The sequence below is a fragment of the Doryrhamphus excisus genome, chromosome 6 (genome assembly GCF_030265055.1).
Source record: "Doryrhamphus excisus isolate RoL2022-K1 chromosome 6, RoL_Dexc_1.0, whole genome shotgun sequence".
NCBI lineage: Eukaryota > Metazoa > Chordata > Actinopteri > Syngnathiformes > Syngnathidae > Doryrhamphus > Doryrhamphus excisus.
This window is the reverse complement of record NC_080471.1, coordinates 20,869,984-20,974,285: the sequence shown is the minus strand read 5'-3', so window position 1 is coordinate 20,974,285 and position 104,302 is coordinate 20,869,984. Positions and strand designations below refer to the sequence as shown.

The 104,302-nt window shown below is 39.7% G+C and overlaps 2 protein-coding genes across 5 annotated transcripts; one reads left to right on the top strand and one right to left on the bottom strand.

Annotated features, from left to right (window-relative positions):
- Positions 1–4,360: 4,360 nt before the first annotated feature.
- On the bottom strand, positions 4,361–85,984 carry itpr2 (inositol 1,4,5-trisphosphate receptor, type 2). Of its 4 annotated transcripts, none has more exons than XM_058074847.1 (57): positions 85,893–85,984; positions 73,299–73,369; positions 72,972–73,090; positions 72,791–72,877; positions 71,361–71,519; positions 69,700–69,798; positions 69,514–69,597; positions 68,011–68,157; positions 67,112–67,207; positions 65,246–65,290; positions 63,102–63,253; positions 62,914–63,013; positions 62,675–62,835; positions 62,458–62,599; positions 62,235–62,393; positions 61,231–61,403; positions 59,973–60,092; positions 59,640–59,822; positions 59,298–59,549; positions 57,824–57,971; positions 56,152–56,299; positions 55,887–56,074; positions 55,684–55,810; positions 55,532–55,589; positions 53,760–53,925; positions 53,515–53,682; positions 53,326–53,412; positions 53,100–53,225; positions 52,893–53,015; positions 51,826–52,026; positions 51,445–51,696; positions 49,309–49,434; positions 49,107–49,235; positions 47,594–47,708; positions 47,262–47,443; positions 46,220–46,362; positions 42,886–42,994; positions 31,407–31,527; positions 30,107–30,279; positions 29,843–30,023; positions 28,317–28,570; positions 28,039–28,239; positions 27,806–27,916; positions 27,545–27,640; positions 26,407–26,526; positions 24,564–24,698; positions 24,292–24,484; positions 23,984–24,109; positions 21,737–21,912; positions 21,509–21,673; positions 21,245–21,428; positions 17,746–17,823; positions 15,838–15,959; positions 15,587–15,752; positions 15,333–15,493; positions 7,866–8,027; positions 4,361–5,260 (listed from the first exon to the last, which is right to left on the bottom strand). In XM_058074847.1, exons 3-57 carry the CDS (start codon positions 73,065–73,067, stop codon positions 5,180–5,182), a joined length of 7,857 nt encoding a protein of 2,618 aa, XP_057930830.1. In that variant the 5' UTR covers positions 73,068–73,090; positions 73,299–73,369; positions 85,893–85,984; the 3' UTR covers positions 4,361–5,179. The 4 variants fall into 4 exon arrangements, with proteins under 4 accessions (XP_057930830.1, XP_057930828.1, XP_057930826.1 ...); XM_058074845.1 differs by lacking the exon at positions 85,893–85,984 and adding an exon at positions 83,046–85,840 and having other exon boundaries at positions 29,864–30,023; XM_058074843.1 differs by lacking the exon at positions 85,893–85,984 and adding an exon at positions 83,046–85,839.
- plekhg7 (pleckstrin homology domain containing, family G (with RhoGef domain) member 7) lies at positions 85,548–103,305 on the top strand. The gene is made up of 17 exons (XM_058074848.1): positions 85,548–85,814; positions 86,289–87,066; positions 89,665–89,684; positions 93,096–93,214; positions 93,789–93,829; positions 94,047–94,148; positions 94,477–94,626; positions 94,865–94,960; positions 95,903–96,001; positions 98,486–98,599; positions 98,693–98,867; positions 100,474–100,589; positions 102,094–102,181; positions 102,267–102,346; positions 102,403–102,556; positions 102,633–102,730; positions 102,896–103,305. The coding sequence occupies exons 2-17, from the start codon at positions 86,437–86,439 to the stop codon at positions 103,007–103,009; spliced, it is 2,196 nt and encodes a 731-aa protein (XP_057930831.1). The 5' UTR covers positions 85,548–85,814; positions 86,289–86,436; the 3' UTR covers positions 103,010–103,305.
- The last annotated feature ends 997 nt before the right edge of the window (positions 103,306–104,302 follow it).

Below are 104,302 nucleotides of genomic sequence, written 5' to 3'. Positions count from 1 at the left end.
TACAAGCTAGCACGCTAACTGTCGGCATGTTAGCGTAGTTCTTAAGTAATACTCCGAAGTATACTATCCATGATAGTTGACCCTGCATTATCAATTATACTTTACAAATAGTTCAGCCGGACAGTCACATTATTTTTCTGTTCGTTTTTTTTTTTGTTTTGTTTCTGTACACGCTCAAAAGTTAGTAAAAGTCTTGCCAATTTACTGCAAAGAGCATCAGGATCGATGGACTTCAGCAAACTAAAGCCTGAAACCAAACGTATGACTAATGTGTGACGTGTTCAAGGACAATAGGATCTCTGTTCAAAGCTACATGTGTTTTACTGCCACCATGGCCGCTCATTTAGATACAAGTGTGAGCTCCATAAGGACTACTTTCTCATCGCAGTCATGGAGATCAATTAGCATCACAATGAAACCACCAGTGGAGGTGTTTTAAAGCAAAACTACTACTGACTACTGACCTCAAGTTCAGGAGGGCAGCAAATAAAATGTCAGTTGAAATTCTATATAATGATGGATTCTACATCCATGGGCATGTTTTTTTTTTTGCTTGTGTTATGGTCATAAAGCGTCATGTGACTACAAAATGCTCAGACACAGGAAGTCACATGCCTGTCATCACGGGGTTGTGCTTATTTATAAAAAAAAAAAACGAAACTGAGGAGGAACCTTTTGCCCTCTGTAACAATCATTCATGTGGTCAGTTGTTAAGACTAAAACAATTTTAAATGTTACTCTTATCCCATATTAAAGCAGCCATTTTGGGGGAAAGTCTAAGAAAAGGTTGTACACCAACAGTTTACTGTATTTCTTCTAATAAAATATTAGTGCTATCTTGCTACGAGCCGGCATGCTAACATGTTAGCATAGTTCTTAAGTACAACACTATCTTTATTAGTGCTATCTTGCTACGGGCCAGCATGCTAACTGTCGGCATGTTAGCATAGTTCTAAAGTACAACAAAGTATTAGTGCTATCTTGCTACGAGCAGGCATGCTAACTGTCAACATTTTAGCGTAGTTCTTAAGTACAACAAAGTATTAGTGCTGTCTTGCTACGAGCCGGCATGCTAACATGTTAGCATAGTTCTTAAGTACAACAAAGTATTAGTGCTATCTTGCTACGAGCCAGCATGCTAACTGTCGGCATGTTAGCGTAGTTCTAAAGTACAACAAAGTATTAGTGCTATCTTGCTACGAGCTATCATGCTAACTGTCGGCATATTAGCGTAATTCTTAAGTACAACAAAGTACTAGTGCTATCTTGCTACGAGCTATCATGCTAACCGTCGGCATGTTAGCATAATTCTCAAGTACAACAAAGTACTAGTGCTATCTTGCTACGGGCCAGCATGCTAACTGTCGGCATGTTAGCGTTGTTCTTAAGTATGACAAAGTTTTAGTGCTATCTTGCTACGAGCTAGCATGCTAACTGTCGGCATGTTCGCATCGTTCTTAAGTACAACAAAGTATTAGTGCTATCTTGCTATGAGCTATCATGCTAACTGTCGACATGTTAGCGTAATTCTTAAGTACAACAAAGTATTAGTGCTATCTTGGTACGAGCCGGCATGCTAACTGTCGGCATGTTAGCGTAGTTCTTAAGTACAACAAAGTACTAGTGCTATCCTCACGAGGGTCACGGGGTTGCTGGAGCCTATCCCAGCTGTCTTCGGGCGAAAGGCGGGGTACACCCTGGACTGGTTCACCAGCCAGCCAATCACAGGGCATATATAGACAAACAACCATTCACACTCACATTCATACCTATGGACAATTTGGAGTCGCTAATTAACCTAGCATGTTTTTGGAATGTGGGAGGAAACCGGAGTACCCGGAGAAAACCCACGCATGCACGGGGAGAACATGCAAACTCCACGCAGAGATGGCCGAGAGTGGAATTGAACCCCGGTCGCCTAGCTGTGAGGTCTGCGCGCTAACCACTCTACCACCGTGCAGCCCATTGTGAGAGCTGTTCTATGTCTTTTTTAAATTGTTAAGTCAAAATTCAATGGCTTTATTATATAATGATGATAAAATTAATCTTGCAAAATAATAATTTAATCATGGATATTGGAGGGAAAAAAATATATAATGTATCTCTGTTTCTGATAGTATTCCATTGCACTATTCCATGACTCCACGGTAACAGCTGGTCACCATGGTGTCTCGGTGGGGGCTATATTTAATATCTGTCATAGGCGGCGGCAGCAGAGGAAGACCTGCTGGTGTAAACAGCAAACTGAAGCCGGGGGGGTCATGTGGGGGGGGGGGGGGGGGGTTCTTTGCATAAGGTAAATGACAGGACAGGATGAACAAGCACAGATCTTCTGGGTAACACGAGGACATACGTCAGACGAGCGTTCACGTGTTTGTGTTAACATAAGCGTAGCATTGTAATGCGAGTACAGCTTGCATAACATAGATTTAGCGCTAAGATAATAATGCGCTAACTGTGCATAAACAAGAATCAACTTAGATTATTTACACAACAGACATCCTAAATCTTGGATGAAGAAGCGGTTATTTTTGTTATATATATATATACTATGGCTGCATGATAATTATCGGACTAATTCTGGCGCCAATATGAGGAATTATGACATCACATCGATAAATGCTCCAATGAGGCGAGATTATATTAGGAAAGCAGGAAGTGAACAAATGTAACAGTTTTGAAGCAGTCATGATGTGCTATATATACTATATTGACAGTTACTATGGTACGCATTATGTCATTATATGGTCATATCACCTCAAAAAACAAAAACATAAAAAAAAAAAATTAAATTAAAAAATTAAAAAATTAATAATTAAAAAAAAAAGCTACAACAAAAGTACAACTTGCGTAACATAGATTTAGCGCTAAGATAATAACAATGCACTAACTGTGCATAAACAAGAATCAAGTTAAGATTATTTACACAACAGACATCCTAATTCTAGTCCCTACTCATTGACTTCAATGTGTTTACATGTATACAGGTCATACTGGTCCTATACTGGTCAAGAGTTAGTGTGTATGGCACCATGTAACACAATATAACGGCTCAGTGACAACTTGACAACTTTGCATCTAATTTTAGACGAGTAACCAAAATGCAAGGGTTGAACTCGGATCCTGTTTCAATGAAAAACGTGTCTCCCTTCTGTCAATGGGCTAGCAAGTTGAATGCAGTGAGAGCACTAGTAAAACAAAGCAAACAAGTCATTGTTAACATTTATTACACATTTTAAGAACAGGCTCCAAGCTAGCATGCTAACTGTCGGCATGTTAGTGTCGTTCTTAAGTACAACAAAGTATTAGTGCTATTTTGCTACGAGCTAGTATGCTAACTGTCGGCATTTTAGCGTAGTTCTTAAGTACAACAATGTACTAGTGCTATCTTGCTACGAGCTAGCGTTAGCGTCGTTCTTAAGTAACACAACGTATTAGTGCTATCTTGCTACGAGCTAGCAGGCTAACTGTCAGCATGTTAGCATAGTTCTTAAGTACAACAAAGTATTGGTGCTATCTTGCTACAAGCTAGCATGCTACCTGTCAGCATATTAGCGTCATTCTTAAGTACAACAAAGTATTAGTGCTATCTTGCTACAAGCTAGCATGCTAACAGTAAGTATTAGATAGCACTAATACTTTGGTGTACTTAAGAACTACGCTAAGTACACCAAAGTATTAGATAGCACTAATACTTTGTTGTACTTAAGAACTATGCTGACATGCCGACAGTTAGCATGCTAGCTCGTGGCAAGATAGCACTAGTACTTTGTTGTACTTAAGAACTACGCTAACATGCCGACAGTTAGCATGCTAGCTCATGGCAAGATAGCACTAGTACTTTGTTGTGCTTAAGAACTATGCTAACATGCTGACAGTTAGCATGCTAGCTCGTAGCAAGATAGCACTAATACTTTGTTGTACTTAAGAACTACGCTGACACGCCGATAAGAACTACGCTAAAAAGCGTACACTAAGTACAACAAAGTATTAGTGCTATCTTGCTACGAACTAGCATGCTAACTGTCGGCATGTCAGCATAGTTTTTAAGTACAACAAAGTATTTGTGCTATTTTCCTACGAGCCAGCATGCTAACTGTCGGCATGTTAGCGTAGTTCTTAAGTACAACTAAGTATTAGTGCTATCTTGCTACAAGGTAGCATGCTAACTGTTAGCATTTTAATGGTTATGCTAATTTAAAATAGGATGTGCCTTTATGGTATAATGCAAAATCACTACTTACTGTCCTTAGCAGTTTCTGTAAGTAGTGCCATCTTGCTATGAGCTAGCATGCTAACTGTTGTGTCATACGTGTCAAAGGGAAATACAGCATAGCTTTTCAGGAAGGACGGAAACAGATCATTGTTAACATTTATTCCACATTTTAAGAAAGAGTAGAAGACGACACAAACATTGGTATTAACTTAAGAGATGCCGATGTAAGATTTAGACATAAAATTACCTTCAAGTAAATTCTACAAGAAGTACAAATCCATTTTATTCACATTTTAAATCAGTACACTGTGGAAATCTGAACAAGCGCAGAAAATGACGCGGTGCAGTGAATGCATCTTAGTTGAAAGCAATACTCCCCAAAGTAGTCTCCAGTTACATATTTCTCCCTTTTGAATGGAAAAAAGTGCATATTAAACAATTGCTAATCCAGTTTTTAAAAAATGAATAAGGCAGCATTTTCAAAAAGTAAAAAAATAATACACCTGTTATAAACATTTAACAAAAAATGTAAAATCCTATAGAAAGCCTACGAGAAGTTACTCAGATTAAATGACCCAGTTCTTAGCCAAACACGGATCTTGTTACCTTGGGTCTATTTTCTGACCAACCGGGGTTAAGAAAATTGAAGGTCTGAGACAGCAAAATAACAAATCTTTACTCCAACAATTCCCTTCTCCCTCGCTTGGGCACACGAACGCTTTGCTAACACCATATTGGCAGATATGTGTCAAGCCTACTCAATCATTCCGAGTAGAGTCACTCTGCAAACAAGCGGTTTCGCTTGCTGAAAATGGCGAGGGGTTAGCCCACGAGGCAGTTTTTTGGCCCGTAAGGCGGGTGATGTCCATCATACAAAAAGCACTTTGTGACAAATCCTGTGTCTTTGCTTGGTATTGCCCTTTAGGCAGGAAATGGTTTAATCCTGATTGGGTTCTGGGAACCTCAGTGGGTCGGGATGTGATGGTTTGTCTGTTGAGGACCCAAGAATCCAAGCCTCTGCTTGTTCTTCCTCTGCTCTGTCATCTACGGAGGAGACAAACATATTTGGACGTAGTTTGGATGAAGAAGCGGTTATTTTTGTTATATATATACGTATATACCATGGCTGCATGATAATTATCGGACTAATTCTGGCGCCAATATGAGGAATTATGACATCACATCGATAAATGCTCCAATGAGGCGAGATTATATTAGGAAAGCAGGAAGTGAACAAATGTAACAGTTTTGAACCAGTCATGATGTGCTATACATACTATATTGACAGTTACTATGGTACGCATTGTACAACAACGTTTTAGTGATATCTTGCTACGAGCTAGCATGCTAACTGTCGGCATGTTAGCGTAGTTCTTAAGTACTACAAAGCATTAGTGCTATCTTGCTACAAGCCGGTTTGCTAACTGTCGGCATGTTAGCGTAGTTCTTAAGTACAACAAAGTTTTAGTGCTATCTTGCTACGAGCCGGCATGCTAACTGTCGGCGTGTTAGCGTAGTTCTTAAGTACAACAAAATTTTAGTGCTATCTTGCTACGAGCCGGCATGCTAACATGTTAGCATAGTTCTTAAGTACAGCAAAGTATTAGTGCTATCTTGCTACAAGCTGGCATGCTAACTGTCGGCATGTTAGCATAGTTCTTAAATACAGCAAAGTATTAGTGCTATCTTGCTACGAGCTAGCATGCTAACTGTCGGCATGTTAGCGTAGTTCTTAAGTACAACAAAGTTTTAGTGCTATCTTGCTACGAGCCGGCATGCTAACTGTCGGCGTGTTAGCGTAGTTCTTAAGTACAACAAAATTTTAGTGCTATCTTGCTACGAGCCGGCATGCTAACATGTTAGCATAGTTCTTAAGTACAGCAAAGTATTAGTGCTATCTTGCTACAAGCTGGCATGCTAACTGTCGGCATGTTAGCATAGTTCTTAAATACAGCAAAGTATTAGTGCTATCTTGCTACGAGCTAGCATGCTAACTGTCGGCATGTTAGCGTAGTTCTTAAGTACATGCAAAGTATTAGTGCTATCTTGCTACAAGCCGGCATGCTAACTGTCGGCATGTTAGCGTAGTTCTTAAGTACAACAAAATTTTAGTGCTATCTTGCTACAAGCCGGCATGCTAACATGTTAGCGTAGTTCTTAAGTACAACAAAGTTTTGTGCTATCTTGCTATGAGTTAGCATGCTAACATGTTAGCGTAGTTCTTAAGTACAACAAAGTTTTAGTGCTATCTTGCTACGAGTTAGCATGCTAACTGACGGCATGTTAGCGTAGTTCTTAAGTACAGCAAAGTATTAGTTCTATCTTGCTACGAGCCGGCATGCTAACTGTCGGCACATTAGCGTAGTTCTAATTAAACAGTATAGCGGTCTTACTATTGAGACGGAATGTTCAGCGGTGAGTTCATTTAGCTATAATTTAGGTATAAGAGCCGACACTGGTGGATTTCAACCCATGACAATAGGAATCAGCTGGTCGGTAGACATTACAGACAAAACTATATGTCGACAAGGGGTGTTGTTTTGTTTGTGCCAGCATTACTTTGACACGTCTGTCAGAACAGGAACAAGGGAACAAGGACAAGCCTGTGACCGGAATCACATGCCAGGGAGGCAGGTGATGAGAGTGATCAGTCAGGCTCCAGCAGTGTAGTCATCCAAACAGCCTGAGGAGAACTTTTTAAATTATATTCACCTGTCACTACGGACATTAAAGGCCACTGAAGGAAGGTCTGACAACCGTATAGGGAAGTTGGGTATTTTGGACAATCGGAAGAGTTGGTCTAATTACAAAGAATAAAATAAGAAGAGTCTTGAACCAGTCATGATGTGCTATATATATCACTATATTGACGGTTACCTCGTACTTCGGTACGTGACAAAAATATAAAAATTATTATAAAAAAAAAAACTATATTAGGAAAGCAGGAAGTGAACAAATAAGGTTTTTATTTTGTAATTTTTGTAATTTTTTATTTTTTTTTGTCCTGTACCGAAGTATAAGGTGATATGAGCATACAATGACATAATGGGTAACTGTTACATTTGTTCACTTCCTGCTTTCCTAATATAGTTTAATGTTTTTTTCATGACTGGCTCAAGACTCTTCATCCTTGTATTTAGCGAACATCAACTGCTTGTATTGTTTCTTGAATTGGCTCATCGTTGTGCATTGTTTGAGGGTCTTACTCAATCCATTCCATAGTTTGATTCCACATACTGAAATGCTATGGCTTTTTAACGTAGTCCTAGCATAGAAGTGTTTCAAATGTACTTCTTCCCTGAGATCATATTTCTCCTCTCTAAATACAAAATTGGACACACCCGCCCCCCCTTCATGATTGACATGTCGGTCAGCCAATCAGGCGGCGCTATGTATAACGATTGACTTGTAGAGTGGCCATGGAGTCAAGTCAAGAAAGGGACAAGTCTGTGGGATTAGACGATGTACGGGAAGTGAGACTGCAGTCCCGAGAAGAGGTCACAGGAAATGACCCTAATTGCTATGACCTCTTGGACCGCACGTTTTAAATCCAAGGATTACCTCGAGAAGCTGCGGTTTATGTCGCAGTCACCCCCCCCCCCAAGCCATATCTACGGTTCATAGCGGTCATATGAAATGGTCCCTTTACCTGCTCCTTGAGCTCAGAAAGCTGGGCGGAGAGCTGAGCTACCAGCGTGACAGTGCTCTCCAGTTTCTCCTGCAGGGATCGCATCTCATTCTGCTCGTTATCCCCCTCGTTGCTCACCAGAGACATGGCTTGCATTCGGGGGAACCACTCCAAGTTTTTCTCCTGAGAGATGAGGGAGAGACGGGGTGTGAGAGAAATAGCGAGAAAGGATGTGAAGTGAATAACGGTCGAAATAGAGCTGAGTCAGAATGTCAAGGAGACGGCGGCGGTGGCAGCAAATTTTGGCTCAGTCAGCCTCCAGCAGCAGGGTGTGATTCAGGGAGTGTTACTGCGCTACGGCCACGTTGCAAGGGAGGCGTAAACACTGGGGTGTGAGGAACTGCCATCAACTTTGAAATATAAATCACCCCTGCGTGAAAAACGGAAGCTTGTTCCTCGCGTTGCACATCAGTGTGACAGCGTAACCAACATTTGTGTCTCTAGGCTACCGTAAATAATGGTCGTATATTAATTGAAAAATAATGGCATTTCAATCTCTACCCACTCCAAAAACAGAGTGTTGATGTAAATATGAGTCACTGTCATCTATCAAGGCCAGAAGTCAGACTGGAGGTTTATTGGGGAAATGCGTAAGAGTTAGCTAGTATTATTAATCTGATTATTATTATTATTATTATTATTTAGCTATTATTATTATTGTAGACAAAATTACATGGCATGATGTCAAGTCTTTCTATCTATCTATCTATCTATCTATCATGATCTAAAATCATTACATATTAGCTAGTGCTATCTAGCTACAAGCTAGCATGCTAACTGTTAGCATGTTTGCATTTAAGTAAAAGTACTAATTAAAAATAGCATGTACAGTACCTTTACGGCATGATGTAAAATCACTTCGGATTGTCCTTAGCACTTTCAATACTTGTAACAAGGTAGCATGCTAACTGTTAGCATTTTAGTGGTTATGCTCATTTAAATGCTAACTGTCGGCATGTTAGCGTAGTACTTCAGTACGACAAAGAATTAGTGCTATCTTGCTATGAGCTAGCATGCTAACTGTCGGCATGTTATTAGCGTAGTTCCTAAGTACGACAAAGTATTAGTGCTATCTTGCTACAAGATAGCATGCTAACTGTTAGCATTTTAGTGGTTATGCTCATTTAAATTAGCATGTGCATTTATGGTATATGCAAAATCACTACTGACTGTCCTTGGCAGTTTCTGTAAGTAGTGTTATCTTGCTACGAGCTAGCATGCTAACTGTCGGCATGTTAGCATAGTTCTTAAGTACGACAAAGTATTAGTGCAATCTTGCTATGAGCTAGCATGCTAACTGTCGGCATGTTAGTGTAGTTCTTAAATATAACAAAGTATTAGTGCTATCTTGCTACAAGACAGCATGCTAACTGTTAGCATTTTAGTGGTTATACTAATTTAAAATAGGATGTAGTTCATAATGCAAAATCACTACTGACTGTCCTTGGCAGTTTCTGTCAGTAGTGCTATTTTGCTACAACCTAGCATGCTAACTGTCGGCATGTTAGTGTAGTTTTTAAGCACGACAAAGTATTAATGCAATCTTGCTATGAGCTAGCATGCTAACTGTCGGCATGTTAGCGTAGTTCTTAAGTACGACAAAGTATTAGTGCAATCTTGCTACAAGGTAACATGCTAACTGTTAGCATATTCGTGGGTAGGCTATTTTAAAATATGATGTGCCTTTATGGCATAATGCAAAATCACTACTTACTGTCCTTAGCAGTTTCTGTAAGTAGTGTTATCTTGCTATGAGCTAGCATGCTAACTGTTGTGTCATACGTGTCAAAGGGAAATAGAGCATAGCTTTTCAGGAAGGACAGAAACTTTCCTCTTACCTCAGGAGAGTTTTTTTTTTAAATAACATAGCAACATCTCAAAATCTCAGATTATTTTATTATTTTCTTATTATTTAGTAATTGTGCAGTCCATGAGCTTGCATGCGAGCCGCCCAGCACTGACAGAGAAAATCCCAACTGTAGCTGAAGGAACCACACATTTTGAATGTTTTTAGTCACTGAAAATAATAAATCCTTGGCATTACATAATGGACTTAAATGTGTGATGCAAAGTGTGTCTGTGTTTGTCCGTGTGTGGGTGTGCATCCGCATGAACATGGAAGGTACGTATGTGAAATGTCTTATTTTTACAACGTGCATGCTCTTACGTGAGTCAAAGTGCCGTCAGCTGATCTTGCATAACACATTACTCGGCCAGTTTTGATAAGAATGACATCAATGGTGCCTTCAGTGGGATGTGACTGGCACCGCCGTAGTGCTTTCTGTAGGAGGAAGGAGGTATTCTCCCGCCTACTTGTATTATATATGTATATATAATAATAGATTTCAGGGATGGGAAAAAAAAAAAAAAAACGATAGGACAGACTGACACATACTAAGTCAGGAGGGTGAGTCAGAAGAGGAAAGTTAGCTGTGTATACATGAATACTTTGTTTAATTAAAACTTAATCAATGCATAATGACAATTCAAATTGTCCATAGGTATGAATGTCATTGTGAATTATTGTCTATACCAGGGGTCTCAAACATGCGGCCCGCGGGCCAAATGTGGCCCGCAGGAGACCAGTTTGAGGCCCCCGCCTTGATATGAAAGTTTAATGTTAGCGCGGCCCGCGCAAGTATGGTATCATGTACCCAGAAAAAAAATATTACGTTTGATTAATGTTCATGTTAAAGTTTAAATAACTGTTAATAGTTATCCTCCCTATCCGTGTGGAAGTGGTAAGTTTTTGGCTATTTAAGTTTAAAGGAAATAACTTGAAGGCTACCGTTTAGGTCGCTAGCTCTCTAGTTAGCATGTGTCTCAAGACCCTGCAGTTGCGCAATATGTTGTAAATAAAAAAGTATAAATGTGACTATAGTCGTGTTTTGTCATGTCTACAGGGCTCTAATAATGCTTTGCTAATTTTAATCTGAAAAAAAAAAACAATATGTGGTTTCTTAAGTTTTTATTATTTGCCGTTTTATTATTATTATTATTATTATAATTATTTATTACTGATTGATATATTTTCTTTATTCTTTATTTGTTTGTTTATTTTTCATCTTATTTTGTGTAGAAAAATAAAAATTAAGATATTTGAGAACAGTGGAATGTTTTATCAGAGCTTTTATTGTAGAAAATCGGAACCAAAGCACTGAAAAAGTTTGTATATTTTTCTGTTTTTAATAAATCCGTTTTTTTTTTTTTTTTGGAAAACCTGATGCGGCCCAGCCTTGCCCAGACCCTAGCTCCAGTGGCCCCCAGGTAAATTGAGTTTGAGACCCCTGGTCTATATTATATGCCCTGAAGTCGACTGGGATAGGCTTTAGCATAATAATAAGCTACATAGAAAATGGATGGATGGTGATGCACTGGTACTGGTCATAGCTTTTAAATGGTTACTTAAGACTGGAAAAGCAGAGTTTCAAGGATTTGCTTCAAAATAAACATTTTAGAATTTAAAAAGTTTTCCTTTTTCTGGCCTTTCATATTTAAAAAAACTTGATAAAATCACTTTTTGCAGGAAAATTAACCCTAATTACTACATACTTAAAAGAAACTGAATATTTGCATCTCTATTTCCCTTTCCAATGGTGCTGTTGGTCTGAATGACTTAGCATTTTCCGATGCTTCACTGATCAATTTCCTCAGCTAAATGTGCATGAATTTAGAGACGTCCATGCGCTTCTCTGTGTATCATTTCATCAATGCACTGTTCTATACTGTACGTGCAGAAATGCACCACTACCAAGAAACATCGGACCGACCGGAACCTCAGGAGCCTCGGGCAAAAACAACACCATTAGCCATCTGGGCACCACCGCCGAGGGTGGAATTGCTGTAAAATTGTGTGAACTCCTAGCTGTGAGGCCTGCGCGCTAACCACTCATTCACCGTGCAGCCTGGTATATGTAAATTTTCTTATTAAATATATATAAAAAGTATCGCCCAAATTGACATGCAAACATTGAACAATTATAATGTCTATAATGTCTACCACTAGCTAGCTAACTAGCTAACTACCATTCCCACTCACGTCGGAACATGTGTCTTGGAATGTGGGAGGAAACCGGAGTACCCGGAGAAAACCCACGCATGCACGGGGAGAACATGCAAACTCCACACAGAGATGGCCGAGGGTGGAATTGAACTCGGGTTTCGTAGCTGTGAGGTCTGTGTGCTAACCACTAGACCACCGTGCAGACCCTGTTTACATTACAACAAAGTCATATATACACTACAAACGCAACACTTTTGGTTTTGCTCACTCACTACACTTCAGACTGGCCTTTTATTGGGGCCAGCCTAAGACACATCGGTACAATAATAATAATAATGCATTCATTCATTTTCTACCCCTTATTCTCACAAGGGTTGCTGGAGCCTATCCCAGCTGTCTTCGGGCGAGAGGCGGGGTACACCCTGGACTGGTCGCCAGCCAATCACAGGGCACATATAGACAGACAACCATTCACACTCACATTCATACCTATGGACAATAGTCGCCAATTAACCTAGCATGTTTTTGGAATGTGGGAGGAAACCGGAATACCCGGAGAAAAGCCACGCATGCACGGAGAGAACATGCAAACTCCACACAGAGATGGCCCAGGGTGGGATTGAACTCGGGTTTCCTAGCTGTGAGGTCTGTGTGCTAACTACTAGACCACCATGCAGGCCCTGTTTACATTACAACAAAGCCATATATACACTATAAACGCAACACTTTTGGTTTTGCTCCCTCACTACACTTCAGACTGGCCTTTTATTGGGGCCAGCCTAAGACACATCGGTACAATAATAATAATAATAATAATAATAATAATAATAATGCATTCATTCATTTTCTACCGCTTATCCTCACAAGGGTCACAGGAGGGGCTGGAGCCTATCCCAGCTGTCTTCGGGCGAGAGGCGGGGTACACCCTGGACTGGTCGCCAGCCAATCACAGGGCACATATAGACAGACAACCATTCACACTCACATTCATACCTATGGACAATTTGGAGTCACCAATTAACCTAGCATGTTTACCCGGAAAAAACCCCACGCATGCACGGGGAGAATATGCAAACTCCACACAGAGATGGCCCAGGGTGGGATTGAACTCGGGTTTCCTAGCTGTGAGGTCTGTGTGCTAACCACTAGACCAACATGCAGACCCTGTTCACATTACAACAAAGTCTTACATACACTATAAACGCAACACTTTTGGTTTTGCTCCCTCACTACACTTCAGACTGGCCTTTTATTGTGGCCAGCCTAAGACACACTGGTACAATAATAATAATAATGCATTCATTCATTTTCTACCCCTTATTCTCACAAGGGTTGCTGGAGCCTATCCCAGCTGTCTTCGGGCGAGAGGCGGGGTACACCCTGGACTGGTGGCCAGCCAATCACAGGGCACATATAGACAAACAACCATTCACACTCACATTCATACAACAAAGTCTTACATACACTATAAACACAACACTTTTGGTTTTGCTCCCTCACTACACTTCAGACTGGCCTTTTATTGGGGCCAGCCTAAGACACCGGTACAATAACAATAATAATTCTAATGATAATAATAATAATTGTGAATGACACATTGATCTTGTATGGAGTACTGGCAAAATAACCTTATATGGCTCCTCAAACACTAGCAGAGAGATACGATGATAGTGGCGTCTCTCACAGTTAATCGCACACACAAAGGACACATAACACTGTCATTTGTTATATAAACCTCAATAGACTTCATCCCATTAAGCAAAATTTAACCTCCGCCTTCAGTATACATGACAAGTGCAGTCTCTTTTAGTCTCCTGCCACCTCTGCTGCTCTTCTGTCTACAACGTGGTTGGTGTATGTGTTTTGGAAATGGAAGGCTCATAATGTGACAGTGTTTTGTGTGTGTGTGTGTGTGTGTGTGTGCATATGTGAGAGAGAGAGAGAGAGAGTCAAAGGGACAGGATAGCACGTGCCAGGCAGGCTGAGCTATTAGCAGGCCACTTGAGATGGGTTATGTAACAACGCAGTGGCTGCTGCAGTACCTGCTGGGCCTGCAGCCACTGTCCCTTTGCACACGTAAACACCAGCCAACACACACAATCACAATCAAGAGTACATGTTGAGTAACATGATACTATTCGACAACATAACTTGGTCCCAAAGGAGTAGTATTAGTAGCACTGCACGTGTGGGTTGTTATTTTTCCATTTCATGAATGAACAGGTTCACAGGGAATCCTCACCCTCAAAAAAATTACTCTGACTGGAGAGGAAGGCGCACTTTTTTGGTTAAAGTCCTACGCTCCAGTTTTCATATGATTTGGTGTAAAATTTTGTTTTTTGCCACTTCCACACGGATAGGGAGGATAACTATTAACAGTTATTTAACCTTTAACATGAACATTAATCAAACGTAATAATTTTTTCTGGGTACATGATACCATACAGCATCCATATCAAACTTGCGCGGGCCGCACTAACATTAAACTTTCGGGGGCCTCAAACTAGTGTCCTGCGGGCCACATATGGCCCGAGGGGCGTGTGTTTGAGACCCCTGCATTGGAATGTGGGAGGAAATCGGAGTACCCGGAGAAAACCCACGCATGCACGGGGAAAACATGCAAACTCCACACAGAGATGGGCCAGGGTGGGATTGAACTCGGGTCTCCTAGCTGTGAGGTCTGTGTGCTAACCACTAGACCGCCATGCAGCCCCTGTTTACATTACAACAAAGCCATATATACACACTATAAACGCGACACTTTTGGTTTTGCGCTCTGACTACACTTCAGACTGGCCTTTTATTGTAGCCAGCCTAAGAAACACGAGTACAATAATAATAATAATGCATTCATTCATTTTCTACCGATTATCCTCACAAGGGTCATGGGGGATGCTGGAGCCTATCCCAGCTGTCTTCAGGCGAGAGGCGGGGTACACCCTGGACTGGTCGCCAGCCAATCACAGGGCACATATATACAAACAAACTTGTGTGCCGTGTGTTTGAGACCCCTGCATTAAACCAATAGCAACACCTTTAGCTGCTACTGCATCCCTCACGTTCTGGTCTAGGTGTCAGTGCAGCAATTTGGAGTGCTAATGATAATAGAGTTAGACTGACTTTAATTGCTATTTAACCACATTCTAACCCAGAGGGCAAGGATCTCAGCAGAGTAAATACTACCTCAGCGCAGACACCGTGCTAACTCTATGCAGCCATGTTTAATTGCCGAACAAGCGTATCACGCAAGTCATCTCACTAATGAAGGTGGAGAAAAGAAACACATCCCGAGTCTAGACCAGAGACCAGACCAAGTGAATTATGGCGAGTTCCTGATGTCTCATTCCTTGTACAAGATTTCCCAGAAATATTGTATGCTTGTGTGTGTGTGTGTGTGTAAGTGGGAAAGCTTACGGTATACTAACCTCGATCATCTGTGCGACATAGCTTTCTGGGCCGGTGTATTCAGTGGGATCTTTCACTCGCACCAGAACCAGGAAGTAAAGATAATGCCACATATTGTGCTCAGACTTGATGTGCTCTTCAAAGGACACTGTTTTGTTGTCAAATTTATCTCTTTCTAAACCTGAAAAATGATAAAAGATATTATCTAAACACTTTATTTAACTATATTATATTATTATTATTTTTTTTTTTGGACCACAAGAGTTATACACACCACAAATAAAACACGTCGTTTTAAGTATTTCCTCCTTTCTTTGTTTCTCGCTTCTTAAATCTGCAAAGGTGTCGATGATGACTCCAAAAATGAGGTTGAGGACAATGATGATGACGACAAAGAAGAAGAGCAGGTCGTAAACGACACGGGCTGCAAACAGCGGCTCCTTCATGGTCCATAATAACAAAAATTGCAAATTAGCTATGAAAAATAAATGATATTTTATAAAAGTTATTTAATGGTTTTCTGACCTCTTTGGAGGGTCTTCGGAGAATATCTCCGACACCGCCGCCATTTCGTAATCCTTGGTTTAACACTGTGATAATACACATGAGCAGAGTGTCGCACACCCTTTCGATTCCCTCGTTGTCATCTGTAACACACACAGACACACACATAAAATGTAAACAGTGCACCAAAACAGGAAGAAAAGTCTCAATGTTGTAAATAGTAAATAGCAGCTAGCTAGTAATGGAGTCATTGATATGCTGTAACACAGTGTTTTTCAACCTTTTTTTTCATGTTTTTTACATTGGAAAAATCTTGCGGCACACCACTAACCAAAAATGTTAGAAAATGTCACCACGACCTCACACGTGCATCAAAAAGTCTATCAGAGGAACAAGGCAGGTGTTGCCACACGGACCAATATTACACTTCTCTGCCAGTCTTTACACTACAGACACTCGACAGTAGACCAGTTTTTCTCTTTCCGAATGACCTTTCAGGAAACAATGGTATCCATAGAAAGGAATATTCCAATCGCGTGTCTACATGCGCCGTGAAAATCAACCAGAATAGTCAATAGGGCATGCCCATTAAAACGTAAACATCAACATCACGTGATACCGACTTCCTCGAGTTTTTCTTTCACTTGTTGGAATAACTCCGTATTGCCAGTTTTTCGTTTGTCCAGTCTTGAAATTTAGTTTGAATAAGATAAATAAGGGCGGCACGGTGGAAGAGTGGTTAGCGTGCAGACCTCACAGCTAGGAGACCAGGGTTCGATTCCACCCTCGGCCATCTCTGTGTGGAGTTTGCATGTTCTCCCCGTGCATGCGTGGGTTTTCTCCGGGTACTCCGGTTTCCTCCCACATTCCAAAAACATGCTAGGTTAATTAGCGACTCCAAATTGTCCATAGGTATGAATGTGAGTGTGAATGGTTGTTTGTCTATATGTGCCCTGTGATTGGCTGGCCACCAGTCCAGGGTGTGCCCCGCCTCTCGCCCCAAGACAGCTGGGATAGGCTCCAGCACCCCCCGCGACCCTCGGGAGGAAAAAGCGGTAGAAAATGAATGAATGAATGAAGATAAATAAGATTAATTAATAAAGAAAATTGGGCGGTACAGGGGTCTAGTGGTTAGCGCGCAGACCCCACAGCTAGGAGACCAGGGTTCAATTCCACCCTCGGCCATCTCTGTGTCTCGGCCACCCCGTGCATGTGTGGGTTTTTTCCGGGTACTCCGGTTTCCTCCCACATTCCAAAAAACATGCTAGGTTAATTAGCGACTCCAAATTGTCCATACGTATGAATGTGAGTGTGAATGGTTGTTTGTCTATATGTGCCCTGTGATTGGCTGGCGACCCAGTCCAGAGTGTACCCTACGCCTCTCGCCCGAAGACAGCTGGGATAGGCTCCAGCACCCCCCGCGACCCTCGTGAGGAAAAAGCGGTAGAAAATGAATGAATGAATGAAGATAAATAAGATAAATTAATAAATAAAATAAAAAATAAGATAAATTTAAACAGGAAAAGATCAAATTCAATCTTGCTAATATTTTACAATTAAACTCAGGACATGTTTTATATAGATATATATTTTCTTTTTTAATAAAACTGCACTTGTGAATGGCGTATAGAAGGGTTTAGATTCTGTTCCACAGATGGCGCTAATGCACACGAAAGCTGCTTGCCAACCGCCAATAAACAACAGAAGAAGAAAAACACCACGAAGAAGAACACAGTCTGACAACTTTCCGATTGAGCGGATACAAGATACCTCAATCGGATTGTGGAAAGGAATATTCCACCCCTGCTCAATTCTTTCCGTTTGAGCAAATAAACCAAATGCAATTGGAATATTTGGGTCCATGTATACTATTGACATAATGGCTATTGACATAATATTTGCAAATGATGATTAATGTGACAAACTTACCCGCAACGGTTTTGTGTGAGGAAACAGAGCAGCTGTCTGCCATACATGATTCTCCCACCTTTGTCTTATCAAATAAACCTAAAAAAGACAAAAAATAATTACATGATGAGTTGTTTTGACTGGGAAGCACAGTGGTAAAGTGGTTTAATGGATAATAAAAATATAATATAATATAATGCCTCGTATTAATTCACTCAATCAATATTCATTCATTTTCTAATGCTTATCCTAATGAGGGTCGCGGGGGTGCTGGAGCCTATCCCAGCTGTCATCTACACCCTGGACTGGTCGCCAGCCAATCACAGGGCACATATAGACAAACAACCATTCACACTCACATTCATACCTATGGACAATTTGGAGTCGCTAATTAACCTAGCATGTTTTTGGAATGTGGGAGGAAACGGGAGTACCCGGAGAAAACCCACGCATGCACGGGTTAGAAATTGTGTGAACTCCTAGCTGTGAGGCCTGCGCGCTAACCACTCATTCACCGTGCAGCCTGGTATATGTAATTTTATTATTAAATGTATATACTATAAAGTATCGCCCAACCCCGACATGCAAACATTGAACAATTATAACTTGTTTTCCGTAGTATGATCACTGTCTACCACTAGCTAGCTAACTAGCTAACTACCATTCCCACTAGCGTCGGAACATCTTGTGGCATGTGTCTTGGGAATATGGGAGGAAACCGGAGTACCCGGAGAAAACCCTCCCATGCACGGGGAGAACATGCAAGCTCCACACAGAGATGGCCCAGGGTGGAATTGAACCCTGGTCTCCTAGCTGTGAGGTCTGCGCGCTAAGCACTAGACCGCCGTGCAGCCCCTGTTTACATTACAACAAAGTCATATAAACACTATAAACGGTTTTGCTCCCTCACTACACTTCAGATTGGCCTTTTATTGGGGCCAGCCTAAGACACACCGTTACAATAATAATACTAATAATAATAATTGTGAATGACATTGATCTTGTATGGAGTACTGGCAAAATAACCTTCAAAGTGGGTAAAATTGTTGATCGGGATGAGGCTGGAATCTGGGTGGTTGGGGGGGTGGGACTAGATAAGTCTTGACTTCTTCCCATTCCCTTTCGAACATGTTTATGTTTATATGTACATAGGTATTTTTATTCATGTTGATTTATGGTTGGTTTGTTGTGTTTTGGATGATTTTCATGTTCGAAATAACAAAGAAGGAAAAATCTGCCGGGCGGCACGGCGGTCGAGTGGTTAGTGCGCAGACCTCACAGCTAGGAGACCAGGGTTCAATTCCACCCTCGGCCATCTCGGTGTGGAGTTTGCATGTTTTCCCTGTTCTGTTTCTCCGGGTACTCCGGTTTCCTCCCACATTCCAAAAAACATGCTAGGTTAATTAGCGACATAGGTATGAATGTGAGTGTGAATGGTTGTTTGTCTATATGTGCCCTGTGATTGGCTGGCCACCAGTCCAGGGTGTACCCCGCCTCTCGCTCGAAGACAGCTGGGATAGGCTCCAGCACCCCCGCGACCCTTGTGAGGAAAAAGCGGTAGAAAATGAATGAATGAATGAAAAATCTGCCAACGGGCATACGGCCATATTGAAATGTTTTACCCCCATCCCAATGAACCGCCTCTATAGGTCCCATGGTTGCAACCTTGCCATAAACCTGGTCATAAAACAGAATTTTTTTTTTTTGGGCTTTAACATTATGACTCCTAATTCTAATCAGTGCTGGTAATTGGCAAGAAGAATATGATTATTATGTAAACCGAGCCAGCAGCTGCTGGGTGGGTGGGTGGGTGTGGAAGTGTTGCTTGAAAAAAGCCTGAACAAATCAATTGCACAGCAGCAAACGTCTGAGCAGCATCGGGATCGGGAAGGGGGGGGAAGACAGGAAGTGGTCTTAGTTAGCGGACAAAAGATGGAAGTCACCGAGGAGGTTGTGGTGGGGTCCGTGGGGTCGGAGCTGTTAGAAAATAGCTGTATGGATAGTGTTCCCCCCTTAGGCTTGATGAAGCTTTGCACCTCAGCCCCCCCCCGAGCCAACCGCCAGAGAGCTGCGAGCGCCGCTGGTTACATAAGCCGTGTGTGTGTGTGTGTGTGGTCTGTTGAGCAGTACACAGGATGGCACGGCCACCAGGTTATGCAACAGGTGCACATGTGCTTGCTGGCTGTATCTCCTGACTGCGCGACGCTCCGAGCCACAGCTCATTAACACACCCACACTCTGCAGCGTTTTCACAACACGTTTGCATACGTACATTTGTACCAACGGTTATTTACTGGCCACTATTGTTATAAAAAATACGTAATTCTTATTTGATTTAATATATGTAGAAATGATTTATAAGCTATTATGAGTCCATAGAGCTCATTTCATAGTTTTCTCTACAGCAGGGGTCTCAAACTCAATTTACCTGGGGGCCACTGGAGCTAAGGTCTGGGTGAGGCTGGGCCACATCAGGGAAAAAAATAATATATATATATATATATATATATATATATATATATATTAAAATAAAAAATAAATAAATAAAAAACTTCAATGCTTCTGCTTCTGCTATACCCTCTACTTTTTCAGTGCTTTTGGTTCTCTGATAAAACATTAAATTATTATAAATTATGAGAAATTAATTTTTAGTTATTATTAAATTATTAAATAAATGTTTTATGTTTTAATTTTTATTTTTTGACACAAAATTAGATAGAAAAATAAATGAGTAAATCACAAACCAAATGAAACAAATTAACAAATTATTTTTTCTTTATTATTAAATGATTCAATAAACGTTTTATGTTAATTTTAATTTTTCGACACAAAATAAGATGGAAAAATAAATAAGCAAATCAAAAAACAAATGAAACAAATTAAAAAAATGAATTTTCTTTATTATGAAATTATTAAATAAATGTTTAATGTTAATTTTTATTTTTTGCCACACAAAATTAGATGGAAAAATAAATAAGCAAATCAAAAAACAAATGAAACAAATTAACAAATTAATTTGTATTTATTATTAAATAAACGTTTATTGTTAATTTTTATTTTTCGACACAAAATAAGATGGAAAAATAAATAAGCAAATCAAAAAACAAATTAACACATTAATTTTTATTTATTATTAAATTATTAAATAAACATTTAATGTTAATTTTTCGACACAAAATTAGATGGAAAAATAAATAAGCAAATCAAAAAACAAATTAAACATTCATACATTCATTAAACAAATGAAACTTTCATATCAAGGCGGGGGCCTCAAACTAGTGTCCCGCGGACCGCATTTGGCCCACGGGCCATGAGTTTGAGACCCCTGATCTACAGAGTCGGATATCCTGACAGAAAAAAGAGTGAGGCCGTTGTTTGAAAAGTCGCTATCTCAAGTGAAATCAGTCATGAAAACTTTATATACATCAAAACATTTACATCCTATATTTTACTTCAAGTAACACTGCCATCATGTGGTAGTAGTACTTATAATTTAAGTGTCGAGTGATGGAATTCTGACCTGGTGCAGGGAGGCGGTCCACCTCCATGCGGAAGTCATCTTTGAGAAAGAGGAACCCAATGATGGAGAAGAAGTAGACCAGAAAGATGGCCAGAACAGCAGTCAGAATAATAGATCGTCCGTTCCTCGTCACGCTCTTAATCACATTAAGCAGCGTTTCCTCTCTGATTACCAAGTCGAAGAGCTGTATGGAGAGATCATCGTTGCTATTTTTATTATTTATTCAAGTTGAAATAAAAACGGCATTGATCAAAAAAGTCTTACGAGGAAGCTGTAGAAGAACTCATGCACAAAGAGGCCCAGAACGCAGATGATTGCATAGCCGAGATGGTAGATGAACAGCATGTCCATCACAACTGCTTTGTAGCCACGAGTGAACGTCCCCTGGTTTCCGACAAAACTCACCAAAAAAATTAACTTGTTGAACAACTGGAAGAGAATACAAAAACACGTTTAGAGGAAATAACAGCACATCGCGAACCAACCACTTACGTTGAAGGTCCCCAGCAGCAACAAAGCGGGACCGAGGCCCAGGGTGTAAATGGCACGCAGAATCAGGGAGACCAGTAAGAAGAGGATGCCCCATGGTTTGGGTAGTACTGGTAGTAAAGTGATGGAAACCCAAAATGCTACCCACAGCAATATAGAGCATAATGGTGATAAGGTGCCTGGATGGAGAAATAAACAATGAAAGAATACTTCATCAGTCAGTTATTCTTTGCAGAAACGTATAAAAATAAAGCATAAAGTACAAAAATACAATATTAGACTTAGAATGCTCAATACATATACATACATAAGTACGTATAAAAATGAAATATGAGCTCATATCTGCATCAGTGAGACTGTGCCACAGTATATGCTACAACAGTGGTGGGCAAACTATGGCCCGGGGGCCACTTGTGGCTCACCAAGCGTTTGAATCCGGCCCGCCGCTTTTTCGTCACAAGGGTCTCATGGGGTGCTGGAGCCTATCCCAGCTGTCTTTTACACCCCGGACTGGTCGCCAGCCAATCACAGGGCACATATAGACAAACAACCATTCACACTCACATTCATACCTATGGACAATTTGGAGTCGCTAATTAACCTAGCATGTTTTTGGAATGTGGGAGGAAACCGGAGTACCTGGAGAAAACCCACGCATGCACGAGGAGAACATGCAAAGTCCACACAGAGATGGCCAAGGGTGGAATTGAACCCTTGTGCTAACCACTCGACCGCCGTGCCGCCCCAGTTGCTTTGTAAGTATTTCAAATTTTAAACATACTACCTGGCAACATGACTTGCAAGTCGGATGTATTCATTCATTCATTCATTTTCTACCGTTTATCCTCACAAGGGTCGCAGGGTGTGCTGGAGCCTATCCCAGCTGTCTTCTACACCCTGGACTGGTGGCCAGCCAATCACAGGGCACATATAGACAAACAACCATTCACACTCACATTCATACCTATGGACAATTTGGAGTCGCCAATTAACTTAGCATGTTTTTGGAATGTGGGAGGAAACCGGAGTACCCGGAGAAACAGAACAGGGAGAACATGCAAACTCGAGATGGCCGAGGGTGGGATTGAACTCGGGTCTCCTAGCTGTGAGGTCTGCGCGCTAACCACTCATCCACCATCCAGAATATGACATATATATGACACAGGGCACATATAGACAAACAACCATTCACACTCACATTCATACCTATGGACAATTTGGAGTCGCCAATTAATTTTTGGAATATGAGAGGAAACCGGAGTACCCGGAGAAAACCCACGCATGCACGGGGAGAACATGCAAACTCCACACAGAGATGGCCGGGGTGGGATTGAACTCGGGTCTCCTAGCTCCTCTACCACTTGACCGCCGTGCAGCCCCCGTCGGATGTCTTATTTAGTAAAAATAACAACAAAACTGTACAATTAACTGTAAAATTAAATGACATAGTTTGATGTGTTCTGATGTTTAAAGTGATAGTATAACACTTTTACAGATAAAATTAGACAAATAATTGAAGTAAAATTATAAGCATAAAATAGTGTGTGTGTTATATATGTTCTGGTCCAACTATACAGTCGTTGTAAACCTCTACTTCTCTGTTGTTAAAATACACAGATTTATGCTGGTCAAGGCAAAGCATCATCAGTTCCCTTGCGGGTAATTGAGTGGCAAGTAGAAAGTAATTGTCTCATTCACAGAACCATGGTGACAAGATGTGCTGTTCACACCTCACTTAGGATATTAGTTCAAAAAAAAAAAATTATCCAGTCACTCGGCTACCCTTTGGGCATTTTAGTCACAAAAGCCAAGTGGCCGAGCTATGGGACTTTAGTTGTTAATTCATTCATTCATTCATTTTCTACCGCTTTTTCCTCACGAGGGTCGCGAGGGGTGCTGGAGCCTATCCCAGCTGTCTTTGGGCGAGAGGCGGGGTGCGCCAGCCAATCACAGGGCACATATAGACAAACAACCATTCACACTCACATTCATACCTATGGACAATTTGGAGTCGCTAATTAACCTAGCATGTTTTTGGAATGTGGGAGGAAACCGGAGTACCCGGAGAAAACCCACGCATGCACGGGGGAGAACATGCAAACTCCACACAGAGATGGCCGAGGGTGAAATTGAACCCTGGTCTCCTAGTTGTGAGGTCTGCGCGCTAACCACTCGACCGCCGTGCCGCCCAGTTGTTAATTCAAGTGGAAATAAAATGTGAAATAATATTTACTTCATTATATGTCTCACCTTCATCTCCATCATCACCAAATGGGTAGAATACGGCCACACAGACATTGAGCAGGCAGGCCAGGTAGAAGGAGATACTCCCCCAATGAGAGATGTGGCGGGAGAACCAGAACAGAGCCTTATTTTCTACACCACAAAACAGAAAGCATAAAATTGCATTAATTACCTCCACCAAACATGAAGATGCAAAGGTAGTCATTGGTAGTCATTATAAAAAAAAAATAAATTCCACAGTCGCAAAAAATATAACCGTTCAGCTTCTAACAAAACTATTATTGAGTGATTTACAGTAGAAATGAAAGACTCACTTCGGATCTTCTTCTGCCAACTCATCTCATTGTAGAGGTTATCAAACTGCTGGAAGAAGTCATTGACCTTGCTGCCCTGGTCATCTCTCTCAGTGGTGGTGAACACACGTACTTTGGACTCCTGGGTGAGGTACTCGCAGATGTTTGGGACCGGGAATACAATTTGCTCCATAGTGCGGTCGTGACGCACAATCTGGGGAAATCAAACAAATTTAGTGATTTGTTTTTTTTTGTAGATTCGGAGAATAAAAAAAAAATTGAATAATACTGACTTCAATCTGAGCTGTATGGTTGGCGTAGTAGTGAAGTGCATCGTCTTTGTCATTGTCTGGGTCCAACCCTGATCCAGGTCCTAATCCTGATCCCGGCCTCAGACTCTGTTGAAGGATCTTATTGTGTCGAGCCAGCTGGGATGCAAGAAAAACATTTGTTTCAGATATTATACGTTGTCAATCAGTGACCAATTGATTGAACACATGATTTGATTTGCCAGTCCACAACTTACTATAATGGCCGACGTAAACAGTAGGTTTAGTGGCTCAGAGGTTGGCATCAAAAGAGCCGTTTTAAGAACCCAATTGAAGCCACAAAACCTATTGGATCACTAAATTGAAAGTAACCGTACATATATATATATAGCATATTGTTGCATTCCTTTTCTGTTTTCATGGTCCTCTTAGTGGAGTGACAAGCCATACCTGTTCCCACCTAGTGATTATTTCTTAAGCATTTTCTTCTCCACTAATTTCAGATCAACATTCACAATAAACAAGTTATAACATCCAATACTTCTCTACAAGAGAGGAGAAATATGATCTCAGGGAAGAAGTACATTTGAAACACTTATATGCTAGGACTACGTTAAAAAGCCATAGCATTTCAGTATGTGGAATCAAACTATGGAATGGATTGAGTAAGACCCTCAAACAATGCACAACGATGAGCCAATTCAAGAAACAATACAAGCAGTTGATGTTTGCTAAATACAAGGATGAAGAGTCTTGAACCAGTCATGATGTGCTATATATATCACTATATTGACACTTACTATGGTACCCATTATGTCATTGGATGGTCAGATCACCTCATACTTCGGTACGTGAGAAAAAAAAAATTGAAAAAAAAATTGAAAAAAATTAGGAAAGCAGGAAGTGAACAAATGTAACAGTTACAACAGTACAAATGTGTAATACAAAAATATGTGACAAAAATAAAAAATAAACTATATTAGGAAAGCAGGAAGTGAACAAATTAAAAATTTTAAAAAATTATAAAATTTAGGAAAATATATATTTTTTAAAACTTAAATTATATTAAAAAGGCAGGAAGTAAACAAATTTAACAGTTACTGATTGTAAAAGTACCAGATGGAGGGGTAGGATTTAATAAGCTTTGCTTCTTCCTACTCCTTTTGGACATGTGGAACTGTGAACTGATTATGTGATGCATTCAATTGTAATCTGATGCATGTTCAAATAAAATAAAACCATTACCATTACCATAACATATGGATTAGTTCCTACTATAAGTCTCACTTTTTTTCATAGGTTGGCTGTTCCTGCGACTTATACTCCAGAGCGACTTATAAATGAAAAATCGGTTTATGTTACATAAACACTGGACACCTTTTCTGTTTATGTTTATTTTTTGTGTAGCTGAATAACCATTGTGTTAGCATATCTTACACCTATTCAGCCTGTTCTCTATTCTTTTATTGTTAGAACTTGCCTTCCAAGATAACGTAATGTCTGTTTTGGTCAAATAGTTTGTAAAATAAATTACCTGCAAAAAAATGCGACTTATGTACGTTTTTTTCAACTTAATTATGCATTTTTGGCCTTGTGCGACTTATACTCTGGAGCGACTTATAGTCCAGAAAATACGGTACTCTATTCACAAGGAATATTATGTTGTTTAGGTGAACCAAGTCACCAGGAAAATAGACTCAACCTGCCTTTTCCAACTAACAGGCAACAGACAAAGACAACATTCAAATAACCAAAGAACATTTCTTCACTGTCTGGGAACTTCTGAAAAATGTATTAATATTCCTTGTCACACTCAAAAAGCTAAACATTGAAGACAAACTCAAGGGAGACAAAGATTTCCTACTACCTGGTGGGCCAGGATGTAAATGTTATGTCCAACATCCAGTGGTTTGATGTGGTCTAGAGCACCGTCCCCGTCCTCTTCGCTTTCCAGAGCCTGAGCATAGGCCTCCTTCATGACGTCCACCTGAGGAACAATCAGTCAAATTTTACAAAATGTACATTTTGCACCTTTGGATCTTAAGATGATAATAATAGGGGATTCAAAATGGAGTAAGCAATTTATTGCCAACAACCATTAACCTGAAATAGGTTAGCAATCAGCTGATCAACAGACCACAACCTTAAAAGCAAAAATGTAAATTCAATGTCATTTTATCAGGTATATCAGTTTCAGATTGTGCAGGGGCGTCAAACAGCAGTTGGCTACATTGCAAGGGGCATCCATCATGACTGTTCTGCTTTATTCTATTCTATTTTAGGTGTGGTCTTAAGACCTAAGACCAACGACCTAAGACCTAAGACTTAAGATTTGAGTGTAATGGTTGTTTGCAATAAATTGCTTACGCAAAATGTTTTTCTAATTCCCACTTCCTGTTGCTTTTCTACTTAAGATCCTTCTTCTTCTTTCTCTTTGGGATTTTCCCTTCAGGGGTCGCCACAGCAAAACAATCTCCTCCATCCAACCCCATCTTCCACATCCGTCTCTCTCACACCAACTCCCCTCATGTCTTCCTTCACTGCTTCCATAAACCTCCTCTTTGGTTTCCTCTACACTTCCTACCTTGAAGCTCTAAACGCAGCATCCTTCTACCAATATATTCACTATCTCTCCTCTGGACATGTCCGAACCATCTCAGTCTGGCCTCTCTGACTTTATCTCCAAGACTTCTTCTAACATGTAATGTCCCTCTGATGTTTCATGATCCTATCCATCCTGGTCACTCCCAATGAGAACCTCAGCATCCTCATCTCTGCTACAAGTGTTCTGCTTCCTGTTTTTTCCTCAGTGGTACTGTCTCTAGACCAAACAACATGGCTGGTCCCACCACAGTTTTGTAAACTTTTCCTTTCATTTTAGTTGGAACTCTTCGATCAAAAGCGCCTTAATATCAAAAATGTAAATTCTTGCAATTTTTCAGCTGATCTTAAAATTTTGATCAGGAGTGTATAAGTAGGTAAATATCACACAACAAGACACTCACAAGCTCCGTGGGTCTCATCTTGAAGAGAATTTTCTCAGCATTCTCGCTGTCATGGCGGCTCTCCATTATAGCCAATAAAAGCTTGGAAGCATTGTTCTAGGAAACATGGCATTAATTAATACTTGGATGAGGAATATTACAGAACTTTGGAGAAACTGTGAGGGAGCTCATTCAGAGACATCAAGATTTAGAAATTAGCTCCCATCTTAGCGTGAATAGATGTAAAAACACTTTTTTTCCCAATTGTATGTGTGGCCTCACCTTGAGGTCCAGCACCAGGTCCAAGTGGTTCTTCCCCAGAGGGTTGATGGGATTCACTATCAGCGCAATAATGATGTCAATGCCATTTGACTCATGTTTGGCTATACATGTCTAGAAACATCAAACATTGGAGCACATTAGTAAAATTGTTGACATTTCAGTGGAAAAGTCCTACACACTTTTAATGGCTTTTAATGGCTTTTAATGGTTTCAAACTCCAAGATAATATCTACCTGGTTTTCATGGCAGGGACCCTGGCAGTACTCTGTGATGGTTTCCAAGGTTTGGAGAACCAGGTCAACATTGCTCTCATTTATATAAAGGCCAAGTAGTCCAAGACCTCCGGTGGTGCTCCCACAAATACAGTCCAGGAACTGAAGAGTCTCACAAACTAGATTGTAGTTGGTCTTGTTGTTCTGGTTGCGCAAAAAGTTCTAAATACAGTGCAGACATATAAAAAAAGTCAGCCGCCGGTCAAATCAAATGAAGACCAGAAGGTAATTTCGATCACCTGCAAATCACAGTTGTGGTTCTCACACAGAAGCTGAAGGAACCGTAAGATGGGTTTCATGATAGCAATGGCCTGGCTCATGCGGGTTTCCTCCAAGGCCTCTTCAGTCCCGGGTACCTCGCTATTCTGGCACAGGCCTTCAAGATCAGGATCCATCTCTTTTCGGAAAGCACAGAAAGCCTTCGAGGTCACAGATGAGGCCTCTTTTAGTTGCCCTCGCATGTCGTCCCTCATATGAAGTCCTGATTCTTTCCCTTGCGGCATGTGAAGGGAAAAAGTACATTTCAAAAGTAGGGCACAAGAGTAATGATGGATGAATGAGTACAAATGTCTAATACAAAAATATGTGACAAAAATTTAAATAAAAAAAATAAAAATAAAAAACTATATTAGGAAAGCAGGAAGTGAACAAATTTTAAAAATTATAAAATTAAGAAAATTTCATTTCATCGCGGGGGTGCTGGAGCCTATCCCAGCTGTCTTCAGGCGAGAGGCGGGGTACACCCTGGACTGGTCGCCAGCCAATCACAGGGCACATATAGACAAACAACCATTCACACTCACATTCATACCTATGGACAATTTGGAGTCGCTAATTAACCTAGCATGTTTTTGGAATGTGGGAGGAAACCGGAGTACCCGGAGAAAACCCACACATGCACGGGGAGAACATGCAGTGACAAAAATTATAAATAAATAAATAAATAAATAAAAATGTAAACTATATTAGGAAAGCAGGAAGTGACAAATAAAAAAAAATTAAGATTTTTATTTTTTTTTTACTTAAATTGGGCGGCACGGCAGTCGAGTGGTTAGCGTGCAGATCTCACAGCGAGGACCCCAGGGTTCAATTTCATGTGAATTAATGAAAAACTTAAATTATACTAGAAAGGCAGGAAGTAAACAAATGCAACAGTTACTGATTGTAAAAGTACCAGATGGAGGGGTAGGATTTAATAAGCTTTGCTTCTTCCTACTCCTTTTGGACATGTGGAACTGTGAACTGATTATGTGATGCACTCAATTGTAATTTGATGCATGTTCAAATTAAATTAAACCATGACCATTACAACATTAAAATAATTACAAAAGCTCATTTCACAATATTCCATAAATCTCATCCTCCTCTTAGCCGATAACTCACATATGGATATATGCATCATGTTAAATGAGCAATAAAGCCTCTTTAATGATCAATAGTGGCAAACGCTTCTATTCAAAGCCACTAAAGAAATTCTCAAGTGAACAAAAGAGCAACTATTAAGGTGGAATCTGCAAAATGAAAGCACGCAATCTGGATACAATGGCCTTTTCATAGGCTGCTGATGTTAGAAGTCACATGGCCTATGACATGTGACAGCACAGACTGGGAACAACATTTTTGGTCCAAATGGAGCTTCAGGACCACACATACTGTAATAAGAGCAAGGAGGGATTTCAGGTCTAAAAAGGAGAGTTTTTGCATTAGATTTTTCTAATTATCCATTTCAGTGCCAAAATAATAACTTATGATTGCTTCTTTGTACCTTTTCTGAATCGGAAATTACCAAAGTCGGTCTCGTCATCCCTTTTTCTGCAGCTGAGCTCAAACATGTTGACCGATACAGTAGAACGGATCTCCTGCTGTGCCAAACGCATGCGATCGTAGAAGACCTTGAAGAACCTCTCAGACTTCTTCTGCTTGTATAGTTGGTTGTAGAATGAGTTCTAGGAAGGGTACGGACATATTTTCAGTCATGTACACTCTGACCATTTGAGACAAAAAGTACACCAAAGTGTATACCGCTTACCTGTATTTGTGTAGTTCCACCTTGGAGAAGGGCAATCCCCAACAAGACACTCTCCTCAAATACTTGGTCATTCTTAGTGTTGACGATGAGGTCAATCACCAGTTCAGATGCTCCAACTATGTCCAACTGACACTGGATCTCCATTATACTACTGAATGGCTTGTCAAAGTCCGCTGTGAAAGAATCACACGTTTTTGTGTTACAATGTAACCACTGATGTGTTTTTACACTCAAGAAATATACTATGCTTAATACAAGGATGGTCATATCACCTCGTACTTCAGTACGTGACGTAAAATAAAATAAAAAGATTTTTTTTTAAATTTTTAGAATTTTTTAAATTTTAAAAATTTTAAAAATTTTAAAAATTCAAAAAATTCAAAAATTTAAAAAAATATTGAAAATTAAAAAAAAAATAAAATAAAAACTTAAACTATATTAGGAAAGCAGGAAGTGAACAAATGTAACAGTTACCGATTGTAAAAAGTACCAGATGGAGGGGTAGGATTTAATAAGCTGTGCTTCTTCCTACTCCTTTCGGACATGCGGAACTGTGAACTGATTATGTGATGCATTCAATTGTAATCTGATGCATGTTCAAATGAAATAAAACCATTACCATTACCAGAATGTAGTCATTATATTATAATATTGTAGTCATTGGCCAGTCTACATGTCACTCATTAGTGACCCGTGTACTTGTTGACATTGGTGAGTCTACATCATTACACAGAACCAAGGACGCCACTTTTGTTAATAATTTTAATGGTAATGGTTTTATTTCATTTGAACATGCATCAGATTACAATTGAATGCATCACATAATCAGTTCACAGTTCCACATGTCCGAAAGGACATAAAAAAAAAAAAAAAAAACGATATTAGGAAAGCAGGAAGTGAACAAATGTAACAGTTACTGATTGTAAAAGTACCAGCTTTGCTTACCCCTCCATCTGGTAAGCTTTGCTTACCCCTCCAATAAGCTTTGCTTCTTCCTACTCCTTTTGGACATGTGGAACTGTGAACTGATTATGTGATGCATTCAATTGTAATCTGATGCATGTTCAAATGAAATAAAACCATTACCATTATTTATGAGTGAAATATGTTCCATTATTCCATTAACATTACAGCACTCTAGACATGAAGTAATAGTCTCTTACACTCATGGAAGAATTGAAGAAAAAACATGTATTCAAAGGTCTTCCACATTCTACTGTATGGAATTTTATTATTGCAAGCCGTCTTGGAAAATAAGACCAACCCATCATTTAATTGCCGGGTTTAGTTGGATCCCTACCTCCGAATGTTGGCTTGGCAAAACAGCCAGGTGAGCTGTTTCCACTCCCAAGTTCTGACTTGGAAAGGAGCTTCTGATTTCCAAAGTAGCATGTGAGGAGAATCTCTCTTAACTCCTTTCCCTGAGGGAAAAGAAAACATGCTGTTGAGTCCATACTGTACATCCATCTCGGATGCAACAATTCCAAAACTGGGATAATGGCATAGATAAATAGCAGGACATACTGTACATTATGAAAGAAGGACCCAGAAGAATGATTGGATGGTGAGATGGTTGACAAAATACAAATGAAATGAGTTTATTTGTATAGCACATCCCAATGGTACAGGCTGCACGGTGGTCGGGTGGTTAGCGCACAGGCTAGGAGACCCTGGTTCAATTCCACCCTCGGCCATCTCTGTGTGGAGTTTGCATGTTCTCCTTGTGCATGCGTGGGTTTTCTCCAGGTACTACGGCTTCCTCCCACATTCCAAAAACATGCTCGGTTAATTGACTCCAAATTGTCCATAAGTATGAATGTGAGTGTGAATGGTTGTTTGTCTATATGTGCCCTGTGATTGGCTGGTGACCAGTCCAGGGTGTACCCCGCCTCTCATCCGAAAACACACAAAACAATGTGATGAAGTTGATTTAGAACAAATAATGTATCTTTGGGTTGTACAGCGGGTGAGTGGTTATCGTGCAGGCCTCACAGCTAGGAGACCCAAGTTCAATTCCACCCTCGGCCATCTCTGTGTGGAGTTTGCATGTTCGTTCCGGTTTCCTCCCACATTCCAAAAACATGCTAGGTTAATTAGCGACTCCAAATTGTCCATAGGTATGAATGTGAGTGTGAATGGTTGTTTGTCTATATGTGCCCTGTGATTGGCTGGCGACCAGTCCAGGGTGTACTGGGATAGGCTCCAGCATACCCGTGAATGTGGGAGGAAACTGGAGTCCCCGGAAAAAACCCACACATGCATGGGGACAACATGGTAAAGCTACACTGAGAAGGAATTGAACTCGGGTCTCCTAGCTGTGAGGCCTATGTGCTAACCACTCACTCACCGGGCAGGCCACTGTCTATCCTTACATCTCCATTATCTCCATTATGGTTAGCGTGCAGATCTCACAGCTAGGAGACCCGAGTTCAATTCCATGGGTTTTCTCCCACGTTCCAAAAACATGCTAGGTTAATTGGCGACTCCGAATTGTCCATAGGTATGAATGTGAGTGTGAATGGTTGTTTGTCTATATGTGCCCTGTGATTGGCTGGCGACCAATTGTACCTATTTTGCATGCAACATGGGTATGAAATGACAAATGTCACGTGTTAACAAGTACAACTTTACACTGCAAGATACACCACAAATAGTTTCAACACCAAAGTTGAAGGAGGAGACAAATGAGCCAATGTCATGCCTCACCATCGCTGCTGGCTAGGTGCAGTCTAGCAGAAGATGTGGACGTGCACATGCAGCTGACGCTCTCTGTGTCAGTAAACATCTCATCTGCAGTCAGCGGAGACACTTGTCTGCCTGCACTGTCTGGCTGAGTGTGCGCCGGCACTCACACATGGCCGCATACACACACACACACACACACACACTTTTTGAACTAAAGTTGAGCCAGCATCTCTTATTTTCATGCAGCTGTGCACCGCCAGTCTACAAAAACATTACAAACCCATCCCAATGCACTCGAGCTAACTTATTGCAGCTTGAATATTGTTTTACTTCCGCTTCCTCTCTTTTGGAGGACGCCTTTCTTTTGTATGAATTGCAAAAACCTTATTTTTTTTTATTTTTTTTTTACTTGCATTCACCTCACTTAAGGGTACTGCAGTCTGCTGGCTCGCTTTGCAGTGAGAGAGTGGATGAGAGGTAGGATGGCGGCAGAGGAGAGTCAGCCTGGTCTGACTCATCTTGCTGCTGCATTGACGAGAAAACCTCCAGTCAGGCATGTAGGAGCCATGAGACAGAAATAGAAAGCGTAATTGATGACAGTATGCACGTCGGGAGAAGAGTAAGAAAGGGGTCAAAAACAAAAACAAGCATGAAGTAGGTTTTTTTTTGGAGTGATGGGGTTTAAAATGTGCACTTGCACGCCACACTGCGGCTCTGGTGTCCAGAGACGCCCACCTCAGGCTTCCTCGCTTTCCCATGCCTCCCTCCCTCCCTCTCTCCTTCCTTCCACTGTCTTGGAGTATAGAGAACAAGAGAAAGATGGTTGTCCTTTGCTGACTGGCTTCACTAAAAGGCCAGACCAGGTCAATTGTCTGACTGGTGTAACAGTGGAGCGGACCGAGGATCAAACTACGGGTAATTCCGGTTTTCCACTTTGTTCCTCCCACAGAGGTACAGTATTTAGGCAGTATTTAGATCCGCTTCACTGCAAAAATAAAATAAAATAAGAAACAGACAAGACATAATATTAAGCAGTGGTTCTGAAATAGTCTTCTGCGGGCCATCTCTCTGCCAGGGGTCAATAGAGCTACCAGACACAAGAGTCAGATGTCGCTTTAAGCATAGCAAGCTACCCAGCTAACTATTTCGCCTTTATTTTTTTAATTAAACACCTAAGAAATGGTTTGAACAAGCTTGGGTAGAAGTAAGAAGAAGAAAAAAAAGTACCACTTCCACACTGAATGGGAGCAGAACTTTTTCTCAATATGCATCCCTGGCTGATTCTTTGCAGTACAAGTTAAGAAATATTGAACAAATCACATTTTTTGTGATGTGTATTCTACACTGATCACTGATCAGTAATGTTACATTGATGAGACATTAGCTTACATGAATTTACCTTGACTAATAACAGGCCATTGACAACTAGTTAATTAATTTACCCAGCTAACTATTTCGCCTTTAATTTTTTAATTCAAAACTCAAGAAATGGTTTGAACCAGCTTGGGTTGAAGCAAAAAGGGAAAAAAATGTACCACTTCCACACTGAATGGGAGGAGAACTTTTTTCTCACTATGCTTCCATGGCTGATTCTTTGCAGTACAAGTTAAGAAATATTGAACAAATCACAATTGGTATTCTACACTGATCACTGATCAGTAATGTGACATTGATGAGACATTAGCTTACATGAATTTACCTTGACAACGAGTTAATTAATTTACCCAGCTAACTATTTCGCCTTGAATTTTTTTTTTATTCAAAACTTACGAAAGGGTACGAACAAGCTTGGGTAGAAGTAAGAAGGAAAAAAAATGTACCACTTCCACACTGAATGGTAGGAGACCTTTTTCCTCACTATGTATCCATGGCTGATTCTTTGCAGTACAAGTTAAGGTAATGTCATGTAAGCTAATGTCTCATCAATGTAGAATACCAAATGTGATTTGTTTAATATTTCTTGACTAATAACAGTCCATTGACAATTGGTTAATTAATTTCCAAAATGCGGTTTAATTGAAGGACAATACACAAGTCAAAAGACTGCCTCATCCGGTGTAACTGAGCAACATTGGCAGGAGTGTGGAATATATGGATAGTGGTTTTAATGAGATCCAGTGTTAATCACAGGGTGTGTTTTTGTGCATAATTTCACGAAGAACTGAAAACAACCCACTCCTTTCCAGAGATCTCATGAAAAGCTACACACTGATCACATGCCCACAGTTACAATGTTTTTGCACTGTCTTGTCATGGCACTGAAAATGTTTTTATCCAGCAAACAAGCACATCGGCAAAACAAATTAGGCTCACATGTGAAAGCAATTGGTGATACTGCTTGAAGGATGTTCTCCAGAACCACAGCAGTAACGAGCGTTCACTGGAGGCTTCCATGTGATTTCCTAACCATATTAAATTGGACAGACTGAGACATTGAAAACAGGTTTTGGGGAAGTTGTTTCATATAATATACAAATACAGGTGTACATAATATGATTGTATGGTTGATTTGTGTTGCTGTCCTGAATAAGGTAAATAAGGTATATACTTCTACCTATGTGTTACATATAAGTATAAGTATTTCATAATGCCGCCTACAGAGAACATACTCACTCCTTCTTTCTAAAATCACAAATACTTCAACTTGCTGATATAGTTCATCTTCAAACAGCTAAAATAATGCATAAAGCTAAAAATAACCAATTACCTAAAAATTAATTTTTTTTTAAAAATTTAAAAATTTAAAAATTTAAAAATTTAAAAATTTAAAAATTTAAAAATTTAAAAATTTAAAAATTTAAAAATTTAAAAATTTAAAAATTTAAAAATTTAAAAATTTAAAAATTTAAAAATTTAAAAATTTAAAATTTTAAAATTTTAAAATTTTAAAATTTTAAAATATTAGGAAAGCAGGAAGTGAACAAATGTAACAGTTACTCATTGTAAAAGTATCAGATGGATGGGTAGGATTTATTAAGCTTTGCTTCTTCCTACTCCTTTTGGACATGTGGAACTGTGAACCGATTATGTGATGCATTCAATTGTAATCTGACGCATGTTCAAATGAAATAAAACCATTACCATTACCAAGGTACAAACAAGTAAAATAAAACTGGGTAAATATTTTCACCTTTGTCATGGGTGAGATATCACACAGGGACACAAAGGCTGGATTGATGCCACAAAAATTATGTAAGAGGACATTATGATGATGTCACACAGCATGTGCCAAATGCGGGAAAAAAAAAAAAGTGCTGGCACAGAGAAACGGTGAGAGCGATTGCACGCTCATTATTAGGGACAGAAAGATACTGTTAGCTTAATAGCACCACCTGCCAAAACCTCAGAAAATGGACACAGAGTCCTGACTGTTTTAAGAAACATTGCACGGTCAACACCGAATTTTCTACTGCATGGTAATTTGTTTTTTTTTTCATAGCTACAGCAATCTGGACCTATGTTACAATGATATATATATATATATGCAAAAAAATTATAAAATTAAGAAAATAATTGTTTTTAAAAACTTAAATTATATTAGAAAGGCAGGAAGTGAACAAATGTAAAAGTACCCGATGGAGGGGTAGGATTTAATAAGCTGTGGGACAAAAAATTACAAAATTTAAAAATTAAAAAAAAAAAAAAAAAAAAAAAAACCCTTAAACTGTATTATGGAAAGCAGGAAGTGAACAAATGTAACAGTTACTGATTGTAAAAGTATCAGATGGAGGGGTAGGATTTAATCAGCTTTGGGACAAAAAATTCAAAAATTAAAAAACAAACAAAAAAAAAACACTTAAACTGTATTATGGAAAGCAGGAAGTGAACAAATGTAACAGTTACGGATTGTAAAAGTACCAGATGGAGGAGTAGGATTTAATAAGCTTTGCTTCTTCCTACTCCTTCTGGACATGTGGAACTGTGAACTGATTATGTGATGCATTCAATTGTAATCTAATGCATATTCAAATGAAATAAAACCATTACCATTACCATATCCATGTTTAAAATGTAATTAGAATGGAAGGTGATGCATGGAGCAGAACCCAACAAGTTGACAAACTCCTCACGTGTTTAGTGGCCTCACTCAAATACATTAAGTTATCAATAGCACATGTATAAAATAACAATTCCTCTCATTCATAGCGACCCTGAGGTAATAGATCTTGTATCTTTTATGAAATTGTTCCTCCAGAACTTGGGCGTCTCTGGAGGCATTTCTCCAACCACACACACACATGCACACACATGCACACACACGTCTTCTGCACAGTCACGGTCAGGCCAGACAAACAACATGTGCCTCTTGTCACCATGGAAACTACAACATAATACATCCTAACACCCTAAGAGACACCTGACTGATGGATCAAGGACGACCTTTCTCTAACCAAGAAGACTGACAAGGACTTTCATTGTTAGGATTTTTTTGGTCTTTAATTAAAAAGCCTTGTTCAGATGTGAAGGGGTCACCGAGTTTAAGCTTACCGACTTTTACTTTCTGACTGGGGCTCGGATTGGCTGGGTCATCAGATAAATAAATCAGATAAAAGGTCAAAGCACGCCAGGTCATCCGCCCGCCCCCAACCGGCCCATCACTCTCCCGTGTGGATGAATTTAAGCCATGTTCCACTAATGTCATTGGGAGACACACAACACAACAGTGTTGTCTGTGACTGTGCATGTGTCTGAGCAAGCTTATCATATATATATGTGTGTGTGTGTGTGTGATGTGCTTAGCATTGAGAGGGTGGTAATCTGTAAATCTGCTTTGCCTTGGGCAGGTGGCGTTAAACTTGGCGAGTGAGAAAAAAAAAAGAGGGGGAGGAATGAGAACAAACAGTGTGACTGACAGGGAGTGTGAAAGAAAAAAGAAAGAAGAGTAAAATGGCTAAAATTAATATATTTGAACACTCTAAAGAAGAGGGCATTGTTGTGATAAAACTAGCAAGGTTCAGTACAAGGAATACAATTTAACGGGATATTTTCAGTGAATATCATTTTTTTTTTAAAAAGAGAGGGAATTTCATAGATATTATCTGACCGTGCTGCACGGCGGTCGAGTGGTTAGCGCGCAGAACTCACAGCTAGGAGACCAGGATTCAATTCAATTGTGTGGAGTTTGCATGCGTGGGTTTTCTCCGGGTACTCCGGTTTCCTCCCACATTCCAAAAACATGCTAGGTTAATTAGCGACTCCAAATTGTCCATAGTTATGAATGTGAGTGTGAATGGTTGTTTGTCTATATGTGCCCTGTGATTGGCTGGCGACCAGTCCAGGGACAGCTGGGATAGGCTCCAGCACCCCTTGCAACCCTCGTGAGGATAAGCGGTAGAAAATGAATGAATGAATATTATTTATATATATTTATATGTTATGTTTTATATAGTAATGTGTTTTTGGCAATCACAGAGTCGGACATGTATTTTAGTTGGTCATCAGGAAAGATTTGGGTCCAAAACCATGAAGGCTTTGAGGATGTCGCTTGGAAACGTCATCTCCCTCCACAGATTTTTAACAGAATTAAGATCTGGAGAGGCTGCACGGCGGTCAAGTGGCTAGACCTCACAGCTAGGAGACCTGAGTTCAATTCCACCCTCGTCCATCTCTGTGTGGAGTTTGCATGTTCTCCCTGTGCATGTGTGGGTTTTTTTCCGGGTACTCCGGTTTCCTCCAAAATTCCAAAAACATGCTAGGTTAATTGACGACTCCAAATTGTCCATAGGTATGAATGTGAGTGTGAATGGTTGTTTGTCTATATGTGCCCTGTGATTGGCTGGCGACCAGTCCAGAGTGTACCCCGCCTCTCGCCCGAAGACAGCTGGGATAGGCTCAAGCAACCCCTGCGACCCTCGTGAGGAAAATCGGTAGAAAATGAATGAATGAGTTAGTATGTTCTCTGTAGGCGGCATTATGAATTATCCTTACTGACCTTTTTTTTTCAGTACATTTAGCGAGTGAAGATTGCTTTTATAGTTATTACCACATATTTCCACACAATAAGTAAGATATAGTAGAACCAGAGAGCAATAAATAGTGCGGAGTGATGAAGAAATTTTGCTTTGTTCAATATTGAAATATTTCATTAAGATCCAAATGTGCAAAAGGTTAAATTCTAGCTATTTTTAACTAGTCTTAAGATTTTGATCAGGTCTTGTTTTAGTAAGCTAAAATGAAGGTTTTGTGATTAAAAACCTTAAGAACACAGTTGGACTCGCAGTCAAGATGCTTGCCATATTATACACTAACCGGAAAAAGTTCCCAATCTAAAGCAACATTTTCAACATCAACCATGTCAAATGATACTATATTATATACTGTAGTGCATATTAGGTTATCTTTGAGCATATATGTATTAGTCAGCATAATAATAAACTCCATGTATGCTTATCATGTTCTAATTCAGGGGTGGGCAAACTTTTTGACTCACGGGCCGCATTGATTTAATAAAATTGACGGGGGGGGGGGGGGGGGGCAGACTGTATAGTATTTTAAACGTGACAGTCCATTTGTACACGTATATATTTACACATATTTTACACGTAAAAGTGTCATGTAGTCTGCTATATGTGCACTTTGAGATCATTTATTTGATGTAAAGTGCGTTATAAATTTATTATTATTATTATTACGACCAGTCCAGGTTGTACCCCGCCTCTCGCTCCAAGACAGCTACGATAGGCTCCAGCACCCCCGCGACCCTCGTGAGGATAAGCAGTAGAAAATGAATGAATTATGATTGTTATTATTATTATTACGACCAGTCCAGGGTGTACCCCACCTCTCGCCCCAAGACAGCTGGGATAGGCTCCAGCACCCCCGCGACCCTCGTGAGGATAAGCGGTAAAAAATGAATGAATTATTATTATTATTAGTAGTAGTAGTAATAGTAGTAGTATTACGACCAGTCCAGGGTGTACCCCACCTCTCGCCCCAAGACAGCTGGGATAGGCTCCAGCACCCCCGCGACCCTCGTGAGGATAAGCGGTAGAAAATTAATGAATGAATTATTATTATTATTATTATTATTATTATTATTATTATTATTATTATTATTACAACCAGTCCAGGGTGTACCCCGCCTCTCGCCCCAAGACAGCTGGGATAGGCCCCAGCACCCCCGCGACCCTCGTGAGGATAAGCGATAGAAAATGAATGTATTATTATTATTATTATTATTATTATTATTATTATGTGCTTGTGTCCCTTTTTCAGGAGCATTTTGTAAACAACAGACCACATCAAATAACGAAATTGATAAAACAGCTACTTCAACCATCAAAAGGTTGTCTCAAGCCATGATGCCAGGTTGTACGTTGAGTTTCAATGAAATATTTTGGAAAGAACAGGCGGGCCATATTCAAACACTTGGCGGGCCGGATGTGGCCCCCGGGCCGTAGTTTGCCCACCCCTGTTCGAACTCAATGCCGTGTCCCCCTTCTCATAAACCATGTGGAAAGACTTCCAAAGTTGGCCCCTACAGGGACTTGAGCAGAGGTTTTCCCTGCTGACTGATCCGTGTTGAGACATCACATAGACACAGCAGAGAAAGACACAAAAAAACAACCCAAGGTGGGCACCCGGAATGTGATAGATTGAGACAAAGCCAGAAGGAAGTAAGGGAGGAAGAGCACGAGCAGACAGAGAAGAGAGAGATGAAGGAGGGGAGGGGAGTGAGTGAGTGAGTGAGAACGCGATGGTCCACGTGACGTTGGCTCAGCCACTGCAGGCTGTTACGTAAGTCCAACCCCTGCCCTCTCCTCATGGACTGAGCAGACACCGCTTCTCTCCAATCCCTCACTCTGCAGCCGCTACACACTTTTTTTTTTTTTCCCCATCTTCCGCTCACATGTCTTCTCACATGGCTGCCTCCCTGTCTTCCTCCTCACCCCCCCCCCCCCCTCCACCACCAACTCATTGCACCCCAGGGGAGCCACCAGCCTCTAATGCTAATGCTGTCACTCTGTCTCCCTCTCACCCTGTCTGTTTTTGTCTGTCTCTTTTCTCATTATTTCCATCAACTTCTTTCACTCCCTCCCTTCCTTCCTTCTTCTTCTGTAGCAGGGCTGTGAGGCTGCAGCTCCACGCTCAGGGCTACGGGGGATATGACAGAGAGGCCGCAGAGACATGCTTGAGCACACACACCTACACAAACTGACATTTAGCCTGCTGCACCCGGTCTCGTTTCTTCAATGCACTGTGCGCAATTTTTTTGAAAACATGACCCTCTATTTTCAATATGACCTCATCAGTAGTCTCATATGTACAGTGGGGGTAATCATTATTTTATCCTTTTCTGATTTTCCCCTTTAAAAAAATACATAAATAGTACATATTTTTGCTAGTTTCATTCATTTTGACATTAATATTATTTATATAGATTTATATGTGATGTTGTATATAGTAATGGTGTGTTTTTGCAATCACAGAGTCGGACATGTATTTTAGTTGGTCATCAGGAAAGATTTGGGTCCAAAACCCTTAAGGTTTTGAGGCTGTCGCTTGGCAACTTCATATCCCTCCACAGATTTTTAACGGAATTAAGATCTGGAGAGGCTGCACGGTGGTCAAGTGGCTAATGCGCAGACCTCACAGCTAGGAGACCAGGGTTCAATTCCACTCTCTGCCATTTCTGTGTGAAATTCCAAAAACATGCTAGGCTAATTGGCGACTCCAAATTGTCCATAGGAATGAATGTGAGTGTGAATGGTTGTTTGTCTATATGTGCCCTGTGATTGGCTGGCGACCAGTCCAGGGTGTACCTCGCCTCTCGCCGGAAGACAGCTGGGATAGGCTCCAGCACCCCCTGCAACCCTCGTGAGGATAAGTGGTAGAAAATGAATGAATGAATATTTATTTTATTATATTATATGCTATTATATTATATTATATTATATTTATATGTGATGTTTTATATAGTAATGGTGTGTTTTTGGCAATCACAGAGTCAGACATGTATTTTAGAAGGGATTCATTAGGAGGGATTTGGGTCCAAAACCGGGAGGTTTTGAGGCTGTCGCTTGGCAACTTCATATCCTTCCTCAGATTTTTAATGGAATTAAGATCTGGAGACAAGCCAGGCCACACCAGATCTTAATAATAATAATAGTAATAATAATAAATGTTATTTGTATAGCGCTTTTCAGGGTACTCAAAGACACTTTACAGTAGAGAAAAAGAAATAAAAATAATGTTGAGTAAAATATGCATTGAAATACAATATCCAAACATTCATTCAGAGCTAAAACAAGGCTAAAAGCGGGACGGGGCACAGCAGTCAGGTATAAAAAGTTAGACATTAAAAACTTCTTAACATACTTCTCCTTGAGCCACTCTTTTGTCATTGCCATGCTAGAATCCCCCCACCCATCCATGACCCACGTTCAGCAAAATTCTACTCCAACGGCACTATTAATTGGCCACCTTATTTTATGTATTCATGGTTTTTTTTTATTACAGTATTTCTGGCCCCAAAAGCCAACATTTTAAACTTTGCTATCATGCTTTCTTTTATTTTTTTGCATTGCAATGGATAGCGAACCACAAATCCAATCACTTCCTTCTGATCCAAAGTCAAATTCTGACATACAGAGCTACTGCCACCCCTAATGGTCGAAAATGTCATGCAAGTTTGTGTCCAGAAGAAAACATCTGCCCGTAGAGAAGCACCATCACAAACACTTCCCTACATCTATGGTAATCCTCTTGAAGGTGGTGCTAACACCTTCACTTTCCAACCAATGATCAATCACCTCTTATTATATACTCCCTCAAAACTTCCTGGTTAAAGAAGGGAAATAAGGGTCCTCCTTTCACCCTCTGCAGTATTGATTTGTTTGTCCAGAACTCGCCCCTCATTCTCCACCCCCTCCGTCTGCCTCTCAGGCTGTGTCCTCAAGTGACTCTTTTCCTTATGTAACTCGGAAAGGCCCGCTGCATACAAATGAGGGAGTTTCTTGGCTGAGAGATATGCCAGGAGAATAAGCGTTGCCGTTAGCAGCGTAGCATTGGCGGCTAAAAAAAACCCAGCACAAACCTTGAGATGTTTTCACCTCATTACAAGGGTTTTTGGTGTCTGTGTGTCAAGTACTCACCGACTCCTGAAACCATTCCTTCTTGTCCAGCATCTCTCGAAGTGTCTGCAGAATCTTGATGCAAAGCTTTTCCTCTTTGTCCATAAGCTTCTTGGTGTGTTTGATGAGCCTGTCAGAGGAATCAAACTGTTGTATCAGCTGCTGTAACAGGAGCCTTTGTGTCCACAGAGGCTAGAAGGCCAGAAAAAGACCACATCCAAACAACTTCTGGGGGTCTTCTCCCAGACCACCTAATGTGTCGCACCTCCAAGGGCAGTTTTCTAATTCTTATTGGTAGTTAATTCATTCCAAAATGTCGGACAAAAAAACGACAAAACTGGGACACAACATTTCTACATATTGTGCCACTTGGTGCCAGTTCGCGCCGAAGATTATGTGATTGGCGCATCGTGGCGCGCTGTGGTAACAAATTAATGTTCGCTCAGCATGTTGCCACGGCGAGCCACTACGCGCCAATCACATAATCTTTGCCGTAAATTGACACCGGCCCAGTGGACTCCTAGCATCATTGGCACGACCTGGCTTGTGCCATTACATTCCAGTGGATTCCAATAGGAGGATTGTTTGTGACATTTGGTTCCACTTGGTGGACATGAAGATTTTAAACATTTTGAAATTTTCTTGCCGCCAAACTCAATTTTTGCCGCCACCATGAGCCAGTTTGAGCCACTGCACGCCACAAGCATCATTGGCGCAACTTGGCTCGTGCCATTACATTCCAGTGGATTCCAATAGGAGGATTGTTCGTAACATTTGGTTCCACTTGGTGGACACGAAGATTTTAAACAATTTGAAATTTTCTTGTCGCCAAACTCAATTTTTGCCGCCACCATGAGCCAGTTTGAGCCACTGCACGCCACAAGCATCATTGGCGCAACTTGGCTCGTGCCAATACATTACAGTGGATTTCAATAGGAGGATTGTTTGTGACATTTGGTTCCACTTGGTGGAGACGAAGATTTTAAACATTTTGAAATTTTCTTGTCGCCAAACTAAATTTTTGCCGCCACCATGAGCCAGTTTGAGCCACTGCACACCACAAGCATCATTGGCACAACTTGGCTCGCGCCATTACATTCCAGTGGATTCCAATAGGAGGATTGTTTGTGACATTTGGTTCCACTTGGTGGACATGAAGATTTAAAACATTTTGACATTTTCTTGCCGTCAAACTCAATTTTTGCCGCCACCATGAGCCACTGTATACCACAAGCATCATTGGCGCAACTTGGCTCGTGCCATTACATTCCACTGGATTCCAAAAGGAGGATTGTTTGTGACATTTGGTTCCACTTGGTGGACACAAATATTTTAAACATTTGGAAATTTTCTTGTCGGCAAACTCAATTTTTGCCGCCGTTATGGGCGAGTTTGAGCCACTGCACGCCGCTAGGCACCTTATTGGCGACACTAGGCGCCATAGCAAATTGCATTGGCGCGAACTGGCACCAACTGGCGCCGGCCCAGTGGACTCTTAGCATTAATTCCAATAGGAGGATTGTTTGTGACATTTGGTTCCACTTGGTGGACACAAAACATTTTGAAATTTTCTTGCCACCAAACTCAATTTTTGCCGCCGTTATGGGCCAGTTTGAGCCACTGCACGCCACAAGCATCATTGCCGCAACTTGGCTAGCGCCATTACATTCCAGTGGATTCCAATAGGAGAATTGTTTGTGACATTTGGTTCCACTTGATGGAAACATTTTGACATTTTCTTGCTGCCAAACTAAATTTTTGCCGCCACCATGAGCCAGTTTTAAGCCACTGCATGCCACTAGGCACATTATTAGCGACACTAGGCGCCATAGCAAATTGCATTGGTGTGAACTGGCACCAACCGGCGACGGCCCAGTGGACTCTTAGCATTAACTACCAAAGCGTTGCAAGCAATAAAGGGTAGTCCCTTTAAAGCAATTATAAAATCAATACTGAGTTAAGTCCATCAGTGAGTCCAACAATTGAGCAATTACATTTTTTTCTCAAGCCCCCCCCACTTTGGTACGTATAGCAACACAGCACATGCCTGTGGATTGAACAAACGAACGTGTATTTCTACCTCCACATTCTATATATAATAGAAATGTTATGACACAATATTTTCGTGGTTTTGTGACTTTTTCATACCGTGGTAAACCTTGAAGCCAGTAACTGGCTCATGTCTAATTTCTATATACCTCTGGTAGTTTTGATGTATATATGGCACTATTAGATTACCTCTCAAGATCATACCCACACCTACAAATAAATGGTTAAGACAAATACACACAGTAGCTCTTATATGTGTTACATAAAAGTTAGAAAAATCGTTGGCTAAAATTCAATGGCTGTCCATCTAGGTAAATGTTAAGTGGGTTATGGCCTCCAGGTGGCGCAAAAACACAATTGCACAGTATTAAAACAAGTTTTTACTATGAAATCTTAAAATGAATAATCTCACATTGATTCAAATGTAAAGCAATGGCCAATTTACATTATGGAAATTTACATTTTCATTTACATATGAAAATATGAGCTGGAAACCTCATATTAGAAATATACAACATAAGGTGGCCAGAACTTTTTCAATATTGAACAAAGCATAATTTGTTCTCAATCAGAAATCACTCCACACTCTTTATTGCTCTCTGGTTCTACCATATCTTACTTATTGTGTGGAAATATGGGCTAATAACTATAAAAGCAATCTTCACTCGCTAAATGTACTGCAAAAAAAGGTCAGTAAGGATAACTCATAATGCCGCCTACAGAGAACATACTAACTCCTTATTTCTAAAATCACAAATACTTCAACTTGCTGATATAGTTCATCTTCAAAAAGCAGGAAGTGAACAAATGTAACAGTTACTGATTGTAAAAGTACCAGATGGAGGGGTAGGATTTAATAAGCTTTGCTTCTTCCTACTCCTTTTGGACATGTGGAACTGTGAACTGATTATGTGATGCATTCAATTGTAATCTGATGCATGTTCAAATGAAATAAAACCATTACCATTAATACAAATGATAAATCTCACCGCTCATCCTTTTTGTAAATATTTTCAAATAGTTGTTGGTATATACTAGGTACTTTTAAATTGCAATTTGAAAAACTGCAGATGGAGGGGTTCGTCATGTAAAATCCCACCTAGGGCGCCACCTTGAACAGGGACGGCTCTGCCAAGAGCCATTATATCATGTCGCATCCCTTCTGTGATCTGCCTGATAAGACAATGAAGCTCATGAACGTTCATATTAATATTTTAGTCTGTAAAGCCCCTGTGCCCAAACCATTATACTAATACCCATTCACGGAATGAAATTATACATTAACTACACATTGTTAGCAACTTACTTTGACATGAAAGCTCCACTCTCGCACCGTAGGCGAGCAGCCTCTGGAAACAGCAGCTCAGGGCTGTGGAGGACATCGACCAACACCGAAAACTCTGCCTGAACCTTCGGACTGAATTGTTCCTCAAGATGGGACACAACGCCCTGCACACAGATACACAGATTAGTGTGAATGGTTGTTTGTCTATATGCGCCCTGCCATTGTTTGGCAACCAATCCAGGGTAGGATAGGCTCCAGCATACCCCTGCAACCTTAGTGAGGAAAAACTATATTAGGAAAGCAGGAAGTGAACAAATGTAACAGTTACTGATTGTAAAAGTACCAGATGGAGGGGTAGGATTTAATAAGCTCCTGTATTTGTATTTTACTTCATTTAGTCATTTTTATACTTGAAAATGATTGATTGCTTTTTGACTGCTAATAGGTCAACCATGAAAATAAAAATAAAAAATAAAAAATAAAAAATAAAAAATAAAAAATAAAAAATAAAAAATAAAAAATAAAAAATAAAAAATAAAAAATAAAAAATAAAAAATAAAAAAAATAAAAAAGGAAAGCAGGAAGTGAACAAATGTAACTTTGCTTCTTCCTACTCCAACAGTTACCATAATAACTATATAATATATAGTAATGTAATATAATATAATGTATATAATGTAATTGTATGGTCATATCACCTCGTACTTCAGTACGGGACAAAAAAATACAAAATTTAAAAATTTAAAAAAAAACCTTAAACTGTATTATGGAAAGCAGGAAGTGAACAAATGTAACAGTTACTGATTGTAAAAGTACCAGATGGAGGGGTAGGATTTAATAAGCTTTGCTTCTTCCTACTCCTTTTGGACATGTGGAACTGTGAACTGATTATGTGATGCATTCAATTGTAATCTGATGCATGTTCAAATGAAATAAAAACATTAACATATTTTATGTTTTTTATTTCTGATGTGTGATATGCTCATTAACCTAATTTTGCCTCACATGTTTAAATTTTAGGCATTTAATACACATTCTGTAGCTTTATGCGGTAAATTAATACCTGCAACTTCTCAATTATGGTCTTGTAGTCAGGGCCACCCAGGTTCTCCTTGCGGGGCCGGGTGCGGGCGGAGATCCTCCAATCCTTTGCTGCCCGTTGAACCATGTTGCTATGAGCCTTTAGAGACAGAGTGTTGACCTGACTATCCAGGTCAACTGGGATAGCAATTGCCCGTGCTTTCGCTGAGGAGAATCGGTGGGAGAAGTAAGTAAGCGGGGATGAGTGGTCGGTTGAACTGAGCCACACAGGAATAATGACATAAAAAAATATACTGTGTAAATAAAAAATATTTTTATAATCAATACACTGAATAACAAAGTAGTGTCACTTACCGACATCAGCAAGAGTTTTGATGCAGTTCTCAATATTTGCTTTCTGAGTGACCCATGTGCAGTTGTAGAGCCTGAACGCCGACTGGAGCAGCTTTATGAAGATAGATTGGTTCGTCTGTGGCCAAGTGAAGACATGGAACCTCAGTCAGTGAACAAATACACAAAATATCTACCAAAATACCTTATGGAACGGCTTTAAAACAGAGCAACTTAAATAAGAAGATTCGTTGAAAGAGTTAGCCTTCAACTACATGATACTGTTGTGAATTATTCATTGAACAAAATGTGTGTGTTGGTAAATTGTTTTAATTCAAATTGACAAGTATCAACATGTAACTAGAAAATTCCCGTGGAAATTTTGATGGGCTTGCCACCTGTGCTGTGAACCTCGGGCCCGGTGTGCAAACGGCTACCATGCTAGCACCTAGCAAGAACGCCTCAAGTACCGAAAAGGTTGATGCAGTCCCATCGTGTCCCCACATCATGCCATGTGTCGATTTGCCTTTAGACATTAGTAAATTAGCTTAAATGCTAACATTCTAACGGCTACCAAGCTAGCACCTAGCAAGACAGCCTCAGGTCCCAAAAAGTTTGGGGCAGTCCCATAGTGTCCCCACATCATGCCACGTTTGTATTTGCCTTTAGACATGAGTAAATTAGCTTAAATGCTAACATGCTAAGAGTCATCATGCTAGCACCTAGCAAGAGGGCCTCAAGTTTAGAAAGTGCCAAGGTTGTCCTATAACTTCCCTACATCATGCCATGTGTGTATTTACCTTTAGACATGAGTAAATTAGCTTAAATGCTAACATGCTAACAGTCATCATGCTAGCTCCTAGCAAGAGGGCCTCAAGTTTAGAAAGTGCCAAGGTTGTCCTATAACTTCCCTACATCATGCCATGTGTGTATTTGCCTTTAGACATGAGTAAATTAGCTTAAATGCTAACATGCTAAGAGTCATCATGCTAGCACCTAGCAAGAGGGCCTCAAGTTTAGAAAGTGCCAAGGCTGTCCTATAACTTCCCTACATCATGCCATGTGTGTATTTACCTTTAGACATGAGTAAATTAGCTTAAATGCTAACATGCTAGCAATTAGCATTTAGCCAGAGAGAGAGTTGAGAAGTTTATCTAAAAAAATGAGCCGTAAATCACATTTCTACGTGGTCGTATGGCTGAGCTACAAGGCTGTGAAAAGTCTGTAAATTCTCGTTTTCTCTGGAATGTGGCTGCTCTAAAAATAGAACAGGTGTACCTAATCTAGTGGTATTTTGGTTTATAGCGTCGCCATAGTTACACAAAACGTTCCAAAAAATAAATACCACTGTAGTCCCGAGCGTCAGGATTCCGGCAGTGTAACATATGTGGGGGTCCTTCTTGCAGTTTTGGCCGCATTACGCGCGCAAAAATGTGAAGATTAAGATATAATAATAGCTAAACACCACAACGAATAACAATATGGGCTTGCTCAGTAATGCAAGCCCCATAGACTATGATACTAATTAATGATATACCTGAAGGTTGGAGTGGTTGACAGAAAATGGCGAACTAAAAAATCCCGTGATGATCGCCATCACCGTCTCCGTCACATACTTCTCCAGGGCCAAATCAGCATGGTTTCGGTCTGTGGTGGTGTTACACACCTAGATACACAAAGAATGTAGTTTTTACTGAGCATCCTGTACAGGAATCGTGACCGTTAAATATGAGGCTTACTCTGGACATATCAACCAGGATGTTGTCGAAGAGTTTCCAGATGTGATTAGAGGTGTAGATCTCTTTCATTTCCACCTCTGTGTCCACATAGCAGTGATTGACAAAGTTCACGTATGCGGTTTTCACCTGTTGGGAAGAATAAACAGGGAATTGTTACTTAAAGATACACAGTATTTGCTTTGTCTTCCATGAAGTGAACCTAACATGCCACCTTGCACGCCTCTGACTACAAATTTTTCCAAAAATGTCAGAGTCCATAGGTGTGGTAACACGTACATCGGGATGTATCTCCAGCTTTAATGAAAGGTATTCTACTTTTGTCTTCCATAGGATATCAAGTTGGAGCCAAATTGTGAAAATGACAGAGAATTTTTGAATTAAAATATATTCTCATGGCACTTCCAGGTACAAGATACAATCACCAGATTAAAAAAATCTCAGAATTTGGCTAGGGTAAGAGTGGGTGGGGAGTTTTTTAAAGAAATAAATCTGGCTCTAGAATAAGGTCGGGTCATTACTAAACTACAAAAACAAGGGAACTAAATCGGAATCACAGTGTGTGTGTGTATATATATATATATATATATATATATATATATATATATATATATATCGCTTTTCAGAGTACTCAAAGACGCTTTACAGTCGAGGAAAAAATAGAGTAGAGTAAAAACAGAGCAAAAGATGCATTAAAATACAATACAATATCCTTACATTCATTCAGAACTAAAACAAGGCTAAAAACAAGACGGGGCAGGGCGCAGCAGTCAGGTATAAAAAGTTAGACATTAAAAACGGATTTAAACAGGTGGTTTTTGAGTTGTTTTTTGAAGGTGGGAAGGTCAAGGCAATCATGGAGTAAATGGGGCAAAGAGTTCCAGAGGGTGGGGGCAACAATGGAGAAGGCTCTGTCTCTCCAGGTTCGGAGCTTGGTCTTACAGGGGAGTGCCAGGAGGTTGGAGTCTGAGGAGCGAAGGGGACACGGGGGATCGTGTGGATGAAGGAGGTCTGTGAGATATGGAGGGGTCAGATTGTGGAGGGCTTTATAGGTGATGAGAAGGACTTTGAAATGGATACATTGGGGGATGGGAAGCCAGTGGAGGTTTTTAAGGACCGGGGTAATGTGTTGTGACGGGAGCAGGTGGAGGTGAGGAGGCGGGCAGCGGAGTTCTGAATATATTGTAGTTTGTTGAGGGTTTTGGACGGTGTACCGTAGAGAATACTATTGCAGTAGTCAATTCTGGATGTGATAAATGCATGGATCAGTGGCAGAGAATGAAAGTGATGGACGGAGTCGGACTATGTTCTTAAGATGATTAAGATGGTTAATTGCTTGACGTGGGGTTCGAAAGAAAGGGTAGGGTCCAGGAGGATGCAGAGGTTACGGATGAGCGGGGATGGAATGAGGGTGGCACTGTCAAGTTTGAGACAGAAATTATGGGTGGATGTTGTGATGTTTTAGGGACCAATGATAATAATATCTGTTTGTCACTGTTATGTTTGAGGAAATTCCATCCAGGTTTTGATGTCAGTTAAGCAGTTGGTGAGGGTGGAGTAGATGTTGGATGGAGGTGGTCTGACACATTTGTAGGTTAAATAAAAGGCAAATAAAGTAAAAGTACATATTATGCAATTTTGCTTTGTTTCTTTATAATACCATTGTTTTTCATTTTGTTTTTCAGTTGACGCCATGAATTGCATTGCGCTTTTATTGCGGAAACGTTCATCAAAACAAAAGAATCTGTAACCGCAACACAACAAGTGTTCCATTTGCACTTCCATCTTGGTAGACATGATCTTGTTATGGGTTACCAAATTTAGAGCTAATGGATCTGCATTGAAAAACAAAAATAAACCGGCCGACCTGGCACCGCCAGAACAGATGAATGAAGACATAATGAAACAGAATGGCATTATATGTACTTTTTGAAAAGAAAAGCACTTTGTTACTTTGCTTTATTTGCCTTTTATTTAACCTACAAATGTGTCAGATCATTTTGCCTGTTTTTTGTTCGCATAACCCCCCCCCCCCCAAAAAAAAAAAAATGTGATCCATGTTCTACATCAGGCAGACAAACAGTCCTGAATGTGATGTATCCTAAAGTGTCTGGTGGAACACAACAATGTATCCTTTACCTCTGGGATGCAATTGACATCGGTGACAACTTTGACAATATCATCCAGCGGAAGCAGAGAGTTACATTTCAGTTCAGTGTAGACGTTTTTGCCCTCGGTGCAGGCAGCGAGAAGCTCGACAAGCGTGTTGTGATAAGCCAGAGCTCCGTCTTCATCCGTGCGCTCACGCTCGGAGCCCATCATCTGAAGCAGGACTGGAAAGGAGGAGCGGTCATTGTAGAAGACCAGGACATCTTCTCCTCCGTTTACCAGCTGTAAAAAGCATAATAAAGATCAGGCTTTGACTGCACTTATTAATTACTACTATTAATTTTCCAATATGAATATTTGTGCATTTGAATATTAGTGCTATACAACAAGTCACTGAGAAATTGAAATCACCTCCGTCATGACTTTGTCCTGACATTTCTTCACATACTTCCCTTCGGCTTTCACGATTGTTTGCAGGAACTTCAAGTACAGAACGTGACGACCATGCGTTTCAATGCAGTGGACGAAGTGATGAACAACACGGTCGCTGATCTCATTGCACAGCTGGTAGTAATTCATAAAGATATGACGCATCGTTTCGGCTTCCAGCAACTGTTGAGAAACCAGAGGCAGAGTTTCAGATGAAAAAATATTAATGGTAATGGTTTTATTTCATTTGAACATGCATCAGATTACAATTGAATGCATCACATAATCAGTTCACAGTTCCAAAAGGAGTAGGAAGAAGCAAAGCTTATTAAATCCTACCCCTCCATCTGGTACTTTTACAATCGGTAACTGTTACATTTGTTCACTTCCTGCTTTCCTAATATAGTTTAACTATTTTTTTTTAATTTTATTTTTGTCACATACCGAAGTAGGAGGTGATCATCCAATGACATAATGGGTAATGGTACGTTTACAATCAGTAACTGTTACATTTGTTCACTTCATAATTTTGTAATTTTTTTGTCCCGTACTGAAGTATGAGGTGATATGACCATACAATTACATTATTATATATTATATAGTTATTATAGTAACTGTTGGAGTAGGAAGAAGCAAAGCTTATTAAATCCTACCCCTCCATCTGGTACTTTTACAACCAGTAACTGTTACATTTGTTCACTTCCTGCTTTCCATAATACAGTTTAAGGTTTTTTTTTTTTTTTTTTTTATTTTTACATTTTGTAATTTTTTAGGTAATTGGTTATTTTTAGCCTTATGCATTATTTTAGCTGTTTGAAGATGAACTATATCAGCAAGTTGAAGTATTTGTGATTTTAGAAATAAGGAGTTAGTATGTTCTCTGTAGGCGGCATTATGAATTATCCTTACTGACCTTTTTTGTAGTACATTTAACGAGTGAAGATTGCTAAGAATAATTGGTTATTTTTAGCCTTATGCATTATTTTAGCTGTTTGATATATGGATATTTGTTCTGTAAAAGGTGCGACTTGTGTCAATCAAGATCATACCCCTGGAGTGAGGAAAAGATTGAGATGTTTATGGAGCAGAAATTGGTTCTGATGATTCCCTCTGCAGAAGTTCTGCAGAAACGTGTGTGCCAGGGTCATGATCTCATTCATCTTCTCATCACTCTGGATAAGAACAATTAAAAAAAAAAGGAGAGGTGATGGCAGTGAAAGTCAGGTAGTCACTCGGTTCTTTGTGTTATTCCTCACTTTTTCAAAGGGGATCTGCAGCAGGTCCAGCACCACAGTATGAGCCCCCATGTTCTTTAGAAGCCTCTGCTGCTGAGTGCGAATCTTTTTACCGTGGTAACACAACTTACTCAGCCGTAACAGGATCTGCATATCGGGAAAAAAAAAAAAAACACTTTGCTGACGACTACGAGATACAATCTTGACATCCGATGAGGATAATGACGAAGGCAAGCGTGAAACTCGCCTCTTTGACGATGCTGTAGTTGTTTTCTTTGTTGCTGTCAATCTGAGGTTTATGGTCTCCGTCGTGTACTGTGCTCAATCCGGTCTCCTGGCAAGACACCAAGAATAAAAATTGTTTACCAAAGTCGAGTAAATTTATAATGAAGGATTCAACCAAATTTTGGATGCCATTAAATAATAAAAAAAGGACCTCTATGTTTTGTTCTTTGCCCTCCCTAACACCAAGATCTTCGTTGTTGTAGACTCCGTTCTTCTCCACCCACAGCTCTGATTTCTCAACAGTTAGACGCAGTTGATCGAGGTCGGCCTTTATCTGCTTGTAGTTCTCGACATCCTGTTCCGACACCAACAACTGGACCTGAAAAACAGCAGGAGAACCATCACTGAAGAACTCCTTTGTCCATAACACTATAACTAATTAACCAACTTATGTACCTGCTTGAAGGCCTGCAGAACCTCAGCTCTCTGACTGAAGTGTTTGAAGATGAGCTGCAGCGAGCCTGACACCAACGGTGGATAGTCTTGCATCATGAGATGGATCAGAACCCTGAGAAATGTTCGACCACCCTCATCATCGAGCTCCACTGCGCTTAATTCAGAGCTGGGATGAAGAGCATATATAGTTTTAGTTTTAGACGACAATGACAAAAAAAGGTATTTTCAACTCTGTTTCAACTTCCTGAGACTCAGAGAAGCATTTTTTTTATTCAATGTCAATGTAAGGGATAAGCGTCTGTTAAAACACTCTACAAAATAAAATTAAAAAAATAAAAATAAAAATAAAAATAAAAAAAAACTTAAACTATATTAGGAAAGCAGGAAGTGAACAAATGTAAGAGTTACAGAGACTCAGAGAAGCATTTTTTTAATTCAATGTCAATGTAAGGAATAAGCGTTTCACAGTCTGTTAAAACACTCTACAAAAATAAAAGCTGTTGTGTTGTGGAGAGGACATCCTGAGATTTCCACTGATGCCTGATTTATTGAGGTTTGTCCAAAAAAATATCTCTTCCCAATATGGCTGTCATTCCAATCATGATCAGCATCTTTTAGCTAAAGTTGTTATATTCATCCAGTATGTGTTTTTTTAATACTATTAGAGCCCTCCAGACATACAATAGCACCCCTACAATCAGCTTATTATTGTTATTATTGTGCCTGTTTTGAGATAAATAATATAATTAACAACCTGGTGTGTGTTACTGGTGACACCTAGTGGCCAGTGTAGAATGTGTATAATGTATAGAATCATGTATTTGGATTTTACTTCATTTAGTCATTTTTATACTTGAAAATGATTGATTGCTTTTTGACTGCTAATAGGTCGTCGTCAACCATGACAAAAATAAAAATAAAAATAAAAATAAAAATAAAAATAAAAATAAAAATAAAAATAAAAATAAAAATAAAAATAAAAATAAAAATAAAAATAAAAATAAAAATAAAAATAAAAATAAAAATAAAAATAAAAATAAAAATAAAAATAAAAATAAAAATAAAAATAAAAATAGGGCCTGTGTGCTAACCACCATGCAGCCCATGATGGGAATAATAGATTTCCAAACTCATATTGGTACTTATTTGTATATTTCTTATTATTCATTCATTTTCTACCGCTTATCCTCACTAGGGTCACAGGGGTTGCTGGAGCCTATCCCAGCTGTCTTCGGGTGAGAGGCGGGGTACACCCTGGACTGGTTGCCAGCCAATCACAGGGCACATATAGACAAACAACCATTCACACTCACATTCATACATATGGACAATTTGGAGTCGTTAATTAACCTAGCATGTTTTTGGAATGTGGGAGGAAACCGGAGTACCCGGAAAAAACCCACGCATGCACGGGGAGAACATGCAAACATGAGGGTGGAATTGAACTCGGGTCTCCGAGCTGTGAGGCCTGCGTGCGAACCACTCAAACACCGTGCAGACAGTAAGTCACATATTTTGTGTAAATTAAAGTGATTTTATGGTTCCTTTTTTCATTTCCTGTAGCAAGTAGCAGGGGTCCTGCCAGGAATTCTTAGAATGTGTGTGTGTGTGTGGTGTATGATGGATTTTTCAGCTGGCACTAGATACCGGTGTCTACTACAAATGACATTGTATACAAAATAAAGACATTTTATGACCAAAAAAATGATTGAGGCATATTATTTACACCCAAATGTTTGATTAAAGTGTCAATGAGCTCAGATTTAGCCTACCTCCCAGCAAACATACTCTCAGCTTTAGTTGCAATCTCATCAATGTCTGGCTCAGACGCTGGAGACAAAAAAAAAAAAAAAAAAGTGGTGAATTTAAAGAGTGGAAGTAAAGTCATGAAAACCCTTATAAATATTATAAAATTAATTCTCACGTGCAACGATGAGGTGCATGTCAGCTTGTGAGGCAGCGGCCTCAGATAAGCTTTTCTCTCCAAACTCCTTCTTGTAGATGGACAATAAATACGTGATCCTGTAGTCCAGCCTGACACTCAAGATGAACTAAAATAAAACCAAAAAAAAGCAAAAATTAAAAAAAAAAAAAAATTTATATGCTCATTCATGTGACAGCACATACTTGCAGGATCTCTATGATCTTCAGCTTGGTGTCCATAACCATGACGTCCTCGTTATCCGGCAACATGTGACCTTTGCCGTAACGCAGGGAAGGAGGCGTGTCAGGCAGGCATTGAGGCACACCTCGACTCATCACCATCTGGGTCATCATTTCTCCAACACCGTGGATTGTGCGCAGGACGTTGTTTCCTGGAGGAGACCATTGCTTCACACATTTGGACTTCACATGTCAACACATGTTTCAGCCATCATAAACGTCTCCTCACCAGCTTCTGGACTTTTGTTGAGCTTGTTCATGAAAGTCAGCGGGTGCTGAACAATGTCCAGGATGGCCAGTAAAGTGCGTGTGAGTCGCAGCAGCTCACTGAAGCTATAGAATCCAAAGTAGACCAGGTTACGAGCCAGATTCACCACCTGAAAAGGGAGAAGCGTATAAAAAAAACATTATTATTATTATTATTTATTCAAAATTATTTAAATTATTTGTGTACTTTACTGTTTACGCTGTACATTGTTGTTTATATTTGATGTAATCTATTTATTCTCCACATTATTATTATTATTTATTATTATACAGGAGCCAGGCAACAACATTTTGTTGGCAATTTCACTGCTGTGTTATTGTGCAATGACAATAAAAGGAAGTCAGTCTGTTCAATAATAGCTAAAATCAGTGGCATCATTAGGCCTATTTGGCCTAAATTTGTCATATTTTTTTGTAAAAAAAAAAAAAATCTATAAAAAAATATAAAAATTATCAAATTATTTAGGGGGACTTAAGAACATAGGGCTGAAGCCCCCCTAAATAATTTGAAAAATATATAAATTATCAAATTATTTAGGGGGACTTAAGAACATAGGGCTGAAGCCCCCCTAAATAATTTGATAATTTTTATATTTTTTTATTGATTTTTTTTTTACAAAAAATATGACAAATTTAGGCCAAATAGGCCTAATGATGCCACTGATTTTAGCTATTACTGAACAGACTGACTTCCTTTTATTGTCATTGCATAATAACACAGCAATGAAATTGCCAAAAAATCAATAAAAAAATATAAAATTATCAAATTATTTAGGGGGACTTAAGAACATAGGGCCGAAGCCCCCCCTAAATAATTTTTATATTTTTTTATTGATTTTTTTTCAAAAAAAATATGACAAATTTCATATAAGAGGGCAAAAGCCGGCTAATAAGCAAGCCAATAAGCAGGCTAATACTAGCCTACTACTACTACTACTAGTAATAATCAGAAGAATAATGATGACCGTAATAATAATAATAATAATAATAGACTAATTAATAATATTCATTCATTCATTCATTTTCTACCGCTTTTCCTCACGAGGGTCGCGGGGGTGCTGGAGCCTATCCCAGCTGTCTTCGGGCGAGAGGCGCTGTACACCCTGTACTGGTCGCCAGCCAATTATTCACACTCACAATCGTACCTATGGACAATTTGGAGTGGCCAATTAACCTAGCATGTTTTTGGAATGTGGGAGGAAACCGGAGTACCCGGAGAAAACCCACGCATGCACGGGGAGAACATGCAAACTCCACACAGAGATGTAAATAATAATATAATAATGATTAACTGTTAACTGGACAGAATGGTTGCAGAACTTGAGCAGTGGTTTTGCAGTGTAGATTGTGTGTATTTGTGTAAATTTAATGGTGGCCTAAAACAATTGAGTATCTCTTCTAAATCTGTCCAAAAGTGGGAAAATTATATCCCGGTTCTTATTCTATATCCCTGGCTAAAATCAAAAGCCAAATCATACAAAAACAACAAGTTTAAATTCTTATATATGATTCCAAAAAAGGGCTAGTATATAACAACAGTGGACAATCAGATGTCATAACAGGTGTGAATTAGTGTACCGCACGTTGCATTTGTGGGATCTAACATACAACATAATGTACAAGGCTTATTCTACCTCAAGAGTGAGTTCATTCTTGTCTTTTTCCCCAAATGGAAAAGGCTGGCTGACCACATCTTTGAGGTATTCTTCAACAAACTCCATTGTCGGAGCAAATTTCCTCTTCATTTCTTCTCTCGAGGAATCTGCGGACTCGTATTCAAATCTGCAAAGAAACGCAATAGAATAAGAAGTACATGACATTCATTTATACATTCATTTTCTACCGCTTCTTCCTCACGAGGGTCGCGGCGGGGAGTGCTGGAGCCTATCCCAACTGTCTTCGGGCGAGAGGGCTGGTCGCCAGCCAATCACAGGGCACATATAGACAAACAACCATTCACACTCACATTCATACCTATGGACAATTTGGAGTCGCCAATTAACCTAGCATGTTTTTGGAATGTGGGAGGAAACCGGAATACCCGGAGAAAACCCACGCATGCACGGGGAGAACATGCAAACTCCACACAGAGATGCCCGAGGGTGGAATTGAACCCTGGTCTCCTAGCTGTGAGGTCTGCGCACTAACCACTCGATCACCAAAATCACAGTTACTATGGTACCCATTATGTCATTGTATGGTCATATCACCTCGTATTACAGTATGTGACAAAAGAAAAAAAAACCTATATAAGAAAGCAGGAAGTGAACAAATGTAACAGTTACTGATTGTAAAAGTACCAGATGGAGGGGTAGGATTTAATAAGCTTTGCTTCTTCCTACTCCTTTTGGACATGTGGAACTGTGAACTGATTATGTGATGCATTCAATTGTAATCTGATGCATGTTCAAATGAAATTGAACCATTACCATAAATCAACAACAGTAATTTGGAGTCGCTTAAAATTCATTCATTCATTTTCTACCACTTTTTCCTCACGAGGGTTGCGGGGGTGCTGGAGCCTATCCCAGCTGTCTTCAGACGAGAGGCAGGGTACACCCTGGACCAGCCAATCACAGGGCACATATAGACAAACAACCATTCACACTCACATTCATACCTATGGACAATTTGGAGTCGTCAATTAACCTAGCATGTTTTTGGAATGTGGGAGGAAACCGGAGTGAACATGCCAACTCCACACAGAGATGGCCGAGTGTGGAATTGAACTTGGGTCTCCTAGCTGTGAGGCCTGCACGCTAACCACTCCACCACCATGCAGCCCAAAGATACATTATTGTTCTAAATCAACTTCATCACATTGTTTTGTGTGTATTCATTCATTCTCTACCGCTTATCGCGGGGGTGCTGGAGCCTATCCCAGCTGTCTTCGGGCAAGAGGCAATTTGGAGTCGGCAATTAACGTAGCATGTTTTTGGAATGTGGGAGGAAACCCACGCATGCACGTGGAGAACATGCAAACTCCACACAGAGATGCCCGAGGGTGGAATTGAACCCTGGTCTCCTAGCTGTGAAGTCTGCGCGCTAACCACTAGACCACCGTGCCACCAAGTACATGACATGTGATCATAAATAAAAGACGCTCACTCATGGACGCTGATCTTGGAGGGGATCTCGGTCCAGAGGCGTGCATAGCGCACAGGAACCACAGCTTCTTGCGGGTCACGGTCCACGTGCATATGCAGCATGAGGCGACAGAACGAGGCTCTCAGATTATAGGGGAGGCAATCATCAAACATGCATCGCAAGATAAGATCCACAGGAAGCTGAGAGGAGATCTGATTGATGGCCAGATACTGACGGTCCAGGCACATTTTAGCAAACAGGTTCAGCTGATACCTGACAAGAGGAAATTAGTATGAGCTATGGAGGTCTCGTGTTATTTTCTTCAGTATTTTTTTGCCACAGGGCAAAAAACTTTTAGGCCACCTGTAGTAAGTAATGATATCTACATCCATCTTATGGTTGCCTTTAGCATCCTGAGCTAGGTGGCGAATTGATTTGCCATGAGGCTCCTTATGGCTGTCGATCCAGTAAAGCCAAACCTCCTCTTCCTCCCCGTCCTCCTGCATCAAAGATGACTCCAGGGGGGTATCAGTATTAGGGATTAGTCTGGAAGCGAGAGTGTGACAAAGAGAAGTTATTAGAAAAACGCACTAAGCTGCTTTATTTGAGGAAAATGTCTATTGTAAAAGGAGATAAACATTAACGTGAGAGAAATATGTCAGCCTCTAAGCAAAAAAAAAAAAAAAAAACACTCACTTGGTCTGGATGAGGATGTCTGCATTGGCAGGGTTGAGCACAAATTTGCAAATGAGCTCCTGTGTGACAGGGATGGCGGTCTTATTGGACACGCAGAGATCTGATAGATAATCCAGGAATCTGGAAGAATAAATCAAATATACTTTTACAATAATGGTAATATTTCATTTGAACATGCATCAGATTACAATTGAATGCATCACATAATCAGTTGACAGTTCCACATGTCCAAAAAGAGTAGGAAGAAGCAAAGCTTATTCGATCCTACCCCTCCATCTGGTACTTTTACAATCAGTAACTGTTACATTTGTTCACTTCCTGCTTTCCTAATATAGTTTAAGTTATTTTTTAATTTGTTTATTAATTTATTTATTTTTCAAATTTTATTTTTGTCACATACCAAAGTAAAAAAAATGATTTTCTTAAATTTTATCATTTTTAATTTGTTCACTTCCTGCTCTCCTAATATAGTTTAATTTTTATTTTTATATAGTTTATTTTTATATAGTTTATATTTTAATTTTTGTCACACATTTTTCTATTCGACATTTGTACTGTTGTAACTGTTACATTTGTGCACTTCCTGCTTTCCTAATATGGTTTAAGTTATTTTTTTAATTTGTTTATTAATTTATTTATTTTTTATATTTTATTTTTGGCACGTACCAAAGTAAAAAAAAATTTATTAAAAAAATATTTTGAATTTGTTCACTTCCTGCTTTCCTAATATAGTTAAAAAAATGTAATTTAAATTTTTGTCACATATTTTGTATTTGACATTTGTACTGTTGTAACTGTTACATTTGTTCACTTCCTGCTTTCCTTTTTTTTTTCTTTTTCACGTACCGAAGTATGAGGTGATATGAACATCCAATGACATAATGGGTACCATAGTAAGTGTAAGTTTTCTCACACATTCCAAAAACATGCTATGTTCAGGTAATTGGCGACTCCAAATTGTCCATAAGTACAAATGTGAGTGTGAATGGTTGTCTGTATGTGCCCTGTGATTGGCTGCCGACCAGTCCGGGGTGTACCCCGCCTCAGCTGGGATAGGCTCCAGCACCCGCCGCAAGATAAGCAGTAGAAAATGAATGAATGAACAAGCATAAACTAATTAAAAAAACACAATCACATCCCCATCAAGAGCATGCGTACATATATATATATATATATATATTTACTTCGACAACAGATGCATTTTCTCCTATATTTTGTCTCGTGGTCACGTGTGGGATGCAAATAGAGTATGCATAACCTGGGCTCTCTGTTGCGTCTGAGAAGGCTGACAAATGTCTCAATCTCTTTGGCTGTGATGTGCTTTTCCAGAAGCTTGCGGTTGTTGTGCAGCAGAGCAGTGATGGTATCCTCGGCCAGAATCTCATAACCAATTTGAGACTGCATGATTGAGAACTTCTTCGCTATATACTCCTATGTGGCAGAAAAAAATATATACATGTACTATAATACACCAAAATTTGAGTTGTGTTCATTGTTAACCAAGAATACATGGGGAAAAACATAACCACTAATTACAACACATTTATTTGGAAAATCAATTAAAAACAATTAATTAAATACATTTAAATACTTTTGTTTCCTTTACATTCACATGTCACTAAAATTAAAAAATACATTATTTAAATGCATTATTAAAAGCTCTTCATTAAACAGGAGCCAATCGCAAGCTATGAAAAAAACCTCACATTATTCACTATAGCAGTCTGACTCACGCCGTCATCTTTCAAACATTAAATTCATCACACAGCAGCTTAACACCGCAAAAAATATACATTACAAGTACCAATACCAGTTTAACATAACAAAGCAGCTATTTTAACATCTATCCATAATGCTTTACTGTCAGAAGAACATTTCATTGGGGGAGAAGCGACATTGAAAATGGTGTCCCTGCAATGCTGCCTCTGTCCACCCAAGAAAACCAGGGGAGCCTGACGTCATTGCAGCACCCCAATGAATGATCAGTTATACTTTATGGACAAACTTTTGAAGTTATTTTTCCCCATTTCAAAATCATATTGGTACATGTTTGTATATTTGACAGATTTGATTGTTGCTGTGTGATGAATTTAGTGTTCATCATACTGTCATATATGCTAAACCTCATGCAATTTCTAATGGGCTGACAAGCTCGTTGTGAGTGCACTGTATTTATTTAAACAATTAGTAATTGTAAAGTAAAGTCGATGTCATGAGATTAGAATGTAGCCGTAGATTAGCATCAGCACTATATATACATACCTGGTTTTTGCGATAGTCCTGCTGTGAGTGTCGCAGCACTCTATAGCAGAGTCTTAGCATGTACTTGAAGTGGGAATAGCGCTGGTCGCCCAAGTCTTCCAATTTCAACATGGGTCCATCACCCTGGTCTGTGAATGGAGCTTTCAGGATGCCAAAAATCTGAGGAACAGACACTTGAATGAATACATATACTTTGTATGGTTTTATGTTTCCTTGCGCTGACCTGAGCAAGGATGTTCTGTTCTCTCATCAGTTTCTGTCTCTCTCGGTTGGGTGTAGAGGTAGCCACAGAGAGAACATCCTGGCCGTTGTTTGGAACGACACACACAAAGAAAACCAGGTCCTCCAGCAGCTTAGTCACAAACCTGCGAAAGGTTTAAATAAAAATAACGTGAAATCATAAACTGGTTAGAACTGGTGTCATCCTAATGGTACTTTACCTCCTCTCATTCTGAGATATGTTCCCATGCTGAAGCTTCCTCACAGTGGCCTCGAGAACTTTGCTGGCATCGTTTGCATAGTCCAAGTCTCTGACTTCCGATAGGGGAACGGATACAATAGCAAAAGCTTCTTTATCCTCTTTAGTGGAACAGGTGCCAATCTATTGGGAAAGCCACAGTTTACACTAATTGTGTGTGTGTGTGTGCATGCTTGCTTGCTTGTGTGTGTGTGTGTAGACCTTGAGCATGACTGGACGTTCCTCCTCTGCATCAATGGGCACGTTGGTGCTGGTCACCCAGGTGTTGGTACACAGATGTCTGAGCCTTACATATGAGTTTCTATGGATGGATGGAGCCAGTAATTTCATAAACAAACTAGATTGTATACATAATAATAATAATAATAATGAGAATTTGTGGTACTGACCTGGGTACCAGACAGTCAGCCCGCTGCAGCGTGGTAGCATCCAGTTCAAAGAGGGAGGCGATGTCGTTGCCATGACGGACGGAAACCAAAATAAAAGCAATCTTATCTGTCGCTTGATGCTTTCTCTTGGAAAAGCCGGAATCGCTTTCGTTCTGGAATCACACACACACATAAACATATACAGGGGACACAGGAATTGGCATAAATACTATAAGGCAATGTTTGCATTTTTACCATTAACTACAGGACATCAATAAACTTAATAATAATAATTATAATAATACATTTTTAATTAATTAAAAATAATTACTTTTTCTTATACAGAAAGAAAGGGGTAGGGCTGCATGGCAGACGAGTGGTTAGCGTTCAATTCCACTCTCGGCCATCTCTGTGTGGAGTTTGCATGTTCTCCCCGTGCATGCGTGGGTTTTCTCCGGGTACTCCGGTTTCCTCCCACATTCCAAAAACATGCTAGGTTAATTAGCGACTCCAAATTGTCCATAGGTATGAATGTGAGTGTGAATGGTTGTTTGTCTATATGTGCCCTGTGATTGGCTGGCCACCAGTCCTCTCGCCCGAAGACAGTTGGGATAGGCTCCAGCACCCCCCGCGACCCTTGTGAGGATAAGCGGTAGAAAATGAATGAATGAATGAATGAAGAAAGAGGTAATGGTCACAAGAGGGATATTTACTGTCTATATCTATGGTAATGGTTTTATTTCATTTGAATATGCATCAGATTAGGAAGTAGGAAGAAGCAAAGCTTATTAAATCCTACCCCTCCATCTGGTACTTTTACAATCAGTAACTGTTAGATTTGTTCACTTCCTGCTTTCCTAATATAGTTTAAGTTATTTTTTAATTTGTTTATTAATTTATTTATTTTTTAAATTTTATTTTTGTCACATACCAAAGTAAAAAAAAATATTTTCTTAAATTTTATAATTTTTTTTATTTTTAATTTGTTCACTTCCTGCTTTCCTAATATGGTTTTATTGTTTTTATTTTAATTTTTGTCACATATTTTTGTATTCGACATTTGTACTGTTGTAACTGTTACATTTGTTCACTTCCTGCTTTCCTATTTTTTTTTAAATTTTAAACATTTAAAGGTTTTTTTTTTTTATAATGTACCTCGTACAAGGTGATATGACCATACAATGATATTATGTGTACCATAGTAAGTGTCAATATAGTGATATATAAAGCACATCATGACTGGTTCAAGACTATAAAAAAACATGGCATGGATTTCTGGTGCCATTTGTAATTCAGCACACAATGGGTTGATTGATTCCGGTTTCCATTATCAAAAATGGTTCTTACATCTGTTTAATGCCAACAGATACAATCTTCATCAAGATTTGGATGTTTTTCTGAACTTGCTGGTGTTAGCGATAGTTGATCTTATCACAGCCGGGCATAACTTTAGAATATAAAAGCACCTCACACTGCAGTGGTAGCGTGGTATAGCTGTAGAAGTTAATGGGTTAATTCCACCCACTGCTCTCTGCATGTCAATGGGAAGCTCCCGAGAGATGCCTTCACGCCTCAGCTTCTATACATCACTCCCCCCCCCCACACACACACAGTCCGCTGGTGACTCACCCCAGCAGCTTAACACAGGCGAGGATAGCGGCGCAGACAGCACGTCTTCCACCCTTCCCACCCCTATTCGCAGAGCACCCCCACACACACACACACACATGCCCAGACGTTATGTAAGGAGCCCCCTGTGTGTCTGAAAATCAGTGTGTGCATGAGAAAGTGTGCGAGAGTGAGACTGTTTGTGCATGTGTTCACTGCTTGAATACAAATGTGCAAGGTAGCGACGGGCTTAAGAATCTAGATATAGAATAAGAGTAGGCACGTATGTGTGTGTGTGTGTGTGTGTGTGTGTGTGTACATAAGAAAGATATCCAAATTACATAACAAGACAGAGGGGAACCTGGAGTTAGACAACTCCTTGTAGTGACTCATTCTCTTGTGTCTGACTCATCTCGTGGCCTAACATGATCTATCCATCATGCATCATCCATCTCCTTATTTACATCCAGCAACATTGTATTGTATTATAGATATGACGTGTTGGTACAAAGTTGAAGTCATCTGTTTCATTTACCAATTCGGACTTCATTACTCACCTCTCCTTTAACCTCCAGTGTTTTGTCTTTACATTCTTGTTTTTCCTGCACAGATAAATAAAAAAGTTACCACTGGAAGAGATAACTTAGTCATTACTACTCAATCTATGCAACTAACAAATAAAGTACAGTAGAGAAAGACTAATGCTGCCTGTTGCGAGGAAACACTGCCACCTACAGTACAGTCTCAACAGTGCTTGTTTACTCAAAAGATATGTATTATGTTTCCAATCCAATTCAATCCACTTTATTTATATAGCACATTTTATAAATAGTTTCCAAAGTGCTGCACAGACTAGTAAAATAAAAAGCAAAAATAAAATACAATAAATAAAAAGGTAAGACCAGGGTTCAATTCCACCCTCGGCCATCTCTGTGTGGAGTTTGCATCCGGGTACTCCGGTTTCCTCCCACATTCCAAAAACGTGCTAGGTTAATTGGCGACTCCAAATTGTCCATAGGTATGAATGTGAGTGTGAATGGTTGTTTGTCTATATGTGCCCTGTGATTGGCTGTCGGTAGAGAATGAATGAATGAATACACACAAAACAATGTGATGAAGTTGATTTAGAACAATAATGCATCTTTGGGCTGCATGGTGATAGAGTGGTTAGCGTGCAGGCCTCACAGCTAGGAGACCCAAGTTCAATTCCACACTCGGCCATCTCTGTGTGGAGTTTGCATGTTCACTCCGGTTTCCTCCCACATTCCAAAAAAACATGCTAGGTTAATTGGCGACTCCAAATTGTCCATAGGTATGAATGTGAGTGTGAATGGTTGTTTGTCTATATGTGCCCTGTGATTGGCTAGCGACCAGTCCAGGGTGTACCCTGCCTCTCGCCCAAAGACAGCTGGGATAGGCTCCAGCACCCCCCGCGATCCTTGTGAGGAAAAGCGGTAGAAAATGAATGAATAAATGAAATAAAAAGGTACAAATTAAATTTAATCCAAAACTAAAAGATCAAATAAGAAATAAAATAGTAAAATAGACAAGAAGCAAAGCGATAAAAGTATAAAAAAAAAATAAAACCAATTAAAATAAAAAGAAAGAACTAAAAGACACAGGACCATACGACTCACTCCGAGTTAAAAGCCAGAGAATAAAAGTGGGTTTTAAGACTTAAAGACTTCTAGGCTAGCCAACTACAGAAAAGGCTCGGTCACCCCTAGTTTGTCCCCTAAGTCTCGTCTTGGGCCTCGGACCTCAGTCACCGCACTGGAGAGTAAATTTGGATGAGGTCCGAGATGTATTTGGGGGCCAGCCCATTCAACGCCTTAAAAACAAACAATAAAATCTTAAAATCAATCCTAAAGCGAACAGGCAACCAATGCAGGGAGGCCAGAATTGGGGTGACGTGCTCCCCCTTTTTGGTTCCTGTTAAAAGCCGGGCCGCAGAGTTCTGGACTAACTGTAAGCGGGAGAGAAACTTTTGGCTAACTCAAGAATAAAGTGCATTACGTGATGATAAAAGCGTGCATGACTTAAAGTCAAAATGTCGCAAAGATAAAAAAGATTTAATTTTAGATAAAAGCAAAGATAACAAAACAGGATTTTATAACTGCATTAATTTGTTTATTGAGTTTAAAATCACTGTCTATTATACGCCCAGGCTGGTGGCTGTGGGACGAATGTTTTGGAGGGGGGCCGAAGTCTATAGGGGGGCCTTTATAGTTGAGGAGGATAGCTTCGGTCTTCTCCTCATTAAGCATTAAAAAGTTGTGGGCATGTTAATTAAAATAACAACAAACAACAAAAACATACAAGAAACAAACAAGGAATTATATAATTATTCTGTGCTATTCTAAAAAATATACTGTATACATATATATAAAAAAAAGTATGATAAATTAAAGTTTAGGTCTTACCTCAGCTGCAAGGTACTTTCCTGTGGCGAGGTGCTTGAAGCGAAATAGACTGTTCCACTGACCCGCCCCACCTCTGCAGGGGTCATAGTGCACAACCTGAGAGGGCGGCATGTAAAAATGAGCAAGTACAAAAAGTACAAAAATTAGCAAGTACACAGAAACATTAGTATTTGTTCTTAGTAACTGAGTTGAACGACTAAAACCACACATCAAACAATTTGCATAGTGCAAGCACAGATTTGGGAAGACTAAAATCATCTCCAAAAATTAAGTCAACATGCCCAAAAAACTTACAAAAATGCAGTAGAAGACATGATTATGACATGTAATAAATATATTTATACATCTCATCTCAAAGTAAGTAAAGTAAAAATTTGACTGGCAATGTAAGTATTTGGACAGTGACACTATTATGGTGTTGCCTTCACTGTACACACCACCACATGTGCAGACTTTCAGCTTTATTTTAAGAGTTCTCACAAAAATATGACTTTTACTATTAAAGAATTTAGAAAAAACTACAAATATACTACAGTATGTGGACAATCTCAAATTCATGTTCATTTTCATAGAACTATATTAAGTTATATTCATAAATATATTGTATTGTGCTTTGAAAAGATAAGTATGATCGAATGGTGACTGAAATGTGAGGGGTGTACTCAATTTTGTGAGATACTATATGTATTTTTTTGTCATTCTCATTATCATTTACATCACATGTATAAATTGGTTTTGTTTGCACATACGCGCATTACAGAATATGAAGGGGGACGAGCAGGGTAAAAAAAAAACACGAAAAATCCAGGAGTTAGGGGCAAAAAAAATACTAGATTTTTAGTTGGCCACACCATTCAGTAGAAAAACTTGTTGAGAATCATAAAGTATATGCACTTCACCTCAACTTCCCAGAGAGCCTTGGAACTGGTGGCGGAGGTGGCAGACTGTCGCAGAGTAGTGCGGAGGAAGACATGCTGCTTATTCTTGTACTCGTCACTGGTCAGAAATTTCTCCTGCTCCGCGTGGAAGAGTCTGACCACATCTCCCTGGGAATGGAGATGCATAGAAACATGACAGAGCGTGCTGTTAATATCATAAAAATAAAAAAAAATCAGAAATACTGCAGACCAATCATTTTATCAAGGACACAGGCTTTACAAAAGAAATAACAACAATGAAAAGTATTGATGAATGTGGATTAATCATTCATTCATTTTCTTCCGCTTATCCTCACGAGGGTCACGGGGGTGCTGGAGCCTATCCCAGCTGTCTTCGGGCGAGAGGCGGGGTACACCCTGGACTGGTCGCCAGCCAATCACAGGGCACATATAGACAAACAACCATTCACACTCACATTCATACCTAATGTCAATTAACCTAGCATGTTTTTGGAATGTGGGAGGAAACCGGAGTACCCGGAGAAAACCCACGCATGCACGGGGAGAACATGCAAATTCCACACAGAAATCCAGGGAACAAATCCAGGTCTTCCCGATCCGCGATAAGCGGTAGAGAATGAATGAATGAATGAATGAATGAATACACACAAAACAATGTGATGAAGTTGATTTAGAACAATAATGTATCTTTGGGCTGCACGGTGGACGAGTGGTTAGCGTGCAGGCCTCACAGCGAGGAGACCCAGGTTCAATTCCACCCTTGGGCCATCTCTGTGTGGAGTTTGCATGTTCACTCCGGTTTCCTCCCACATTCCAAAAACATGCTAGGTTAATTAGCGACTCCAAATTGTCCATAGGTATGAATGTGAGTGTGAATGGTTGTTTGTCTATATGTGCTCTGTGATTGGCTGGCCACCAGTCCAGGGTGTACCCCGCCGACCCTCGTGAGGATAAGCGGTAGAAAATGAATGAATGAAATTGGATTTGGTTAGAGTACATTTTGGTTTTAGTCAGACATTCTTGAATGGATTAATAACGCTAACCAAGGTTTGACTGTATTACCTTAATTGACATGATCACATTAAGACACTGATGTCAGGTTTTTAGACCGCAGCTGTTTTGTGGGGGCATTTATGGATAAATTGGTAATTATAATGTGCTCTGCGATTTGCTGGACCTTGCCTCTTGCCTGAAGACAGAAGACAGCTGGGATAGGCTCCAGCAACCCCCGCAACCCTCATGAGGATAAGCGGTAGAAAATGAATGAATGAAGTTACGTGTTATGTTTACTACATACTAGCTGTTGTTTATGCCCCACATGGCAGTTGATTTAGGTGATGCGTTAACTTGCTTTGGATGTGTTGTGTTTTTGTTTGGTTGAACCTTTGATGACCATCCATATGACTATCCATATATACGGACGTCCCCTCAGATATTTCAATGTGTCCTGCGAGTCTAAAAGTAAGCCCATCCCTGCAGTAGATAAGTAATAAAAGAACAAACCCCCTTCAGAATGTCTTCCTTGTAGTCGCTAAACTTCATGAACAAGGTCACCTTCCAGCTGGTGTTGCAGCTGACCGCATTAACCTGCAACACAAAGACGACGGACAACCAGGTCAACCATCAAAACTCACTTATTTCACATTTTAACCAAAGCGAATATATTTCAAAAATGAAAATAAGTTCAACCTCTTTGCAGCCAGGGTTGTCTAGCAGCTGGATATTACTGGCGTGAAGAGGTTGCCCGGCATTCACTGGCATCAGCACCACCTTGTCACCAACCACCACCTTAAAACCAAATTGAAACATAAATATCACAGCAAGATTGTATTGAACTCAAAAGTGTGTCCATGCAAGGTTGTGCATACATCCCATTGTTTTCTAAAAGTGTTATGAGCGACAGAGTGAATGGTAGACATGCTCAAAGCAGAGAAGTATTATTTAGTATATCCGTCATTGTGTGTTGGGACATGAATGCAGCATACAAGGTAACACAACTCATGCTCTAGAATTTTCGGAAACCTTTGAATAAAGTGAAAATAAATAGTACAATACATACAATGCTTCAGAAATTCTACCTCTAAAACTGGGGTCTCAAACATGCGGCCCGCGGGCCAAATGTGGCCCGCAGGACACTAGTTTGAGGCCCCCGCCTTTATATGAAAGTTTAATGTTAGTGCACCCCCGCGCAAGTTTGATATGGATGCTGTATGGTATCATGTACCCAGAAAAAATTATTACGTTTGATTAATGTTCATGTTAAAGGTTAAATAACTGTTAATAGTTATCCTCCCTATGCGTGTGGAAGTGGTAAGTTTTTGGCTATTTAAGTTTAAAGGAAATAACTTGAAGGCTACCGTTTAGGTCGCTAGCTCTCTAGTTTGCGAGTTAGCATGTGTCCCAAGACCCTGCGGTTGCGCAATATGTTGTAAATAAAAAGAGTATAAATGTGACTATAGTCGTGTTTTGTCATGTCTACAGGGCTCTAATAATGCTTTGTTCATTTTAATCTGAAAAAAATAATTTGTCTACCCACCAACTATATGTGGTTTCTTAAGTGTTTATTATTTGCCGTTTTATTATTATTATTATTATTATTATATTTATTTATTATTGATTGATTTTCTTTATTCTTGATTTGTTTATTTATTTTTCATCTTATTTTGTGCAGAAAAATAAAAATTAAGATATTTGAGAACAGTGGAATGTTTTATCAGAGCTTTTATTGTAGAAAATCGGAACCAAAGCACTGAAAAAGTTTGTATATTTTTCTGTTTTTAATAAGTGCGTTTTTGTTTTTTTTGAAAACCTGATGCGGCCCAGCCTTGCCCAGACCCTAGCTCCAGTGGCCCCCAGGTAAATTGAGTTTGAGACCCCTGCTCTAAAAGATAACAGTTTGTAAACACGGTAGAAATATACAGTATGTATATGACGGTAAACCTTGCTAATGCGTAGCTCATGTTTGTGAAGCTATTCACAATTACTGTACTGTAAATTTTAAATATATTAAAAGGCCCAAGACACAAACTGATGTCATAATCTAAGCACACTATCATGCTGAAATACTGTGAAATAACAGTTTGGATAAAAATCAAGCATCAGTGACACACACTTCAAGACTTGAAATTCGTTCCCACAATGCACATCCTCATGCACAAACAAAAGCAATACCTGTAAACATAGGATGCTAAAGCCAAAAGAGGAAAAAGGAGGGATAAAATTAGAAATGTTACTGAAATGAGAAACAACTGACAAACAAACATTTGTTTGTAGCGAGGACCGACAGGAGGTTCCCATTTTGTGCATTATCAGTGTGTGTAAAAATTATGAAAATCGGAAGGGTCACTTACATTGTCTCCTTCGCTGCGAAGCTTCCAGAAGGGCTGAATGTAGAACCACGAGCCCTCATTCCCAGCTGGGTCCAGGGATACACGCATGGCATTTTTTTCCAGCAAGGCGGGGAGACGTTTGTTCACGGTCAGGTATTTGTTACTCTTGATGTGCAGGAGCTGAGAAGCAAGAAACAAGACAGCTCACAGACTGACTGTAATAGCTGATGCTTCCTTACTTTACTTTAGCTTTAGCTTTAGCTTTAGCTTTAGCTTTAGCTTTAACTTTTACTTTTACTTTTACTTTTACTTTACTTTTACTTTACCTGTGCTTTTACTTTACTTCAGTAATAGCTGATGCTTCGTTATTTTACTTTACCTGTGCTTTTACTTTACTTCAGTAATAGCTGATGCTTCGTTATTTTACTTTTACTTTACTTTTACTTTACTTTTACTTTACTTTTACTTTACTTTTACTTTACTTTTACTTTACTTTTACTTTACTTTTACTTTACTTTTACTTTACTTTTACTTTACTTTTACTTTACTTTTACTTTACTTTTACTTTACTTTTACTTTACTTTTACTTTACTTTTACTTTACTTTTACTTTACTTTTACTTTACTTTTACTTTACTTTTACTTTAGTGGGATGTCTGATAGTGGTGGGCAAAACCGTTCATTTCAGTGAACCGGATCATTCCGGTGCATTCAGTAAACAAATCCGTTCATTTCGGTCAATTGGTCGTTAGCCTGTGATCTCCCCCACTGCATAGACCCGGTCAGTCTGTTCACTCTGTTCACGTTCGTTCCGACTCAACAGCGTAACAACACATGATGACTAGTGGTGTGTCGGTCATGAACGAATAGGTCAAAAGAACTAGTTCTTTTTTGTGAACGGAATGAACGAGGTCACCGACAGTGTCGGTCAATCTCTCGGTCTCGGTCTTTCAATCAGATAACCCCACCTACAGAGCAACTAACAGTTCTAACAATAAAAGAATAGAGAACAGGCTGAATAGGTGTAAGATATGCTAACACAATGGTTATTCAGCTACACAAAAAATAAACATGAACAGAAAAGGTGTCCAGTGTTTATATAACATAAACAGTTTTTTCATTTATAAAAGTCGCTCTGGAGTATAAGTCGCAGGAACAGCCAACCTATGAAAAAAACGTGACTTATAGTCCGGAAAATACTGTAACCGAGCATGTGGGGAGAAAACCCACGCATGCATGGGGAGAACATTCAAACTCCACACAGAGATGACCGAGGGTGGAATTGAACTCGGGTCTCCTAGCTGTGTCACCTGTGTGCTGACCACTCGACCGCCGTGCAACCTACTGTAAATATAATAATAGTATAATACAATATCTATTGAAAATATTGTATACTCCTTAATATAATGTATATACACACATTGTAAACACACAAAAACAAATGGGCAATACCTGAACGACATTGCTGTATTTAACAACTTCTCCGAGGAGCTTCTTATTTTCAGACTCATTCTGCTTCTGCTCAAGCTCTGCTGCATGCTGCGGAATAAAATCCAATTTGTTCCACATTCAAAAAGGATGCATGGAAGACTTTAGAGTTTGATAATAAGACGTATTGGCATGGGAATTCAACCTGTAATTTCTTGAACAAGTCTGCCTGTGTGTTGTTGTTCCCTTGTTTCCCTTGTTTCGCTTTCCAGAACTGCTTCTGGGCAGAGTACCTGTTCATGGGACACACCTTGAAGAGGCAATCTGCAGGAAACACAAGGCAGTCAGGTATGAAGTCATCGCCGCTGTGAGTCATGGTAGAAGTTGGAGGACATGTTTATTTACCAAGCAGGGGGCCTGCTAAATCAGTTAAACACAACAAAAGCAACACCGGAGGCCACGGTGATACAAAAAGCGTGAAATGAGTTGAGATTGTGTGTGTGTCTGTTTGTGCATAACCAATCGCACTAACCTCTGAACTTTTTTGGAGGATTTGCCAAGTCTCCGGCATCAGGCTGGACGACACACCTGTCATCAACAAGTCTGCAGAAGAGTAACATAGGTCAGCATTTTTACACTATTATTAGTATTATATAATATTAGTATTACTAGTATTGGCATCCTTGTATCTGACTGTACACATTGCCTGGTGTTGTGTGTGTGTGTGTGTGTGTGCAGGGTTCTTGGACTTCATCTCATTCAGGATTAGATTACAAAGCCTCATTGAAGGCTACTAAAAGAAGGGGGGCAAAATAAGGACCTTTAGGAGGCATTAGCCACATGGGGAGATTTTCCTTTTTCCGAATGGAATCTTTACGAATGACATACTAGAAAACAGTGTATACATGGAAATGAATCTCCTGTCTACATGTGGCCCGCAGGACACTAGTTTGAGGCCCCCGCCTTGATATGAAAGTTTAATGTTAGTGCGCCCCCGCGCAAGTTTGATATGGATGCTGTATGGTATCATGTACCCAGAAAAAATGATTACGTTTGATTAATGTTCATGTTAAAAGGTTAAATAACTGTTAATAGTTATCCTCCCTATCCGTGTGGAAGTGGTAAGTTTTTGGCTATTTAAGTTTAAAGGAAATAACTTGAAGGCTACCATTTAGGTCGCTAGCTCTCTAGTTTGTGAGTTAGCATGTGTCTCAAGACCCTGCAGTTGCGCAATATGTTGTAAATAAAAAGAGTATAAATGTGACTATAGTCGTGTTTTGTCGTGTTTTTATTATTTGCCGTTTTAATATTATTATTATATTTATTTTTTACTGATTGATTTTCTTTATTCTTGATTTGTTTATTTATTTTTCATCTTATTTTGTGTAGAAAAATAAAAATTTAGATATTTGAGAACAGTGGAATGTTTTATCAGAGCTTTTCTTGTAGAAAATCGAAACCAAAGCAAATCTTATTCATTTTTCTGTTTTTAATAAATGCGTTTTTTGTCGTTTTTTTTGGAAAACCTGATGCGTCCCAGTCTCGCCCAGACCCTAGCTCCAGTGGCCCCCCAAGTAAATTGAGTTTGAGACCCCTGTTTTAAAGTTTGTATCAAAAACGAACTTTCCGCAGTAGTCCAGTGATGACTGTTCGCCGCCATTTTCAAAACCTGAGAGACGTCACAGCTGAGCATGCACTGAAAGAACGCAGTCTGACAACTTTCCGATTGAGCGGGTACAAGATACCTCAATCGGATTGGGGAAAGGAATATTCCACCCCTGTGAATCCCATTATATATTCATTCGGATTGGCACTTTTCTTTCGGAATGAGGTGTATACAAAGGTTAGATTTGTTTGAGCAAATAACCTGAATGGAATTGGAATATTTGGATCCATGTATACGTGGCTATTGCAAACTACAACCCTAATACCCATGAATCTCTGGACTGGTCGGCAATCAATCATAGGGCACATATACACAAACAACCATTGACACCCACATTTAACCGATGAACTGACATCCAAGTGGAAAGAAACTCAATTACCTGGAATACAACCATGAACCATAAAGTAAATGTGCAAACCGTGAGCTCCACCGTGCAGCTAACAAACCCAATTGGACCTCATTTGACTGTACTTAATGAAGTGACAAATAGATATTGGCTGCCTCATTTCCACATTAGACGTGCACAAAAGAAAACTGATACACTGCCGATGGCTGTATTTCTAGGCACTTTTTTACACTAAAGACTGACACGCAAATCATACCCATTCTTCCTAGTGTAAGGCAATACACAATTCCCTCAATTCATGCTCAGCCTTTTCTTCACCATGACACCACATACTTGATCACTGTCAGTCCACCGGATGAGCAAAACGTCCACAAACAACCCTATTAGTGTCGGATCAAGACATGAAACAATAAACCCTGACAAGCTGAGTCATGAAGTGTGAAATGGATAAACAGGAAAGGACAATTTTAGTCCTAAAAGCTCATAAATAAGTAACTTCGATCCAACGAAAGAGAGAGAGAGAGGAGTTTTGAGTTGAGAGGAGGAGCTTTGACATCGCCTGACACTCATTCTGTCAAAGTGTGTCCGCTTTGCTCTGTAACTGGGTTAACCATGAACCACTGATAAAGCAACAAGGCTGGACACACAGCAGCTAATTATAGCTCCAGTGTTTGTGTTGAACACAGAAAAAAAACAACAACACACAAAAAGGATCAACTCTTCATGTTCGGAGGTTTCAGGAAAAGGAAAAAGGTCAAAATGGGAAAGTAATTGCCTGTGGAGGACATTTTATACAATCGAGGCATGCTGCCACATGTGTCAACGTGTTGATAACACTCACATACTCCATAAATCTACCCTTTCATTACAACCTAGTTGGGCTATGCCAAAATGCCCTTAACGTTGTAAGGTTACTTACTATCAAACTCTATCCCTAAATCTTGCTAATATAGTTAATCTTCAAACAGCTAAAATAATGCATAAAGCTAAAAATAACCAATTACCTAAAAAATGTCATCCAATACTTCTCTACAAGAGAGGAGAAATATGATCTCAGGGAAGAACTACATTTGAAACACTTATATGCTAGGACTACGTTAAAAAGCCATAGCATTTCAGTATGTGGAATCAAACTATGGAATGGATTGAGTAAGACCCTCAAACAATGCACAACGATGAGTATTTTTTCTTTAGTTAGTGGTTAAAAGTGTGACCAACCACAGTGGGCCAGCCGTGGGTGGAATACATTAAAATCCAAAGAAATATAGGGTAATAGGTGCAGATTCTGGAAGATCTAGAAAGCTTTGTGTGTAGCTGCTCTATAGGAGTCCCCAACTCGATACGAAGAGCCGAAAAATTTGCAAAATGGGACCCCTTTTTAAAATAATGTTACATTTTTTGGACAATTAATCTGATTAATGGATTAATGGAGTAATTGGTTGGGTGCGCAAACATATCAGAAAAGAATCTCAGTGATAATGAGTACTTGAAAATGAGGACACAATGGTCATGGTAGCGTTGCTACAACAACACAGCACATCCTCACGACCGTATCCGACTACAGAAGCTTGAAGTGAGATCATGAGATCATGAAATGGTTGAATTCCACCTCTGGAAATGTGATATTACATGTGTATATTTTGTGTTGGTGTCACGGTGGCGCATGGTCCTGACGAATTGGCTAAAAATGTCATCCAATACTTCTCTACAAGAGAGGAGAAATATGATCTCAGGGAAAAACTACATTTGAAACACTTATATGCTAGGACTACGTTAAAAAAAAAACATAGCATTTCTGTATGTGGAATCAAACTATGGAATGGATTGAGTAAGACCCTCAAACAATGAACAACGATGAGTATTTTTTCTTTAGTTCGTGGTTAAAAGTGTGACCCACCACAGTGGAGTGGGCCAGCCGTGGGTGGAATACATTAAAATCCAAAGAAATATAGGTGAATAGGTGCAGATTCTGGAAGATCTAGAAAGCTTTGTGTATAGCTGCTCTATAGGAGTCCACAACTCGATACTAAGGGCCGAAAAATTAGCAAAATGGGACCCCTTTTTAAAATAATGTTACATTTTTTGGACAATTAATCTGATTAATGGATTAATGGAGTAATTGGTTGGGTGCGCAAACATATCAGAAAAGAATCTCAGTGATAATGAGTACTTGAAAATGAGGACACAATGGTCATGGTAGCGTTGCTACAACAACACAGCACATCCTCACGACCGTATCCGACTACAGAAGCTTGAAGTGAGATCATGAGATCATGAAATGGTTGAATTCCACCTCTGGAAATGTGATATTACATGTGTATATTTTGTGTTGGTGTCACGGTGGCGCATGGTCCTGACGAATTGGCTAAAAATGTCATCCAATACTTCTCTACAAGAGAGGAGAAATATGATCTCAGGGAAGAAGTACATTTGAAACACTTATATGCTAGGACTACGTTAAAAAAAAAACATAGCATTTCTGTATGTGGAATCAAACTATGGAATGGATTGAGTAAGACCCTCAAACAATGAACAACGATGAGTATTTTTTCTTTAGTTCGTGGTTAAAAGTGTGACCCACCACAGTGGAGTGGGCCAGCCGTGGGTGGAATACATTAAAATCCAAAGAAATATAGGTGAATAGGTGCAGATTCTGGAAGATCTAGAAAGCTTTGTGTATAGCTGCTCTATAGGAGTCCACAACTCGATACTAAGGGCCGAAAAATTAGCAAAATGGGACCCCTTTTTAAAATAATGTTACATTTTTTGCACGATTAATCTGAAGCTGATTAATGGATTAATGGAGTAATTGGTTGTAATGGAGTAATTAGCTGTGATCAAATAACACCAATCCTAAATAAACAGGACTAATATTCTAAGACAGGTGTAATTCATTAATTTTTCATGATTCTTATCCTGCTCAGCATTTGGATTTGCTGTAATGTATAGATCATGGGTGTCCAAAGTGCAACCCGGGGGCCATTTTAAGGCCACAGTTCATTCTTTTATTGGCCTGCCGGTCATTGTAGAAATAAAATTAAGCAAAAAAAGTCCCAGCTTTGCGTCCTTTTATTTATTTTTTTACAAAAACAAACAAAACAAAACGTAAACTATATTAGGAAAGCAGGAAGTGAACAAATGTAACAGTTACTGATTGTAAAAGTACCAGATGGAGGGGTAGGATTTAATAAGCATTGCTTCTTCCTACTCCTTTTGGACATGTGGAACTGTGAACTGATTATGTGATGCACTCAATTGTAATCTGATGCATGTTCAAATGAAATAAAACCATTACCATAAATCAACAACAGTAACTTCCTGTTTATTTTTTAATTGAGAGAATAAATGCAATTAAATTTTTATGAATGATTCTTTCACGTATTCTCCATTTGTGAATGGCTCCCCCCTCCCGGCGAACTCATGTGCATCCCAGTGTGGCCAACTTGGCGACTTTCCAAAACTTCTTGGCAACTTTGTGTTTGAAAAGTGAACGGCAGAGTTTTCCTGGCATCGTTGGAGACTCTTTTGGCATTTGGAGACTTAAAAATGAGGCCAACATATTGTTTTACAATTGCTGCCGAGAGGTCCGCCCCGCACCAAAGCAGTCATAAGCCGTCACATATACTGTAAATGCAGCGCACTTATTTTGAAAATATATTGCTGTTCTCTCATGAATTTTACAATTGTTCAGACTTCAGACTCAATCGAAACTCCCTTTGCATGCATTCAAGGACTTGGTGGTGAATTGGATATTTCAAACTCTTTTCAAAAATACACATTTACTCCAAATCGGTATTAAAAGGAGCCGCAAACAAGGAGGCTGAAGAGTCAGGTGAGGCGGGTTGCCGACCCCTGCATTAGTGGAACCAGTTTATGTTAACGCCACACCGGCTAGCTAGCTCACTGACCCATGTTGACAGTATAACTAAACCCTAAAATAGCTACTGCTTGCACATTTACTTGGAACCTTTGCCAGGGACTTAGGGAGAAAGGGCAATAATAACACATTTTCAAATCTATGCCAGTTTGTTGACATAATTTTGCTCAATGTGTGCATTTTCTTTATTTAGATCAGGGGTCTCAAACTCAATTTACTTGGGGGCCTCTGGAGCTCGGGTCTGGGTGAGACTGGGCCGCATCAGGTTCCCCCCCCCCCCCCCCCAAAAAAAACCGCATTTATTAAAAACAAAAAAATTAAAAAAAAACGTTTCTTTGGTTCCAATTTTCTACAAGAAAAGCTCTGATAAAACATTCCACTGTTCTCAAATATCTTACTTTTTATTTTTCTACACAAAATAAGATGAAAAATAAATAAACAAATCAAGAATAAAGAAAATCAATCAATCAGTAATAAATAAATTAAGAATTAAGAAACCACATATAGTTGGTGGGTAGACAAATTATTTTTTTCAGATTAAAATGAACAAAGCATTATTAGAGCCCTGTAGACATGACAAAACACGACTATAGTCACATTTATACTCTTTTTATTTACAACATATTGCGCAACTGCAGGGTCTTGAGACACATGCTAACTCGCAAACTAGAGAGCTAGCGACCTAAACGGTAGCCTTCAAGTTATTTCCTTTGAACTTAAATAGCCAAAAACTTACCACTTCCACACTGATAGGGAGGATAACTATTAACAGTTATTTAACCTTTAACATGAACATTAATCAAACGTAATAATTTTTTCTGGGTACATGATACCATACAGCATCCATATCAAACTTGCGCGGGCCGCACTAACATTAAACTTTCATATCAAGGCGGGGGCCTCAATTTGGCCCGCGGGCCGCGTGTTTGAGACCCCTGATTTAGATTCTTCTAATTTCATACATTTTATACTCTTATCTAACAGATCAGCTGCTGTAATTTCATTGTATGCATTGACTACAATGACAAAGTTTTTGTATATGCTCAAATCTTTCTTCTGGTGGTTAGCGAGCTAGAAAAAAAATGGGTGTATTTTGTTAGCGGTTGCAGTATAATCCAGATTAACACTGAAAGAGAAGCTACAGTATGCACGTTAATGCTGTGTACAGATAGTTGCATACAATGTCAACAAAAGCTGACATGCTTTTCATAAGAATGAACCCTTTGGAACTCAAAGTTTATGTTGACGAAAGCAGCCAACCTAATAGTCTGCAACTATTCTGGTACTGGATTAATCCTCTGTATTGGGTTTGTATTTATCATGTTTTAGTACTTATGTTGCCTTATTTCATGTTACATTAATTAAAGACAAGAAGAAAAAGTTAAAATTAAAGTGTTTACAATATGCAAACAGCCCAGGTGAACTTACAGGTTTTTTTGGCTTCTGATTGTTTGTCATATAAAAGGCGTGTGAGCACAGAGATTTCATGTTAACCTAAACAAACAAAGGCACTACACCCAGTGAGCATGCAAAGGCTGTGGCTCTTTACCTGATTGGTGAAATAATAACAATACAGTAATAACAATACTGTAAATACAGAAGAGACAGTATTTGACTGCCTTCACAATCACAACATGCTTTTATTCAATGTATGGACCCATGACGGCTGTGTGAGAGACCGCTATGATCCTCAGCAGTCTATTTAATTAATAGCTTCCCTGTTTTGTTTTGTTTTATCAATCACAAATCAAGCTAAGTAAAACATGGGGGAAAGTACACTGGAGTGGAAGAAAGAGGCCTAAAATGCAAAGAATGAGATTGAGAAATCTCATTCTGAGATGTGTGGGTGGGGCAAAGTCATTCCTCAGCCAGTTAGTTCATCATGCTTGTTCTGCAGGCTTAAGAGCCCGGGGAGCACCCTGAAGCTCGGAAGCTTTCAGTTCAGGGTCAGCTGAAGTGCAACCAAACAATGCTTATTTAAAATGATGAATGTACATGTTCCAAGAAAAACAAAAGAATATGATGTCACCAGTAGTCTGGAAGGTGGAATCTGCTGAAGCTACGATGCAGAGATTAATGAATTATGACCAGGCTTAGAATAAAAATACCGTATTTTCCGGACTATAAGTCGCACTTTTTTCATAGGTTGGCTGTTCCTGCAACTTATACTCCAGAGCGACTTATAAATGAAAAAACTGTTTGCTACATAAACACTGGACACCTTTTCTGTTCATGTTTATTTTTTGTGTAGCTGAATAACCATTGTGTTAGCATATCTTACACCTATTCAGCCTGTTCTCTATTCTTTTATTGTTAGAACTTGCCTTCCAAGATGGCGTAATGTCTGTTTTAGTCAAATAGTTAGTAAAATAAATTACCTGCAAAAAAATGCGACTTATGTATGTTTTTTTCTACCTAATTATGCATTTTTGGCCTTGTGCGACTTATACTCCAGAAAATACGGTAATGTAAATTGGTGCTCTTACAGCCAAGCCCCCACCCCTCCAATAAAGAATGTTTTCATGACCTCCCACCCCCGTTTGAAATACTATTCAATAGTCAAATTGCATGTTAATTACTATAAATTTGTATATATTGGCGATTGAGCATAGCATGTAAAATCAAGTCATTATTGATGAAGATATATTAGTTAGTACACCGACTACAATAATTTGTTACATATTTTCACACAAAGCTAACATGCTTTAATGTTTTATTGAGATAGCTTAGCATATCAAGTATTGACTTACTGTAAATTAGATTTTATGTATCAAAGTGACCCCTTGCATCCTTCAGTTTTTCTGAATGCGACCCCCACTGGACACACCTGGCCTAGTTTGTCATCCAACAACCCATTTTGGTAATGGTAATGGTTTCATTTCATTTGAACATGCATCAGATTACAATTGAATGCATCACATAATCAGTTCACAGTTCCACATGTCCGAAAGGAGTAGGAAGAAGCAAAGCTTATTAAATCCTACCCCTCCATCTGGTACTTTTACAATCAGTAACTGTTATATTTGTTCACTTCCTGCTTTCCTAATATAGTTTAAGTTTTTTTTGGGGGGGGGGCAGATATGAAAGAACCCATTATCTCTACTTGACAATTTCTATTATTATCATTTATTTGTTGTAGTTGGTGCTAATTCCAACATAGTAAGAGGAAATGTTTTTTTTTAGTTTTACTGGCATGTGGCCTACCTAAGTGGGTAGTGTACCATGATTAGAATATAAAATGATATTGAAAATTTGATTTATCATGTATAGGCCCATGTATCATAAGGATATTGTGCTTTTCTGTAGTTGGTAATGGTTTTATTTCATTTGAACATGCATCAGATTACAATTGAATGCATCACATAATCAGTTCACAGTTCCACATGCCCAAAAGGAGTAGTAGGAATATTAAATCCTACCCCTGCATCTGGTACTTTTACAATCAGTAACTGTTACATTTGTTCACTTCCTGCTTTCCTAATATAGTTTAAGTTTTGTTTTGTTTGTTTTTGTAAAACAAAAATAAAAGGACGCAAAGCTGGGACTTTTTTTTTGTCCACAATGGCCGGCAGGCCAATAAAAGAATGAACTGTGGGCTTAAAATGGCCCCCGGGTTGCACTTTGGACACCCATGATCTATACATTACAGCAAATCCAAATGCTGAGCAGGATAAGTGTCATGAAAAATTAATGAATTACGCCTGTCTTAGAATATTAGTCCTGTTTTCCATGTTATCGACTATCTTATTTAGGATTGGTGTTATTTGTTACTTTTACAATCAGTAACTTTTACATTTGTTCACTTCCTGCTTTTTTAAAATAGTTTTTTTGTCACATGACCATAAAATGACATAATGGGTACCACAGTAAGTGTCAATATAGTGATATATATAGCACATCATGACTGGTTCAAGACTCTTCATCCTTGTATTTAGCAAACATCAACTGCTTGTATTGTTTCTTGAATTGGCTCATCGTTGTGCATTGTTTGAGGGTCTTACTCAATCCATTCCATAGTTTGATTCCACATACTGAAATGCTATGGCTTTTTAACGTAGTCCTAGCATATAAGTGTTTCAAATGTAGTTCTTCCCTGAGATCATATTTCTTCTCTCTTGTAGAGAAGTATTGGATGACATTTTTAGGTAATTGGTTATTTTGTTTGAAGATTATTGAAGATAGTTGAGTGTACATTTTGTAGCATGCCAATATTAAGTTGCAAACCACTTCCTCCTCGCCCCTGCGAATGTTAAATGTAAGCAATTGCACTTGTCTGCTTTGCATACCTGTTACATTTGCCTCAAAAACCTCAAAGTGTCACATGTTCATGCAAATTAGCTTTTTCCGGCAAAGCCAAGTTATTAAAGAGAAGCAGTGAGGAGCAACGTACCCCAAAGTACTGATGAAGCCATTCACCGATCCTTCCGCGTACAGAGACACGATGTCTCCAATGTGAAGGAAACTCGATCTGTGTTCTGACATTTTTTTTTTTGCAAAGTGATGATCTACTTCAAACTTGTCCGTCGTCCCCCATTTGCACCCACACAGTGAAGTCTCTGCTTGGAATAATCCACGAGTTATAGTCTCCCCCAGTTCAGCAAGCTTTCTTCCTGTTCCACTTCCTTAGCAAGACCATTAAAAGACAGTAAAAGTAGACTTAGAAAAAAAAACTTGTGTTAACTTGAAAGAAATGGCGGAGTTTGCCAAGCTTCTTGAACTTCTTCCTGTATGTCAAAGTGGCAGATCGCTGCTTTTCACATCCACCTCAAGGGGGCGGGGACTGCTGCTGTCAAGGCTGTGAGCTAATTCCGGTCAGCCCTTGACAATAGGCCCTCACTAACGCACTTTCGTAAATTATTCCAATAAATCAAAAAGGCTCATTCCAGAATCAAATTGAAATGTTTTGTATTCTTTTACTCATAGATGTCTCAGGTATTTGTAGAAATATTTTTTTTAATCAGCATAAGTAGGATTCTGTGTCCTAACATTTTTAGCATGGTAGAAGTAAACAGTGACAAATGACGCTAAGGAGCATGAAACACATCATGTAACAATATGGCAAAAGCATAGATACAGCAAAGTATGTCTACTTTTCTGTTTTTATACTTTTAGAACTTTTAGTTCGCCCTGTTTAATTTGTTATTTACTTAAGTCAGTGCTTCTCAAATAGTGGGGTGGGCCCCCATGGAGCGACATTTAAATAAATCTAACTGTTTTCAGTTATTGGGGATGTTAACTCAACTTATTATATTCATCCATTTTAATCACCAGTTGTATGCAGAATGCTGGTGCCAGGAACTCATATAGTGGTTTGTGTGGATTAATAAAAAAAAAAAAATATGTCATGCTTCCCATGGGATAAAATTTTTGCCAGGCCCCTGCAATGAAACACTGAGAACCTAATAATATTTGACTTAAATACGTTTGTTTACTTCAAGTATAATAAAATAACTGCTTGCTATTCCTAAAAAGTAAAAACAAAACACAAGGAAAGACTACAACTGACTATGATTGCGTTCAAGAACTCATTTCCTCAATTTGTAAACAATAACGATACATAGTATCATATAGCAGTAACAACAATGTGAACAAGGATGGGTGTGAAAACAAAATACTCATATCAATCAGATATTGATTATGCCTTTTTATCGCCACGGTCAATATGGGGATGATCCACTCATCCCTACTAAAAGCATAAATCTGCCAGTATACCCACAGAGAATGGCAGAACAGGAACTTATGCAAATTGTTGAATGCACCGTCGGATACTAGCAGTAGGACATGAAAATCATGTTATTGAATATGCAGGTAACAGAAATAAACCATTATTTGTTTCCTATTGTTGTATTCAATTAATTTGGCCACAGAGTACCTATCTAATGAATTACAAATGACCCATTGGGAAATTATTGTAAACAGAGAGACCAATATATCTTATTATATATTCATATATTCACAAAAAAGTCCAGTGTGAAATGCCATTGACAGATTACAATGCATTTCTTTTGCATACGCCTCGTATTGCCAACTTTGTAGTTCTAGTCAGGACTCGAGCAGCAGCATTTTGGATGTAGTGCAGCAGTTTTACAGCTTGTTTAGTAAGCAAAGTCTGTTATAGTCGTCTATTAGTCTCTCTAAATTGAGTTTAAACACTATTCTTTTGATGTAGGGAATGTTTTTAGGTGATGATGTTATTGATTTCATGTGGCTGTCAAGGTTCAGTGAAACTTAAATTTGAGTGTTATTTTTTATACGTTTTTGTTTTATTTTGTTAAGTTTATTTGTAAGCTTTTGATTTGTTTATATACTTTCCCCTTCCGAAATACTTTTCAAAGGGGAGTAGATACACAAAAACAAGGCCTAAATAACTTGTATTGTGTGGCTTTTACAAGCTTTTAGTCATTTATATACACCAGGGGGCGCTGAAGGTCAACCTTTAAATCCCCCGGCATTGAAAGGTCTTACTATTTGACCCACATTGCCCTCTAGTGTTCATGAGCAGACCTTGAACTCAAATACAGTAATAATGTTTTTCATTAATCATCTGATATGTTATTATGTGTTATAATATGTTATATAAAAATATAAAAACCAGCATCGTGTATGAAGATTAAATAAAAACAGAACGTAAAAGGATTTTACCAACACACAATCGAGTGTACTTTGTCGCTATTGATAGTTCCTTGTCACTGCTCCTATTAAGGGGTCCTATTAACTTGAGTTTGTTTGGCAATGCCTGTATAATTACATATACACTCGTGATTAAAAAAGGTTTAGTAAATGATGTGCTAACTTTGAGCTAGCTAAGCAACCTGAAAAAGAGAGCGAGAGAGGGAGAGAGAGAGCGAGAGAGGGGGGTAATAAAGAGAGAGAGAGAGGCACTGATGTTTCCATACAGGCAGTGCACAGTCGCACCTTTCCTCCCGGCTTGGCTAACTTGCTAAAACGTCCTCATATAGCCATTATGTATCTGCTTAATGTACTTCTTCTTTAGCGTCGTCTACCGAGCGACCACAAACAGTTATTGGGAGGATACTTTGTGTCTTTAACTCTCTATTTGAGCCATTTCGGGTTGTCCTTTGGCACTTAGCCGAGCAGCAGGTCTCCCCTCCTCCGCCGACGTCAAGCAGGTCTCGGCCGTTACTTTCCACACATATAAGTAAGTACTTATTATCTTCTTTCTCCATCTTCTTCAACTCTTATAAGTATGTGATTAGACACAGGTGAGATACTTTACCTGAGAACGTTACGACAACGTATTACGCTTCCTTTGTCGCCTCATGGTGGCTCAACTTTGAATACTAGCAGCAGTAATAAAGTGTTAAAGTGACTTCTTTTTAAACTGCATAAGGCGATGTTATCCTTTTTTAGTGAACATCCGTGACGTAACAACAGTGCGCCAGCTCGCTTTCACGCCTTTTGTGTCGCTCTATTGTCACATGGAATAAGCTTTATAATCCACTTTTGCTTTCACCTACACGCATTTAAACTCGCCAGAAAGTCTTCATTAGTACCCATATAGTGTAGACTCACCTTTTATTATTTTTTTTGCTATGGTTAAATGTCATGTTTTAGAGTATTATTGCTAAGTTTTACTTGATTTGTTGACTTTTTTTTTTTATTTCCCCCCTAGAATCCAGTCAGGTTATTGGTGTGAATGGTGCTGGAATGCTGCAGGATTATCATCTGACCTTTTAATCAGAAGAAGCAAAGCAGCCAAACCACTAAACTGCCTGTTTTCTGAACGCTTTTGCTGCTCTTACAATGCCTTTGAGGCTACAATGTCTACAATGAAACATGTTGTCCAGAAGGACAATGAGCAGCAGGCTGATAAAACCAAGTTGGACTGGAGTTACATTGAATGGGTGGAAAATGAAGATTTCACATCAGGTGTGGCAAATGCAGAGACCCAAACAGATGGCGGCGGGTCTTCTGAGCACAAGGAGTGTCAAACCAGCCACCCGGTCATCATGCACATCGAACTCTCCCGGACGCACTCCAAGCTGAGACATTCACCCTTGCTTGATGGTGACGGAATGGTAGCACCCGTCTTCCAGTTTGATCGACAGGCTCCCAGTCGCATCTCCACCTCTCCCACTTTGAGGAGGATGAGGAGCACACGGCGTCCCGTGTTGGAGTCCAGGGATCCCGCCGGCACACAAGAGGAGCCCTCGCCTGTCACTTTGTCATCACCTTTACACAGAGTAAAGTCTCCTCTCGCCATGAGCCCCCTCCTCTCCGATGGGGAGATCTGTCATGAACATCCGCCAATTTCATCCTGTGGCCGTCAGAGAACCAGATCGCATAGATCAAAGACCTTTGACAATCATATCGCTTCCATGAAGCCAGAATGTCACAGTGCTCATCCTACTATTATGAAGGAGTTTGGATTTCCTGATGGTGAATTACAGGTGAGCTGTGGTGTTTGCTATATTTCAAAACAAGGTGGTGCACTAAACACAGTATAATACTCTAATACTCATAATACTGTATGATGTACTTTTAGAATGTTATCACACAGATAACTAAAGTCACTTGTTCATTAAACAGGCACACAATTGTAATTACTTATCTCAAAAGTCAGCTCGCCATGTCACTTTCTTGTGCCCACATGTCAATAATTACCCATATGCCAGGGGGAGGTTGCAATAATACCAGTCACTTGTTAGACTTTGAATTGTAAACGCCAAGCTGTCACAGACACCAATTCAAAATGACAAAAAAAACCAGCACTATTATTACGATAAGACATATTTACGTTGACACGTACAATTGAGTGATTAAGCAATAAGCTTTATTACACTGCCTGGCAATAAAAAAAGGTCAACACCTAGATTTGAGTAAGCAAATAGGTAAGGGAGAGGTAAGCGCCTCCCACAGCATAATTACTGCATGGGTGATTATGTTTCACCAGGCACCAAGTTATTTAAGCCTAACTTGGCCAGTCAGTCGCCAAAATAATCTGATGCAATCAGTAGCTTGTGCAAAAACGTTACCCAAACAACACAACTTGTTAAGACACACAACGCACAAAGTAACCTGCCTACTGCACCGCGTGGGCATACAAATAAATATGTATTTATGCACAATACCCATGGCAAAAAAAAACACCCATATATTCCTGCCGCAAGGCATGTTTGGTAGCTTGTGGTATGATTTCTACCAACATTCATTTATTTTCTACCCTGGACTGGTCACCAGCCAATCACAGGGCACATAGAGACAAACAACCATTCACACTCACATTCATACTTATGGACAATTTGGAGTCGCCAATTAACCTAGCATGTTTTTGGAATGTGGGAGGAAACCGGAGTACCCGGAGAAAACCCACGCATGCACTGGGAGAACATGCAAACTCCACACAGAGATGGCTGAGGGTGGAATTGAACTCGGGTATCCTTGCAGTGAGGCCTGAGTGCTAACCACTCAACCACCGTGCAGCCCATGATGGGAATAATAGATTTCCAAACTCATATTGGTACTTATTTGTATATTTCTTATTATTCATTCATTCATTTTCTACCGCTTATCCTCACAAGGGTCACGGGGGTGCTGGAGCCTATCCCAGCTGTCTTCGGGCAAGAGGCGGGGTACACCCTGGACTGGTCGCCAGCCAATCACGGGGCACATATAGACAACCAGTCACACTTTTTGTTTGTTTTTTTTAACACTCATTGGGGTAAAACATTTTCAGCAAGATGTTGATAGAGGGTTGCACGGTGGTCGAGTGGTTAGCGCGTAGACCTCACAGCTAGGAGACCAGGGTTCAATTCTACCCTCTACCAACATCTTGCTGAACTTTTTTTTTTTACCTCAATGTGTGTTTAAAAAAAAGTGTGACTATGTGGGCCCTGTGATTGGCTGGTGACCAGTCCAGGTTTTACTCCACTTGGGGATAGACTCCAGCTCACCTGCGACCCAAATAAGGATCAGTTTAGATGTTCAGTTCAGTTGCTTCTCGTTTGTTTTAACAACCATGTTGAGAAAGGCATGTTATGGTTGTGGAAAAGATGTAAATTATTGGCATTCATCAAGCAAAAATCTTAATCTCCCGTCATCAATACACAAATTGGGGGCAATGGACAGCCAATCAACAACTAGTGAACAGTTATAGGATTTAGGTGCAGTGTGTTTTAGGGGTACAAGTGGAGGGGCTGATTCACCGCCACTGCCCATAACCCCGTACTGTTTGGGTGACTTGAACTTGGGGCCCTTTGGTCCTGCGGTGTAGTCAGGTGTGGATTTTTAATCCATCGCCTGTAAATTAAATTGTTACACATTCCTTCCTTGTGGAAGTCCGATCGAGCTCCTTCTGCCCCCCCCCCGTGGTGGTCATCCACAATACAAGCTTTTGACAGCCGATGAATCAGCAGTTACATGCACTGACAGCTTGGACCGAGCCCACTGCCCCGGAGAGGCCTGGGAAGTGCTCTCCCTGGGTCCCCCATTCACGGCAGTCAGCAGTCACCCAATAATGGAGGGGTCAGCGAGCGATGGAAGAAGATAATGGGAGATCTATTCATCAGCTCTTGCTATTCAACACGGCACATTCTCAATAGAGTGTCGGTATTCTCCTCAGATATCAGAGGCTTTTGAATGTGAGTGGCCACTTAAAACACAGTTTCAGATTTGAATGTCTTTTGAAAGTGATATAATACTGTTGTTTGGTAGAAGAACACCACGGAATGTTGAGGGTACTGTAAGACCAAGTAGTAGTATGACTTTTTACTCCATCCAAGGTTATGTTTACATCTGTTTGCTAATAGAAATGGAGGAAAACTACTTTTAGAAGTGCCAAGGGAGAATATATTCTGATAAAAGTTCATGATCTTTTTTTTTTTTTTTTTAATTCTTTGTAAATGTTGCCAGTCAGGACTTTTTCCGCAGTGAATGTATGATTGTCAATTACATAACTCGGGCCTAAACAGTAGTTATTTGATGTTTCATGTATGCTTCTACTGTATGCAAAGCTTTGCAATGACTGCAACCTTGTCCTCTTTTTGCAGGAAGAGCATCACCCTAATAGGTGAGTTTTTTTTGCATGCTATCTGTGACGCCATCATCCTTTTGATGGGAACATGTTTGCATGTCAGTAATATGAAAATTCCCCCCCTGCCCACCCGTTTTGAATCATCTCTAATTATCACAGTGAGCTGGCGCTATTATGACTGGAAATCTCTTTATTCAGCTGCATAAAAACCATAAGCCGACACTTACAGGGCCCTGCCTTGTGTCACTGGGCACCCGCGATGGTACCTTTTTGCTATAAGGACCCCCATTGGGAATTCATTGTCATTCATGTCTTTGTTAGTGCGGCGCAGCTTAGTGGGTTAAGTTTTGAGAGTCCCATGGTTGTGTGTGTACTAGACAAACCCCCATTAATGCTGTTTTCCCTTAGTGCCACCCACACCCCTCCTAATGGGCGGCCGGGTTGTTCCCCTCGTCGGATAATTAGGCAGCTATTGTCCCTTTTAATTACACGCTGGCACTGCACCTCTTACTGTGGCCCAGCCCCGCAAAGACATCGGTGGGGACAGTTTTGTTTTTGTGCATCATTATTTCTCTTTTGAGCGGAGAACAAAGCGCCCATTTTTTACAAGTGCCCTCAGTGGACACAGAGGAGGCTTTCTGAGTGGGTCTCAAAGCAACAGGATTGTCATTGTGAGGATGCTTTGGAATGAAGAGTACGGAAGCTCTGACCTGCTTTGCGAGGGAGCATTCTGTTCCCTTCCTCCAGTCTCATTATCCGTGTGCCCACCTCAGGTGATGCCGCTCGCTCGCTATACAGTAAACCTCGGATATATCGGAAATTCGCTCACAACGGACAGATAAAAAAGAACCGATTTTTCTGTAATGCATTTCCAATTAAAAAAAAAACGGATTTCGCCTATTTCGGACAAAATCTCCAGTCCCGTTCCAATGCATTTCCATTAAATTTCCCTCTCATATATCGGATGGCCGCATCGTTATGCTAATCTTGTTGATGTCACTGGCTATTGTCTTTCTCCTGGCTCCAGATTTAGGACAAATATAAAAGTGAGTGACGTCAATAATACTAGCACAGCAGTGAATGAGATCTTAACCTCACTATTGGAAATAACGTAGGCCTGACGGGCGTAACAGGGCCTAGCTTAATTAACAATTTGTTATGCTCAGAGTCCAATAAAGTTAAATTCTCATTACCTTACGTCTCTTTTCATTGCCCAGTCCTGGTACATTGGAAACATAGTCAAGGAAGTGCCTTTTTATAACGGATAAAATCCGATTTACGCATATACCGGATATAATTCCGATATATGCGTAAAACGGACATTTTCCGATATACGCATATAACGGATTTCGCTTATATCGGACAAAACCAGTGGGAACAAGTGGGAATCAGATATATCCGAGGTTTTACTGTATTATCTCTTTCAACGTTGACTCGGTGTTAAGTTTACCTGAACCGATCACTTTGCACTTTTCACAAGCTTAATGCGCAGACGCCGATAATTTATCCAAGCACACTGATTTCCCGCCTGCAGCCGTTTGTGGTTCAACTGCAGAAATGTAGCCTTAGAGCTACTGTGTTCGATAAGGAAGAAACGCTCACCAGCGCTGTTTTACATGTTATTGTTGGCCCAGGCAAATATTGTTCCTCTTGTTTGAAATTCTGCTTGCACGTATCAAAGTACTACAATAGAGCACAGTCATAGCAGGTATTCATTTAACAAAATATTATTTTGCTTCAGGTGTAAAACTGAACTTCATCCTTTATCTCTGGATAGAGTCTGAATAATAAAAAACACATCTCTGTATCATGCGTAGTTCTACACCCGTGCAAAGTACACCCACAGTAATAATCATGTGAACACAAACATAGTATTTTAGGTGTGGCCAGTTAGTGCAAGCCTGATGAGTTTTTTTTTTTTCCACGGCAAACATTGACGTGATTGTCTGCTCTCATCAGTTCTGTACCTATGTCGGTCTCGGGAGAAAACACTTCAGCTTTCGACGGTGAAGCCGCAGTGAGCTGATAAGGGTCACCGACCAACTGTCAGTACATGACAGGGTGCTGAAAGTCGACCTGTATCTCCGCAGAACCAGCCTATCCACCATTACGCTGCAGCAATGATACACTGTAGATGGATAAATACTCAACAAAAATATCAGAGAAGCATTTGTTTTTGCTGCCGAACAAACATATGGTATCATTTGATCCAATATATTACTTAATCACTAGAAAACTGCATACTGTGCATACATACGGAGTAGAGTACGTGTGATTTTTGCGATGCCATCAATCCTTGATCGCCTCAACTCCAGATGATAACTGGATGGCAATTTGTTACCATGTTATCACAATTACTCTCTTCTGTTATCCCAGCAGAGAATATGTTAAAACACCTGAGCTATTTGAGTATTGCCTGAGGCCAAAAGCCACACCTGTGTTTTTCCCAGCTGTAAACATGCCTTAGTAACGAGCTATTAGAACATAGGACAGATATATTCATCAAAAAGCTAGTTCTGAAATCCTAATCATAAGGAAAGCTGGAAACCTCATATAACAAATATACAACATAAAGTGGCCAGAAATATTTCAATATTGAACAAAGCAAAATTTGTTCTCAATCAGAAATCACTCCACACTCTTTATTGCTCTCCGCTTCTACCATATCTTACTTATTGTGTGGAAATATGGGCTAATAACTATAAAAGCAATCTTCACTCGCTAAATGTACTGCAAAAAAGGCCAGTAAGGATAATTCATCATGCCGCCTACAGAGAACATACTAACTCCTTATTTCTAAAATCACAAATACTTCAACTTGCTGATATAGTTCATCTTCAAACAGCTAAAATAATGCATAAGGCTAAAGATAAACAATTACTTAAAAATGTCATCCAATACTTCTCTACAAGAGAGGAGAAATATGATCTCAGGGAAGAAGTACACTTGAAACACTTCTATGCTAGGACTACGTTAAAAAGCCATAGCATTTCAGTATGTGGAATCAAACTATGGAATGGATTGAGTAAGACCCTCAAACAATGCACAACGATGAGCCAATTCAAGAAACAATACAAGCAGTTGATGTTTGCTAAATACAAGGATGAAGAGTCTTGAACCAGTCATGATGTGCTATATATATCACTATATTGACACTTACTATGGTACCCATTATGTCATTGGATGCTCATATAACCTCGTACTTTGGTACGGGATAAAAAAAAAAACTTAAACTATATTAGGAAAGCAGGAAGTGAACAGATGGAGGGGTAGGATTTAATAAGCTTTGCTTCTTCCTACTCCTTTTGGACATGTGGAACTGTGAACTGATTATGTGATGCATTCAATTGTAATCTGATGCATGTTCAAATGAAATATTACCATAATAACCATAGCATTGTTTGGATAAATGTGACGGGACTAACCCAAACTCCTTGTCTACCTCAGGCTACAAGAAAGAAGGCGGAGCTCTGTAGTGGTCAGCTTGTCCGGATTAGACGTTTCACCAGGTGACCTGTTTGTATCCAACGGAGCGGCTGATAGACTAAACAACTCCAACTTCTCTGGTAAACATTCCCGATGTTCCTTTCTTTTCTACTTTTGAATAGCAGTCATGTTCACTTTGCTAAACGCTTGCCTACAGTGCGGCATGTCAACGCAAATACACCTCTGATCAAACATCACTTTGTAGATGTTATGTGACATCAGTCAGCTGACATTAAGCTCCTCTCCGGATTCTTCCGAGCACTGTGAAGCGGAATTCAACAAGCGTCGGATTGTTCAGCCGCTAATGAACTCCACTCTAGAAATGTGTGTTTTTATGTGTGTGTCATTGGAAAATGTGGCCATTGACTTTGGCCGCATTGTCTTTTGAATTAATTTGTTATATTTGTTTTATTATTGTATTATTTATATTTATGTTTTTAATTTGTTGTATATTTGTAATGTTTGACAGCAAATGCTAACTGGATGTAATTTATGAACTGTATAATGAATGCTACAAAGCTATTTTGACTGACATATTACACAACTATTGAGGAATTACACATAATTATATTATTATACATACATTATACATAGAAATACTATACTATTATGTATGAGAACCCCTTTTGTAATTCATGTTTTTTTTTTTCCTAGACACAAAGAAGTCAAAGTGGCCTTTTTCACGCCGTAGCACGGTGGGTCTTCTTGGTCTTTTGTGCTTTTTTTTTTTTAATAACAGTGGCGAGTTGAACATTCTCAAAGCAGATTAATGTGCCACTGCATGGCTTTTCCTCACCCACTTTGTAATATCATGCAAGACTGGGCCAGAGTGACAATGCAATACTCCATTTGTTGTTCCATAAACACACAAGGATGCTAATTTATTTCCAAATTGTGATTTTCACCTTTCAGACTAAAGGGAAGTCTCAAAACAGCACCGTGTCAGATATTGAGAAATATCTCTCCACAGCGCAAATTCAAAACTGGAGAAACTACGACCTTCAGAAGTATAAGGTGAGAAATGATCACTGTAAAAACACATGAAGAACTACATTGTTTGTTATGTTTATATTATAAGTGACAGTGCATAGTGATATTGAATTCACGCACTATTGCAGTCTGAGTGACTAACAGATCCTGATTTCTAATCCAACGTCGAATGTGCTACTCTGAAATAACAAGTTATGCAAGAACCTGACTTTCTAGGCTGTAACTGCCCAGCATAAACATAAACACTCGCTGTGCATGCTTGGGTGGATCAGCATGGGGGGGAGGAACCTCATGGAATACACACATAGTCATTTATGGCTTTTACTAATTTCTTACTATCATTTTTGTGCAGGACTACTCCCTAGCAGAGTTCTTACAAGACCAGTCCTCCCAGTGGTGCTCTTCTTCTGACCGTCTGGCCTCCAAGAGACAAGAGGCCATCTGGGAGCTTTTCACCAGCGAATGTGTTTACTTCCTGGATCAGCTTATGGTTCTCAAAGAGGTGATTCTTTGCACACAATGGCTCTTGATGCGCACACACACACACACGCTGAACCACAAACAAAAAGACCAAACACAAACGAAACCCAACACCTGTTTCTTTGTTCTTTAAATCTTTCTTCTGAGTTTCTGATGACGCTTTTTTTTTTTTTGTCTCAGCTTTAGAGCTCTGGATGACCGAAACGGTTGGCAAACAGACACTGTCTAAGCCGATTGTCTGATTCTTTTGTTGCATTCAGGTGTTTTTGGCGACACTCACAAACCTTCAGACAAGGAACTGCCTGCTCGATATTGACTCCTGGAGGCTGTTTGCAAATCTCAGTGAGCTTTGCTTGGTGAGCATTAATGCAAACGCAGCAAGTGGGGGCTGATACCTTTGCATGGAACACGTCAATAAAAGTAATCTTCACTCACTAAATGTACTGCAAAAAAAGGTCAGTAAGGATAATTCAAAAGGCTGCCTACAGAGAACATACTAACTCCTTATTTCTAAAATCACAAATACTTAAACTTGCTGATATAGTTCATCTTCAAACAGCTAAAATAATGCATAAGGCTAAAAATAACCAATTAGCTAAAAATATCATCCAATACTTCTCTACAAGAGAGGAGAAATATGATCTCAGGGAAGAACTACATTTGAAACACTTATATGCTAGGACTATGTTAAAAAGCCATAGCATTTCAGTATGTGGAATCAAACTATGGAATGGATTGAGTAAGACCCTCAAACAATGCACAACGATGAGCCAATTCAAGAAACAATACAAGCAGTTGATGTTTGCTAAATACAAGGATGAAGAGTCTTGAACCAGTCATGATGTGCTATATATATCACTATATTGACACTTACTATGGTACCCATTATGGCATTGGATGGTCATATCAAAAATAAAATAAATAAAAATTAATCAAATTTGAAAAATTATATTAGGAAAGCAGGAAGTGAACAAATGTAACAGTTACTGATTGTAAAAGTACCAGATGGAGGGGTAGGATTTAATAAGCTTTGCTTCTTCCTACTCCTTTTGGACATGTGGAACTGTGAACTGATTATGTGATGCATTCAATTGTAATCTGATGCATGTTCAAATGAAATAAAACCATTACCATAAATCATCGTGGTTATCAAAGTTACAATGGGATATGTAGAAATACAGACAACATAAAAGATACCAGCTAACACAATGATGCAATTTTATTGTTGTTACACTCTTGGAAGTACGACTGTTGAGTATGTAGTGACACTGGACACAGATTTTTTTTTTCCACCACAGGTGAGCTTTGATTTTCTGAGCAACCTCCTGCGTGCCATTAAGGACTCGCTGGACATCTCTACTAGCGGTGGGTCCACCTTGATGGAACTGCTGAGCAATGTAAGTGTGAAAGTGTTATCACCCAAAGTCACTCAATAGCCACGTTTACATGAACCCAAATATTCCAATTCCATTCGGGTTATTTGCTCAAACGGAAAGAATATAACCTTTGCATACACCTCATTCCGAATGAATATATAATCGGATTCACAGGGGTGGAATATTCCTTTCCCCAATCCGATTCAGGTATCTTGTACCCGCTCAATCGGAAAGTTGTCAGACTGCGTTCTTCTTTGTGGTGTTTTTCTTCTTCTGTTGTTTATTGGCGGTTGGCAAGTAGCTTTTGTGTGCATTAGCGCCATCTGTGGAACAGAATCTAAACCCTTCTATACGCCATTCATTCAAGTCCAGTTTTATTAAAAAAAGAAAATACATATCTATATAAAACATGTACCGAGCTTAATTATAAAATATTAGCAAGATTGAACGTTTCCTGTTCTTGGGTGTGTTCTTTCAGTGAATGCTGAGATATGATGTAACACGCAGCTCCAGACGTTCTTCGATTTAAAAAAAAAAAAAAAAAAAATGGAGGCGAGCAAGTGTTTTTGATTCAAACTAAATTTCAAGACTGAACGAACAAAAAACTGGCAATACAGAGTTGTTCCAACAAGTGAAAGAAAAATTCGGGGAAGTCGGTATCACGTGATGTTGGTGTTTACGCTATTCTGGTTGATTATAGCAGCACATGTAGACGCGTCATTGGAATATTCCTTTCCATGTATACCATTGCTTTCGGAAAGATTCTATTCAGAAAGAGAGAAACATCCTCATGTAAACGTGGCTATTGACTCAGACATTTTAGTGGATTGAAGAGTGGATGTGTGACATAACTTCTTATACCATTCCATGGGTAAAATCTACACGAGCAAGTGGATAGAACATGGGCAAATAAAACACCCAAACGTTTGATGCCATTTAAGCGACATCAGCCCTTTTTAGATGACTCAATGCGCTGCCAGCTAGTTGTCATTGTGTGTCGGTGCCGACAGACAACAATGCCGCAGCATTTAAGGGCGGGACTGAGAACAGTTTGTCAGTTGGCAAACGCTCAAATCATTGCATGTCACGTCAGACTACTGGCAGGGAGAACACTTAAAAAAAAAAAAAAAAAAAAAAAACAAAGGGTTTCACCAACCAAGTATTAATATAGTAGTTTCTTTCTAAGCACATGTTATAGTACAGAACTACACTAAGGCGTTTAGATGGTGGTGATGTCCAATTCTTCATTCGTCAGTTTTTACACTGATATGATAAAGTCGGGATAGGAGTTTGAGAGTCATGCACGCAAAAAATAAAAAAAAAATAAAAAAAATCTCTATTGTCATTAGAGCTCACTTAGAGCATGGGTGTCATTGAGGGCCAAATCATAGCTGGCTACATCACTTGTACCTGTCAATATCCCCCAACACATTCACTTCTAAGTTCTTCTCATAACCTATAAAGCCCTCCACAATCTGACCCCCCCCAGACTTGCTCCATCCACACAATCCCCCGCGCCCCCCTTTGCTCCTCAGACTCCATCTCCCGGCACTCCCCTGTAAGACCAAGCTCCGAATCTGGAGTGACATAGCCTTCTCCATCGCTGCCCCCACCCTCTGGAATTCTTCGCCCCATTTGCTCCGTGCTTGTCCCGACCCAGTTTAAAAAAAACAACTAAAAACCCACTTTTTTTTTTAAAATCTGTTTTTAATGTCTAACTTTTTATACCTGACTGCTGTGCCCCACCCTGCTTTTAGCCACGTTTTAGCTGTGTATAAACCAATGAATGTTGTATTTTAATGTATCTTTTACTTTGTTTACTTGCTTTTATTCAACTCCATTTTCTCTGTAAAGCATCTTTTGAGTATTTTGAAAAGCGCTATACAAATAAAATGTATTATTATTATTATTATTATTATTATTATTAATATAACTCAGGCTGCACGGCGGTCGAGCGGTTAGCGCGCAGACCTCACAGCTAGGAAGACCAGGTTTCAATTCCACCCTCGGAACATCTCTTTGTGGAGTTTGCATGCGTGTTTTTTTTCTCCGGGTACTCCGGTTTCCTCCCACATTCCAAAAACATGCTAGGTTAATTAGCGACTCCAAATTGTCCATAGGTATGAATGTGAGTGTGAATGGTTGTTTGTCTATATGTGCCCTGTGATTGGCTGGCGACCAGTTCAGGGTGTCTGAAGACAGCTGGGATAGGCTCCAGCCCTACCCGCGACCCTTGTGAGGATAAGCGGTAGAAAATGAATGAATATTTTAAGCAACTGCGCATGCGTTTATTATCTATCCCGCTTATATACTGCTTAAGCTGGAGCCTATCCCAGCTTGCTTCAGGCCAGAGGCGGGGTACACCCTGGACTGGTTGCCAGCCAAAACCTTATGGTAGTCACCAATTGAATTAGCCTATCATGCATGTTTTTGGTATTCTGGTATTGACTGGTTTTACGTTAGGTTGATCTGGACTTCTCATGTGGTCCCGTTATCTGTCGGCAGGCCTTTCAGGAGAGCATATGCCACTGCCTGCAGAAGTACTGCCTCAACTACTCCACGGCTCTGGTTTACCTGGACACCCTGAAGCCCAGAGAGGACTTTGGATCTTATGTCAAGGTACACGAAGGAAGTTGCGTTGCGTTCAAATGCCATGCACCTTGAATATCAGGCCACTAAACCTCCGCGTGGTCTACTCACCTGTCTGTGCAGTGGTGTGAGCGGAACGAGCAGTGCCGCCGTCTGCAACTGCGCGACCTACTGGTGGCGCCGTTGCAGAGGCTCACCCGGTACCCGCTGCTACTACGGAACATCGCGAGGCGGTTTCACACGGAGGAGGAAAGAAGGGACGTGCAGGCTGTAGCGGAGCAAGTGGACGTGTCGATATGTGAGCACCTCCTAAGTATTCCTCCTCAACAACAAAACAACAACAAACAAAAAAAACACCCTTAGCATTTAGCATGTTGTTGTAAGGCTTGTTTCATAGCTTGAAGCAATACTCACACTTGCTGATGATGAGAATGTGAACTTTCCACCAGGCCACTGGTGTCACGTCACAGCGATATCACTCAGCCGCTCATGCCTGGAGGCCTTCTGAGAGAAAAAAAAAAAAAAAAAAATCTGACATATCACAGTACTCGTTAGAAAATAACCATAAATCAGTCAGAGGCTGATTACATACTTTCCCATAACCATTAAAGGGGTGGGGCAGATATGCTGAGGTGTGGTTGTCGAGGAGTGTTCCTTAGGTGGACGGAGTATTTACTGTAGAAGCTGACTTCGCTCTCATCTATCAGCACGGCGTCACACCTGCGTTTGGCAGACAACCAATCCCAATCCGCCATGTTGGGAGCACACACAGTGGTGTTTCAAAAGGCGGACTCTAATAAAAAAAATAGCGACCAAAGTGCAGCTTAACTTTTAAAGCCTGAACACCGACCAGGTCCAGGACACTGGTTAATGTCATTAGAATTTTTACACATACAGTATGTACACACGGTATAGCGTCAATACACAACAAAGTAGCGTATAACCAATATCATAAATACCATAAAACCTTCATTAACTACACAGGAAATGTAATCATCCATATACAGTATTAGCTTTGTAAACAAGTATCATCTAACGTCTGGCCCAGGGGTCTCAAACTCAATTTACTTGAGGGGCCACTGGAGCTAGGGTCTGGGCGAGACTGGTCCGCATCAGGTTTTAAAAAAAAAAACGCATTTATTAAAAACAGAAAAATGAATAAACTTTGCTTTGGTTTCGATTTTCTACAATAAAAGCTCTGATAAAACATTCCACTGTTCTCAAATATCTTACTTTTTATTTTTCTACACAAAATAAGATGAAAAATAAATAAACAAAATCAATCAATCAGTAATAAATAAATAAATATAATAATAATAATAATAATAATAAAAACTTAAGAAACCACATATAGTTGGTGGGTAGACAAATGATTTTTTTCAGATTAAAATGAACAAAGCATTATTAGAGCCCTGTAGACATGACAAAACACGACTATAGTCACATTTATACTCTTTTTATTTACAACATATTGCGCAACTGCAGGGTCTTGAGACACATGCTAACTCGCAAACTAGAGAGCTAGCGACCTAAACGGTAGCCTTCAAGTTATTTCCTTTAAACTTAAAAAGCCAAAAACTTACCACTTCCACACGGATAGGGAGGATAACTATTAACAGTTATTTAACCTTTAACATGAACATTAATCAAACGTAATATTTTTTCTGGGTACATGATACCATACAGCATCCATATCAAACTAACATTAAACTTTCATATCAAGGTGGGGGCCTCAAACTAGTGTCCTGTGGGCCACATTTGGCCCGCGGGCCGCGTGTTTGAGACCCCTGGTCTGGCCCATAATATGCTGTTACTACCAATTACTCCATCGTACCTGATAAAATCTTCTATTCATCAAGCTAACCAAGAATGAATAGGAACATTTTCTCCGTATTGTCGCCAAGGTGACCTGGAGGGAAAGGTCAAGTGGTTGGACAACTACCAGAAGGTCAAACAGCTGACAGACGCGCTGGTGTGGCTTCCTGTGTGGGAGCGGGACAAACGAGCGATCATCCCAGAGGTCAGTAAAAACTTATACTATAACTTTAATGTTCACATACATGTACAAGGCTAATGCTATTAGATGCTTCCCACTACAATAAATGGTAATGGTATTATTTCATTTGAACATGCATCAGATTACAATTGAATGCATCACATAATCAGTTCACAGTTCCACATGTCCAAAAGGAGTAGGAAGAAACAAAGCTTATTAAATCCTACCCCTCCATCTGGTACTTTTACAATCAGTAACTTGTTTACATTTGTTCACTTCCTGCTTTCCATAATACAGCTGAATAGGTGCATATATATATATATATATATATATATATATATATATATATATATTCATTCATTCATTTTCTACCGCTTTTTCCTCACGAGGGTCGCGGGGGTGCTGGAGCCTATCCCTGCTGTCTTTGGGCGAGAGGCGGGGTACACCCTGGACTGGTGACCAGCCAATCACAGGGCACATATAGACAAACAACCATTCACACTCACATTATATAATAATATATATATATTATATATATTAAAAAAAACGTAAACTATATTAGGAAAGCAGGAAGTGAACAAATGAAAAGTTACTGATTGTAAAAGTACCAGATGGAGGGGTAGGATTTAATAAGCTTTGCTTCTTCCTACTCCTTATGAAATTAAACCATTCCCATTACAAAGTGCAGGTAAAAGTCATTAATTTGGGGGGGGAGGGGCCTCCTCACAGTTTTGAAGCCAGAATGGAAACAAAAGGTGACGGCGCAAAATGGCTCTGTGCAAAATAAGAGCTGGGTACATGCAACCATGTGTCCTGACACTTTGTTGGGCTTCAGGATTGGGGATTGCAGTCGGCTGTAGCACAGCGTGAAGCAACAACAACTGACAGGAAGCGCACACCAAAATAAGAGCGTAAGGAAATAAGAAAGGAATGAGATGAATAAGATGATCCAATCTTGTTGTTGTCTGTTGCCTTCCATCCATGTCTATTTGTGTGTAGCTTAAAACAGGGGTCTCAAACTCAATTTACTTGGGGGCCACTGGAGCTCGGGTCTGGGTGAGACTGGGCCGCATCAGGTTTTCCGAAAAAAAAAAACAAACATTTAATAAAACAAAATTTTTTTAAAAACTTCGCTTTGGTTTACAACATATTGCGCAACTGCAGGGTCTTGAGACACATGCTAACTCGCAAACTAGAGAGCTAGCGACCTAAACGGTAGCCTTCAAGTTATTTCCTTTAAACTTAAATCGCCAAAAACTTACCACTTCCACACGGATAGGGAGGATAACTATTAACAGTTATTTAACCTTTAACATGAACATTAATCAAACGTAATCATTTTTTCTGGGTACATGATACCATACAGCATCCATATCAAACTAACATTAAACTTTCATATCAAGGCGGGGGCCTCAAACTAGTGTACTGCGGGCCACATTTGGCCCGTGGGCCGCGTGTTTGAGACCCCTGGCTTAAAATGTCCTACTAAATGGTCGTTACATCTCATTTCCTTGTTTGTGTTCCCCAGAACCTTAAACATCTCCTGAAAGCCGTAACCCTTGAGAACCTGATTTCTCACCGAAGTCTGCTCCATGACGGCAAACTGCTGCTGACAGGTTTGAACTCCCCCAACCCAGAACCAAGAACACGTACACGCGGACACGATCTGATCCCATGTTCCTCTGCTTCCTCCCTCCCCAGAGAACACAAAACTCCTCGACGTCTACCTGTTCCTCTTTGATGAATTCCTGCTCATCACCAAGATCAAGCGAAGCAAAAAGGTACGTAAGATGTCTTCCTCCGTGGTGCATGGTCCTCATGTTCTTCCTCTGTGCAGAAGTCCATCGGTCCAGAACAGAATCCACTGAAGTTGCCTCAGAACCTGGAGCTGGATCAGCTTCTTAAGGAAGGATGCACATTCACGGTTCTGGACCAGCCCGTTTCTTTGGATCGTCTCCAGCTCAGGAACATCGATCAGCTCAACGCATCAAGTAATTCATATTAAACATGGCATCAAACACATTTTAGGTGTGAAACTGACATTTTTTTACCATTGATTTTGTACAGCATCAGGACTTCCTCATTCTTTCATAATAATGCACCAGAACCGCTACCAGCAATGCATCGGGGCGTTCATCTTGCAGGCTGGGTCGGAGTCTTCCAAGGTAGAGAGCATGGACAATTTATTACTACTGAAACAATACAAGTCAGTAATTATAGTTGTATGCATGTATATCTGGAACATTACTACATTGACCCACAATGGAGTCGTTCATTTGGAGCCATTATAGAAATAAAGCCGTTATGACTCACTTGTGTTCGTTTTGCAGAGGGCCTGGATTTCAAAGATAGAGGAGGCCGTGTCGGCCTTGCTGAAGCTGGACTCTCAGCAGCCACCGCGAGTCAAGAGCGCCTCACTGTGGTTGGAGTCGTCGCAGATATGATGATGATGATGAAAGCCCATCGGAGATGCGCCCGTTTTTACCCTGCGCTCAACCGTCCCCCCACACACATCACGACCACAAGCATACTTTGTAGTTCGCCTTGAACGGCTCTTCTACTGCTGTAGTGTGGAATTAAAGCTTTGGTCATTTAGGGAAATATGTTGATGGATTCTTATTATGGGCTTGCTCAGTAATGCAAGCCCATATTGTTATTCCTTGTGGTGTTTAGCTTTTATTATATCTTAATCTTCCCACTTTTGTGCACGTAATGCGGCAAAAACTGCAAGAAGGACCCCCACACATGTTACACCGCCGGAATCCTGACGCTCAGGACTACAGCGGTATTTATTTTTTGGAACATTTTGTGTAACCATGGCGACGCTATTCACCAAAACGTTCAAAAATGGGCCACTAGATTAGGTACACCTGTTCTATTTTTAGAACAGCCACATTCCAGGGAAAACGAGAATTTACAGACTTTTTCATAGCCTTGTAGCTCAGCCATACGGCGATTAACGGCTCATTTGAGATAAACTTCTCAAATCTCCCTGTGGCTAAATGCTAATTGCTAGCATGTTAGCATTAAAGCTAATTTACTCATGTCTAAAGGCAAATACACACAAGGCATGATGTAGGGAGGTTATAGGACAACCTTGGCACTTTCTAAACTTGAGGCCCTCTTGCTAGGTACTAGCATGATGACTGTTAGCATGTTAGCATTTTAGCTAATTTACTCATTTCTAAAGGCAAATAGACACATGGCATGATGTGGGGACACGATGGGACTGCATCAACCTTTTCGGTACTTGAGGCTGTCTTGCTAGGTGCTAGCACGGTAGCCGTTGGCGCACCGAGCCCGAGGTTCACAGCACAGGTGGCAAGCCCATCAAAATTTCCGTGGGAATTTTCTAGTTATTATTATTATTATTATTGGGGCTCGAGCACTGACAGTGCGAAAGCCCTATTGTAATCGTAATGTTTATTATTATTATTATTATTCTCCCAAAATGATCGCGATTTTGAGGGCCTTAACATGTCCGAAAACTCACCAAATTTGGCGAGCGCATCAGGTCTGGCGAAAAAATTTTATATTTTAATTTCAATTAAAATTTTTATTTCAATTAAAATATAGTTTCAATGTTCCAAAATTGACTCTCTAGCGCCACCTTGAAATTAAAAAAAAAAAATTAGCTTCCGCCACCAGTTTCACAGATCGTCACGAAATTTGGTGGAGACGTCTATCATAACAAGACGCACCAAAAAGTCTCAAGAATCCATCAGGAAGTCGGGTCA

What these genes read in the sequence shown, in the direction of transcription:
- plekhg7 (XM_058074848.1), top strand. Translation starts at nt 86,437, where the DNA reads ATGTCTACAATGAAACATGTTGTCCAGAAGGACAATGAGCAGCAGGCT. An exon ending in TTCCTGATGGTGAATTACAG is followed by an intron (nt 87,067 to 89,664) that starts GTGAGCTGTGGT and finishes CTCTTTTTGCAG; the next exon opens with GAAGAGCATCACCCTAATAG. An exon ending in AGCTTATGGTTCTCAAAGAG is followed by an intron (nt 94,627 to 94,864) that starts GTGATTCTTTGC and finishes TGTTGCATTCAG; the next exon opens with GTGTTTTTGGCGACACTCAC.
- itpr2 (XM_058074843.1), bottom strand. Translation starts at nt 83,137, where the DNA reads ATGTCAGAACACAGATCGAGTTTCCTTCACATTGGAGACATCGTGTCT. An exon ending in AGATCATAGAGATCCTGCAA is followed by an intron (nt 55,811 to 55,886) that starts GTATGTGCTGTC and finishes GTTTTATTTTAG; the next exon opens with TTCATCTTGAGTGTCAGGCT. An exon ending in AGTGGAGCTTTCATGTCAAA is followed by an intron (nt 42,995 to 46,219) that starts GTAAGTTGCTAA and finishes TTCCTCTGACAG; the next exon opens with GCTCATCAAACACACCAAGA.